Raw genomic sequence first — 141,612 nt, 5'->3', positions numbered from 1 at the left:
ATGAAAGACCCCCTAAGCTTATTTCTACTAGCTTAGATTAAAAACTTCCCCAAGGCTCAAATTCCTTCCTTGCCTTAGTAGAGCTGCCACCATCAAGTGATTGAAACATTCAGGGAGGGCCACTTGGAGCCCCACCTTGCCCCTGCCACCCCCTCTGAGGTGGGTCAGTATTATCCCTGTTCGCTGGGGCATAGGGATAGAAAGCAACTGGCTGCAAGGTCACACACGACATCCCTGACAGGGGCAGGAAGGAAGCGCGGAACTGATACCAGTCCAGCTCCAACCACTAGACTCCAGCCACTTCCAAAGTCAGAGAACCCAGGAGCCCTGACTCTGACACTAGGCCTTAAATGACAAGACCAACCTCCCTCCCACTCAGGAAGCCATAGAAGGGACCCTCTGCTGAGCTCCCCTTGGCAATGCCGCTGTCAGAGACCATTGCTAGTGGGTGCCAAGTGCCTGAGCAGGGAACTGCTTGAGAGCCTCCTAGAGACCCGCAGGTGTTTGACTGTGACCCTCAGGGAGCCGTGGCAAGAGCCTCTCCGGCTCTAACAAAGGGTTTCTGGTCTCCTAGACAGTCAGCCCGTGAGGCCAGTTTGCAGAATGGGGAAGAGCCCTTTGGCGAGGCGTTGGAGGATTCACCATGAAGGTGGCAGCAGCGGCAGTGCCTGGGTCCCCATGGGCCAAGCCTCCACTCCTGACACTCCAGGCTAATCTCCCCCTGCTCTCAGTGGGGCTTGGCTTTAGCTGCTGGGCCTGTGAGCCTAGACCAGGGGTCTCAAACTCAAATGACCATGAGGGCTGCCTGAGGATTAGTTCATTGGCCGGAGGAGCGCATCGCTGACACCCCCCATCACTGTCCCCAGCCCTGCCCCCAGAGGGGGAGGAGGGGTGTGTGTGGGGGCTCAGAGCAGGAGTTGAGGTGCAGGGGGCTCAGGGCAGGGAGTTGGGGTGCAGGGTGCAGGAGGGAGTGTGAGGTGTGGCAGAGGGGTTGGGGTTCAGACAGGCGGCTCGGGAGGAGGTTGGGGTGGAGAAGGGGTGTGGGATGCAGAAGGGGGCTCAGGATAGGAAGTTGGGGTGGAGGAAGGATGTGGGATGTAGCAGGGGGCTGAGGTGCAGGCAGGAGTCTTAGGGCAGGGGGTTGGGGTGGGGTGCAGGAGGGAGTGCGAGGTGTGGCAGAGGGTTGGGGTTCAGACGGGGGCTCAGGGCAGGAGGTTGGGGTGCAGGAAGGATGTGGTATGCGGCAGGGGCCTGAGGTCAGGAAGTTGGGGTGCAGCAGGGGTTTGAGATGCAGGCAGGAGGGCCAGGGCAGGGGGTTGGGATGTGGGGTGCAGGAGGGAGTGTGAGGTGTGGCAGAGGGTTGGGGTGCAGGCACTGGGCTCATGGCAGGGGGTTGGAGTGTGGGGTGCAGGCGGGAGTGCAGGCAGGAGGCTCAGGGCAGGGGGTTGGGGTGTGGGGTGCAGGAGGAAGTGTGAGGTGTGGCACGGGATTGGGGTGTGGGGTGCAGGCGGGAGTGCAGGCAGGAGGCTCAGGGCAGGACGTTGGGGTGTGGGGTGCAGGAGGGAGTGTGAGGTGTGGCTGAGGGTTGGGGTGCAGGCAGGAGGCTCAGGGCAGGGGGTTGGGGTGTGGGGTGCAGGAGGAAGTGCGAGGTGTGGCAGGGGATTGGGGTGTGGGGTGCAGGCGGGAGTGCAGGCAGGAGGCTCAGGGCAGGGGGTTGGGATGTGGGGTGCAGGAGGGAGTGCGAGGTGTGGCAGAGGGTTGGGGTGCAGGCAGGGGCTCATGGCAGGGGGTTAGGGTGCAGAAGGGGTACAGGATGCTGAAGGGTGCTCAGGATAGGGAGTTGGGGTGCAGGAAGGATGTGGGATGCAGCAGGGGGCTGAGGGCAGGGAGTTGGGGTGCAGCCCGGGGTTGAGGTGCAGGCAGGAGGCTCAGGGCAGGAGGTTGGGGTGCAGAAGTGTTGTGGGATGCAGAAGGGGGCTCAGGATAGGAAGTTGGGGTGCAGCAGGGGGTTGGGGTGCAGGCCGGGGGCTCATGGCAGGGGTTTGGGGAGCAGGACGGCATTGAGCTCTGGCCTGGAGCCGCTTACCTAGAGAAATAGCCCCGCAGGCCGCGTGTTGGAGACCCCTGGCCTAGGCCGAGCACTCAGGGATTTCCATCAGCTGCTCAATGGCAAATGCAGCCACCCAAAGAAGGGAAGAAGAATGGAAGGGAAAGAGTAAAGCTGGACCATCCGCTGAGCTGCTGCAATCAAGTGAGCAGAGCCGGGGAGAGAAGAGGGAGAACTCGAAGGTGGCTGGCGGCAGTGGGGAGGAGAAGCAGTTTGGGAGCCAGGAGAGGAGAAATAAATAGTTAATGACAAATGCTGCAGGCTCTCTCTTGTGTGGTGAAGGGTTGAAAAGGGGTCTCTTTACTATCACGCTAAACTTTAAAATAGCTGTGTATGATGGGGGGGGGTCTATAAAGGTAAGAGGTCACTCTAGGGTCTTGAAGTCCCGGATTCTCGGGCTATTGCCTCCTTCTACCAGCTGATCTCAACCCAGCAACTCCTTCAGATGGTAGCAGTAGTGAGCTCTTGTCCTCCTTTTCTGGACGAGCCAACAGAAAAAGGACAGGATACATGTGGCCAAGGAAATAGAGCTCCAAGTGCCTTCTGCACACTGTGTCCAACCACAGTAAAAAGCGGGGTTTGAGGTGGAGGTTGACAGCTCACGATCCCCCATGTAATAACCTCGTGACCCCCTGAGGGGTCCTGACCCCCAGTTTGAGAACCCCGGCTTTAACATAATCAGTATTTCTGAGTGGTCCAAAATTAGGGTGAAAATTGGTTAAAAAAAATAGCTTGGGGTAAATTTTCAGTAAAAATTGGTAACAACTCAAACCGAAGGGCCTTTGTATGTAATAGTGCTACTGTGTGTGTGTGTGGATGCATATCGTGTGGGGGGGCCTTTGTGTGAACCACCTTATATGGAATATGCTTGTGAGTGCCTGCTTTCTGTATTTCTGCATTGTGTGTGTCTCTCTGGGTGTCTCCTTGTGCCTGCCTGTGTATCAGTGTGTGCGTGCTGGGAAATGAATTCTTGGTTAGTGTTGGTGTGAGTTGTGATTTTCTGTGTAACAGACGGCTGAAGGGAGACCCTCAGCTGGGGTAAGTGAAAGTAGCTCCACTGTGGACAACTGAGTTGGGTGGTGAAAACGAGAGTGAGGAGCTAGCCGGATTTTCCAAATGTCTCCCTGATCGCTGCCCGTACCACTGATGTCCAGGCACAATGGTTCTCCACAGAGCTGCGCCTTCAACTGACTGATGCTAGATGCACCCTGTCTGAGACATCCATGGGGCCATCTGCATCACTGGCAGCAAGTGTGTATTGCCACAGTCTTGCAGCTCTGTCCAGCCGCTCTGGGAATCACTTGGTGGTCTCAGTCTAATCCACAGCAGCAACGGACCTGAATGAAGCTTCCTGGACTTCAGGATCTGAGACAAAAAACTCAGATCCAAACACCCCCAATAAACCTGGTGAGTTTCAGAATCCAGAACTGAATTTCACAGCCCTGGTCATTCAGCCCTGCCCTTAGTTGGACAAGCAGCCACATGTGGACCACACCAATTGGCCTCCTTCCTGGCAGGTTCAGATGCCGCATGAAGGGACAATAGACATGGAGTGTGAACAAATTTCTGGGTTCTGACCCATAGAAATGAGCACCTTGGGGCACTTATGGAGCACACTGCCTGATGTGGGGTGGGTCGGGGGGGGGGCGAGACAGAGAGCATGCACATGTATCCCCACTGATCTACCTAATCATCTCTTTATCCAACTATCCATCCATCCAACTGTCCATCTGTATAATCATCTGTCCATCCATCTAATTGTCTTTCTTGCTGTCTGTCTATCAAGATGGCTGTCCATTTTCATGGAATCATAGACTTTAAGCTCAGAAGGGACCATTAGGATCATCTAGTCTGACCTCCTGCACAAAGCAGGCCACAGAATCTCACCCACCCACTCCTGTATCAAATCTGTGTCTGAGCCATTGAAGTCCTCAAATCATGGTTTAAAGACTTCAAGGTGCAGAGAATCTTCCAGCAAGTGACCCGTGCCCCACACTGCAGAGGAAGGAAAAAAAAAAAAAAACAGGGCTTTTGCTAATCTGCCCTGGAGGAAAATTCCTTCCCAACCCCAAATATGGCGATCAGCTAAACCCTGAGCATGTGGGCAAGACTCACCAGCCAGACACCCAGGAAAGAATTCTCTGTAATAACTCAGATCCCACCTTATCTAACATCCCATCACAAGCCATTGGGCATATTTACTGCTAGTAGTCAAAGACAATTAATTGCCAAAATTGCCTGTCTCCCAGGGCTGTCAGAGCAGTGGTTCTCAACCAGGGCCATGTGTAGCTTGGGGGTACATAGAGGTGTTCCAGGGGGTACATCAGCTCATCTAGAGATTTGCCTAGTTTTACAACAGGTTACATAAAAAGCACTAGCAAAGTCTGTACAAACTAAAATTTCATACAGACAACGACTTGTCTATACTGCTCTATAGACTATACACTGAAAGGTGAGAACAATATTTGTATTCTAATTTATTTATTTCATAATTTTATGGTAACAATGAGAAACTCGGCAGTTTTTCAGTAGCAGTGCGCTGTGATAGTTTTGTATTTTTATGTCTGATTTTGTAAGCAAACAGTTTTTAAGTGAGGTGAAACTTGGAGATAGGCAAGAGAAATCAGAGTCCTGAAGGGGGTAAAGTAGCCTGGAAAGGTGCGAGACACTGTTTTAAGAGCAGGACATGAAGCCCAATGAAGCTCAGGGAAACACGACCTGAGACTACAGCAGGATTCGCTTCAGGCCCTACCCCAACCCATGTTATATCTATTTTAACCCAAGGAAATTGACAGGTTAGCGTGGTCCAAACATGAACTTTCTACAAGCTTTCCTCAGGGCCTCCTGGACCTCTTTGTTTCTCAGGCTGTAGATGAGGGGATTGACCAGGGAGTCAGGACTGTGTAAGCAACAAACAGAACTTTCTTGAAGTCGCTCAGGATGTCGGTGGTTGGGAACATATAGACAGTCAGCAGAGTTGAATAATAAATGCTCACCATGATGAGGTGGGAGGAGCAGGTGGAAAAGGCCTTTCGCCTCCCGGTGATGGACGGGATTCTGAGGATGGTGGAGATGATGCAGATGTAGGATATGAAGGTAAGCAGGAATGGGACGAGTGAGAAAAGCAAGCCGAGTGTGAAAGTCACCATTTCCATCAGGTGAGGGTCATTGCAGGGAGTTTTACAAGGAGTTTTACAAGGGGGATGAGATCACAAAAAGAAATGGTCAATACAATTGGGCCCACAGAATATTAACTGAGATATCGATAACATATTTATGCTATTACCTAGGAATCCACCTATCCAACAGCCACCTGCGAGCTTCAGGTAAGACCTGTGACTCACACGGGTTGGATCGCGCATAGGATTGCATATGGCTAAATATCGATCATAAGACATCACTGATCAGAGAAGGCGTTCTGTAGCAATCAGAGAACCAACGAAATAAAATTGTGTGACACACCCATTGAATGAAATAGTCCTGTCCCCAGCCAGGGGACCAGCCATCATCCTGGGCAGGATGGTGGAGCTGTAGCAGATCTCCAAGCAGGCCAAGTTCCCCAGGAAGAAATACATGGGGCTGTGAAGGTGCTGATCAGCCAAAACTAGTGCAATGAAGAGGATGTTCCCAGCCACAGTCACAATGTAGATCACTAGAAACAGCGGGAAGAGAAGAATTTGAAGTTCCTGGAGATTCCCAAAGCCCAGGAGGATGAATCCAGTAATGGACGTTTTATTTCCCTCTGTTGTGTCTGCCATGGGGTCTGTCAAGAAAAGTTATAATTAAAAAGCAGTAACAGTAGCCTGTGGGACATGACATGAAACAGGTACATTTGTGGAGGGGTGGGGGTGTTACTTTATTTTATTTGATGTTTAAACTGGTTATAGAGGTAGGGAGAGGCTCTTTGGGATTTCTACACTTCGGGGGGAGGGACAGTTCAGTGATTTGAGCATTGGCCTTCTAAACCCGGGGTTGTGAGTTCAATCCTTGAGGGGGCCATTTAGGGATCTGGGGCAAAAATCTGTCTGGGGATTGGTTCTGCTTTGAGCAGGGGGTTGGATTAGATGACCTCCTGAGGTCTCTTCCAATCCTGATATTCTATGACCTTTCCCCTGCAAATACCATCAAAATCAGCAAGATGGATTTAGTTTAGATAGTAGAAAAACATTCTAACTCTAAGGGTAGTTACGCCCCGGAACAGGTTACCAAGGCAGGTTTTGGAATCCCTGTCATTGGACATTTGAAAAGCAGCTTAGACAAACACCTGTCAGAGATGGTCTAGCTGGTCAGCACAGGAGGGTGGACTAGGTGACATCTCAAAATGCTTTCCAGCCCTTCATTTCTATGGTTTATGATTCTATCTCCTTGTGACACACATCTCTGAATTGTTTACTGATTCCTTAGTGGTGAATTTGTATGTGAAGTTTTAGTTAAGCAGTACAATATTAGTAGGTTGATTGTTATTCTATGTCTTTTTTTAGGGTGTTTTAACAGGTTTACAAATCCTAGACATGTAAATATCAGATACAATACTTGCCTATTTCTTCTTCATGTCAGCTAGAAATTACATTATTTCAGTCATATCAAACTGTAAGCTCATGTGTTATAGGGTTGCTTTTATCGTTTGTAACCTAAAAAGCACTCTGATGACAAATTAATGAAGAAAGAGAGATAGATGGATGAAGGAAAGGGAAAACCTTCTCTACCTCCTTCTGGGGTCTCACTGACCTCTGGGCTTTAACCAACAACAATCCTGGAGGTTGGCTTTTATGCAGTGAATGACTGGGGATATACAAATGATCATAAATCCTCTGAAATTCCTGCCATTTTCTCTGGTTAGGGCTGACTGAGTAAACCCAGGGTGTTCTACATGCATCTAAACTGTCTGCTCAGGGTGTGTCTCACAGAAAGAAATCTGTTACACATCATTCATGACAATATACATACCTTCTGTGAATCTGATGAGAAGCTTTGTGCTTCCTCAAAAACAAGTATAACAAAAGCTGGACTCTCTGATGTGACCTCCTCATGCAGTCTTTCACAGAGTACGATACAGGATCTAGAGTCTATCACCATCATCTTCATGGACCTCAGTAAAGAGACCTGAGAGTTCTACACAGGACCCCCAGTTCCATTCTCCTACTTGGCACTGCTGGCTTTTAACTGATCCCAAAAGTGACTGTCTCCTCTTATTCGTTACATGAGAGAGCCACAACTCCCTGGAAACTTCTGCTAATGGGAATTTTCAACTGCCTCAAAGACAGAGTTAATACTACTTTTATTTTTAGAACTTACAAACAAGTGTAACAAGTGAACTCCTAACCTAAGTGAGAAAGTTGCGGAGATAAGACAACTTCTAGCTTCAAAGAAGGTGTTTCTCTTTACCAGTTGTAAGGAACATGGGAATTGCCACTTTAGAGGAGGTCAGTCATCCACCTTACCCGCTCTTCTATCTCTAAACTGGCTAGTACCAACTGCTTTAGAAGAAGGTTCATAGTTTCACAGTAGAGACATTGAATCATCTTTTCTGACCTCCTGTACATAGCAGGACATTACTTTTAACCCAGTTAACTCTGTATTTATTCCAATAATGTGTGATTGGTTAAAGCAACTTTCAGAAAAGCATCTGGATTTGATCTTAAGATATCAAGAGATGGAGAATTCACCACTTCCCATGGTAGCTTGTTCCAGTGGTTAATCATCTTCTCTGGAAGGGTGACTCCCCGGCTGGCGTGCCTCCTCATGTTTGGGCATGGCCTAGCAGGGTCTTCTTCTTCAGCACCCCGTGCCAACTGTCACTTTGGCCACTCTTCTGTGGTCTAGTTCTCGTGACTTGGCCCTCCAGCTAAATCACATATAATCTCACCCCTTCTGAGATAAACTCAGTTCAGCTCAACAGTAGTTCAGCAGCTGCACACCAGATCTTCAGCCTGACTTCAGATTTCATTGGCCTTCCAGCTCATCTCTGCGGGTCTTCGTGCCACCATCCTCGGCAGACTGGTAGGGGAACCCCGGCCTGCCCTCTACTCTGGGTTCCAGCCCAGGGACCCTGTCGTAAGCAGCTCAGCTCTGTCTATTCACTCCCATTGCCTCCCCCTGGGCTACGTTCTAACTCAGCCTGTCCCTAGGCCTTTCTCAAAGCCCCTTCTTGGGCCCACTCCTCCACAGTCCCAGAAGGAAAGAAGATTTGTTATGGTGAACAAAGCTAATGTAGAGGTCCTACACCAGGGTTATCTGCCCCTAAGAGGCTCTTTGTATTTATCAGTCTCAGGACATCCTCTGGCCCCAGACTAGCCTTCCTCCATGCAATCTATAGTTTTTTTCTGACCTCAGCCAGCCCTTCCTTCAAGTTGCTAGCACAGGAGAACCATCCCTTCTCCTGCTCATCCCCTACTGTATTGGGCTTTTCCTCTATTAATTCCTCACTCAAGGTTTGACCTCTCTCGTAGGTGTAATAGGGTAGGGCTGACTGAGCTCCCAGGTCCTCATTAACCTCTTTCCGGCCAGTGTGGAGTCAGTGTCCCCCTTCAAGCCCTCAAGGTTAAACACTTGTGCCCAATTTTTCTAATTTACATTTGTCTGGCTTCTGTTTCCAGCCACTGGTTCTTGTCCTGCTAAATTAAGAGTGCCCTTTAGTACCAGTCCTTTCTCCGCATGAAGGAAGGTCTACGCTGTAATCAAGTCACTTCTCAGTCATCTTTTTGATAAGACTGAGAGGTAGAACCCCAGGACCCCTTAGAAAGTCTCCAAGTATCCAAATCAGTTAACTGTTGGCTTAATATGGGATGATACTGCTGGTAAATCTGAAGCAATAAATAATTTATCACTAAAAGCAGTGATGTCCTGGGGGTAAAAACCTGATTTTCTTGTTTACCCAAATTTCCCTTTGATCATTACTGGTAAGGGACTAACTACTATAGCTTGATATGCAATGTTCACCCAAAGTCTTTCTCACATAATGGGCTAAGCGGAGAAGCTGAAGACCTCTAGGTTGGATTTTCATTTCTTCTCTTGAGTGGTCTTGATAATAACTTGCACATCATCCCATTAGCGGGATAAATATGTTAAAATATAATGATTGGAGCTGGCCAAAAATTACCCTATGGAACAATTTTCCATTGAAAGATGCTGCTTTGACAGAATGAGAAGATTTCATGAGAATGTGTTGATTAAATTGAAACTTTCAGTGGCGACCAGGCAGGCTCCTGGTTGACTTCAACTTGACAGTATCAATTCTGACAGAATCAATTCTGATGCACTTAGAGGAGAGGAAAGTGATCAGGAACAGTCAGCATGGATTCCCCAAGAGCTAGTCATGCCTGACTAATCCAATTGCCTTCCATGATGAGCTAACTGGCTCTATGGATGAGGGAAAAGCAGTGAACTTGTTATTGCTTAATTTTAGCAAAGCTTTCGATACGGTCTCCCACAGTATTCTTGCCAGCAAGTTAAAGAAGTATGGGCTGGATGAATGGATTATAAGGTGGATAGAAAGCTGGCTAGATTGTTGGGCTTAATGGGTAGTGATCAATGGCTCCATGTCTAGTTGGCAGCCGGTATCAAGCGGAGTGCCCCAAGGGTTGGTCCTGGGGCCGGTTTTGTTGGATATATTCATTAATGATCTGGAGGATGGCATGGATTGCACCCTCAGCAAGTTTGCAGATGACACTAAACCGGGAGGAGTGGGAGATACACTGGAGGGTAAGGATAGAATACAGAGGAACCTAGAAAAATTAGAGGATTGGGACAAAAGAAATCTGATGAGGTTCAACAAGGACAAGTGCAGAGTCCTGCCCTTAGAACGGAAGAATCCCATGCACTGCTACAGACTAGGGATCGAGTGGCTAGGCAGCAGTTCTGCAAAAAAGGACATAGGGGTTACAGTGGATGAGAAGCTGGATATGAGTCAACAGTATGTCCTTGTTGCCAAGAAGGCTAACGACATTTTGGGCTGTATAAGTAGGGGCATTGCCAGTAGATCGAGGGACGTGATCATTCCCCTCTAGTCAGCATTGGTGAGGCCTCATCTGGAGTACTCTGTCCAGTTTTAGGCCCCACACTACAAGAAGGATGTGGAAAAATTGGAAAGAGTCCAGCAGAGGGCAACAAAAATGATTAGGGGGCTGGAGCACATGACTTATGAGGAGAGGCTGAGGGAACTGGGATTGTTTAGTCTGCAGAAGAGAAGAATGAGGGGGGATTTGATAGCTGCTTTCAACTACCTGAAAGGGGGTTCCAAAGAGGATGAATCTAGACTGTTCTCAGTGGTACCAGATGACAGGACAAGGAGTAATGGTCTGAAGTTGCAGTGGGGGAGGTTTAGGTTGGATATTAGGTAAAACTTTTTCACTAGGAGAGTGGTGAAGCACTGGAATGGGTTACCTAGGGAGATGGTGGAATCTCCTTCCTTAGAGGTTTTTAAGGTCAGGCTTGACGAAGCCCTGGCTGGGATGATTTAGTTGGGGATTGGTCCTGCTTTGAGCAGGGGGTTGGACTAGATACCTCCTGAGGTCCCTTCCAACCCTGATATTCTATGATTCTATGGTTCTGTGGTTCTGTGAGTTGGCTGATTCCTCAGCTGCCTGGCTGTCCAGATGCCCATGCTGCCTGCCCATCTCCAAGGCTCCCAGCTGCCCAGCAGGAAATGTCAGTTTTGATGAAATCACATTTTTCAAGGGAAGAATCTCTCATGTGAAAAATCCAGGCAGCCCTTGAAAGAATTTAAGGGGAAAAGTAAAGGCAGATTTACTCTTGCAACCTTAACTCTGCTCCTCTGGGAATGCCAGTCTTCAGTCTCCACCCTTGATCAAACAAACCCTTCTCAGGTCTATATTAATATCCATAAATTATGTAGCTAGGATAGGAAAGGGTTGTTTGGAGCGCCCCTGGTGGCTTGGGATAGCTCTGCAGTGCCCGACTTCCATTTGGCTTATGGGTCCCTTGTTGGGGTCTGGCTTATTAACATACATTTCAAAATAAACACAAAAGAATCATCCAGACCAGTCCCAAGCCGGACACAGCCCCTCCTCAGTGAAGTCTCCCTGTCTGTCTATCTTCGAGTTTCCAAGTTGGGAGCAGCTTTTCATCCCTTCCCAGGATCTGCTTCTGCTCTCCCCTTGGACAAAAGTCTGTCTCCTGTAGGAGCCCACTGAGCCCTGCAGCCTCTGCCACAGCTTCCTCCCCTATTTCCTGTTTCCCTCTGGCTCTCTAGAAAGAGCAGCTGTCCTCTATCAGGCCCCACTGAGAGGCTGGTGATAAGGTACAGATGTGTTGGGCCTATTCTCTCTTCAACGCCCAACTCACCTGCTGAGTGGTTGCGTGAAGAAAAGAAGGTTGAGTTGAGTATTATTATATTGGTTGTCAGACAAGGAAACCTTGTTCTCAGGAATATTCTCCCAGAAACATATGTTGTGATGTCATTTCTATACATTCTCAGTTTACCTGATTTGTGTTTGAAGGCCTGATTATTTACAGCTGGGAGGACTAACAATTCTTTAAGTTAATATCTCTTAGTGGGTATTTCTTACCCCAGAATCATTCTTCCATGTTGATTCCCCAACAGAAAACATCTGCTATAACAATCATCACGTATTAGTTTCCCAAGTCTATATATGCTTATGTTAGCATTTATATATATGGCACCCAAGATTTATTAAATACAGCATAATGAATAAATTCCTAAATAGGGTTACTTATCAGGCAAGGACAAGTGTTACGAACAGGTGCTAACTAATGTAACTTTTTAAAAAGTTATCAATATAAAGCTGATTGGGAAAAACAAAATATTTCACGAATCTACAGAACAATTTCAAGAACATTTTCATTTCAAAGGTTTTGAAACTTACTCCCCAAAAAAAAATTTTTTACAAAAGATTTTTTTTTTTACTACTTCTGTCCCCATTTTCTCTATTTTTACATTCTTCTCTTTTTCTAAGCAAAAATGAAGGCGGGGAGGAGAAAAAGTGGAAGAAAAGCAAAACCCAAAGAGTAAATTAATTCAATTTTCAACTTTTTATTTTTATCCTCACAAAACTCTGGAAAATGTCTGATAAAATTTTCACTTTATTTATTTCAATAAAAAGCAACTTTTTTCATCATAACAAAGATTGCGCATCTCTGTTTACAAACACACTTTTACATCAGAATTGAGAGGAATGACAGCCAAAGAGAATTGAAGTTTAACATGTGAAGATAGAAATAGTAAAACATTGTATATAGGAATTAACTCCAATTATCTTTGAAAATAAGCCTTCCGTTCACTAAGAAAGTTAATGATCCAAAATTGGTATGCTGGATATTAAGACTTATTTGAGGAGAAAATAATGGGGGAATGGACTATTGTACCCATCACTCCCTTTCTGGGCCCTAAATGAAAGAAAGAATGTTGTGAGGAAAGTACAGAAAGAACAAAAAGAAGAACAGATGGAGGATTCCGGATTGAGCTTCACCATCATGGCTGCCACGCCTACTGTCTCCTGGGACCCCAGGCCTTCGTCATCCTGACCCTGGGCAACAGAGAAGGGCCCAGAGGACATCACCACCCCTACCGGCTCCAGCTGAATCCCAGCCACCACCTGGGATCACAGTTATTTCCATCTTTGATACCATTGAAGGGACTGACAAACTAGGAGGCTTTTGCTTCTAAGATGGGACAGTAACAGCAACAGCAACAATGAGAGCTCCAGCCCAACTTCTTCTCTTTTCCTCAAAAGCATTGTTATTACCATCCCTGAACTTGTCTTCACTACCGGGGTAATTTGACTTAAGTTACTCTACTCCAGCTACATGAATAACATAGGTCGACTTACCCTGGTTTCTTAACTGCGCTGCATCGACAGGAAATGCTCTCTGGTTGACTTCCCTTACTCTTCTCAGAGAGGTGGAGGACTGGGGTAGGTCTGCACTAGATCCACTAAATCAATCCCTGTGTCAATCTCCCCATAGTGAAAACAAGCCCTCTGATACCTCTAAGAGACTGCCAAATAGCTGGGGGGGGGGGGGGTTTCCTTTTAAAAACTGCCTCCAGCTAAAGGGAAAGGAACAAGGGGTGTGGATAAAATGAAAGCCTGACTTAATACTTTACATTTCAAATACTGTGAGTGGTTTCCTTTCCTGTCTGGATTGTTAATAAAAGGTTAACCGGATTTTTAGTGGTGTGTTTGCCATGGTGAGAAGCAGGCTGTGGTCTCTGGACACCAAGCTCTGGAACTTGTTTAAAACTGTTTAGTGTTGGACAGTGACTGGGTTATGTTAACACCTTCAGCCCATTTTTTCCCATCTAAATGAATAAATTAGGCACTTATCCAAGGGGCAAGGCCCCTAACATGTCATTACTAATACAATACAGTCCCAGCACCATCCAAATAATCCTTTCAGTAGGAAAACAGCCATGCACAAAGCTACAGAGGCTCCTTCCCATGTCTTGGTCATTGTGGAAAGCAAACCTTCAGCTTGCTCAGGAAATAGATATATCAAAGAGCTGACACATTGGCTTCCCAACCACAAGACCAAATATTGACACCCCATGTAACAATCATTTCCCTCTCCTCCCCCAAAAGAATAAAAGAACAAAACCAAATTGACCAACTGATCAATAAAACAATACAAAAGACAGATAAGGACGGTGTGAGAACGTGGCCCTTATCCAGCTGTCCAGTCACCTGTCTCTTGCAAGAGGGCCCAATCAATGGGAGCCACGTACTTCCAAGGCAACTTCATCTGGGTAGAGTCTCATCAGTGTTTCTAGCTCTGGGGCTCTAGGGAACACTCTGATCCCCTTCCATTGACTGTGGGAGGCCATTGTCCAGCTGCCTTAGAGTTCAAAACCAGTGTCTGAGTTCTCCCAAGCCCACAGTCACTCACACACTCCACCAGAGCTTCCCCTAGCCTGTGGTCCCTTTTGGCTTCTAGCTAAACCTCTTTAAGAAGAACAGGGCAGGAAGGCAAGGAACATGGGTGTAGCAAAGGGAAACTTTATGCCGTAAGCCCTTGACTGACACAGATCTGTAAAACAAGACAGTTCTGAGACAACCCCTCCCCTGGACTGATCTGTGAGTCCGGGTTCATCTGTGTTTCAAACTTGGCAGAGTCCCACAGCCATCTTGCTTCTGAAAGTCTTTATTACACGTGGCCATGGATGGCCCCATGCAACCACAACAGGGGCATTGCACTGTTAAGTAGGCCCCAGTCTCTTGGCCATGGGTTCAAACTGTGAAGTTCCATCTCCAACTTCCATGCCTGTGGGCTCCCTGTATAGAAAAATCATTTTCTCTTGGGGCTGGCAAGTAGCAGAGACACAATAAAAATCGATGGCCCCAGACTCTAGTCTTGATGGACTCTCAGTGACGATCCTTCAATGATGTGCCAAAGACCTCTCCCAGGCAGGGCAGCTGACTGGAATGCAGCACAATAGGCTGCCATTGAGCCAGGTCAGACTTGTCCTGTTACCGTGACAATATTTCCACATATACTAAAACAAAGTTCACAACATGACACCATCACACCACACTCTGTCACACAAGCAAACAATTCACCAAAAGCCATCGTATCCAAAGCAGCATTTATACCTGCAAAAGGAAAAGGGTCAGAGACCTCATCGAGTCCATTGGGAACTTGATAATGGCTATTCATTTTAGGTGGAAGGTGCTGAGATGGTGTGATGGTGGGTGGCAATACAGGATAGATAGATAGATTCTGATCTTATTTATATTGTTGTAAATAGATAGTAAGTCCATTGTCCTGACTCTGCATTTTTATCAGTGTAAATGCCCCTTTCTGCATAAGCAGATTTCAAAATATGGTTTCAATAATGTTTTCATTTGATTATATTTAAAAAGAAACACAGAAAGAAATCACAATCAAAGATGAAAGATGGACAGTTCATTTTTGGTGAATAACCTCCCCGCCATGAGTTTCCTCAGGGCAGCTTTGATCTCCTTGTTCCTCATGCTGTAGATGATTGGATTCATCATTGGAGGCATCACAGAATAGAGAACAGGCACCATGAGATCCAGCACTGATGTTGAGCTGGAGGTGGGTTTCAGGTAGGCAAAGATTACAGTGAAGAAGAACAAGGAGACCACAATGAGGTGAGGGAGGCAGGTGGATAGAGCTTTATGCCGGCCCTGCTCAGATGGGATTCTCAGCACTGTGGTGAAGATCTTAACATACGACACAACTATAAAAACAAAGCAGCTGAAGCCTAAGCATGTACTAAAGAGAATAACCCCAGTTTCACGGCGGTATGTGTCAGAGCAGGCGAGCTTGAGGAGCTGGGGGATTTCACAGAAAAACTGATCCACCATGTTGCCTCCACAGAAGGATAGTGCAAACGTGTTCCCGGTGTGCACTGCAGCATAGACAAAAACACTTATCCAAGCACTGGCTGCCATTTGGACACAAGCTCTCCTGTTCATCACTCTCTCATAGTGCAATGGTTGGCAGATGGCGACGTATCGGTCGTATGCCATGACGGTGAGTATGGAGTACTCGGTTACAGCAAAGAACATAAAGAAAAAGACTTGTGTGACACATCCAGAATAAGAAATTGACTTGGTGTTCATGAGGGAGTTGGCCATGGATTTGGGGACTGGGACAGAAATGAAGCCAATGTCTAGAATGGACAAATTCATCAGGAAGAAGTACATGGGGGTGTGAAGATGGTGGTTGAGGGCTACGGCTGTGATGATGAGAAGATTCCCCACCAGGGCTGCCAGGTAAATCACCAGAAACACCACAAAGTGCAAAATCTGCAGCTCCCGAATGTCAGAGAATCCCAGGAGAAGGAACTCGGTCATGGTGGTTCGGTTGGACATTTCCCTCTCCATACAATGTGTCCTGCCTGTGGATGGAAGGAAAAGGGCAATTGTCAAGATTAGAGTGACAGAGAAAATGATCTAATTCTCTCTCCATAATATCTCATGATGGGAATGTCAAATGTGCACAGTTCTTGTCACTTCCACAGACTAGAAGTTGAGAGTGCTCCTTACCCCTGTGAGTCAGAGCACTAGTGAGATGCATTGTCACATCGGTGAATACTGGATTATCGCCTTTAAAGCTAAGGGCGATGGATCAGTTTACACCATCTGAGGATCTGGCCAATGCGGTATGAAGGCTGGAACAAAGTACAACTACATCCAACATCAATAGCCCATATGGTACCCGATTGTGAGAAACAGAAGGCTCTAAATTTGCGCATGAAATGTAAATACTAACATGGCTAATACTGACAGCAATGCTGAAATAGTGATTCCCACTTTCCAGAGAAGTTTAACATTGACTCACCCAGCCTCCTACGTGGCAGCTTTTCTGTAACGATTCCACCCCAAGACCATGTAAATGGCCAACTACTGATTTACACATTGATTTGTGGCAAGAGAAGTGTAAAAGTATAATTAGGCAGGCTAGAAAAGAATGCGAAAAGCAACTAACAAAAGACACAAAATTTAAGCAATTTTCCTTAAGTATTTCAGAAGCTGGAAGATTGCCAAACAATGAGTGGGGTTGCTGGATGGTCAAGGTGCAAAAGGAGCTCTCAGGGAAGACAAGGCCATTGCAGAGAAGCTAAATGAATTCTTCGCATCAGTCTTTGCTGCAGAGGATGTGAGGGAGATTCCCACACAAGAGCCATTCTTTTTAGGTGACAAATCTGAGGAACTGTCCCAGATTGAGGTGTCAGTAGAGGAGGTTTTGGAACAAATTGATAAATTAAACAGTAATAAGTCTCCAGGTCCAGATTGTAGTCACCGAAGAGTTCTGAAGGAAATGAAATATGAAATTGCAAAAACTACTAAATGTGGTAAATAAACCAACACTTAAATCAGACTCTGGACCAGATGACTGCAGGGTAGCTAATCTAATGTGATCCAGTTAATATAACGTACTTGGACTTTCCGGAAGCTTTCAACAAAGTCCCACACTAACAGCTCTTCAATGAAGTTAGCAGTCATGGGATAAGAGGGAAGGTCCTCTCATGAATTAGTAACTTGCTAAAAGATAGGGAACAAAGGGTAGGAATAAATATTCAGTATTCACAATGGAGAGAGGTAAATAGCTCCCCAAGGATCCCCAAGGATCTTCCCTGAGACCTGTGCTGTTCAACATATGGAGTGAACAGTGAGGTGGTAAAAATTGCAGAAAATACAAAATTACTCAGGATTGTTACGTCCAAAGCACACTGCGAAGAGCTACAAAGGGATCTCACAAAACTGGGTGAATGGGCAATCAAATGGCAGATGTAATTCAATATTGATAAATGCATAGTAATGCACATTGGAAAACATAATCCTAACTATACATACAAAATGATGGTGTCTACTTTAGCTATTACTACTCAAGAAAGATCTTGCAGTCACTGTGGTTCATTCACTGAAAACATCTGCTCGATGTTCAGTAGCAGTGAAAAAAGTGAACAAGATGTTAAGAACCATTAGAAAAGGGATAGATAATAAATCTGAAAATATAATGCCAGCATATAAATGCATGATACGCCCATACCTTGAATACTATGTGTAGTTGTGGTTGCCTCATCTAAGAAAAAAGATATATTGGAATTCGAAAAGATATAGAGAAGAGCAACAAAAATGTTTAAGCGCATGGAACAGCTTCCATATGAGGAGATATAAAGAGACTGGTATTGTTTAACTTAGAAAAGAGATGACTAAGGGGGAATATGATAAATGTCTTTAAAATCATGCATGTTCTGGAAAGAGTGAATAGGAAAGTGGTGTTTACCCCTTCACAGAACCGAAGGACCAGGCATCGCCCAATGAAATAAACAGGCAGTAGGTTTAAAACAAACAAAAGGAAGAATTTCTTCACATACCACATAATCAACTTGTTGAACTCATTGCCAGGGGATTTTGTGAGGGCTGAAAGTATAACTGGGTTAAAAAAAGAATTAGACAAGTCCATGAAGAATAGGTCAATCAATGGCTAAGAGCCAAGATGGTCAGGATGCAACCCCATGCTTTGGGTGTCCCTAAACCTCTGTTTGCCAGAAGCTGGGGATGGGCGACAGGGGATGGACCATTTGATAATTGCCCTGTTCTGTTCATTCCCTCTGAAGTTTCAGGCACCAGCCACTGTCACGGACAGGAAACTGGGCTAGATGGACCATTGGTCTGAGCCAGTGCAGCTGTTCTTATGTTCTTATTATTTAAGACACCAAATCCCACTGCATTTCCATCTCTGGGTGATGACAGACTAGTAGCATCCCTCCATTACTGTGCTGTATCCTTTCCCTATGTGACTTTATGTCTGTACAGGCAGGAGACTTGGGTTCTGTTTTTGTTTCTGCCACTGACCTGCTGTGTGACCTTGGGCCAGTCACTTCTCCTCCCTGTACCACTGATTCCCCACACCCCTTTCTCTGGCTTGTCTTCTAGGACTGGGAGCTGTGGGGTGGATGGCCAGTGTATTACTATGCATATGTTCTGAGCACGTCTTGGCAGCATTGCCCCTTAGCTGGCTGCAGTGTGGGACAGAGACTACAGTGGCGATGTCCTAGGGCATGGTCAAGATGGAAAGGTTTTGGCTGGGAGCTTTGACTCTGTGTTTTCGCTTCAAGTTGTTAGTATGTTTAAAAAGAAGAACAGGAGGACTTGTGGCACCTTAGAGACTAACAAATTTATTAGAGCATAAGAATGGAAGTGGGCTGTAGTCCACGAAAGCTTATGCTTATGCTTATGCTCTAAGGTGCCACAAGTACTCCTGTTCTTCTTTTTGCGGATACAGACTAACACGGCTGCTACTCTGAAACCTGTGTTTTCGCTTCAAGGCGTTAGTATGTTTAAAATATATTCTGGTGTCAACTTCGCTTCTCACTCAGATTAACCATTCTGCAACTATCCCTTTGTAACAGAAATAATAGAGGATGAAACAGAGGGACTTGGGGGTGAAATTTTAATATGAATTGAAATTATTAATTTTCCGCATCCTAGCACAAATCTAAGTTTCCAATTAAGGACAATCAGACTTTTTTGGCTTTAATTATCTCAAAGGAAAATTGGGTTTTCAATTGAACTCATGTTCATGGAAAATCTCTGCTATCCTCCATATCTATTTTGTTTTTCAAGGATAGCAGAGGCTAAAACTCTTCAGTTTTCAAGAGTTCTTACCTAAAATTGCCTTGTTCTCACTTCCCAGAATGACAAAAAATGTTTGGGTTTTCCCAATTTCGATGAAAAGTCTATTTTTGCTGCTAGAAAAATTTACAAATAAATAAGTGTGGCTGGTGCCAGATTAAATTGATAGTAAAAGTCTTCAAGAATTCTGACTGTCATGCGTATTTGTGTTCTTAAATCTGCCCTGTGTATTAATACACCAACATATTCAGTTGAAAAAGCAAACTTACGATGCAGATTTTTGTGGAATTTCTCACAGCTAGCGAAGCATTTGATCCTCCAGGGTTGTGATTATTTTGTCATTATTGATCTGTCTGTCTCTCAGGCCCCCATCACTGTATTAGCCCACACCCTGCCCCTGTAATCCCTATGCAACCCCCTCCCCTCCACACCCTGCCCCTGTAATCCCTGTGCAGCCCCCTCCCCCCCACACCCTGCCCCTGTAATCCCTATGCAGCCCCCTCCCCCCCACACCCTGCCCCTGTAATCCCTGTGCAGCCCCCTCCCCCCCACACCCTGCCCCTGTAATCCCTATGCAGCCCCCTCCCCCCCACACCCTGCCCCTGTAATCCCTATGCAGCCCCCTCCCCCCCACACCCTGCCCCTGTAATCCCTATGCAGCCCCCTCCCCTTCACACTCTGCCCCTGTAATCCCTGTGCAGCCCCCTCCCCTCCACACCCTGCCCCTGTAATCCCTATGCAGCCCCCTCCCCCCCCACACCCTGCTCTCAGTGACCCCTGTGCAGCCCCCTCCCCTCCACACCCGGCCCTGAGTGACCCCTGTGCAGACCCCTCCCCTTCACACCCTGCCCTGAGTGACCCCTGTGCATCCCCCTTCCCCATTGCATCCTGCCCCCAGTGACCCCTGTGCAGCCCCCTCCCCTCCACACTCTGCTCTCCGTGACCCCTTGCAGCCCCCTCCCCTCCACACTCTGCTCTCCGTGACCCCTGTGCAGCCCCCTCCCCTCCACACCCTGCCCTCAGTGACCCCTGTGCATCCCCCTCCCCTCCACACCCTGCCCTCAGTGACCCCTGTGAATCCCCCTCCCCTCCACACCCTGCCCTCAGTGACCCCTGTGCATCCCCCTTCCACATTGCATCCTGGCCCCAGTGACCCCTGTGCAGACCCCTCCCCTCCACACCCTGATCTCAGTGACCCCTGTGCAGCCCCCTCCCCTCCACATCCTGCCCACAGTGACACCTGTGCAGCCCCCTCCCCTACACACGCTGCTCTCAGTGACCCCTGTGCGCCCCCCTCCGATACTGAGGGTGGCCCTCCCCGCGCCCCCCCACCCCAGCTCACCTTCACCTCCTCGCCTGAGCGGGCTTTTAGGCACCCCCAACCACTAGGCGTCCTAGGCGGCTGCCTAGTTTGCCTAAATGGTTGCACCAGCCCTGGTTTTTAACACAAAAGGACATTGAAAGATAGAGACATAATTTATCTCCTTCCCTGAGCACAGCATTCTGCTCATCAGCCTCCTGATGGCCTTCTTCATCTCGGCATTTCTCAGCGTGTAGATCATCGGGTTCAGCATTGGGGTGATTGCAGTGTAAATGACTGAGATCACCTTATTCAGGGTGAAGTTCTTGAAGGGCCGAGCATAGATGAAGATGCTGGGTATGATTTGTAAACATACCACGATAATCTGGGCTCCACAGGTGGACAGAGCTTTCTGCTTCCCATCCGTGATGTGTGTCCTGATCTTGACTAAGATGGCGGTGTAAGAAACAAGCAGAATGATGAATACTATTATAATCGCTGCTCCATTGTTGAAGATCATCTGCAGTTCAGCCAACTGAGTGTCAGTGCAGGCCAGTTTGATGACCTGTGGGACATCACAGTAAAAATTGTCCAGGACGTTCGGCCCACAGAACGGTAACTGGAGGAGCAGTCCAATCTGAACAGCAGAGTGGGCCAATCCACCCAGCCACGCCAGTACCATTATCCCCACGCACACACACTGGTTCATGATAGTCAAGTACCGCAGTGGTTTATAGATGGCCACATACCGATCAATTGCCAACCCCACAAGACAAAACCCCATAGCGCCAGCAATGAAGTGGAAGAAAAACATCTGGAGAATGTACTCATAGAACGAAATGGTTTTATGCTGTGAGAGGAGACCTGATAGCAATTTTGGAGTATTGACTGATGAGTCGCTGAGGTCTAGGAAAGCCAAGTTGGCCAGCAGGAAGTACATGGGGGTGTGGAGCCGGTGGTCACTGATCACAGTGGTGATGATGATGAAGTTTCCCAGCCAGGTGTTCATGTAGATTATGAAGAAAGCCACATAAAGGAATTGCTGCAGCTCAGGACTCTGGGTGAGGCCCAAGAGGACAAATTCTGTCACTGGGTTGGTGAGATTCTTCTTCTCCATTTATTAACCTCTAAATAGTCCTGAAGAGGAAACGCGGATGTTAATAATTATGATGTAATCTTAGTGCATTATGGATATTGCTAACTCCATGTTAACTGATACACGTGCTTGGAAATTCTCTGTGTTTACCATATTCCAGACTGTGTCCTTAGCCCCAGTGGTGAGTGCCCTGCTACAGCAAAACACCGACACCCCACCAGTGGTTATCCCCAGTTTTGTGTGTTTGGGCATGAACAGTAGCAACCTACACACTCAAAATGCCCCCTGTTAACAACTGTCCCCTTTTGTCTTCCTGAACCCCTGGTAGTGCACACCTGGCGCAGGCCACAGATTCCTCATGTGCCCTAGAGGTTCAGGGTTGGGGAGAATGTGGATTTTCTGGGAGTCCAAGGATTCCAACAGTCCAGGTTTCTCATCGGGGGGGGGGGGGTCTGTCACATTCTGGGGTGCAATCCAGACCAGTGAGAGTTTGAGTCACCACCGGCTCCATAACCCTGTGTGCCTCACAATGCTTTGCTGGTGTAGCTCCCAACCTGGGACACTCACAACCAGCCTAGCAGCATGCGAGCTACACCCTGAGTGTCTGTGTAGAGATGCAGCACTGGTCCCGTATCTCTGACCCCAGCAGCCTGTCAGCAACACACCAGCCACACTGCGGCTTCCACCAGCCTCGGTTGCTACTTGCAGGTTGACCCCAGCACACATCCAGTCCCAAATTTTCTCAAAAACCTGTGTTCTGCACTGTGCTGCCCTCTGCTGGACAGTTCAGCTATTAAAGGTTCATTGCTCCTGTACAGAGTCAATATTCAATGGTTTGCCAGTTAAACTGGAGTTACCAAACAGTTCAGTTGAAACACAGCATTGGATTGGTTAGAGTTCAAATAAAAACAACGTATTAACAAAAAAGACAATATTTATAGTGAATTCAAATATAAGAGACCAAGTTAGAAATGGTTACCAGCAAACAAGCTTAGGTGGAGTGAGATTCCTTTCATAAAATATTTGGTAACAAACTTCCTTAAGCATTGGACAAATAGATGTGTTTTTAGCCTTTCTCCAGAAGGTTTTCCATTGTTCCAATTGATATCTGCTTTTAGATTTTTTTCTCGTTTTCCATAAATATTCTCATGTCTTCCAGGTACATAAGAAGATAAGAACGGCCCTACTGGGTCAGATCAAAGGTCCATCTAGCTCATTGTCCTGTCTTCTGACAGTGGGCAGTGCCAGGTGCCCCAGAGGGAATGAACAGAACAGGTCATCATCAAGTGATCCATCCCCTGTCGGTCATTCCCAGCTTCTGGCAAACAGAGGCTAGGGACAATATTCCTACCCATCCTGGCTAATAGCCATTGATGGACCTGTCTTCCATGAATTTATCTAGTTCATTTTTGAACCCCGTTATGGGCTTGGACTTCACAATGTCCTCTGGCAAGGAGTTCCCCAGGTTGACTGTGTGTTGTGTGAAGAAATACTTCCTTTTTTTTTGTTTTAAACCTGCTGCCTATTAATTTCATTTTGTGATCCCTAGTTCTTGTGTTATGAGAAGTAGTAAACAACACTTACTTATCTACTTTCTCTACACCAGTCATGATTTATTGACCTCAATCATATCTCCTCTTAGTCATCTCTTTTCCAAGCTGGAAAGTCCCAGTCTTATTAATCTCTCCTCATATGGAAGCTGTTCCATTCCCCTAATCATTTTTGTTGCTCTTTTCTGAACTTTTTCCAGTTCCAATATATCTTTTTTGAGATGGGGCGACCACATCTGCACACAGTATTCAAGATATGGGCATACCATGGATTTATATAGAGGCAACTTGATATTTTCTGTCCTATTATCTATCCCTTTCTTAATTATTCCCAGCATTCTGTGAGCTTTTTTGACGGCCGCTGCACATTGAGTGGATGTTTTCAAAGAACTACCCATAATGACTCCAAGATCTCTTTCTTGAGTGGTAACAGCCAATTTAGACCTCATCATTTTATCTGTATAGTTGGGATTATGCTTTCCAATGTGCATTATTTTGCATTGATCAACATTAAATTTCCTCTGCCATTTTGTTGCCAAGTCACCCAGTTTTGACAGATCCTTTTGTAGCTCTTCACAGTCTGCCTGGGTCTTAACTATCTTTAGTAATTTTGTATCATCTGCAAATTTTGCCACCTCACTGTTTACCCCTTTTTCCAGAACATTTATGAATATGTTGAATAGGACTGGTCCCAGAAGAGACCTCTGGGGGACACCACTATTTACCTCTCTCCCTTCTGAAAACTGACCATTTATACCTACCCTTTGTTTCCTATATTTTAACCAGTTACCAATCCATGAGAGCACCTTCCCTTTATCCCATGGCAGATACTTTGTGTAAGAGCCTTTGGTGGGGGACCTTGTCAAAGGCCTTTTGAAAATCTAAGTACACTATATCCACCGGGTCCCCTTTGTCCACATGCTTGTTGATCCCCCTCAAAGAATTCTAGTAGATGGTGAAACAATTCATAGTACTAGGAAGTGGCACGTTTCATAGCTTGTGTAGGATGAGCTCATTGCAGACACATGGGGCTTCTTGCATTCTCCCAGCCCCCCCACCCCCCGAAAACTTCCTCTGTGAGACCCTCCCATCCCCCTCTATTTTAGGCACTCCCTGTTGCTCTCTATTCTCCTCCACCAGGTGTTCTACGTGCCACCCATGCCCCCTATTCCCAGAGTCCACCTTTCTCTCCCCAGTTCCCACCATATGCACACCCCCATTCCCATCTTTCACCCACATTACTCCCCCCCCTAGTTATTTGTCTCCTCTTCTCTGGGCAGTAAGTCAGTCAGGGGGTCAAACTGTTCTCCTGTGTTGGGAGGCTGGGCAGAGATGGGATGCAGTATTGTTATAATGGAAGGCCCAAAATTTTGGAATCGACCAAATGCCATATTCAAGAGTGATCACATTACAGAGAGACAGACAGAAAAATGCTGATGAGTTTAGTGGAAGGTCATCATGAGCTCAGACAACCCCTGGGAAAACAGATTATCTGAAGTGTCCTTTCCCTTAGTTAATGGGTCAATCATTTTTAACATTCTACTGAAACTGTGGCTCCCCACACTAGATTATAAACTTTTTAGTTGTTTTTCCCCCAAACCCTGACATAAAATGTGTTTTTTGTTTGTAGTGTTGTTGCAGCTGCGTTGGTCCCAGGATATGAGAAACATGAGGTAGGTGAGCTTGAAAACGTGTCCCTACCACATTTTATTTCTCTATGAAAAACACCATTTTTATTATAGTTGAAAATCATGAAAAATATTCTCAGAAATGCTCTGGTTTTTTTCCAAAAGGAAAGCAAAAAATCTGGGAAAAAACACACTTTTTGTCTTTCCTCCACCATAAACAGTTTCTCTACCTTCACTTATTTTTAGTAGGAAAATAGACAAAAGACTACTACTACTAATAAAAACAACCACAAAAGACTGAAATATGAAAATCTGAACATTTTCACTAAATGTTCATGAAAATTTTCAAACATTGGAAAATCAGTTCTTTTTTATAAAATTAATTTTTATAAAGCTTTTAAAACATTTCAAAAATAAGTATAGCATGTGTTTTCTTTCCTGAGAAACTCTATATTTGTAAGAATTGATAGTTCTGTTGTGCAGCTCTGCAAAGTAATTCAGTCAAAATGGCCTCCTCTTACTCAATTCAGAGATCTACTAAGCATGCGTGGTTAGTCATGTTTTCTGCAAAAAATATAAAAGAATAAATTGTAAATGCTGTTACTCCTCCCAGCCCTGCTCAGTGAACACAGATTTGGGAAAGTGGCTGGTGGCTGGTCTTGGCTGGAATATCTTCAGCACAATCGTGAAACGATTTTTCATCCAAGACTCTTGCAAAGTGACTGAAAGCAGCAGGGGTGCACAGTAGGGTGGGGTGCATAGGGGTCAGTGAGGGCAGGGTGTGAAAGAGAGGGGGCTGCACAGGGGTCACTTAAAGTTTGGTTTTGCCTGTAGAACGTTTGTTGCTGTTGATGATGACAGAGAAGTTGAGACAGCTTCACGCTCAGGTCCCAGGCTGAGTTCACAGAAGATGTAGGTAGGGAATTAAAGTTTGATTGGTAAACGGAGGCAAGTGTCCAAATGGCCTAGATAATGTCATTTTTACAGGCACGGTTCAGAAAGTTGTGCAACAGAGCCAGGAAGCTGTCCTAAGTGCGCACAGAGTGGGATGTCACTGGAGTCTGAAGACTCTGAATATTTTCCCTTCAATAGCCATTCATTGGCTTTATTATTGGTGTGTCAGTGCTTTAGTGCCTATGAGCACCAGTCCTGGGCCAGGACCCCAGTATGCAAGGTGCTGTACAAACACAGAACAAAAACACCACCTCTGTCCCACAGCGAACCTCACTGCTCGCCTAGAACCCACTAGCACTGCCTCCTTTCCTCCTGCACTAACCCTTTGATAACATTTCTCTCCAGTGCCAGGAATAAAACTCACTGGGGTTCTCTCTGATTCACAGGCCATTCAAACGCCCATTTCTTTCCCTGCACCCCCAACATCCCCCTTGTGTCCACCCAGCCAGGCAGGGAATTGCAGAGCAGGTTGGGTTTGGATGGCTAAAATAAACACATAACTGCACTGAGCCACTCCTGCAATTTATTAATGATTCCCCTTGTGCAGACTCCTGGAGCACTGGGGAAGTTCTCAAAGACTGGAAGAAAGCTAATGATGTGCCAATTTCCTTAAAGGGTCACTGGGATGACCTGGGAAATTGTAGCCTATTAACCTGTGATAAATGAAGGGTGGGGGTGGGGTGTAGCTCCCTTTTATGGACACCCAAACCAGCCAGTAGCTATAAAATCCTTCTTAGTGACTGTTCTCTAATTGCTCTACCCTATACAATACTTTTATCAAACATAAAATCATCACTAATAAAGTTTGCAAATGACAAACATTTTGGGGAGTGGTAAATAGTGAACAGGACAGGTCACCGATTCAGAGCAATCTGGATTGCTTCATAAACCAGGCACAAGCAAATATGCATTGTAGCACAGCAACAGGTAAACGTATGCATCTAGGAGCAAAGAATGTAAGCTGTACTGAAAGGATGGGGGGGGGGGGACCATCCCGGGAAGCAGTGACCTGACAAAGACTTGGGGGCCATGGTGGATAATGAGCTGAACATAAGAGCCTAATGTGACACTGAGGCCAAACTAGCTAATGGGACCCTGGGATGCATAAACAGGGGAATCTCAAGCACTTATGCAACCACTGCTTGAATACAATGTCTAATTCTGGTGCCACAATTGGGGAAGGATGGTAAAAAAAATGGGAAAGGGTTCAGAGACGAGCCACTAGAATGAGTAAAGGGTTAGAAAATGTACCTGATAGTGATAAACCCCCAAAGCTCAATCTATTCAGTTTAAGCAAGAGAGAAGGATAAGGAGTGATTTGATTGCAGGCTAAGTATCTACACACTCCATATATTTATTAATGATTCCCCTTGTGACAGAATCCCCAAAGCTGTGAAGTAGCATCTTCTTGATCGGGCCCGGGAAACCTCCGAGGGATTTCAGAGCATCTCTGATGTTAGTGGCAGCGTTAGTGCATGGGTCAGATGTGATATAAGGGGAAGATTTCTGAGGCAATGTCCTCTTTGGAACTACATCCTCTCCCCCTGCCTGCTGGGACAGCAATAATCAGTCTTCAAATGTGACTTTCCCTGGCCACCCCGATCATTAGGAGGCAGTCGGATCTGGGATCAACAACACGGCAGATTGTACGAGGTAGTGACTATTTTTATAAAAACTGAAATTTACTACAAGCGATGGGCTTTGTTACTGCAGGGGGAAGAGGTGGTTGGGAGGCTTTTCAAATATAGGTGTGGGTTTTAGAGAAGTCTACGAGTTACGAGAACATCCTACAGAGCCTTGACAACCAAAATTATCTGAGACCTTTGTACGACAAGCTCTGTCTTCTCCTTAGGCAGCGGCTCTATGCTGCTCTGATCTGAAAAATGTTTTCCCTGGGGCTGGTTGGAGCTGGGAAGTTAAAAATGGAAAAAGCTGAGGGAAGTGCTCATATCTGCTTATGAAACCTAAGTGAGATTCCCAGCACCTACCTCCCTAATTCTATTTTGACAATCCGAGACTGAGAAGTGATGTGAGTTACGGAGGATCCCAGGTGTTCATGGTAGGGCAGAAATTGAACCCAACTCCCCAGAATCCACAGCCAGTGATGTATCCATAAAGCCATCCTCCCTCTCACCTCCCGACACAGAGCACTGTCCTTTCAGAATGTGACTTTTAGGACTGGTTGATATTTTTTGCCCAAAAAAGAGAGAAAAAAATCTTGAAGAAAATGAGGTTTCCTCAAAACCTAAGTTTTGGGGAGGAAAATCAAGGTTTCCATTTTTTTATTAGAAAATTGGAACTGAACATGTCACTTCTTCTTTTTTATGTGCAAGCAAAGTGAAAGAAAGTGTTCCCTCACTGTGATGTTATCTAATTAAAATATAACCATATAGATTATTGTTGCAACCACTGTTATATATTTGCAGCAAATATTGTACAAAGTTTGTTGAGTGAGGTGTCTGTGAAAAGGTTATGATTTGCTGGTTATGATTATGCTGTCTGTATGAATATACCATTTTTTGTATGTGAAGTTATAAGTATTGGCTCTATACTTGGATTTCAAATGTTGGCTCCTGAGGTAACACCCACAAGGCAGCTAGCCAGCACATCTTGGAGGAACTGTTCAAATTAAGTGGTTCATCAAGAAACACTTGGTTGACAATGGACCATAGGAGATGCCCATCTACACTAAGTGGACTGTTGTGTAAATGTGCTGTCTGGAGTGTAGATAATGGCTTCCTGCAATGACTGAGGGAAATTGGGCATGAACATGTGACTTGCCCATGTGACTCCAAACTCCATCTTGTTGTTGTAATTTTCCACAGTAAGAACAATGGGGTGCCCTCCACATGGCAAAAGCTATCAAAGGTCCTGGAAACACCTCCATTTTGTCTTCAATCCTGCTTCTTACCTCTGGAGGGACCTTGCTACAAACTGAAGCTCTGAACAAAGGACTGAATAACCCATCCAAGCTGTGCATGTATTCCAGAGACTTGACCTAGCCCAGCAGTTTATTCCATCACTGCTGCAAGCCTGAACCAAGAACTTTGCCATTTCTGTATGTAACTGATTCCTTTAACCAATTTTAACTCTCACCTTTCTTTCTTTCTTTCTTTCTTTCTTTCTTTCTTTCTTTCTTTCTTTGAATAAACCTTTAGATTTTAGATACTAAAGGATTGGCACCAGCATGATTTTTGGGTAAGATCTAAGTTATATATTGACCTGGGTGTGTGGCTGGTCGTTTGGGATCAGAAGAAGCTATTATTTGATGAGACTGGTTGTAAAGAGCCACTCATCTCTGAATCCAGTGGTTGTGGTGGTGATATAAGAACTGGGATGCCTGAGGAAACTGCCTTTATGTTTTCTTGTTAGCCAATGTGGTGAACCAGGAGTTTACTTTTGTGGCTGGTTTGGTAAATCTTATAAACAAATAGCCACCAGTTCTGGGTTCTGTTTGCCTATTTCTCAGCAGTTCGTCCTGAATTTGGCATCCTCAGTTGTGACCCACTAAGGCCCGGTTACAGTGGCGTAGTCTGGCTAGGATCCACAGACCCCACGCTAGTCAACATTTGCTTTTTGATATTGAGAGTTTTAAAGGTTAAAGATCAGTGGCCATGAGGCATCAGCAGAAGCAATGAAACTTCAAGCCCTGAGAGACACCCCGTGTCTTAAACAGGAACAAAGACTGGCAGAGCTTAGAATGCAAGAGAAGCGAGCCTTGGCCCAGCTGGAAAGAGAAGCTTACAGGAGGCGTATGGAACGGCTGGCTGCAGAGGAGAGGGTTTGCCAGATGCAGCAAGAAACTGCCAGACTTGAGCTCCAAGCCAAGAAAGCAATGGAAGAACAGCCCAAACTGTATCCTCTTGAAAGTCCAGTTTATAACAGTGTTGGCGGGTTGTATGACTCCGAACAGTTCCTGTGTTTAACCAGGTTTGCTCTGGCCAGGGACGGGGTGACTCTAACCTGGGAAAGGTGGCAAATAGCTGTTGGTCTGTGAATGAGGTTTCTGAATGTCTGTCTAGTGTCTCAGAAGAACTCACTGATCAGGAAAATGTTTATCTAGAGCAGATTAAAGTGGATGGTCAGGTTGAAGCCCTAATTGAGGAAGAAAAGGGGAGAATTGTTATGAGTGATGGATTGTTGGTTAGTAAAGCTTGGGAAAGTCAGCCTGACCCAGGTAACAGTGATGTGCTTAAAGTAGCTCAGCGTAATAAGACACTATTTGTGGAAAACAGCAGTTTGTCTGTTAAGGGAGGGGAAGGCAAAGAGAGTTTAGATGAGCAGAGGCAGCCCTCTGAGCTGATGGCTTTGTCTAATCAGCAGTTTGGGAAGGCCAGGTTAGTGGAACATGAGTATCCCTATCCCTTACCTGTTACCAGTGTGGAGAATTGTGACAGTGAAGGAAATGTTCCTGTTTCCATTTGGGGTAATGACTTGCCCATGAAGGGAGCTACCCCAATCTCCAAGCCATTGTCTGTGAATAGCCATGTGTGCTGGGACAAAGGAAAGGATATCCCAAGCTGTCTGTCTGGTAAAGGGGAATGTTTCTCCAGCTCTTTCTTGTCTGTAAAGCACACAGAAGAAGCCTGTCAGCCTATGATGGTTGAAAATTTATCAGTTGACCTAGAGTTGATTCTGGATACAACTAAAACCCAGGAAGGAAGTGGTCCTGAATTTGTGTCTGCTAGGGATGATGACACTGTAATTAGGTTGCATTCAATTAATGTCACAGATAGCTCCCAGAGACCAAGCGATTCTGGTGTTTCTATTTTGCCTGTTGCTAGTGTGTTGCTGAGTAAAGATATGACAACTTGTCTGATCAGGCTGGTATCATAGCCAAGGCACAAGGAAATCATGAAGGTGAATTGACTATGTTACCCAATGACAGTGTGGAAACTTGTAACAAGGAAGAGAATACTTCTAATCTGTTAACTCTGAAGTCTAGTCGTTTACTTGAAAGGGGGTTGTGTGAAAATCCTCCTGATGGGCCAGAGGCGATTCTAGATGTATGTGAAACTCAGAAGGAGTTTGATGATTTCTCTGTTGTGCCAAAAGGACATAAATAAATCTCAGAAAGAATCGGTTGCAGTGCAGGATATTGCAGAAGAAAAGGAATTTCTTGGTGAGGTCTTGAAAGTCTGGGAGAAGGAATTGTTTCCATTGACTCTTAATGGACCATTGTTGATAGTAAACAGTCTCTCTTCTGAGGAAAGGTGTTGGTGCCTAATGGGCAAAGTCTTTCAAACGTGTATGAATCTGCTGGCCTTGCTTTAGAAAGACCCAACGAGAATAGCTTTGAAGAGTTCAGGCGAAATAAAATTTGTTAGGGAGTTTAAACAGCCTTATAAGCTTAACCAGCTTGTTGGGAAGGCAATGTTGTTGGTACACGAATGTCTCCGTGCTGATTCTTTGAGTAAGCAGTCTGTGACTCAGGTACTGAGGAAAGATTGGGTTACTTGTTTTTTGGAGCAGAACAGCCTTATGACTGAACCCAGGAGGATGCGGGGGATGGCAGGTAAGCTCTCATCTCTAGACACTTTGGATATGACTTGTAGTCTCTTAGTGGACTTAACGTCTGATTCCATTTGGAAGCAGAGGTTGGTAATGGAAGGACAAAAGAACCTTGAGTCTAACATGCTAGTGAAAATGGATGGTATCTCTTTAAGACAGAGTCCAGCTTTGGAATTGGTAAATTAAGGATCTGAAAACTAGTAAACAAGCTAGTGTCTGTGTTGATGCAAATTACCTGACTGACTGGGGGGAGAAAGACTTGCCTGTAGCTGTTAGCAAAAAGGACAAACCCAGCCAGCCAATGGATTCTGTTAAGCAAAAGAACTCAGATTTTGACCCTGTGGAACAGAGAGAAAGGGAAAAAGTTTATCATGCTAATGAAAGCCACAGGTTAACCCTAAAATGCCAAAATCCCAATGGTATTGAGCCAAAGGCGTGGCATGAAAAAATGATTGTCAATGTACACCTGCAATGAATTTGATGTTAATATTAATGCTAATGTTAACTCTTGTGACTAATGTGTTGCTAATACCAAGAACTGTAAAAATTTACAAGGTGCCTAATCTTTTGGAAAAAAACCTTGAACATGTTAAGAGTGATACATAAGAGCACACTTTATGTTAAAAGACGTCGTGATACTAATATTTCACAGTTAGTGCCTGTAACTAATCTGGAAATTGTACACAGAACAGAAGACATTGCAGACCTAATGTGCAGTATGAGAAGGGAAACTGAGGCACACTACCATATTGGTTTCATGGCTAAATGCCAAGATTCCAAAACTATAAAGAACGTTAATATCTACATTGACTAGTTCTTAACTGGATTCCAAACATTTGCCAGAGCTCTCTCTCTCTCTTTAACCTAAGCATGCCAGCAACTTTGGGTCTCCGGGAGAGATTCTGACCAAGATAAGGGTCAGTCACCATCTTTCTGGAAGGCTGTGGGTGAGAAAGACTATCTCAATCAAAGCCTTGAATCAAAACTTTCTAGATTTAGATTCTGATTTTTAGCTGTGTTTTCACTTTTGTTTGCTGGTAACCATTTCTAACTTGGTCTCTTATATTTGAATTCACTATAAATATTGTCTTTTTTGTTAATAAATTGGTTTTATTTGAAATCTAAAGCAATCCAATGCTGTGTTTCAACTGAACTGTTTGGTAACTCCAGTTTAACTAGCAAACCATTGAATATTGACTCTGTAGAGGAGCAATGAACCTTTAATAGTTGAACTGTCCAGCAGAGGGCAGCACAGTGCAGAACACAGGTTTTTGAGAAAATTTGGGACTGGAAGTGTGCTGGGGTCAACCTGCAAGTAGCAACCAAGGCTGGTGGAAGCCGCAGTGTGGCTGGTGTGTTGCTGACAGGCTGCCGGGGTCAGAGATACGGGACCAGTGCTGCATCTCTACACAGACACTCAGGGTGTAGCTCGCATGCTGCTAGGCTGGCTGTGAGTATCCAGGTTGGGAGCTACACCAGCAAAGCATTGTGAGGCACACAGGGTTATGGAGCAGGTGGTGCCTCAAACCCTCACTGGTCTGGATTGCACCCCAGAATGTGACAGACCCTCCCCCCACTCCCAAATGAGAAACCTGTACTGTTAGAACCCTTGGACTCCCAGAAAATCCACATTCTCCCCAACCCTGGACCTCTAGGCCAGTGGTCTCCAAACTTTTTTGATCATGCAACCCATCAATAAAAAATTTTGAGCACGCACCCCCTGCCGCCGCGGCTCTACCATTTTTGCCGAAGCACAAAAAAAAAAAAAAAAAAAAGCCACTCGGACTCCCACCCGAACTGACGATGCAAAATAAATAAATATTGTTTTTTAAAGTGCTCCTCCTGCTGCACACCCCAAGAATCTCCTTGCGCACCCCCCTGGGGTGCACGCCACCCCACGTTGGAGACCACTGCTCTAGGGCACATGCGGAATCTGTGGCCTGCAGGAGGTGTGCACCACCAGGACTTCAGGAAGACTAATGGAGACAGTTGTTATCCGGGGGCATTACGAGTGTGTAGGTTGCTACTGTTCATGCCCAAACACCCAAAACCGGGGATAACCACTGTTGGGGTGTAGGTGTTTTGCTGTAGCAGAGCACTCACCACTGGGGCTCAGGAAACAGTCTGGAATTTGGTAAACAAAGAAAATTTCCAAGCATGTGTATCAGTTAACATGGAGTTAGTATCCCTTTCATATCCGTAATGTACTAAGATCAAATTATAACTATTAACATCAGCGTTTCCTCTTCAGGACTATTTAGAGGTTAATAAATGGAGAAGAAGAATCTCACCAACCCAGTGACAGAATTTGTTCTCCTGGGCCTCACCCAGAGTCCTGAGCTGCAGCAATTCCTTTATGTGGCTTTCTTCATAATCTACATGAACACCTGGCTGGGAAACTTCATCATCATCACCACTGTGATCAGTGACCACCGGCTCCACACCCCCATGTACATCCTGCTGGCCAACTTGGCTTTCCTAGACCTCAGCGACTCATCAGTCAATACTCCAAAATTGCTATCAGGTCTCCTCTCACAGCATAAAACCATTTCATTCTATGAGTGCATTCTCCAGATGTTTTTCTTCCACTTCATTGCTGGTGCTATGGGGTTTTGTCTTGTGGGGTTGGCAATTGATCGGTATGTGGCCATCTATAAACCACTGCGGTACTTGACTATCATGAACCAGCGTGTGTGCGTGGGGATAATGGTACTGGCATGGCTGGGTGGATTGGCCCACTCTGCTGTTCAGATTGGACTGCTCCTCCAGTTACCGTTCTGTGGGCCGAACGTCCTGGACAATTTTTACTGTGATGTCCCACAGGTCATCAAACTGGCCTGCATTGACACTCAGTTGGCGGAACTGCAGATGATCTTCAACAATGGAGTAGCGATTATAATAGTATTCATCATTCTGCTTGTTTCTTACACCGCCATCTTAGTCAAGATCAGGACACACATCACGGATGGGAAGCAGAAAGCTCTGTCCACCTGTGGAGCCCAGATTATCGTGGTATGTTTACAAATCATACCCAGCATCTTCATCTATGCTCGGCTCTTCAAGAACTTCACCCTGAATAAGGTGATCTCAGTCATTTACACTGCAATCACCCCAATGCTGAACCCGATGATCTACACGCTGAGAAATGCCGAGATGAAGAAGGCCATCAGGAGGCTGATGAGCAGAATGCTGTGCTCAGGGAAGGAGATAAATTATGTCTCTATCTTTCAATGTCCATTTGTGTTAAAAACCAGGGCTGGTGCAACCATTGAGGCAAACTAGGCGGCCGCCTAGGACGCCTAGTGGTTGGGGGTGCCTAAAATCCCGCTCAGGCGAGGAGGTGAAGGTGAGCTGGGGTGGGGGGCGCGGGGAGGGCCACCCTCAGTACCGGGGGGGGGCGCACAGGAGAACCGCTCCCCGCCCCAGATCACCTCCACTCTGCCTCCTCCGCTGAGCACACAGTTCCCGCTCTAAGTCTCCTCCAATCGGCGCCGCAAGCCTGGGAGGGGAGGAGAATTAGAGCGGCGCTGGCATGCTCAGTGGAGGAGGCAGAGCCGAGGTGAGCTGGGGCAGGGTCCCCAGGTGGGATTAGCTGCCGCAGGGGGGGAGGGGGGGGGGGCTCCCCAGGTGGGGTTAGCTTCTGAGGGTGGGGGCTTGGGGGGGGAGTCTCCCGGGGCGGGATTAGCTTCCATGGGGGGGGGGGGGGGAAGTCTCCCAGGGTGGGGTTAACTTTCTAATGAGAAATCCATGAAAATCAATATCCTCTTTACAAAAGTCTGTTGAATAAATTATGTATCATAATGAATGTACTGATTGTGATGAAGAAATTTCTATCAAATGTTCCAACAGAGAATAAGATAATTCTTTTACTTTATGGCTAATTCTTTTATCATATCTATCTATCTATATATACACCACTTATCTACATTTATCGTGTCAAGTCTCATCAGAATTTTTTAAAAAGATAAACAAAACCTACCTTCAAAAATAATTGATTTTAGTTGTGTCTAAATTACATTTCTATCTATAACTTCACAGTTTAAACTGAAGTTATCTTTGTTTCCTTTTTCTTCTAATCCCGATATAGAATGGGAGTAGAATAGGAAATATGTTTGATGGATTTTCGTAAAATTATCCTTTTCATTCAAAATATACAAATTTTGATTTTTCCACATTTACTCCTTTCTTTTCTAAGAAAGAAAGTGAAATTTATGTAAAAGGGGGGGGAAGCTTTTGAAATTATACTGTAAGAGAAAAAACACAGTTCTTTACACAAATTTCTAAATAAAAAATATTTTTGTAAATTTTCAAAAAAAATGTAGGGATTCTTTCTCATCAGTTTCTATGTCTTTAAAGTTTAATTCCTGAAGAGACTGTTCTGCACTGAAAAATATTTAAGTAAAAATTAGCACTTCTTCCTGAACAAAGCTCTGGGAAATGAGTATCACACTTGGATTTTCTAATCCAAAAATTAGTTAAAACTGTCTGAACTCCTTTTAGACCTCCTGACCAACTCTGCACTGAAAGAACAGCTAAATACTATTTCTGGCAGTAATATCTGAAAAAGTACGGGTATTCAGTGGCGGTGCATGGGGAAGGGGGATGCACAGGGGTCACTCAGGGCAGGGTGTGAAGGGGAGGGGGATTCACAGGGGTCACTCAGGGCAGGGTGTGGAGGGGAGGGGGCTGCATAGGGATTACAGGGGGCAGGGTGTGGGGGGGAGGGGACTGCATAGGGATTACAGGGGGCAGGGTGTGGAGGGGAGGGGGCTGCATAGGGATTACAGGGGCAGGGTGTGGGGGGGAGGGGGATTCACAGGGGTCACTGAGGGCAGGGTGTGGAGGGGAGGGGGCTGCATAGGGATTACAGGGGGCAGGGTGTGGGGGGAGGGGGCTGCATAGGGATTACAGGGGGCAGGGTGTGGAGGGGAGGGGGCTGCATAGGGATTACAGGGGCAGGGTGTGGGGGGAGGGGGCTGCACAGGGGTCACTGAGGGCAGGGTGTGGGGGGGAGGGGGTTGCATAGGGATTACAGGGGCAGGGTGTGGGGGGGAGGGGGCTGCATAGGGATTACAGGGGGCAGGGTGTGGGGGGGAGCGGGCTGCATAGGGATTACAGGGGCAGGGTGTGGGGGGAAGGGCTGTCACGGAGTCACCAGGGCAATACTCTGGAACTGCTCCCTACGAAGCCAGGCAGGACTCTGGGGCGTCTCCTCTCTGTGATCAAACTGTCTCCGGGGCAAGAAGCTTCCACAGCTTCCACCTTCCTGGGTCTGACCTCGGAGCATTCAGCTTCCCCTGCCCCACCGTGCGCTTCCCGCAGCAAGTCTGCCTCGGCGGGGTCCTGGGGGGGCCAGAGGGCCCTGCCCCCCGACTCCGCAGTCAGACGCGACTCTCAGCCAGCCGGTAAAAAAGAAGGTTTATTAGTTGACAGGAACACAGCATAGAACAGAGTTTGCTATTACAGGAATCAGTGACTTTCAGCCAAGTCCATCTTGGGGGGAGGGGAGCCCATAGCCAGGGCTCTGGTCCTCCCCCTCCGCCCCAAGCCAGCGGAGACTGACTCGCTTCCAGCTGCCTGGTCCCTGCCCTGCCCGTTGCTCCTCCTCCGGCCTTTGTCTTGCTTCCCAGGCCAGGGTCACCTGGTCCCACCCCCCTTCTGGATTTCAGGTTATGAAGCTGCGGCCATCGCATCCATGCAGGCAGCTGGAGCAGCCTCAGCAAAAGTCACACCCAGCATTAATTTACTGATTTAGTTGGGGACTGGTCCTGCTTTGAGCAGGGGGTGGGACTAGATGATCTCCTGGGGTCCCTTCCAACCCTGGGATTCCATGATTCCATGATTCATGCAAAACAGTAAGACTCACAGACAACATAACAAGGGAAAATCCCCATTTCATCACTTCTCTCCCCTGAACTGAGCGGGGTCACTTTAGCCAGTGACCTCGGGAAGTTCAGGCCTCCTTCTCCGGGACAAGCATCAGCTATAACATTTGCATTCCCCTTAACATGGACCACCTCCATCTCATAATCCTGGATGGCAGACTCCACCTCAGGGCTTGACGTTGGTCCCTCTTATCGGATGCAGCCACGGCAGGGAGTGTGGTCCAGGTACAATGTGAAACGCCACTTAAATAGATCCAGCTGCAGGCTTTTAAGAGAGACAGGCATGCTGAAGGCTCATAGAGGTGCCTGCAGCTTAACCCTGAGAAAGAGTGGACCCCCAGGAAGGGCTGTCACACTGAAGGGTTCCTCCCAGGGATTGTGGGGAGCAGAGAGAGCACAGCCTGTGAGTCTGTGAGCACTTGGGAGCAGCGTGGAGATGGCCTATAACCACCTCCTTAAGAAGGACACTGTAGAGCTGTGCAGAGAGAGGGCGGTGCATTGGAAAGCTCACTAATGCACAGCTGATTGCTCAGTTGGAAGAGGAGGATCGCTCTAAGGAGCTGGTTCCTGACCCAGCAGTGGGCACGAGAGAGGCTGGGAGGAGCCAGGCAGCCCCAGGGCCCACACTGGTTCCTGACCCACCTTGGGCCGCAAGAGAGGCTGGGAGCAGTCAGGCAACCCCAAGACCTGCATCATCTCCTGATCCAACTGGGGCCACGAGAGAGGCCTGGAGCAACCTGGCAATCTGGAGACCCGTGTCCCCGACCAGCCAGGGGTCTCCACCGGATTCCCCGTCGGTGGATCTGAGACGGAGGGAATTGGAGATCCGACTGAAGGAGTCAGAGGACCATGAGAGGTAGGGAAGGCATGAAGCAGAACAGCAGGAGAGACAGAGGTAGCATGAACTGGCGATGGCCGAGTTGAGAGGCAGAAGGACCCGCTGAGGGGTGAGTGGGGATGGACCCCGGGGTGCCAATTCAGCAGGGAACCTCGACACTAAATTGCTGCCCCAGGTTAAGGAAGGGGGAGCCAGGGCTGGCTCCAGCATTTCTGCCGCCCCAAGCTGAGCTCATGGGTCTTCATGGGCATGGGGACCTCTCCCATGGTGCTGGTCCCCAGGAAAGACGGGTCTATCCAATTCTCTGTGGCCTATCGGAAGCTCAAAGCCATCACCATATCTGGTGCCTGCCCATACCTAGGCCTGATGAGATCCTAGATAAGTTGAGGGGAGGGGGGGGGGAGAGTCAGTACCTCATGACCAGGGATCTCACCAAAGGCTACTGGCAGGTGCCTTTGGATCCAGATGCCAGGTTGAAACCTGCTTTTGTCATCCCTCTGGGGCTGTACAAGTCCCTGGTCCTACCTTTCAGCCTCAAGGAGGCACCAGTCACCTGCTAGCACCAGGTGAATCAGTTACTGAGGTAGATGGAGAATTTTACGCTACCGTACAAGGATTATATTGGTGTCATTAGCCAGACCTGGGAGGACCATGTGTCCCAGGTGAAGACGGGTCTGAGTCACCTCCAGGATGCAGGGCTGACTGCAAAAGTTGGGACGTGCAAGGTGGGGATGGCAGAGGTGTCGTACCTGGGCCACAAGGTGGGAAATGGATGATTAAAACCAGAGCCAGCCAAGGTGGGGGCGATCAGAGACTGGCCTGCTCCCCAGCTAATAAACAGGCCCAGGCCTATATTGGGGGGGGGGGGGCACAACCAGAGGTTTGTGCCCCACTTTAGCTCTGTGTCAGCTCCCATCACTGAGCTATGCAGGAAGGGGAAGCCAGACAAGCTGGTCTGGACCGGGCAGTGCCAGAGGGCTCTCTGCACGCTGAAAGAGGATCTGGTCAAGCCCTTTATGGTGTTCACCGATGCCCCAGACACAGGACTGGTGCGGAGCCGGCGCAGGCCATTGCAAAGGGGGAGAAACACCCCGTCATGTACCTGAGCAGGAAGCTGCTGCCCCGGGAGCAGGGCTATGTGGCCATAGAGAAGGAATGCCTGGCCATGGAGTGGGCTCTTAAAAGGCTGCAGCCGGATCTATTTGGGCGGCGCTTCACAGTGTACCTGGACCACTCGCCCTGCCGTGGCTGCACCCGATGAGGGGGCCAAAGCCAAGCTCCTGAGGTGGAGTCTGTCTCCCAGGATTAGGAGATGCAGGTGGTCCACGTTAAGCGGTGGGCAAATGTTATGGCTGATGCTTTGTCCCAGAGAAGGGGGCCTGAACTTCCCCAGGTCACCAGCTGAAGTGACCCCACTCAGTTCAGTCTCGAAGGGGGGTGAGATGGGACAAAGTGGGGATTTCCCCTTGTTATATTGTATGTGAGCCTATGTGAATCTTACTGTATTGCATGAATGCTGTGTGTGCCTCAGTTTACCTTGTATTGCACCAATGTCTAGGTGGTGGGAATAAGGGAATGAGACTTATGCCGAGGCTGCCCCAGCTGTCTCCATGCATGCTATGGCCGCCCCTTCATAACCTGAGACCCAGGAGGGGGATGGGACCAGGGATACGAGGGGGGGTGGCCGCACAGGGGTCACTGAGGGCAGGGTATAAGGGGAGGGTCACTGATGTGAAGGTGTGAGGGGGAGGGGGATGCACAGGGGTCACTGAGGGCAGAGTGTGGATGGGAATGGGCTGGGCAGGGGTCATTGGGGCAGGGCATGAAGGGGAGGGGCTGGACAGGGGTCATTGAGGGCAGGGTGTGATGGGGGAGGGGGCTGCACAGGGCTCTCTCAGGGCAGGGGTGAAAGGAAGGACGCTGAGTCGTGGTCACAGGTGACAAATCTGAAGACTCTGCCCAGCAGCCCAGCGACGGTCCATAGCAGCTTGCGGCCTACAGGCCCTTGGCAGGGAATCGCTAAGGGCAAGGATTGAAGAGCCAGCTGTCATCCTGCCATGAGTTCCAGGACTCCATTTGTGGGGGTGCTTGTGATTAACTGCTCCCTAGTTCCGTTGACTGAAGGGTGAATTCACAGCTGTCATTCTCAGCGATCTCTGTGATTCATCCACTCATCAGGACCTCTCCGTTTCATGGTTCAAGGCAGCAAAAGGAAACTAGGGTAAAGGGCTACAACTTGGAACCCCGTGGTGCAATGACCCCAGATGTGGGTCACTAATGCTGCCCTATCCCACCATGAGGCACACCAAACCTGAAAACAATCCGAGTGACCATGTGGATTTTAGAGCATTTACAAGAGTTAAGCTTTAAATCACATAACATGGCTGGAATGGAAAGCCAGGGCCCGTTCTCTGTCTTGGTGCGTACGGACTGTTCACAGTGAACCTTTCCTTAAATATAGTGAGGGATTCGAAGCATGGGGGAATAAACTGAGCAGATGGAGATCTTTCTGACCCATATCACATTAATGATTTGAGCTCCAGCACTGTGCACAAAAACAGCCCTAGAAACTTTTTCTCTCTGCAACCCCCTCAGTCAAATGACTTTTTGGATAAATTGCTTTTTCCCCCAGGACTTTTATCTCTGTAACTCTTAGCTCAAATGACCCTAAATTTGGGTCACTAACCCTACCTTGAACCCAGCTAAAGAGCATCAAATTTCAAAGGAATTTCCCTAAGCATGTCAATATTAGTGTTCTTCGAAAGGTCAACTTTTAAACTGTGTCACAAGCAACTTTGACTATACTGGTGCTGCTGCGCCCCCATATTAATCAGTTCATTTACCAGCTGGGTACACATCTCACAGCTTTCTGCATGTTAACCATCATCTTGGAATATTAAAACAGGATTTGGGTGTTAAACCAAGAGAACTCAGATGGAGGAATAAACATCACACTAAGTTTCACACTTCAGATGTTCAGCTCATGTAAATTGGCCCAGCTCCACAGCAGTATGCCAATTTACACCATCTGGGGATCTGGGCGTTTATGTTTGTTGAGCCTCTCTGCCATACCTGCAACCAGTATGAACTAAACATCTTAAAATGTCATGCAGCATTGCACCTGCAGCCTAATGCGCCTTCAGGGTTGTTTGAGGTAAGGAAATAATACAATTGCTGAGAAAGCAAGCAAGTGAAGTTGGATCATTCATCCCAATACGAACTGAAGCTCAGATAGAGAAAATCTTAGCAGCACTGAATTCCTCCAAAGTTCTGCCCTGGTGGGAATGAATCACAGCATAATCTTTAAAAGTTACATTCTTGTAATTAATCCCATGGGACAAAGAACTAAGAATGAATAAACAGGTCCGGTACTTGTGACTCATCGGTTTAAACTCACAGACAAAGAATTTAAAACAGTATTTAATTGATTTAAAACTGTGTAATGGGCCAGTTTCCCAGTTGGAGTAAATCAGCCGTTGCTCCATTAGAATCAAAGGGCCAGATCCCGAGATGGTGAAAATAGCCGTAGCTACTACGAAGACAGTGGAACTTTGTCAATACACACCAGCTGAGGATCTGGTCCTTAGTTTTTAGTGTGTGCCTCTGGGTTCCTCTTAATAACCCAATTCAACCAGCCAGGGCAGGCTGAGCTGTGGGTTCCTTTGATGGCCGCATCCCAAGAGCTGTTGATGCAATGCAAGGGAACAACATGTCTGCTCTGGCAGCGGTAATGATGTGGCATTAATGAAGGAACAGGCTATTCCTGGACAGCTGTGTTCCTGGTGCCGCTGGGCTCTGAGCTAATCCAGGTCACATGATGCTACAGTAAATATCTTTTTTTATTCTGCCAACCCCTCGGGGCACCCTTTGTGCCTCAGCCCTGCCATGTTTTTAGCCAAGGGTCCTTCCAGGGATCCTACCACTGTGTGAGATCCAGGGCAGGTGCTGTTCCCCTCTCGGGGATTGGGCTCAGCTAGGGCCCGTTGTCAGGGTGGTTTGCTCCAGAGCTGAGAGCAGAGCTGGGTTCACAGCCCTGGAGACCATATTCAGACATTTAGCCCCAGAGCAGGGACATCCTGCGCTGTGACCATCTCTGGAGCCTGCACAAGCTGGGGTCAGCTCTAGAGATAGGAGGGGCTTTCAGTCCCGCATCCTATTTAGTCCATCTCCTCTCGGCCAGGAGGGGAGCAGGGAGCATCCATCTGTGGAGTGGATCCCTGTCTGCTGGGAACTGCAGAGAGACCCAGCAACTCCAGGGGAGGACACGGAAAGGGCTGTGGGCTAATACAGTGATGGGTGCAGGGGAGACAGACAGATCAATAATGACAAAATAATCACAACCCTGGAGGATCAAATGCTTCGCTAGCTGTGAGAAATTCCACAAAAATCTGCATCGTAAGTTTGCTTTTTCAACTGAATATGTTGGTGTATTAATACACAGGGCAGATTTAAGAACATAAATATGCATGACAGTCAGAACTCTTGAAGATTTTCACTATCAATTTAATCTGGCACCAGCCAGACTTATTTATTTGCATATTTTGCTGCAAAAAAAAATAGACTTTTCATTGAAATTGGGAAAACCCAAACATTTTTTGTCATTCTGGGAAGTGAGAACAAGGCAATTTTAGGTAAGAGCTGTTAAAAACTGAAGAGTTTTAGCCTCTGCTATCCTTGAAAAACAAAATACATATGGAGGATAGCAGAGATTTTCCATCAACATGTGTTCAATTGAAAACCCAATTTTCCTTTGAGATAATTAAAGCTGAAAAAGTCTGATTGCCCTTAATTGGAAACTTAGATTTGTGCTAGGGTGTGAAAAATTAATATTTTCTATTCATATTAAAATTTCACCAACAAGTCCCTCTGCCCCATCCTCTATTATTTCTGTTACAAAGGGGTAGTTGCAGGCTGGTTAATCTGAGTGAGAAGTGAAGTTAACAGCCAGAATATATTTTAAACATACTAACGCTTTGAAGCGAAAACACAGAGTCGAAGCTCCCAGCCAAAACCTTTCCATCTTGACCATGCCCTAGGACATCGCCACTGTAGTCTCTGTCCCACACTGCAGCCAGCTAAGGGGCAATGCTGCCAAGAGGTGCTCAGAACATACACATAGACACTGGCCATCCACCCCACAGCTCCCAGTCCTAGAAGACAAGCCAGAGAAAGGGGTGTGGGGAATCAGTGGTACAGGGAGGGGAAGTGACTGGCCCAAGGTCACACAGCAGGTCAGTGGCAGAAACAAGAACAGAACCCAAGTCTCCGGCCTGTACAGACATAAAGTCACAGAGGGAAAGGATACAGCACAGTAATGGAGGGATGCTACTAGTCCGTCATCACCCAGAGATGGAAATGCAGTGGGATTTGGCGCCTTAAATAATAAGAACATAAGAACAGCCGCACTGGCTCAGACCAATGGTTCATCTAGCCCAGTTTCCTGTCTGTGACAGTGGCTGGTGCCTGAAGCTTCAGAGGGAATGAACAGAACAGGGCAATTATCAAATGATCCATCCCCTGTCGCCCATTCCTAGCTTCTGGCAAACAGAGGTTTAGGGACACCCAAAGCATGGGGTTGCATCCTGACCATCTTGGCTCTTAGCCATTGATTGACCTATCCTTCATGGACTTGTCTAATTCTTTTTTAAACCCAGTTATACTTTCAGCCCTCACAAAATCCCCTGGCAATGAGTTCAACAAGTTGACTGTGCATTGGTTGAAGAAATTCTTCCTTTTGTTTGTTTTAAACCTACTGCCTATTGATTTCATTGGGTGATGCCTGGTCCTTCTGTTCTGTGAAGGGGTAAACACCACTTTCCTATTCACTCTTTCCAGAACATTCATGATTTTATAGACATTTATCATATTCCCCCTTAGTCATCTCTTTTCTAAGCTCTAGTCTCTTTATATCTCCTCATATGGAAGGTGTTCCATGCCCCTAAGCATTTTTGTTCTTCTCTATATCTTTTCGAATTCCAATATATCTTTTTTTTTGATGAGGCAACCACAACTGCACATAGTATTCAAGGTATGAGCGTACCACGGATTTATATGCTGGCATTATATTTTCAGCTTTATTATCTATCCCTTTCCTAATGGTTCCTAACATCTTGTTCGCTTTTTTCACTGCTACTGAACATCAAGCAGCTGTTTTCAGAGAACAAACCATAATAACTGCAACATCTTTCTTGAGTAGTAATAGCTAAATTAGACACCATCATGTTGTATGTATAGTTAGGATTATGTTTTCCAATGTGAATTACTATGCATTTATCAATATTGAATTCCATCTGCCATTTGGTTGCCCAATCACCCAGTTTTGTGAGATCTCTTTTTGACTCTTCTCTGTCAGCTTTGGACTTAATAATCCTGAGTAATTTTGTATTGTCTGCAAATTTTGCCACCTCATTGTTCTCTCCATTTATGAATGTGTTGAACAGCACAGATCTCAGTGCAAATTCTTGGGGAGCCCAGGTATTTATCTCTCTCCATTATGAAAACTGAATATTTATTCCTATCCTTTGTTCCCTATTTTTTAGCAAGTTACTAATCCACGAGAGGACCTTCCCTCTTATCCCATGACTACTTGTTTTGTTGAAGAGCTGTAAGTGTGGGACTTTGTTGAAAGCTTTCTGAAAGTCCAAGTACCTTATACTAATTGGATCATGTTACATTAGCTACCCTGCAGTCATCTGGTCCAGAGGCTGATTTAAGTGTTGGTTATTTACCACATTTAGTAGTTTTTGCAATTTCATATTTCATTTCCTTCAGAACTCTTGGGTGACTACAATCCGCACCTGGAGATTTATTACTGTTTATTTTATCAATTTGTTCCAAAACCTCCTCTACTGAGACCGCAATCTGGGACAGTTCTCAGATTTGTCACCTAAAAAGAATGGCTCTTGTGTGGGAATCTCCCTCACATCCTCTGCAGCAAAGACTGATGCAACGGCCTTGTCTTCCTTGAGAGCTCCTTTTGCTCCTTGACCATCCAGCGACCCCACTCATTGTTTGGCAAACTTCCTGCTTCTGAAATGCTTAAGCAAAATTGCTTAGTTTTTGTGTCTTTGGTTAGTTGCTTTTCGCATTCTTTTCTGGCCTGGCTAATTATACTTTTACACTTCTCTTGCCACAAATCGATGTGTAAATAGCTGGTTGGCCATTTAAGGGATGTTGGAGTAGAATCGTTACAGACAAGCTGCCACGTAGGAGGCTGGGTGAGTCAATGTTGAATTTCTCTGGAAAGTGGGAATCCCTATTTCAGCATTGCTATCAGTATTAGCCATGTTAGTATTTACATTTCACGGGCAAATTTAGAGCCTTCTGTTTCTCAGAATAGGGAACCATATTGGCTAGAAATGTTTTATTTGTGTTATACTTTATTCCAGCCTTAATACGGCATTGGTCAGATCCTCAGATGGTGTAAACTGTCCCACCTCCCTTAGCTTTAAAGGCGATAATCCAGTATTCAGCGATGTGACAATGCATCTCACTAGTGCTCTGACTCTCAGGGGTAAGGAGCACGCTCAGTGGAAGTGACAAGAACTGTGCACCATTGACATGCCCATCATGGGATATTAAGGAGAGAGAATTAGATCATTTTCTCTGTCACTCTAATCTTGCCCATTGCCCTTGTCCTTCCATCCCCAGGCAGGACACAACGAATGGAGAGGGAAATGTCCAACCGAACCACCATGACCGAGTTCCTTCTCCTGGGATTCTCTGACGTTCGGGAGCTGCAGATTTTGCACTTTGTGGTGTTTCTGCTGATTTACCTGGCAGCCCTGGTGGGGAATCTTCTCATCATCACAGCTGATGCTTTTGACCACCATCTTCACACCCCCATGTACTTCTTCCTGATGAATTTGTCCATTCTAGACATTGGCTCCATTTCTGTGCCAGTCCCCAAATCCATGGCCAACTCCCTCATGAACACCAAGTCAATTTCCTATTCTGGATGTGTCACCCAAGTCTTTTTATTTATGCTCTTTTCTTCAACAGATATTGCCTTACTCACCGTCATGGCGTATGACCGATACGTCGCCATCTGCCAACCACTCCACTGTGAGAGAGTGATGAACAGGAGAGCTTGCATCCAAATGGCAGCCAGTGCTTGGATAAGTGTTTTTGTCTACACTGCAGTGCACACCGGGAACACATTTGCACTATCTTTCTGTGGAGGCAACATGGTGGATCAGTTTTTCTGCGAAATCCCCCAGCTTCTCAAGCTCGCCTGCTCTGACTCATACCTCCGTGAAACTGGGGTTATTGTCTTTAGTACATGCTTAGCCTTCAGCTGCTTTGTTTTTATAGTTGTGTCGTATGTTCAGATCTTCACCACAGTGCTGAGAATCCCCTCTGAGCAGGGCCGGCATAAAGCTCTATCCACCTGCCTCCCTCACCTCACTGTGGTCTCCTTGTTGTTCTTCACTATAGCCTTTGTCTACCTGAAACCCACCTCCAGCTCAACATCAGGGCTGGATCTCATGGTGGCTGTTCTCTAGTCTGTGATGCCTCCAATGATGAATCCGATCATCTACAGCATGAGGAACAAGGAGATCAAAGCTGGAATGAGGAAACTTCACCAAAGTTATTCACCAAAAATGAACTGTCCATTTTTCGTCTTTGATCGTGATTTCTTTCTGTGTTTCTTTTTAAATATAATCAAATGAAAACATTATTGAAAACATGTTTTGAAATCTGCTTATGCAGAAAGGGGCATTTACACTGGTAAAAATGCAGAGTCAAGACAATGGACTTATTGTATATTTACAACTGTATAAATAAGATCAGAATCTATCTATCTATCCTGTATTGCCACCCACCATCACACCATCTCAGCACCTTCCACCTAAAATGAATAGCCATAATCAAGTTCCCAATGGACTCGATGAGGTCTCTGACCCTTTTCCTTTTGCGGGTGTAAATGCTGATTTGGATCTGCCCGGGCGGACTCACTGTGGGAAGTGCATGGTGTGGAAGGGGATGCTAAATGCTCCAAGGAAGGTGGAAGCTGTGGAAGGTTCTTGCCCTGGAGACAGTCTGCTCAGAGAGACGAGACTCCCTCAGAGTCCTGCCTGGCTTCGTAGGGAGCAGTTCCAGAGCATCGCCCCTATGATTCCGTGACAAAGAGTTCATCCCCTCATTATTTTCTCCTCCAGTTTGGCTTAATATCCGTCATACCAATTATTGCAGGTGGGGTGGGGTGGAGGTGGTCCCTTCTCCACCTACAGCAGCTGGGGCTGGTCCCTGCAGGAGTCACTGCTCTGAGCAGGGCTGTTCCCAGGAGCCTGAGGAAAGAGGCACCTTTATTCCCATAAAGCTCAGCTGACTCTCAGGGCTGGATCCAGACACGCCAGGTCACGCATGGGAAAGAGAAGCTGGGAAAGTGGCAGGGGACCCCTGTTCCCTCCCAGAAGAGGCAGCAGGTGACTCTCCCCCACCCCTTGGGATCAGCAAGGTGCCCACAGACAGGCATGGGGCAGCCGTGATCACCCCAGTCTTCACCTCCACACCTAGGCTGTATCCCTTGATTGAAGGGGTAGGGAAAGCCGTGCTCCTCCCCTCCTCCTGCAGACAGAGCCTCCTCATGGGGTGAGGTGGGTAGGATCCTCCAAAACAGTGGGCAGGAGTTCGAACCCATGGAGGTGCCTGGAGCAGTTCCCCCGTCTCAGAGCCATTGTCTCAGGCTCTCTGCAGACTCAGGCTGCTGCACTGGGGGCAGATCTCCACATCACACCCCTATTGTTGCAGCCTGTGGGTAGCGCAGTGTCTGGAGCTGGCCCAGGGCACTGGACTCCTGTGGAAAATGGGAAAATTCTGGTGGGGCGGGCAAATATTTCACCAAGAGCTATGAAAACTCATTAAGAGCTCAAACAGAACTGAATCATGGATCATCTCTAAATAAATCATTCATTATGAATTATTCAGCCAGCCTCAGTTATAATCCTCCAGATTTTGGTAAAGTGAGGCACAGAGAGTTGAGCTGGGCTTAGATCACAGGAGTTCCTGGCATCTTGACCTCCTCTCTCTAGATGCCTGGCTCTACTTGTTATCATTTCAGACTGGGATTCTCAAGGGAGTCTAAGGGAGTTAGGATCCCAAGATGTATGTGCCTTAATCCCATAGGCTCCTTTGCAAACCCCAACCCTCGTTTTCTGAAATTTAGGACAAGCCCAGGCCATGGAAGTTAACAATACAGACGTGAAGTCAGAATTACAAAGGAGTTTAGAAACCTCAAGAAGGAGATAGGAGCCTATTGGGATTTACAATAGCATCTAAGCAGGTTAGGCTCCTAACTCCCACTGAATGACCATGGGGTTTAGCCACCTAGCTCACTTAGGAGCATTGATAATTCCCAGTAGGTGCCTGTTTCCCTCTTTGTAATCCTGGCCCATAGATAACACAGAAGTCGGGCTGGATTCAGGGAATCCTGGGGGAGATCACGGGCTCTGTGCTATGTGGGGGTCAAACTAGAGGACCAGAATGGCCCTTTTTAGCTTCATCACCTAGGCATCTATGCACTTGCCTCTGGGCCTCTGCTGCTGAGCTGTGCAGAGCTCCAGGGAGTGAGTCCCACTAGCCCTTAGGAAATAGACCTGGATAAATCACCTTTCCGCAGCATCAGTCCTTTAATGGCAATGCAGCTCAGAGCCAGCTCCACACAGGTCATCTGCAGAGAACAACAGGTGTGAATCCAGTTGTGTCAGTTCAGTCTCAGATTGAGGGGTGAAGGATTCTCAGATACTTGTGCCTTCAGCTTCTAGATTCTTGTATGCAGATGGATATTGAACGGAGAATCCTGGTGCTGGATGACTGCATGCGTCATCTTTGGGGGGAAATCCACAAAGACCAGTACAGTAAGTTTGTTATTTCAATTAAATATATTGGGGGATCAACATACAGGGGGAAATTAAGATGATAAACATGAATTACAATATGAACCAATGAAGACGTTTCTCAGTTTAATCAATACCTATGGCTGATTGGTATTTTCCCACCCTGCAGGAAAATTTTGACTTTTCATTGAAAACCCAAAATCTTTTTTTTTTTTTCCATTTTTTGGCAAATGAAAATTTTTTGCTGAAAACTGGATTTTTTTAAATCACAAACCCAAAACTCTTTGGTTTTTGAGTTTTCGTTTCTTTACAAACCAAACCAAAATGTTTGAGAGAAGCAGACAGATTCTGAGATTTGTTGTTGTTTAGCAGGAAAACCAATCTCCATTAAAAGGAACACAGCTGAAAACTTCCAACCTGCCATACACTTTAAATAAATTGGGGAACATTAATATTGCCTGGTTAGACCTTAATTCCAAACCCATTTATTCTGTTGCGTCTGGGCAATTTCTCTTTCAACGAGAGAGTTGCACAGAAGTAACGACTGAATAACCAGTAAAGTTGCCAGTGCACACAATGTTTTGTACAGATTAGCCCCTTTAAACCCTGGCTTAGAGTAGAACCAAGCAGCCAACGCCTGTCTATCCTGACCCCATTCAAGGGCATACGGGAGCTCACTGGGAGTGGAACCCAGAACTCCACACTGGTGCTGGCTGAGTACAAATGGAGTAAATTACACATAACAAGACACGGGACCATGTTTTCAAAGGGATTTAGGCACCTAGTGGGATTTTCAGAAGCACCGAGGAGCCTGGGGTTGGGTGCCTAAGTGGTTTTGAAAACCCCATTAGGTTTCTCAATACCTTTAAAACTGCCACACAGCCCCTTTGCAAAGGACCTTACAGTCCTAGTAGCCACGGCAGAGAAAGGGAGGGAGGGAAAACAGAGGCAGAAAGAGGGAAATGACTGGCCCAAGGTCACACAGCAGGTCACTGACAAAGACAAAAGTAGAGCCCAAGTGTCCTGGCAACAATGCACCGCACAGTGCAGAGTAATTGAAACAACATGGCAGTAATGGAGGGGTGCTGCTAGCCCCGTGTTACATGCCGGCAGGAGAGCAGCTGGGGTTTGGTGCCAGAAATCAATTTGGAAGCCGTCTATAGGCCGTCCAGGCCCAGATCTTGGGGTAGAAAAATTACCGATGAGTTGCCACTTATGATGTTGGGTGAGTCTATGTGATATTGCCCTGAAAAGTGGGAATCGGGCTGTGCTGGCATTTTAGTAGACCAGTTTTATCACCAAGCTGTGAGGTTGGAGAGGGACGTTCTTTGCAAGAATTACTGGGTTTGGATTGTGCTTTGTTCCGTCCTTCATACTGCATTTTAACAAGCCACACCCTGGGCCAAATCCTCAGATGGGGTAAAGTGGGGAAGCTCCATTGAGTTTAAAGGAGCTGACCCAATTCAGACTAGTGTGATAACAGGACTGATGGATCATCAGAGGCGAGGAGCATTAACAACACCTGGTCATAGTAAATGATGAGTTCTGGGCACCTTTGACATTCATACAAAGAGATATAAAGAGAAGGGGAATCACGGCAATTCCCTCTGTTGCTCTTATCCTGACCATTGCCCTTCTTATTCCCACTACAGCCATCACATGATGTTCGGAAGAAGGAAATGTTCAACCAAACGACAATGACCGAGTTCCTTCTCTTGGGATTCTCTGACATTCAGGAGCTGCAGATTTTGCACTTTGTGGTGTTCCTGGTGGTTTACCTGGCAGCCCTGTTAGGAAACCTTCTCATCATCACAACCATAGCCCTCGACCTCCACCTTCACACCCCCATGTTCTTTTTCCTGATGAATCTGTCCATCCTAGACCTCGGCTCCATCTCTCTCACCATCCCCAAATCCATGGCCAATTCCCTCATGAACACCAGGTCCATTTCTTATTCTGGATGCGTCACCCAAGTCTTTCTCGTCTTCTTCTTTGCTTCAGCAGATTTTGCCATACTGACCATCATGGCATACGACCGATACGTGGCGATCTGCCAACCACTGCACCACGAGAGAGTGATGAACAGGAGAGCTTGTGTCCAAATGGCAGCCAGTGCCTGGATCTGTGGTCTTCTCTACTCTGCCCTGCACACTGGGAATACGTTTGCAATTATCTTCTGTGGAGGGAACGTGGTGGATCAGTTCTTCTGTGAAATCCCCCAGCTACTCAAGCTCGCCTGCTCTGACACATACCTCAGTGAAGTTGGGGTTATTGTCTTTAGTGTGTGCTTAGTCTTCAGCTGCTTTGTTTTCATAATTGTGTTGTATGTTCAGATCTTCAAAACAGTGCTGAGAATCCCCTCTGAGCAGGGCCGGCAAAAAGCCTTCTCCACCTGCCTCCCTCACCTCGGTGTGGTCTCCTTGTTCCTTTCTACTGCTACCTTTGCCTACCTGAAACCTACCTCCAGCTCAACCTCAGGTCTGAATCTCATGGTGGGTGTTCTCTATTCTGTGTTGCCACCAATAATGAATCCGATCATCTATAGCATGAGAAACAAGGAGATCAAAGGTGCCCTGAGTAAATGGATAGGTTGGAGGTTACTCACTAAGAATAAACTGTCCATATTTTTCCTTCAGTAGCAATTTCCTTATGAATACAATCAGCTGATGACATTATTGCCTCCATGAGAAAATACTGTGCAAACCATTTATGACGAATTGGGTATTTACACTTGTAAAAGTCCCAACAAACATGACTCAAGATAAAAGGATTAACTATAAGTTTAAATCAATCTAAGTAAGAGTGGAATCTATCGATCATATCCTGCTATCCATCACCATGCTATCTTGCCCATAAAATCCGTAGCCATAGCATAGTCCGTACTGAGGTCTCTGGCTTTTCTTAGTTTGGGGGATAAAAACTCAGATTGAGGTATCAATGTATTTGTTATTTGTGCTTTTGTTTGTTTGTTTGCCAGATTTTTAGATTATTTTTGTTTAGCTGGCTGGTTGGTGATTTGGTTTGTTTCTTTGTTCCAGGAAGTCTTAGAGGTGCAAAGGGGAGATGGTGAGCATTTGGTTAGGCAGGATTTTCAATGTTTGCACTCTCTTGGGGGCCCATATGGCATCTCTTTGATGGGGTTTTCTGAGCAAGCTGAAGGTTTGCTCCCTGCAATGATAAAAGGGGGTAAAAGAGGTTTCTGCAGTGGCTTAGGACACACTGAAATGATTGTGTGTGTATTGTTGGGGTATTATTGTATTATTGATGGAAAGTTAGGGACATAAGAACCTCAGCTGGGCCTCTTTTTATTATTTTAACCTAAATGAATATGTAAAAACGGTGTCATTCTTGCTATGGTGGAAAGGCTGATTTCGAGAGAAACATTTTCCAGAGTTTCCTAAGGAAAACCTCACTCGGATAACGAGGCCAAATTGGGATTCCATGGAAATCACTGTGGTTTAGAACTTCACTTCAAGGACATCAAGATTTCGCCAATAGCCTCTACACACAAGGATCCAGATTTGGCTGACAGCACCCTGGAGAAAGTGAGTGTGACAGGGAAGTAAGGGTCAGATTTCCCAACTCAGCTAGACCAGCCCCAATGCAGAGATGACCCATTGGCATCACCAGTTTAATACTGAGGGGGTTCTGGCCCAAAGTCTCTGGGCTGCACTCAGTAGTGACATGAACACCAGTGTAATTTTCTTGTTTGGAGTCATTTTGTTCTAACCTTTGTGACGGAGCAAGGCCAGATGGCTACAGTAAAGTAATGAGGAACAGGTATGTTAGCCCCAGGCTAAACAAATCCCTGGTACCATGGTAACCAAATGGCAGTTGCTCCAGATTAATCAAGACACCTGGGGCCAATTAAGATCCTTCTAGAAAGCAGTGGAAATAGCTAGGGTGATTGGGACACCTGAAGCCAATCAAGGGCTGGTTGGAACTAGTTAAAAGCCTCCCAATTAGTCAGTGAGGCGCATGCCAGGACTTATAGGAGGGAGCTGTGCTGTTGGAGGAACTGAGCAGTACAAATCCATATCAGGTGCAAGGAAGGAGGCACTGAGGTAACGGTTAAGTAGATATTGAGGAAGTGGGGGCTGCTGTGGGGAAGTGGTCCAGGGAATTGTACATGTCCTATTTCCAAAAAGTCAGCTACCATAGCTGCTAATTTTAGGGTCCCTGGGCTGGAGCCCGGAGTAGAGGGCGGGCCTGGGCTCCCCCCCTCTCCTCCCCAATTAATCACTGAGACTGGGAGACAACAGAGACGTGCGAGGGAGGGCTGCTTCTCCTCGCCTCCCTTGCTGGCTTCTGATGAAAATGGCTCAGTAGGCTTTGACCCTTGTCTCTAGAGAGAGAAGAGCTAATTTATTCATAATGACAGATTTCTATTTGATTGTGAATTATGTCAGCTAGCTAGAGAATGGGTAATCTATGGAGATGATTGTGCAAATTATTATGCTTCTTTTCCTGTTAATGATTGTCTGTGTCCAGATCATAATTTTCTGATGAGTTCTCCTTAGTAAACATTATTTATCAAAGATTTTTTTATGACTACATCTTAGTCCATCACTCATTTACAAACAGTTCATCTTTAAGTGTGTGGGGTTTGAACTTGGAGCCGTTTTGACTGGATCCATTTTGAACATGCTCTGGTTTGCTTCTCTGAACAAACGTCAGTTTCACTCTCGGTATCTTTGAAAATCCAGGGGCCGATCGTCAGCTGGTTTAACGTGACACAGCTCGACTAGAGCTCCGAGAATTGACACAGCTGAGGATCTGCTCCAGACACTCCTGATTCTGAATACAAGACTCATTTCCTTTGACTAGTCTGGACAGAGGCCCTGATTCCACAGCTGCTTCAGCACATTCTTAAATGTAATCATATGAGCGGCACCACTGAATTTAAACGCATGATTAAGTCCCTGTTGGATATGGGTTAGGAATATGGACAGGGCTGTCGTGGAAAAAGTCACCCACGCATTGATTTTAGTTCACAGACTCAAGCCTGTGGCCAATTTATTGCAAAACAAACCAACGCGTTGGGGTAGCAGTCCGAAAACTACCACACCTAGCACAGCACGCAGGCTGCTTTATTCGCTCAAACCGCAAGCATAGTACAAAGAATGGGTCATTTATGCATCATTTATGCGAAAATAAGAGTAGGGGTCTGTCCCTTTTTTCTGGTAGCTCCCTCATTATTTACGAGAATTGGGTGCCTATTGGGTGGGGGGGGTTCCGACATGGGTGGTACTTGGCACCAGTTGGAGTGTTGTTTTCTTCAGGGTACATATTGTTTTTTTCCGGGGTTTTCTGGTTAAGGGCATGGGATGCCCAAAGATGATATATGATTGGCTGATTGGCAGATAGCTGGAACTATAGGGGAAGTTGGCCTTTCCTAGAAGCAATTTCTTCATATAAGCCGTTATTATTTTTCATCAACAAGCACTTATCATGTTTTTACAGATAGGCAGTTATCATGTTTCACAACAAGCGGCTATCATGTTTTTCATAAACAAGCCGTTATTATGTTGCTAAGCCTTTCGCATTGCTCCCTCGCACCCCTTTCCCTCCTCTGGTCATAGCCTTGACAGGGGCTTGTACAGCTGTGTTTTGTTCAGGCCCTGGCCTGTACTGTTCTATGTAAAGGCCGTCAGTATAGTCAGCTTCTGTTAGAGGGCCTGAACTTGGGCCTTCGGTGTTACTTTGGCTGCCATAAAGAAGGCCACCTAGTTCTTTGTCCCCACAGGGTTTAAGGCTAACACCAAATTGGTGTCAGACCCTCACACTGTCTCCATTTCTTTCCTTTCCCAGTCAAATAAAGCCCTACAATTGGTGCATGGGAATTACTCTCCGCTTCTGGGGTCTGGATTAGTAACATAAAATAAAAGAACAGGAGTACTTGTGACACCTTAGAGACTAACAAATTTATTTGAGCATAAGCTTTCGTGGGCTACAGCCCACTTCATCACATGCATAGAATGGAACATATAGTGAGGAGATATATATACACATACAGAGAACATGAAAAGGTGGGAGTTGCCCTACCAACTCTAAGAGGCTAATTAATTAAGAGGAAAAAACTTTTGTAGTGATAATCAAGATAGCCCATTACAGACAGCTTGACAAGAAGGTGTGAGGATACTTAACATGGGGAAATAGATTCAATGGGTGTAATGCCTCAGCCATTCCCAGTCTCTATTTGCATATCACTTCAAGTTCAGCAGTTTCTCATTGGAGTCTGTTTTTGAAGCTTTTCTGTTGCAAAATTGCCACCTTTAAGTCTGTTACTGAGTGGCCAGAGAGGCTGAAGTGTTCTCCTTCTGGTTTTTGAATGTTATGATTCCTGATGTCAGATTTGTGTCCATTTATTCTTTTGCGTAGAGACTAGCAGTGCCCTCTGCCATGTACATTGTCCAAAGCAGACAGTCTCTTATTTTGCAATAAGCTTCTGTAGAGGCAACATGATGGATCAATTCTTCTGTAAAATGCCCGAGCTGCTCAAGCTCTCCTGCTCTGACATGTACCTTGGTGAAGTTGAGTTACTCATCTTGAGTGTTTGCTTAGGCTTAAGCTGTTTTGTTTTTATAATTGTGTTGTATGTTCAGATCTTCACCACAGTGCTGAGAATCCCCTCTGAGCAGGGCCAGCATAAAGCCTTCTCCACCTGCATCACTCATCTCATTGTGGTCTCCTTGTTTGTTTCCACTGCCATCTTTGTCTACCTGAAGCTCACCTACAGCTCAGCATCGGTTCTGGATCTCATGGTGGCTGTTCTCTACTCCGTGCTGCCATCAGTGATGAATCCCATCATCTACAGCATGAGGAACAAGGAGATCAAAGCTGCCCTGAGGAAACTGACTCGGTGGAGGTTATTCACCAAGAATAAAATGTCCATATTTCTCTTATGAACATAGTTTTATCTGTGTTTCTTTACAAATACAATCAATTGATGACATTTTCCAATAAGAATATGGTGTATGATTTTTTTTTATGCAAAATGTTGTATTTAAAGTGGTAAATCCATGGTAACTCCACAAAATCCATGGAGTTATTCTAGGTTTATATCACTATAAAAAAGACGGATATCTCTATGTTTCCTGGTTTTATACTTCCACCCATTGCCATGCTATCCGAGTGCCTTCCACATAAAATACCCAGTGGAGTTCACGCAGTATCTGGTGGTTCTGCTTTTCTGGGGTCAACATTTTGTTTGTGGTCTGATGGCTTTGGGGTGTTCTGTTCGCTGGTGTGGCAGAGTGGGCTATGACAGCATCAGCTCATGGTCTCTGTGTTGTACTAGGTGTGGAACTATCAGCACGGTGACCGCCCCAGCCCGGGTTTGCTCCATAGCAGCCTATTGCTCTTTGTTCATCGCAGCTCTTCTACCTGAGAAAGGTGCATGTGACCTCGCTGAAGGACCATCACTCAGAGCCAGCAGGAGTGAAGGTTGGTGCCTTTCACCTCCATGCCCTGCTGCATGGAACAAAGGCTTTGCTGTATAGGATGTCTGCCAGTGGGGGCTGGGGGAGCATGACTGGTGGGTCTGGAAATCTCACTTTTAGCACAGGATCCTTAGAGAGTGGACCAATTTATGTGGTCAACTGACTCAGGCTCATGGGGCTCGCACTACAGGGCTAGACATTCCCACTTGGGCTCCAAACCCGGCAAAGGGGGGTGGGTCGGCAAGCCTGACTGGGACCGTCTACACTGCTATTTCTAGCCCTGTAGTGCAGACCCAGTTCCAGGCTCTGAGACCTACTGCCATTGGCAGTGTAGACGTACCCAGCGAGGTATTACCCCTCTCTCCTGTCTGTCCCCCCCGATCTGTCCCCGCCCCACTCTCCTGTCTGTCCCCGCCCCACTCTCCTGTCTGTCCTGGCCCCAATTTTTACCCCATAATAACAGGGCCACCCAGAGGATTCAGGGGGCCTGGGCACTTTGGCGGTGGGTCCCGGGCAGAAGGATCCCTAGCTGCAGGTCTTCGGGGCACTTCGGCGGCGTGTCCCGGAGTGGAAGGACCCTCCGCCGAATTGCCGCCGAAGACCCGGAGCGGAAGAAGCTTCGGGGGCTTGGGCCCCGCAAGAGTTTTCCGGGGCCCCCGGAGGAAGTGAAGGATCCCGTTCCAGGGGCCCTGAAAAACTCTCGTGGGGGCCTCTGCGAGGCCCGGGGCCTGGGGCAAATTGCCCCACTGGCCCCCCCTCTGGGCAGCCCTGCATAATAATCATCCATAAATAAATCATCCACACCTCCCTTTGGAATTTTTTGGGGGTCTGCAAAAGAAAAACAGTTGAAAACCACTGATCTCCACCAGTCATGATTTTATAGACCTCTAGCATATCCCCCCTTAGTCATCTCTTTTCCAAGCTGAACTGTCCCAGTGTTTTTAATCTCTCCTCGTACGGAACGTGTCTGTAACTCCTCGGGGGAGGGGGATGGTAGGGTGACCAGATAGCAAGTGTGAAAAATTGGGACACTTATTTTTCGGAGCAGGTGTAGAGTTGCCTGGATAAGACAAAACCTCTAATATCAGGGGTCTGCTCACACTAGGGGATGATAATGTAGTTGCTCTGGTTATCAGCCCCTTTGAAGACACCCCCCTGGAGTGGTTCTCGTCTATTAGCACAAACTGGATTCTCCAGGAAGCTAACAGGCAAAGGAAGGGTTTGTAAATGAACCGCCTGGTTTTCAGTGGTCTTGGGCCTTTTTCCCAATGGACGGAGCCTCTGGCCCACGGCGGGTCGCCGAGCCTTAGGGTGCAGTTGCGAGGACTTGGCCCGCGGAGCCCCCCTAAGCCTGGCAGCTTGTTCTGAGCTGACGTTGTGATGAACAGAGAACCACAAGGAATTCCCGTGGGTGAGGTCTTGAAGCAGGGCTCCTGTTAGAGGAGTGAGGTAGGGGTGTGTGTGTGTGTGTGTGTGTGTGTGTGTGTCACTGCTGCCCCTGCAGGAGAGGATGAGCCCTGCTGTGTGTGTATGTGTGTTTGTACCTGCTGCCCCCCGCTAGAGGGGCTGACCGCCTAGAGGGATATGATGGGGTTCAGTGGCTAGAGGAGAGGGGACGTCCTGTCGTGACTGTGACCTGGGGTGGCTGCAGTATTGGGGTTCAGAGTTCACAGGGACAGTCAAGAGCCTCTGAACAGGGGCAACCGACGACGACAGCTGTTGGTAGTTGGGGCGCCGGAGTGGGCACCTGCCGGGACTGGGTACTGGAAGCTGGGTGAAGGATCCCATCCGGGCACCATCCAGATGGGCACCTCCATGTCCCCCTTGGGGAATGTCTGTCTGTCAAACAGGGGTGGGGGGGAAACCTGGCTGGGAACCCTCATCCCCCCGACCTCATTCTTCTGAGTGCTGTGCCCATTGGGCAACTAGCCGTGTGTTTTGCTCCCCCATCTCCTCTTCTCTTCCCCTGCTGACCAGGCACTGCTGAGGGGAAGAGAAGAGAAGAGAAGAGAAGAGAAGAGAAGAGAAGAGAAGAGGGGGCATTGCGGTCAGCACTGATTCACAGGGGAGAGCACCCCCTACTGAGACCCCCACCCCGCTCCTTGCAGCACAGCGCCCCCATTGTATCAGTTTCACCCCCTTCACCACCCAGGGAGGTCTCCCAGCCAAATGCTGACCCTGGCTGACCTGCTCCACTACAGCTGTGATCACAAGCAGGCTAGGACAGACACAGGCTAGGGACCAGCTTCGCGGGTTTGCCATTTATGAAATTCAAGGAAAATCCCAGGATGGGGATCCAAAGTAGGAAAAAAATTCCAGTGTCTGATCACCTGCCCCGCCCCGTGCCTCAGTTTGCCCACCAGTCACATGAAGCTCATGAATCCTGCCTCCCATGGGGGAGGTTGTGATGGTTTATAAGTGGGGCTGAGCTGTTCTGCTCACATTCCTTTCCAGCTCCTGGATGGTGCAACCCTGTTACGCTAGAACCTCTGGGGTCACTCAGATCCTGCCATTGCAACCTTCCCGGCTTCTTCCCTCCAGAGATGAGAGTTTGTGGTTAATGTGAAAGCTGGGGGCGTGGGAAGAAAAGAAGAGGACGGAGAGAGAATAGGAGAGGGGAAAGAGCCCGGACTCCTGGGTTCTCAGAAGCCCTTAGAAAGGAACGTATTCTCTTGGTTACTGCAGGCTACTCCTTGCTCATTCTACCACAGACAGCACATGCCCTTGTTTCGGGCCAGTCGCTCTTCTCGCCTGGGCTGCTTTCCTGTGGTTGACATGCTCCTCACATTAGCTGTAGCCTCTGTCAGGTTTGTCCTCTGTGGTCCCTAAGAACAGGAAGGAAGCCGGGTGGCTCCTCACCCAACCACACTGCTCACTGTGACTCAGCCAGAAACGGTTGCAAAAACCTCCCCGCCCCGACCAAGGAACTTAAAATGCTCCATGCCGTGGAGCCTGGTGGACCTACCAGCTCACTCAGCCCCAGGACAATGCTGACCCACCGGACGTCTGACCCATCCGTAGTGGAACCTAAGTGAGATCTGGATTGGGCAGATGTTTTCAGCTGCAAAGCTCGGGCCCTCATCCGAGTCTGTTTCAACTCTGATCTGGCCCCTGGATGGGGGGATGGTTTGCTCAGGGGAATGGGACACGGGGACTTTCCTCTGTAGGTGGCATTGGCTCTGGTCAGGGCAATGGCTCTGACCTGGCCCCAGGGCAGGGGGACTGGCTGACTCATTGAAGGAGGGTGATCGGCAAATCAAAAACACGTGTTTGCAGCACAGGCTAAAGCTTGTTGGAAAATTTTCCTCCGCACATGCTGGTTTTGTCAAAACTGAAATATTTAGAAAAAAGTATCAATTTTGGCAAAATGTCACAAAACAAACCTGCCCCAAAATAAGCATGTTGATGATGATCCGTTTGGACCCTTTTAAAACTGATCACTTTGATTTTTCATTTTGGAGCAAGTTGTTGCAGCAGAAATCTTTCTATACGGAAAAGTTTTTAAAGATCAAACTCAGAACAAAATCTTCTGTCCCTGTTCCGGCTGAGAGGTCATAAGAACATAGGAATGCCTTGCTGGGTCAAACCAAAGGTCCATATAGCCCAATATCCTCTTCCAACAGTGGCCAATGCCAGGTGCTTCAGAGGGAATGAACAGAACAGGTAATCTTCAAGTGATGATGCCATCTGAGATATCTGGGTCCCTTTTGGGCCCAAAACTGTTCTGATTTCATCAAAACATGACATTTCCCTCAACTCACTGGTTCGACCGCTACCGAAATCCTGTGCCCAGCTCTGAGTTAAACGGGAGGTCGCACTAGATGGTCAGAAAAGCCTCGAAATCTTGAATTATGGACCCTGTAGATTCACAGGAGGATGTTGATAAATTGAAGAAGGGACAGAGAAGAGCTATGAGAAAGATTCAAGGAGTAGGAAACCTGCCTAGAGTGAGAGACTCCAGGAGCTTGATCTATTGAGATAAAGAAAGAGAAGATTATGGGGTGACTTGATCACAATTTATCAGTGCCTATGGGGGGAAGAGAAATTGGATAATTGAGGGTTCTTCCATCAGCCTACGAAGATCTAACATGATCCAATGGCTGGAAGTTGACGCTTTACAAATTCAGCCTGGAAATCAGGTGCAAATTTTCAACGGTGAGGGGAATTGAGCGTTGGAACCACATCCCAAAGTCTGTGGTGGGTTCTCTGTCCCAGCAATGTTAAAATCAAGATAGGATGTTTCTCTGAAAGATCGGCTTTCGGAATTCTGTGTCGCAGCAGAGGTCAGGCTGGGTCCTTGTGGTGACCTTCTTGGCATAGCTGATGAGTTCTTCTCATAATCGTATTTCACGGGGCATTTTGAAACTCTTGGTTTTCGTTTCAGAAGGGGAAGTAAAATTGAGATAGCCAAATCTACCACTGGTCAATACGCCTGGTTCCCAGGCAGATCTAGCAGAGACGTTGGCTTCACGGTGAGGTCAAAGGGAACGGCACAGCTACCTCTACTGCAGAAGGAGCCCTGTGACCCTCCACCAGAGGGACCATCATGATCATCTAGTCTGACCTACTGCTCCTCACAGGCCACAGAACCTCGCCCACCTGCTCCTCTACTAGCCCCTAGCCTCTGGCTGAGCTACTGACTTTACTGTTGACTTCGTGACAGGCCCAACACCAGAGCCAGTTCCGTTGAACAAAACCAACCCTGCTCTCATCCCTGGCCGCTTGCGCCATGCCTCTGTGCTGCAGCTGGTTCCCTGTTCCTGGTCTCAGCACAATTTGGGGGACTTCTCTTTTCTGGGGGGACTTCTCTTTTCTGGTTCTGTTTTTCTTTAGAAAAAGAAACCCATGTGCAACGCAACCCCCTTGGTCATCAACTGCATTCTTCTATTTGTTCTAGTAATAGTTGCCAGTCTCTTTACTGGTTTTCATGAGCTCATGTTTGTAGTTAATATTTTTATTGTGCACTAAAACTGTGGATTTTACTTTTGTAACCACACAGATCTCTGTATTTCCCAGCATTATGTGAAAGTTTAGATGTCTTTGCCAGGAACTATGTGTCTAATGTAAATCTCAGATAAGATCACAGAACAATGGCATGGCAGTTAGAATGTGGTTTAAAACGAACCTTTGTTTTTTAATTCATTTTAGTTCATCTTCATTTATCTCCTCTTATCTCATGCTCACAGATTAACATAATACTTTGTAACTTTACGTTTACTTAATATTTAAATACTTTATTTACTATTTAAATGTTGCTTTCCCATAGTTCCTCTTCCTCTGACTCCAGATTAAATTGGATCAGTTAATTTGCTTAATTCCTGCCCTTGCGTAACCCTGAAAGCGAAATTAGGTTCTTTCTGCTTCTTTCATCTTCAGCTGTAATGCATTCAACACTTCTGTTGTTGTCTGAGGCCAAACAGAATAGAGCTTGTGTTCCTTGACTGATATTGGTTCTTGCACCATTAAGAGCAAAAACATGTTTGTACCCATAAAATGAACAGATTTGACCTGAAACAGAGCAAGTGGAGGCCTGTGACTGTGGTGATGTTTTTGCAGAGCCGCTTTTCTAACTACATCTGGACTTTAGAGAAAAACCCACATTTATTTTGGTCAGGCTGGACATACAAGATATGCCAATGAACAATCTTATTCTCCATCGTCTCAGTCATTAGCTAGGAGAGGGAGCGGTCTGGAGGGTAGAGGAGCAGAATGGGGATCCAGGCTGAGAGACATTTCCAGCTCTAATACTAATATGTTCTGACATCTTGTGGCAAGTCACGTAAGGGACACTGGTTAGGTTTAAAAATGTAATGTTCCTGGCCCCACAGATCTCAATTGAATCCTTATACAATAATCCCATATGGCAGGCAGGCAAGTATTATTCTTCCCATTTCCCAGAGAAAAGCAGAGGTATGGGAAGAAATATCCCTAGAGCCCCAGGCAAGTGCAGTAGCCTGGCCCAGGAGCCTGGTGTGTGCCCGGGCTGAGCCCCGGAAATCTGCCAGAGGGGGCTTTGTGCAGCTGGCAGACGGGAAGTGCTTGGTACGGCCCCAGGCAGGCCACGACGCCGGTGGCTGAGCAGAGAACTCAAATTTCAGCAGCAGAGAAACCAGCTTAGCATGGAATTGACTTTCCTTCTGACTGTGCTGGGTGAGAGACTTTCTTTCCAATCGCTCTCCTTTTCTTTCTTTCTTTCTTTCCCAGAATTCTCACTCCCTCGCTTCTCTTTTTCAGCCTCTCTCCAGATTTTCCCCAGCCTGGTGTCACCTACAGGTAAAGGGACTTTAATATACCCAGAGGTGCTGTATCTGCCCTGGGATATTTCCTCGTGTGGAGGTGGGAGGAAAGGGCAGGGGGATGGGGGAGGTCTGTGTCGGGGTTTCCTCCCGCATTTCCTCTCCCCCTCACTCCCCGGTGGTCTCCGCCTCTGCACTAACCTCTGTGTTTCCATTGCAGCTCCCCTATCAGCCCCCACACTCTCTCTGCACCCCCCTCACCCGGAGTTCTTTGAGGGGGAGCGTCTGACACTCAGGTGCTCGGCTCCCAGGGCTGCAGAACTGACAGGGTACCGGTTCTTCGACCAAAGTGGGGAGCGGCTCTTCGAAACACCCCCTGATCTCTACAGGGAAGGCCAGCTCCATCTCACAGCTCAGCTGGCCACCACTGGGGCCTACAGTTGTGCATACTGGAGGGGGGTATCTGGGCAAGAAACCGCATCTGAAAAGAGCCAGCCCGTCTCCGTTCAAGTGAAGGGTACAGTAACTCCTCACTTACCGTCCCCGGTTAACTTTGTTTCATTGGTGATTTATTAGAGAACATACTGGTTTAAAGTTGTGCAATGCTCCCTTATAACCTTGTTTGGCAGCTTGCTATGCAGTTGGTGGGGGAAGAGGGGTGCTGATGTCAGGGTGTACACCTCCCCCCGCTCCTGTACCCCATCTCCACAGAGCGGGTGGGGGGACACGACAGGGCTCAGGACGGAGGGAGCTTGCTGGCACCAGCTGCTGTCTCAACTTACTGATCTACTTAAAAAAGCAGTGTAGTTAGAGTGGGGTCAGCGTACTTAAAGGGGCAATGCACGTCTCTGTCTCTGTGTCTGTCTGTCTCTCTCTCACACACACACGGTGTGTGTCTTTGTCTCACACAGACATGCAGCTCCCCACCCCCAACCGCTGCCATGTGTCTATTGTGTCTCCTTCCTCCATCCTTGCTGCCTTGTAGAGGGTGAGGCTACATTAACAACAATGTGTTAACCCTTGCAGGCTCAGCCGAGTGCTAGTTCATCATTTAGCAGCAAGGAATTCTCTGGGAAATATCCCACCTTCTGACTCCAGCACCTCAAACAAGCTTCGCAATCAGCATTGCTGTGTACACTATTCAATTGTTTAAAACTTATACTGGTTACGTGCATATATAGATATGTAGAATGTCTTTTGTCTGGCAACATTTCCCTGGAACCTACCCCCGCCCCCACCTCTTATGGGGAAATTGGATTCGCTTAACATCGTTTTGCTTAAAGTAGCATTTTCCAGGAACAGAACTACTGCGTTAAGCGAGGAGTTATTGTGTGTCTTTGTGTTCGCATGTTCATCCCCCACTGTAACCGGGCCTCAGTGGGTTATAAGTGAGGATGTCAAATTCTGGACGAACTGCTGAGAAATAAGGCAGAGACACCCCAAGACTGGTGGCTGATCCCCCATAGGCTTTACCAAACCAGCCACAAACATAAACTCCTGGTTCCCCACACTGGCTAACAAGAGGACATAAAGGCAGTTTCCTCAGTTCTTATATCACCACCAAAACCACTGGATTCAGAGATGAGTGGTTCTTTACAACCAGTCTCATCAAATAATAGCTTCTTCTGATCCCAAAGGACCAGCCACACACCCAGGTCAATATATAACTTAGATCTTACCCCAAAATCACGCTGGTGCCAATCCTTTAGTATCTAAAATCTAAAGGTTTATTCATAAATAGAAAGAAAGAAAGCTGAGAGTTAAAACTGGTTAAAAGAATCAAATACATACAGTAATTGCAAAGTTCTTGGTTCTGGCTTGTAGCAGTGATGGAATAAACTGCTGGCTTGAGTCAAGTCTCTGGAATACATCCACAGCTTGGATGCAGACATGCCAAACCCGCACAAAAAAATGCAGAAATTGGGCTTGTTTTTGGCTTAATTGGCTTGTGAGTTGCTTGTTGGCTAGTTTCTGGCTTGTAGCTTGTTTGCTGCTTCTTTTTTTTTTTTTTTTTTTTGAGTCAGGGAATCACAGTGGGCCCAGCACAGTCCCAGACTGCACGCCAGGAAGATCTAGTCACATAGTGTGTTGGGGTTCCTAGGGATTGGCTTGTTTTGGCATTTGTATGTAATGGGATTAGCTTGATTTTTGGCTTTTTATGAAAGTCGACATGATAATTTACCACATGAAAGTTGGCAACCATGTTTGTATAGGTCATTCAGTCCTTTGTTCAGAGCTTCAGTTTGTAGCAAAGTTTCTCCAGAGGTAAGAAGAAGGATTGAAGACAAAATGGAAGTGTTTCCAGGGCCTTTTATAGCTTTTGCCATGTGGAGGGCATCCCATTGTTCTTACTGTGGAAAATTACAGCAACCAGATGGAGTTTGGAGTCACATGGGCAAGTCCCGTGTCCATGCATTTCGCTCAGTCATTGCAGGAAGCCATTACCTACACTCCAGACAGCACGTTTACATGACAGTCCACTCAGTGTAGATGGGCATCTCCCATGGTCCATTGTCAACCAAGTTTTTATTGATGAGTCACTTAATTTGAATAGTCCCTCCAAGATGTGCTGGGTGCTACCTTGTGGGTGTTACCCCAGAAGCAAACATTTGAAAGCCAGGTATAGAATGAATATTCATAACTTCAAATACAAACATGATACATGCATGCAAATAGCATAATCATAACCAGCAAATCATAACTTTTTCATAGACTTCTCACTTGACAACTTTTGTACAGGATTTACTGCAAATATATAACAGTGGTCTATATGGTCATATTTTAATCAGATAACATCACACCAATCCCCTGGGGCCTCCTCCAATCTGCCACTTTGTCTTAGCCGTATTGATCCCAGGATATTAGAGAGACAAGGCAGGGGAAGTGATATCTTTGATTGGACCAACTTCTGTGGTGAAGGCAACAAGCTTTTGAGCTAATGTTGCCCATTTTGTTTGGACGTATTCCTGGAGGTTTCATCGGATGACATCATGGTTAATGAGAGATTATTCTTTAATTCCTTGAGACCCCAGGACGATCCTGGAGGGTTGGCAACTCCATTTTGGGCTATACAGAGCTCTTCTTCTGGGCTGGAGAAGGTTCTCGGGGTATCACGGGGGAACGGCTACATCCAAGATGGAACCGATTATTCAGCACTAGGAGTTAAAGCACATTGTGAGCAACCATTCAAGGTGAAAAGGGTGGCGAACACCTCTGCAGTTATAGGATGAAGGAGGGTTAGTAGGTGAGAGACTGTTGCAATGAGCCATAAATCCAGTGTCTCTACTGAGTCCATGAATTTGGGTGTCTAGCAAAGTCATGAATTTAAGCTCCTGGGCTCATCCTTTGAAGGCATTTCCTTTCTTCTCAGTCCTGGTCCTGAACAGAAACCTGACCAATGCCGTCAAACAAGGAGCTTACATTCCTAATTTAGCTCGGCCTTTTCTGTTTTAGCTGTGGGAGGGAAGATGGCTCAGTGGTTAGAGCAGCCCCCTTAACAGGCGCTTCAAAAGCATGGAGGAACCCAACCCCCACTGAAATGGAAATTACCAGGCATCTTTAACTGTGCGGGTAATTAACCACTGGACCAATCTCGCAAGGGTCATGGTGGATGCTCCACCACTGGCAATTTTTAACTCAAGATGAGATCTTTTTTCTAAAAGATCCACTCTAGGAATTATTTCAGGGCTGTTGTCTGGCAAGGGTGATAGAGGAGGTCAGACCAGATGATCACAACACTCCCTTCTGACCTTGGAATCTATGAAGCCATGAAATCCATGGGAGGTCGGCGCCTACCTCTGTCTTTAGGCATCTAAATAGCTTTGAAATTCATAGTCTCCATTTCTCAAAGGTATTTAGGCACCTCAAGAGGCATTTAGGTCACTAGTGGGGTTTTCCAAAGGGCCTGGGCCATGTAGGCACCTCACTCCAATCATTGGCTCTTTGTGCATCTGTTATGGGGGGGGAGTCAGGGATGACAGAACGCGGGGGGGGGCAGGGCCTCATCACTGTTATAAGTGGGAGGACTCTGCCCTCCCCATTTTTACCGGCCGTAAGGGCGAGGGGGCAGGGGTAGGGGGCAGAGCGGAGTGAGCTGGCGGTGGGGGTCTTGGGGAGAAGAGGTGGCGCGGGAGCAGGACCTCAGGGGAAGATGCCGCACAAGGGCAGGGCCTCGGGGGAAGGGGCGACACTAGGATGGGGGCTCAGGGAGAAGGGGCAGGGACACGGTTTGGGAACCCATGGCCCACCCACTTTTAGAGAGTGCACGTTGCTCCTGGGGGAAGTAACAGCACTGCCCCCCTCCTGAATTAAAGACTGGGACACACTCAGCTACTCTGGCTCTATAAGCACCACAGATACATTTGCCATACAGAGTCCCTTTAATCCAGGCCATGGGGTTCTCAGTGAGTTCTGACGAGGACCTCAGGAAGGACACGGGTGGGCCGCAGACTAGGGATTGGTCCCCCACAGCCTGAAGGGACTGGGTTGGGATTGAAGATGCTGGTCCTGTGTTCATTAGGATGGATAGGTGCCATTGATGTTTCCCAGATGCTCCTGTGGCCCCATCCCTCTCCTTGAATCCCCGGCGCCGGGTGTACCGTGCTGGTGACTCCGTGGGACTCGTGTGTTCAGCATCCCCTTCAGTAGACAGTTTTAAAGGTTTCCAGTACTTTAGAGATAGAATAGCGGTGTTAGCGCTGGCTTCATCCAAGAAGAGCTACACCTACAACTTGAACATCACTGGACCAACGGTATTTGGGTCGTACAGCTGTTCATACTGGGTACGTCTGTCCGGACGGAATGTCCCAGCCAGGAGGAGTGAGCCAGTGGTCATCAGCATGAGAGGTGAGCCCTGCCAGTCTGTAATACCCCTGAGGAGAGAGCGTAGTACTTCTGCGCCTTTTATCCAGCATACCAGTTTTGAGAGATTTCCATGTCCCCTTTTTGCTTTATGTCCCACCTTCCAGTCTCATTTACGGACGTGTGCACTTTTGCCATGTTGGGCATTTTGGAGAAAAGATTCATGTTTTAATATTTCTTTCTGTGGGGAATTAGGAAGCTTGTGTGTGTTTTCACATATTCAGGTTAGAAGATTTTTGAACAAAACCAGGTGTTTACACATTTTAAATAACAGCGAGTAAAGGGAGGTTGAGCCCCTTTTAAATAATTTACAAAAGAAAGCAGATTCTCACCTAGCGATCAAGAAAGGAAAAGGGTCAGAGAGAAAGTCTGAAAACTGCAGGAAAGGAAAATAACAAGGGAAGAGTTTTAAAACTGCAAAAGAGGGAAAGGACAGAAAATGTTAAACCTGCAGGAAAGGAAAAAAAAGGAAGAGAGTGAGTTTTAAATCAACCAGGAAGGAAAAGTGTTAGAACATCAGGAAACCCTCCGGCCAGTCACAGAAAGAGAGAGAAAATCAAGTGAGAGAAAACGTTTTAAAGCAGCAAGAAAGCTCTGCCCTGCCCCCAAGCCTGTTACAAGGTAAGTAAATGGCAGAGAGAAAAAAGCACCACACCCCAAGGGCGGTCCCCATCCCCATACAAATGCCAGCAAGTCGAGGAGCTGGCAGTCTCGGGGATCCACCGCCGCATGGCTGAGCCCAGCAGAATAGGTTTTCTAAAGCCGTTGCCGGTTATGCCCATATGTCGGATCATTTAAGGATGCTAAGCCGCTGGGAGCTCAACAGTTCTCAGCAAGCATCGCGTCCTCCTGCCCTGTCCCCTGCATTTGAATCAAAACATCAAACCTCGGGAATATTTTCTCCAAAATAAAAACCGCAAGGGCTATTTGGTAGAAACAGTGCTCTTGAATCACTCACTGATTGCCTGTTCTGCTCATTCCCTCTGACGCACCTGGCATTGGCCACTGTCAGAAGACAGGATACTGGGCTAGGTGGACCATTGCTCTGACCCAGTATGGCCGGTCTTATGTTCTTATGAAAGTTTTGCCCAGGGTGCAAAAGCAACCCAAACTGCTTGAAAAACTTAAAGACTAAAAGAGCTGATCGCCCTTTGTACCAGAGAGAAGAGCCTGACTTACTTTTCAAAAGCTGTTAAACCAAGGAAAGTTTCCACAGACTTTTAAAACCAATCCTGTTTGTAGCTGTTGCCCACGCTTTCATAGGGGGTAAATAACCAAAATCCTTGTTCTAGGGCAGTGGTTTTCAACCTGGGGTCCATGGATGTTTCCAGATTATTTTTTAAATTTCCAAAGTTTCCAATGTAAAACAGGGTCTGGGGATAAACATGCTGTCTCGGCTTGTAGGGGAATATCGATCCTTTTTTTTTTTTTTTTTTTTTTAGTGAAACCATTTTGTAGGTGGCCATTTTTTTAGTTGTCCCACAGGTTCTGACTTTTGTTTTTTCCTGGTGGGAGCTCCTCTCCGCCCCCTCCCCCCACGTGAGTGGGAGGCAGCCCGTGGAGGGAAGAGGCTGAGTGGGGGCGGGGCCTTGGAGCAGAGCGAGGGGCGGGACCTCATGAGGAAGAGGCTAAGTGGGCGTGAGGTATCAGGAGGAAGAGGCCGAGTGGGGACAGGGCCTTGGGGCAAAGCAGGGGGTGGGCCATGGTCCAGATGCCGGGCCCATGAAAGAGTCATCTATCCCTGTGGGTGCTGAGCACCCCCTATTTTTTTTGGTGGGTGCCTGAGCCCCGGAGCACCCACGGAGTCGGCACCTAAGAGTTGTTCTGCTCTTGCAGGGACAAACGTTTGTTATGCACCGTCAAGGCTGATTCCCCACTCTGGCACTGCAAGTGCAGAAGGTGGGGCCCGCAGGGATTCTAAAACTTAATACTGGCCACTCCAGGCTGCTATTAAACTCCCAACGTCACAGCTTCTCTCTGACCTTGGATGGGAAGATGCACGGACGGCTCCAAGGTTTTGGCCGCCCCAAGCAGCCAAACAAACAAACAAACAAACAAAAAGCCGCGATCACGATCTGCGGCGGCAATTCAACGGGACGTCCTTCGCTCCGAGCAGGAGTGAGGGACCATCCCCGAATTGCCGCCGAAGAGCTGGACGTGCCGCCCCTCTCCAAAGTGGCCGCCCCAAGCACCTGCTTGGTAAGCTGGTGCTTGGAGCCGGCCCTGGGTAGATGCTGCCACCACCCATGTGCAAAAAAACCCTCTTTGGTCCCAGGAAGGCACACTTGGAAATTCCTCCCTGTGGGGTACCCTCAAGCTCTTCCACCCCTCCTCTGGGGAAGAGATGAGAAAGAAAAGAAAGGTAATCAGCTGTTGCCACCAGCTAATCAAACAGGATATGCACAAACCTCTTAGGACACAAAAATCCAATCCTGTTCTTAAAAAAGGTAACTTTTATTAAAAACAAAAAAGAAAGAAAATACATCTGAAACTTAGGCTTTTTGCTACATCTTAAAAGAAACAATTACAAAAATTAAGCATCAAGATAGCTCTCTTGAGGTTTAGCTTAAAGGTTATAAGCAAAACAAAAGCATTTGGAGTTAGCACAGAGGAGTCCACAAGCAAATACAAAATAAAAGAAATAACCCGAATTGCCTCTTCCTAGACATTCCCTAATTTACTTACATATCTGGGGTTTGAGATAAGCAAGATCTAGGTATGATCTGATGGTTTTTCATACCTGGCTTAAAGCTTCTCACAGCACAACTGCTGCCCTGTTCCCCTCTTCTCCAGAGAACCACAACACACAGACAAGGAGTCTTTTCCCAATTTTAAAAAGTTCCAGCTCTCCCTTTGGCTCTTTTGGTCAGGTGCCCACTCACTTCCCTTTACCTGTGGGTTTCTTAACCCATTCAGGTAAAGCAAGTAGAGAAGAGCTACCAATAGTGTTTTTATAGCACACAGACACACACACAGAGCAGGGCTCACCCCATCCAGCAGGGGGTTGCAGGGACACACACACTCTGAGCAGTGCATTGTCCCTCCGTCACCATCACGTTTCCTCTCCACAACCCACGCAGGCAGCTCGTCCCGGGAGTTGGCCGTGGGGGACTCATTCTTCACCCTCAACAGCCTCATCTTCCTCGTCACCTACTTCCTGATGAAGTGCGAAGGTAACTGGCTTCTTACGCGGAAGGCAGCTCTGATTGGCAGGGTGCTGGGGACTTGTCCCCGAACTCAAAACGACCCACCAAGGCTGAAATTTCTCCCCTTTTTTTCCTCAGCCTACACAAGGTTAGTTGCAAAGGGGTGGTTGCACCTACCAGTACCACAGTTGGCTAGGTATCGTGTATGTCAGAGGCTCTGTTCCCATGGGCAGCTCTTCAGCCATCGGGTGACATGCAGCCACCTCTGGGGCGGGGTGTGTTGGGTACATGACAGCTGCCCAACAATTTTGGATGGGGTGCAAAGGAGGCTCCTGAACTGCACTGAAATGGCAGGGATGGGAAGGGGGTAGGCCGAGCGGAATCAGCTGTGTTGGGATTGATCGCTGGGGGTCACACTCCAGCAGTCAGTCGTGGGGCTCCCGGCAGCACAGCGCCCCCTAGAGCCTCCCTGTGATATCGAAGTCAATCCCTGACTGCCAGGGGAGAGCACCAGCTCCTGAGTCCCCGCCCCGCCCCGCCCCGCAGTGCCCCGTATTGCAGCTCTGGGGAAGTGGGGTCACCCCTGACTCCAAGGGGGAGAGCCCCCCTAGTGACCTGCTCACCCTGCTATCTGTAGCACAGGGCCCCTAGCCCCATGGAGAGCATCGGTGAGTCAGCCACTGGTTGTTACTCCAGCAGTTTCATCCCTCCTTCCTCAGAACTTGCCCTTCCCCACCCTTAGCTAGAGATCTAAATAACAGGTGGGACTGAAGCGTGGTATAGACTCCAGTGTTGTCACTTTTTGTTTGCAGGTTCCTAAGAGAATCACAGGATGGAGATCCAAGCCCGAAGAAGAACCTCCAAAGGTCTTTAGCATGAATCTTTCCAAGCTGTCTGTGATGCCAAGGCCCAATCAATCTTCCCTGCCCCCTGCCTCAGTTTCCCCATTTGACAAATGATGTTCATGATCTTCATCTTCTATGCGGGGTGTTGTGAAGCTTAACATATTTGCTTTGAATATTCTGCAGGTCTCTTCCCTGGTCATGTGGTTTGGAGCCCTGTGCAGCACCGGGAATGCAACACTAAATATATTTTAGCCTGCTGTTGTAATTTTCCCTGACACATCACTGCCGTTGGTTCCACTGCTGACGTGGGAGCCGCTTTTAAACTGAAAGAAAGAAAGAAAGAAAGAAAGAAAGAAAGAAAACTGACCTTTCTTCTCATTTTCCAGATCCCATCTGCCACTCGTTTCCAAGCTGTATGAATTCCTGTAAACTCCCCTCCCTTCCTGCTTGATAATTAAAGTTTACTCCAACACACTTCAGTCTCTGTCTCATTGATGGACTTGGTATATTTGTGCTCTCTCACATGGTTTGTGTCATATCCTCCACATTGCCAGCAGGTGGGGTGATTCTCCCCCAACTTTGACCAGTAAATTCTTTCCCACATAGATTAATAGAGTCCAAGGCCAGAAGCTCTGGGGAGGTGATGCGGGAGGGTATGAGGATGGAGGTATGTGGGATGGGGGTATCACTGGACAGACACACAGAGGGATGGGGGCTGAGGGAGGTCACTTACCCAGCAGAGGCAGAAGGAGAGTTAGCACCATGCTGAGCTGGTCGTTCTGGGCTCGGAGCTGGGTTCTCAGCTCAGCCACCGGCCCTGTCTGGGTGCAGGGAAAGAGATGGGCCCCTCATCTCTGATGAAGGCAGAGGAAGTCACAACCTCAGGTGTGGTCATTGCTCAGCTCCGGGACTGGAGAGACACTGGCGCCTGGTGCGTAGGGCGTGCGTAGGGGAGGTGGCCATTTATCAGGGCTGACAGTGGGCGGGGGACGGAGCAGCAGTCCCAGATTACTGACACCCCCAGGGGTGAGCCAGGGAGCAAAGGAGCTTCAGATGAGTTACACTGGCTCACACCCGCTGGGATCTAGACTTAGTGACTCCAGTGGAGCTACGGCCCATTGACCCCAGCTGGGATCTGGCCCATTCACTCACTGGAGCTACGGCCCATTGACACCCACTGGGGATCTCGCTCATTCATACCAAAGACTCGGAAACCAGCCCTCTGGTCCTGCTGTGGCCTTGGGGTGTGTTTTAAACTGACATTTGGAGGTGCTGGTGCGGTGCAGGGAGCTTAGCACACACAGGGAGTCATGGGGCTGGGGACGGTTTCCAGTCCCTAAACCCTGACCCCGTGTGTTGGGTATTGACTCCGCACTGGCACTGAGAGGGGGAACAGGAGCTGGAGGGTGGGCCCAGCCCAGTTGGAGGTGGGGAAAGTGCATCATTTTTCATTCCCCTACCAGCCCCCGGGAATGGGGCCGGGATTCCTAGACACAAGGAGGAGAAGCACCGCTGAGGTTGGGAGAGGGTCTCCAGGGGGAAAGTCCTAGGAAGCGTCGGTCTGTGCCGGAGCCGGATGAGCCCGGGGAGCGGTGAAGGGGCTGCGGGGGCAGGGGAGCCGGGGGAGAGATGGAGAATTATGTTTATCTGAGTTGAGTTTACTGGACTCTTTGTTTATCCCCACAGGGGAGAGTCTTTAAAGTGACCCGGCTGAAGGGCCCCATCATGGGAGGAGAAATCATCCCAGGGCTTGAGCTGCGCCCCACCCCTGACACGGCTGCATTTCAGTAGGTTGCTGGAGCGTTCATTGACCCCTCTGCTGCTATTGTAGTTAGCCGGCCTTCCCCAGCAGTCTCTTGGGATCCCTTCTGCAGCCGGTTTGCTTCTGAACCGCACCTAGAGTCCAACTGTACCCGCTCGTGCTCCACACGTTGCATTTCCTCACGCACAAAGTGGTGGGACTATTTACCACCTGTGGAGGGTGAAGAGCCCCGGTGGGCCAGTGTCTATTCTGCCCTGGTCCCACGGCCCGCCGGGGATATCGGCTGGCGGCTCCTTCACAGAGCCGTGAGCACAGGCATCTATCTGGCATGGTTCACTCCCATTCCTGAGGCCTGCCCCTTCTGCAGCGTGAGGGAGAACCTGGTGCATACCTGCCTCGAATGCACCAGGTTGCAGCCCCTATTTCGGCTCCTCCAGAACCTCTTGTTGAAGTTCTGGCTGCACTTTTCCCCACACCTGTTTATTTTCGCACACCCTATCCTTGGCCCCACAAAGTCACGAGACCTCTTCGTCAACCTCCTCCTGGCCCTGGCTAAAGTCACCATCTATAACACCAGGAGGAGGATGCTGACGAGGGGGTGCTCTGCGACTATGGGGCCTATTTCCGTTCCTCCCTGCTCTCACATCTCCGGGCAGAGTTGCACTGGGCAGCGTCCTTGACGGCTTTGAGGAGCAGTGGGCGCTGTCTGGTGTCCTCTGCTCGGTGTCCCCATCCGGTACCCTCGTTTTGAACCTCTGACCACCACTCCCGAACCTGTTTTCTCGTTAGTTGTCCCAAGGAATCAGTTGGAACCGGGTCCAGTGGTCCCTCCCGCTAGGCTGGGGGAGGGGCCTTTAGAAGTGGGCGGGCTTGCGCCCACTCACATTCCAGGCTTTCCAATAAGCCTCACTACACACCCCAACTGGTGGTTGGTTCTAGAATTAGATTTCACCAAGCCAGTAACAAATGTGGATTCCTGGATCACTATACCAGCCTTATCATGGAGTCACAGGACAGTCCCCTTAGGGCAGGCCTGCACAACATACGGCCCGCGGGCTGCATGCGGCCCGTGGGGGCTCACTGTGTGGCCCGTGGGGGGATTCTAAACCCCACGCACACATCTGTCTCGCGTCCCAACCACACATTGGTCGGGACGCCATTTAACCGCTCGCTCACCATCACCGCCAAAGTCCCGAGGCTGGCGTGGCAGCGCTTCCTGGGGCAGCTCCCGGTGGCGTGCCCACCCGCCGACAGGAGCCAGCAATGCAGGCGGGCGGCTGAGTCCAGCCCAATCAGAGCTGCGGGGCCCCCCCGACCCAACGCCGGCGCAAGGATATTTTTGCGCCTTCTCGCGCCACCGGCCCCCCTGCCCCAAGTGGGACATGGGCACGGAGCCCTCGCGCGCTGCTGGTGCCCCCCCCCACACACCAAGTGGGATACAGGGATGGAGTCCTCGTGCGCTGCTGGCCCCCCCCCACCCCAAGCGGGACACGGAGCCCGCGCGCACCGCCGCACCCCCCAGGCCCCAAGAGGGACACGGGGATGGAGCCCTCACGTGCCTCCACCCCCCCCACCCGGCCCCAAGCAGGACACGGAGCCCGTGCGCGCTGCTGCCCCTCCCCCCTGCCCCAAGCGGGACAGGGGCACAGAGCCCTCGCGCGCTGCCACCGCCCCCTCCCCACCAGCGGGACACGGGCACAGAGCCCTCACCCCTACCCCAGCGGGACACGGGCACAGAGCCCTCACCCCTACCCCAGCGGGACACGGGGCTCAGCCACCGCCCCAGTCCTTTGCGCTTTTTGGCCCACCCCCCCCGGGACTCCTGCCCCATCCAACCTCTTGCGTTCCTTGATGCCCTCCCACCCCCCTTCCCTGTCCCCTGACTGCCCCCCGCTGCCCCATCCAACCCCTCCTCTCATTCCTGATGGCCCCCCGGGACCCCTGCCCCATCCAACCACCCGTTCTCCCTGTCCCCTGACGACCCTTGGAACCCCTGCCCCTGACTGCCTCCCACCGCCCCATCCAACCCCTGCTCCTTCCTGACTGCCCCCTGGGACCCTTGCCCCCATTCAATCCCCCTGTTCCCTGCCCTCTGACCGCCCCGACCGCTATCCAGCCCCCCACCCCTCTGAACTCCCCTGCCCTCTATCCAACACCCCCTCCCTGCTCCCTTACCGCGCTGCCTGGAGGTGGCTGGCGGTGCTACAGCCGCGCTGCTCGGCTGGAGCCGGGCCATGCCGCCACCGTGCAGGGCCTGGAGCACCGGGTCAGGCTGAGCTTGCAGTCCCCCCACTTCCCACGAATCAGCTGTTCGCGCAGGAAGCCTGGGAGAGCTGAGAAGCAAGCGGCACCTTCGCGCTCAGGCCCAGGGAGGCGGAGCGGAGGTGAGCTGGGGCGGGGAGTGGTTCCCCTGCGCGCCCCTCCCCCCGGGTTACCTGCTGTGGCGCGGACGGCTCCCCCCACCCCAGCTCACCTCCGCTCCGTCTCCGCCTCCCTGGGCTTGAGCACGAAGCCGACGCTTGCTTCTCTGCCCTCCCAGGCTTCCCGCGCGAACACATGATTCGCGGGAAGCGGGGGGGAGGGGGAGAAGTGGGGCGGAGTGTTCAGAGGTGGAGGCGGAGTGGAGGTGAGCTGGGGTGGGGGGAGCCACGGGGTGGAGCTGAGGAAGGAGGGGTTGTTTCCGTGGGGCCGGGGGGTTTTGGCCCTCAGCTGTTTTCTTTGCAGTAATATGGCCCTCGCCGCTTTACGAGTTGTGCAGGCCTGCCTTAGGGTCTACAGTCTACCTTGTCAGCCAAACAAACTGGAATTAATTGTAATGGTCACTTACACCAAAAATCACATCACGTTTAGGTTGCTTCCAGGTCCAAGAGGCCAGTCACTTACCCCAGATCAACTGGTACCTTAGATCCTACTCCAAAGACAACACCTGTAGCCAATCCTGTGATAAACTGTCTAAAGCTTTATTAACTAGGAAAAAAGAATAAGCGTTATCAGCAGATTAAAGTAAGAAAACATTTACACGCCAATAAACTACCATCAAAATCCGAAGAGTGACAGATTTGTAGTGATCTGTCAATTCGAAGAGTCTTTAAGGCCAGACCTAGAAGGCAGCCCTGGGGATCTCTGGCTTCAGTTCAGAGTCTCTGGCCTCTCTGAATTCAAAAAGTCGAAAAGACGAAATTTCTTCTTGTCAGGGATTTTTATTCTCTTCCCCCAGATGTGAAGAGGACGGGACGAGTTCCCATCCACGTTTCCTCTTCATGTGTGGGGGGGATGCAATCAACAAAGTGTTTCATCCTCTGATGTTCCACAATGGTGTGTCAGGTCTCTATGGACCTTGTGTTGCTGGGCAGGAAATAACACCTCCTCTGGCAAAGTTGTATTTCACACTTGGTCATGCTTCTCTCCAGACTGTGTGGGCGTTTACAGTTACAGAGCAAACAAATATCACCTTATAACATGGGATATTGACATTATGCATGAGATTAATGCAGGCAGCAACATACAAGCATTTTATAGAGTCTAAACACGAAAGACATTCTTAGAAGAGTATTACCTATTTAGAGCAAAATGAATATACAGGTGACCTGCTTTGATCTTCAGCTATGAGGTTGTCAGTTCTTAGCTAATGCCTGCAGCCTGGCAAGAGCGGAGATCAGACTTCTCAGCATCACACAAGCCATCCTGTTTTTCTTATCTGCCAGTTTGCTTGATGCATGGAGACTCATAAGTCCACATTCCTTTGTCTCGGGCCACCTTGTTTATCAAGTATCAGAGTGGTAGCTTATGCTCCAATACATCTGTTAGTCTATAAGGTGCCACAGGACTCTTTGTCGCTTGTTTAGCAACTACACCCACAACATATTTCCAGCATACATATGTAACTCTTTCTACACAACCCCTACATACATCATACAGTGATATTCCCGGGCAGTGGGTCACAAGTTTTTCTATGATACCCGACAAGCTGCTGGTTGGCTAAATAGTCTGACAAGTGTGTTGGGTGTGCGCTTTGCCAAGTGGCATAAAAGGGAGCTTGAGATATAAAGGGTTAAGGATACGGCTGCCTGGAGGAGGAGAAGATGCAGAGAGACGTAGAGAGGGTTTCCTCTCCTTATTTAGCTGCCTTTCTGGTGTGCGTTGTCACCACCTCGCTATACAGCACATGCTCATCTTCAGCAGGTTTGGCTTTGTTTTTCGACTGGGTTGCCTGGGCCTCCAAGGCCGGGAATACCATGAGCGCGTAGGTGACTTCAGAGCCCTGGTGGGGGGGGAAAGAGAAAGGGTGAGAGGGAGGGGTGCACGGACTGGTTGCACTGGTTGCAAGGATATTGGAGGGCAGGATGAAAGTGAGCTCAAAAAATTGGAGAATTGCCCTAAAATCTGTAAAATGAAATTGAGGGAATTACAAAGTACTCCAGCGAGGAAGGAAAAATGAAAGGCGGCAGTACGAAATGGGGTATAACTGACGTGACAGGAGTATTGCAGGAAAGGTGTGCTAGTGGGGCACAAAATCCATATGAAGCAACAGCACGATGCTGCTGACAAACGGCTATCCCATAGGTAAGACACGGGAGGTAATTGTCCCGCTCTACTCAGCACTGGGGAGCTCTGATCTGGCGCGCTGGGTCCAGCTCTGGACATCGCACTTTAAGAAAGGTGTGGATGAACTGGAAAGAGTCCAGAGAAAAGCAACAAAAATTATAAGACATTTAGAAAATACGGCCTATGTGGAAAGGGTGAAAGAATCGGGCATCTTTAGCCTAGAGAGGAGAAAGCTGAGGGGGGCATAACTGTCTTCTAACATGACATTCTAAAGAGAGCAGTGATCAATTGTTGTCCATGTCCACAGGGCCGGTGCAAGGAAGTTTCGTGCCCTAGGCGAAACTTACACCTTGCGCCCCCTCCCAGCTCCCTGCCCCCCTCTGCCCTGAGGCGCCGCCTGCGGCAGCTCCCCTCCACCCGGGGACCCATGCGGCAGCACCCCACCCCAGCTCACCTCTGCTATGCCCCCTCCCCGAGCACGTGGTCGCCGCTCCACTTCTCCCGCCTCCCAGGCTTGCGGCACCAATCAGCTGTTTGGCGCCACAAGCCTGGGAGGGGAGGAGAATTCAAGCGGGGGCGGCGTGCTCGGGGAGCAGGTGGAGCAGAGGTGAGCTGGGGTGGGGTGCTGCCGCATGGCTCCCCGGGGGTTGGGGAGCTGCCGCGGGGGGGAACTGCCACGGGGCTCCCTACCCCAGCTCACCTCTGCTACGCCCCCTCCCCGAGCACGCCGCCTCCGCCGGCAATGACAATAATTGCATGGAGCGGCCGCTGCGCTGGGAGAGGGAGTCTGAGCCAGACGTGTCAGTGAGCCGCCGGCAGCCCAGCCCAGGAACGCTGTAAAAAAACTGGGGGCACTGCTTTTTGGTGCCCCCAAATCTTGGTGCCCTAGGCAACCGCTTAGTTTGCCTTAATGGTAGCACCGGCCCTGCCTGTCCACTGATGGTAGGACAAGACGTAATGGGTTTTATCTGCAGCAAGGGGGATTTAGGTTGGATATTAAGAGAAAATGTCTAATGAGATGACTCCTTGAGGTCCCTTCCCAGCCCTACATTTCAGTGACTCAGTGGAGGTTTGGGGTGATGGTGAAAGGGGTGACAAGTTCCCAGCCCTGCCTCCTGTGTGAGCAAACCCTGTGCAGCATCTCGCTGTGGCTGTTCTCTGTCTGCCCCACCCTAGACAGGGAGCTCTATCTCAGGACTGAGGAAAAGATCCAGGCTGTGCAATGTTAAGGCTGTTGGACTGTGCCTGGGTTTGAAGCTTAGCCTATAAATCCATTTTGTTACCTGTTCCATCTGCTCTGCACCAGGAACCCTGGCTTCAGATCCCTGATGATCATGACCAGGATGCAGGTTTCTGGCACATCCTCTGGGCTCAGATCCCTCTGTGCTTTTCTGAGGCTTTGGAACTAAAACAGAACCAGATAACAATGGAGATGAAGTCTGGAGTATCATGAGGAAATGACTTGCTATAATGTGCAATCTGGAGAAAGAAGAAGTTACACTCATCTTTTTACCTGTTGATTTCTGTACGTGTGTGATTCTGCAGCTTCTACCAGGGCACAGGGTGAAAACGGAGCCAACAATTTATCTCTGTTTGTTTAAGTTTACATTTCCCCGCACTTAACCATAACCACAACTGATGATCTTCATGCTCACATCTAACCTTAGAGTTATTGCTTAGCCACAACCCAGCCCCTCACCATAACCCTAACAACTAACCCTAACAACCTGAGAAGAAGTTTGGACCTATCTCAGTGCTCTTACCTTGGATATGGGGAAACCAAGTTTGGACTGTCTGCTCTGCCACCCACTTCCTGTGTAATCTTGGACACCATGGGAGTTGGGCACCTCAATACCTTTAAAATTCTGGCCCATGGTGCCTCATTGTTCCGCATGTGAAATGGGGATAATTGTCTTTCTCTGTCTTGCAGCAGTGTTGGGAGGATAAACACCTTAAAGACTGTGACATGCTCAGACACTTTGGTAATGGTGGTGATGTAAATACCTTAAAAATGAAATATGTAGCCCTTAGCCCAAACTCAGCTAATTAGCGACGTGGTTTCTTAGAATGGAAATAGAGGCCCAAATCCTGATGAAATTAATTAAGGGGAGAAAAACTTTTGAAGTGATAATCAAGATGGCCCATTTCGGACAGTTGACACGAACATGTGAGGATACTTTACCATGGGGAAATAGATTCAATTAGTGTAATGACCGAGCCATTCCCAGTCTCTGTTCAAACGTCTAATGACTCTTTGCCTCCTTTGAGAGTCACAACCTACACTTAAGATGAACCTCAGAAACCCAAAATTCAATTTGAACCCAAACCCTGAAGTATCACCGTAATGTTAACCCTAATTCTAAATCCTATATTAAGTGTACCCTTGATCTAGGCTCTGAGGTCAGTGTGTTGTTATGAAGACACAGACAGCTTGCATCCAACAGTGGAACTCTCTGATATTCAAACAGAGTAGAACACAATAGCCAGAGTTTGCTGTTTGTAACAGTCTGTAGTTTCCTGGTCTACCTGCATCGCTCACCTCCGCCTTGCAAGGGGAAGGTTGATCTTTGATCTCTGTTGCCACATCCCACTTTCTTACACGACAATGACAGCTATTCATCCTCAGCCCCTAGCTCAAAGCAGCCGGGACCTTGGGTGTTTTTCCCCGTCCTCTGCAGCAAGGGGAACACATCACCTGCTGGGATCATCTGAACACGTCTCTCCCAAGCAATCCCCTGCCCTTTCAAGTGTGTCCAGGCATTGGTGGGACGTTGGTCCCTCCTGTTCTCTGCTGGTGGGCTCAGTATAGGGGTGCCTGGCTGACATTAATAGCCCGTGATATATAGGAGGGGAGTGAGATGATCTAATGGTTCCATCTGGCCTTGAATTCTATGAATCCCCTAATTCCTAGATTTAAATTATGCCCCAGTGTGACACAGGGCCTACACGACTTGCAGGCTAATTGACCCGGATTCAACCTTTACAGACAGATTAGCAGATAATGATTGTGTTTTGTGTGTGTTTACATATATATTGACAGGTTTCAGAGTAGCAGCCGTGTTAGTCTGTATCAGCAAAAAGAACAGGAGTACTTGTGGCACCTTAGAGACTAACAAATTTATTTGAGCATAAGCTTTCGTGGGCTACAGCCCACTTCTTCGGATGCATAGAATGGAACATATAGTAAGAAGATATTTATACATACAGAGAACACGAAAAGGTGGAAGTACCCATACCAACTGTAAGAGGCTAATTAATTAAGAGAAGCTATTATCAGCAGGGGAGAAAAACTTTTGAAGTGATAATCAAGATGGCCCATTTCAGACAGTTGACAAGAAGGTGTGAGGATACTTTAACATGGGGAAATAGATTCAATTAGTGTAATGACCGAGCCATTCCCAGTCTCTGTTTAAACCTAAGTTAATGGTATCTAGTTTGCATATTAATTCAAGTTCAGCAGCTTCTCATTGGAGTCTGTTTTTGAAGCATTTCTGTTGCAAAATTGCCAGCTTAACATCTGTCACTGAGTGATTAGAGAGGTTAAAGTGTTCTCCTACTGATTTTTGAATGTTATGATTCCTGATGTCAGATTTGTGTTCGTTTATTCTTTTGCGTAGAGACTGCCCGGTTTGGCCAATGTACATGGCAGAGGGGCATTGCTGGCACATGATGGTATATATCACATTGGTAGATGTGCAGGTGAACGAGCTCCGATGGCATGGCTGATGTCCATCCAGGACACACCACACGATCCATTGTCTACAGCCAAGCTCTAAGATACAACCGCATTTGTTCCAATCCCTCAGACAGAGACAAACACCTACAAGATCTCTATCAAGCATTCTTAAACCTACAATACCCACCTGCTGAAGTGAAAACACAGATTGACAGAGCCAGAAGAGTACTCAGAAGTCACCTACTACAGGACAGGCCCAACAAAGAAAGTAACAGAACGCCACTAGCTGTCACCTTCAGCCCCCAACTAAAACTTCTCCAGCGCATCATCAAAGATCTACAACCTATCCTCAAAGATGATCCCTCACTCTCACAGATCTTGGGAGACAGGCCAGTCCTCACTTACAGACAGCCCCACAACCTGAAGCAAATCACCAGCAACTACACACCACACAACACTAACCCAGGAACATATCCTTGCAGCAAACCCCACTGCCAACTCTGTCCACATATCTATTCAAGTGACACCATCATAGGACCTAATCACATCAGCCACGCCTGAAGTACTCCTGTTCTTTTTACATATATATTGTTAGAGGTTGACAATGTAACCAAACAGTTCCTGTCTGTATTCTGTTAGTTCACAGATCAAAAAGAGATGTTAACACTTAGATTAACTTAGATGAACTGCGAAGTAATATCATCCTTCTTATTTCTCTTTGAAGTTTGTAGTAAACTACCTGTAAATGGCTGAAGATGGGTAAAAAGAACAGGAGTACTTGTGGCACCTTAGAGACTAACAAATTTATTAGACCATAAGCTTTTGTGGGCTACAGCCCACTTCTTCGGATGCATATAGAATGGAACATATATTGAGGAGCTATATATACACACATATAGAGAGCATGAACAGGTGGGAGTTGTCTTACCAACTCTGAGAGGCCAATTAAGTAAGAGAAAAAAAACTTTTGAAGTGATAATCAAGATAGCCCAGTACAGACAGTTTGATAAGAAGTGTGAGAATACTTACAAGGGGAGATAGATCCAATGTTTGTAATGGCTCAGCCATTCCCAGTCCTTATTCAATCCTGAGTTAATTGTATCTAGTTTGCATATCAATTCCAGCTCAGCAGTCTCTCCTTGGAGTCTGTTTTTGAAGTTTTTCTGTTGTAAGATAGCCACCCACAGGTCTGTCATTGAATGACCAGACAGGTTAAAGTGTTCTCCCACTGGTTTTTGAGTATTATGATTCCTGATGTCAGATTTGTGTCCATTAATTCTTTTGCGGAGAGACTGTCCGGTTTGGCCAATGTACATGGCAGAGGGGCATTGCTGGCACATGATGGCATATATCACATTGGTAGATGTGCAGGTGAACGAGCCCCTGATGGTATAGCTGATGTGATTTGTTAGTCTCTAAGGTGCCACAAGTACTCCTGTTCTTTTTGCGGATACAGACTAACACAGCTGCTACTCTGAAACCTGAAGATGGGTAATTACCTTATGCTAATCAATGTAGCTAATTACCAGTGATGCTTAGGAAATAAGAGGCCTACTTCAAAGAGATAATGCTTTGCCTGTTGTTCACCCAAGGACTGTATGCTGTCCAGAGGCTGCAAGAGAACTACAGGATAAAAGGAATCTTGGGTCCCGATCGTGTTATCTCAGATCTGCTTAAGCTTCATCAGGGGACGTTTGAGCTGCAAGACAGAGGTCTCCAGTTCCATTCTGGATCGCCCTGATATTGGACATTGGACTGGAACCTATGGAACTTGTTCCAAAAAGTCCTTTCAGAATTCTAAAGTTCACCATCTCTACCACGAAACTGACCTAAGATCTCTATTCATACCGGTGTGTACAACGATCTGTTAACCTACACTCTCCCTATCTTTTCCTTTTCAATACATCTTAGTGTAGTGAATAAGAATTGGCTGGAAGCGCATATTTAGGTAAGACAGTCATTAACTTGCTGGGTAAGTGTCCAATCCTTGGGGACTGGTAGAGCTTTTCATATGATGAACAAAATGTTCAGTAATATTTGACTTGGCTGTCTGGGTGGGAGCCCAAGGCTGGGTTTTCGCTTCTGGGTAACCAGTAAGGTATCGTGGAAGCTGTCTTGTTGCTAGCTTGGTAAATCTAAGTATTAGAATAACCATCAGTTTGGGGGATCATCTGCCCCGTTCTTTGCCGTTTGCCCTGATTGAGCAATCTCAGTGTGGCCCCTCTGGAGCCCCAGTCACAACCAGTTCTATACTTTACCCTCTTCTTAACCCTAACCCAAACCCTAACCACTGAACTAACCCCTCAGTCCCCAGCACAAAACCTGTTAACGGTTTTCAACTCTTTTGAATGCACTGAAAATCTGCTGATTGAAAACACAGATTACTGCCTCTCGAAAGCCTGTTTCTTTACCTGTTTATTGATGTTACTATTGGTAATAAATATTAATCTTTTATGATTCTCTTTTGTACATACAACTCTTGTTATTCCTCGGCCCAAAAGCTCAGCATCCATTTAGCTAAACTCTACTCCCAAAGAGTGTTTTGTTTTAGACTAACGAATGTCTATAATCATAGTAGGTCTGTACTCAGCCTGTTCTCCACTCTACTTTTACCCTGACCTTTTGACCTACCCAGATATCCAGAAAGCAACTGCTAGTAAATGACGTGTCATTGCAATAGACTAGCTGCTGTAGTTTATAAGGGATGCTTATAAATGCTCACTGTGGTTTTTTCATAGATTCATAGATTCTAGGACTGGAAGGGACCTCGAGAGGTCATCAAGTCCAGTCCCCTGCCCTCATGGCAGGACCAAATACTGTCTAGACCATCCCTGATAGACATTTATCTAACCTACTCTTAAATATCTCCAGAGATGGATAGTCCACAACCTCCCTATGCAATTTGTTCCAGTGTTTAACCACCCTGACAGTTAGGAACTTTTTCCTAATGTCCAACCTAGACCTCCCTTGCTGCAGTTTAAACCCATTGCTTCTTGTTCTATCCTTAGAGGCTAAGGTGAACAAGTTTTCTCCCTCCTCCTTATGACACCCTTTTAGATACCTGAAAACTGCTATCATGTCCCCTCTCAGTCTTCTCTTTTCCAAACTAAACAAACCCAATTCTTTCAGCCTTCCTTCATAGGTCATGTTCTCAAGACCTTTAATCATTCTTGTTGCTCTTCTCTCGGCCCGCTCCAATTTCTCCACATCTTTCTTGAAATGCGGTGCCCAGAACTGGACACAATACTCCAGTTGAGGCATAACCAGCGCAGAGTAGAGCGGAAGAATGACTTCTCGTGTCTTGCTCACAACACACCTGTTAATACATCCCAGAATCATGTTTGCTTTTTTTGCAACAGCATCACACTGTTGACTCATATTTAGCTTGTGGTCCACTATAACCCCTAGATCCCTTTCTGCCGTACTCCTTCCTAGACAGTCTCTTCCCATTCTGTATGTGTGAAACTGATTGTTCCTTCCTAAGTGGAGCACTTTGCATTTGTCTTTGTTAAACTTCATCCTGTTTACCTCATTTCTCCAATTTGTCCAGATCATTTTGAATTATGACCCTGTCCTCCAAAGCAGTTGCAATCCCTCCGAGTTTGGTATCACCTGCAAACTTAATAAGCGTACTTTCTATGCCAATATCTAAGTCGTTGATGAAGATATTGAACAGAGCTGGACCCAAAACAGACCCCGGCGGAACCCCACTTGTTATACCTTTCCAGCAGAATTGGGAACCAATAATAACTACTCTCTAAGTATGGTTATCCAGCCAGTTATGCACCCATCTTATAGTAGCCCCATCTAAGTTGTATTTGCCTAGTTTATCGATAAGAATATCATGCGAGACCGCATGGTTAATAAAATATTAGTAGTTACCAACATTTATAGGAATACTTGTTATAACACATGTATTCTATAATCAATATAACTGCAAACCATTAAATAATGTATTGATTAATGTCCAAGTCATTAAGAGCAAATTGTGGTTATAGACAGTCCCAGTAGTGATAGATTATCAGGGTTGGAAGGGACTTCAGGAGGTCATCTAGTCCAACCCGCTGCTCAAAGCAGGACTAATCCCCAGACAAAATTTTACCACAGTTTCCTAAATGGCCCTCTTAAGGAGTGAACTTTCAACCCAGGGTTTAGCGGGCCAATGCTCAAACCACTGAGCTATCCCTCCCCCTAATCACAGGTGTCACTGGCTTATTAATTAAAAAACAAAACAAAACACAAGAAAGGATTTTCTTTGTTTTAAACCAGTATATAAGGTGTGAATGTTGGGGAGTGACTTAGAAGTGAAGTAAGCTGCCAACACTTCTCCAGGCTCAGAGGGTTTGTACGTTTTCTTTTCTTTTCTTTTCTCTATATAGCGCTGTATTAAGGATGGATTGATTGATTGTCTTAAATCAAGCTTCAGCTGAGTTGGTTATTTGACAACATGTGTTATTAAAATAAATACGTACCAAGATACATTTGAAAACCCATAAATATTTTTTACATCTCTATCTTCTTTGTAAACACTGCCTGCTCATTGAAAGGTACATACCTCATTTGCCAGGCATATTTCAGATTTGGTTTCCATGCCCACACCATGGCCTGTTGCTTTGCGGTTGTTAATAGTTTAAAACTATTTACGCTGATCACTACAGAATAGTTATTGGCAAGACCATATTGAGGGAGCAGATGGGAGATCACAGTGCGTCTCCCCCTTTCACTCACCTCTTTTCTTCCTCCTGCAGTAACAGATGAGAGCAGCAATGGCTCCAACCAGAAACAAGAGGCCAACTGTTGTCAGCAGAATATCACGGGTACTGTAAGAGGCTATTCACGCAGCAGAATAAAAAAGGAGAGGGAAGGGGCCATGAGAACAGCCAGACATCCCTGAGAAAAGTTCTCAAACCCACAAAGGAATCAAATTTTGGTGCAAGGGCTTTCTGACAACCCTTCTATGGTATGGGGCAGGGGTATGGTATGGTCTATGGTATGTTCAGTCTGTAATAGCCTCATTCTAAAGAGGGGAAGGGTGGTTCAGTGGTTATGGGGTTGGCATTGGATATTGGGGTTCAATTCCCTATTCTCCTGCAGGCCTCCTGTGGGACTTACCCTCTCCTTGCCTCCATTCCCCATCTCTAAAATGGGCACTGAGGGGCTAACTCAGGGGCAGGCAAACTTTTTGGCCTGAGGGTTTCGGAAATTGTATGGAGGGCCGGTTAGGGGAGGGGGTTGTGGCCTGGCCCCCACCTCCTATCTGCCCCCCCGGGACTCCTACCCCATCCAAACCCCCTGATCTCTAATGACTCCTGCCCCATTCACCCCCCTGCTTCCTGTCCTTTAACCGCCCCCAGACACCCTGCCCCTGACTGCCCCCTGCTGCCCCATCCAACCCCCCTCCTTCCTGACTGCCCCCCGGGGACCCTTGCCCCATCCAACCATCCCTTCTCCCTGTCCCCTGACCGTCCGCAGGCCCCCTGCCCCTGACTGCCCCCCACTGCCCCATCCAACCCACCTCCCCTTCCTGACTGCCCCCCGGGGACCCCTGCCCCCATTCAACCCCCTGTTCCCTGCCCTGTGAGTGCCCCGACCCCATCCACCCCACCACCCTGAACTCCCCTTTCTTCTATCCAACCCCCATGCCGCCCGGCTGGAGCCAGCCATCCCACAGCTCAGAGACTGGGTCAGGCCGGGCTCTGCATCTGCGCTGCTCTGGAAGCTCGCAGCCCCACCGCTGAGGCTGAGGGGGAGGGGGAACAGCAGGGGAGGGGCCGGGGTAGCCTCAGGGTCTGGGCAGGAGGATCCCGCGGGCCATAGTTTGTGCACCTCTGACCTAAATCTATTAATAACATTGTGAGGGGCTCAGATACTTGGGCCATGGAAGTGTCATAGATAGAAAGGACCTGGGAGGAGAAGCGGGGTTTTCATCTCTACTTTGTTTTCTATCCCCATGTGAAATCTGTCACCTCATCCGCCCTCCCTTTCCCAGGAGAGCTCCTGGGGATGGTTCTCCTCAAATGGGAGTAACACAGGGAGGTGAATTAAGAAATTAGGGAAGTCTGACCTGTCCCGGTGACATTCACAGTGACGTTCACAGCCCGGCTCCTGGGGGACGGGATCCACCTCCCGCTCACATTCTCCTCGTACCCGCAGGTGAATTTCCCGGCTTTGTTGGGACCGGCCTGTAGGATGCTGAGCACAGAGACATTCACAGAGCCGGTACCAGGCTCCATGGTGCTGATCTCAGACCCCATGTCCCTGGGGACGATCTCGACTCCGTCCTTGTAGAAGTGAAATCTCCACTCTCTGGCATCTCTGGAGACTGCGCAGGTGATGAGCAGGGGGAGTCCTTCACTCACTGCTCCAGAAGGGGGATCCAGCCTCAGCACTGGCTGGGGAGGGGGATCTGTGGGGAGCAGCAAAGGGGAGGGGTCATCTGGGACATGGCAGTGGGGGAAGTGTAGATGGTGCCCAGAATTCAATTTATTCAGCGCTGACCTGTCCTCTCTCTCCAGAGCCTCTTGCTTCACCTCAGGATCCTGAGGGTCACCCCACAGAAATAAGTGAGAGCCGGGCTAGGGGGTGGAGATGGCCTCCTTCAGATATTATATGGGCTGGGATGTGGGGGTCAGAAGGTGGCCTGGGTCACCAGGATCTGACTTGTTTTCTGTCACTTCTCCGTTACTAATGCCCCAACCCTGATATTTATGGAGCCCTCTGTAGACAGAGGGGGCCCAGGGCATCTGGTGATTTCTGCCCAGTTGGGCCAGACTGTGAGAGCTGGATGCCCTGATGGGATTCTACCTTCCCAGGGGGTAGATGTGCAAGGTGACCATGTTGGATGCCCAGGTCTGTGTCCAGGCTGGTGGAGAGGGACTGGCTCTTCCCAACTTGGATCTCCCGGCCGGATCGGGGTACCCGGTACAGACAGATGCCAAACCCAGAGCCCCCCAGCTGAGGTGCTCCATGCCCCCACCATGTTGAATTGGATCCTTCAGCTTTGTGACCCCAGGGGCAGCCCAGCATGTGAGGGGAACAGGCTCACTGGGCAGGTCCCCGGGGAGATCAGGACTCAGGGAGAGGGAGGGGGCCACAGGGGGGTCTGGAAAACAGGGGTCAGGGTTAGATGCAGAAGGTCCAACCTGGCCAGGATCTCTGGAAGGCCTGGGAGGTGAGGGGCAGATGTTACCAGGTCAAATTCATCTCAGGAATTAGAGGGGGATGGAGACTTCTCCATGGGAAACTCCCTGTACCCCTGTAGCTCACTGAGCTCCAACTCTGCACTGTGCCCACATGTTACCAAGCAGGAGACAGCGGATTATCCATCTCCGGCGTATTGGTGCCAACATGGGGACTGGGTAAGATGCCATTAACTGATCCATCTCCGGATAATAAACATGAATTAAGCGGTAGGTCTGGAGGCTTAGAATAGACAATGTAGCGAGCTCCACACCGCAGTGCTCAGGGCTGTGAGCTTCCCCAAAGAAGTGCCCTCTAAATGACAAATTTACTGATCAGCTGGAAGCCTCTCCCTTCTGTAGAGGAGCTCAACCCCACCACAGGTTTAGGAGGTTTAGGTTGGATATTAGGAAAAACTTTTTCACTAGGAGGGTGGTGAAGCACTGGAATGGGTTACCTAGGGAGATGGTGGAATCTCCTTCCTTAGAGGTTTTTAAGGCTCGGCTTCACAAAGCCCTGGCTGGGATAATTTAGTTGGGGTTGGTCCTACTTTGAGCAGGGGGTTGGACTAGATACCTCCTGAGGTCTCTTCCAACTCTGATATTCTATGATTCTATGACACCAGGGCCTGACAGAGACCATAGATGGGGGGATTTGGAGTTTGTTCCATTAAACCTCCCTAAGTTTTCAATGTTACTACTGACTGGCAGCCCCCGAACTCCAAAGTAGCACCTATGTCTCCTCCAAACACACCAGGGGATCCAGAGACCCAGGGAGTGACACTGACCAGAGACAGGGATTGAAACTGACCCAGTGAATGGCCCCATCTGGAGCTGAGAAACTGAGCTGTGTCACACCCGGTACTTGGAGCAGAGATACCCAGCCAGAGGGTGAGCAAACAGCAGGAGACAGGGGGTATGAGCATGTCAGGGTCACAGATTCACCACTTACAAATATCAAGTACTGTGAGCTCAGAGTGAGCTTGGGGGCAGATGGACGGACTGAAGTGGGGGAGGGTGGCGAGAATGTTCTTTAGAATTGATGTCCTACTCAAGTAAATAATAACATCCCCCCCAGTATGAAATAAGCTCCTGCCCCCACAGCCAGACTCACCCAGAGATTCTCCTGCCTCCACTTCATCCCAAGCTGCTCTGCACAGTTCTGGAGCCCCCTTCCAAAAGGCTGCAGTGGTGCCAGGGAGGAGGGATTGAGACCCATGAAGCGCACTGGGACCCGTCCTAAGGACCTGAGAGTGGGGTCCTTGAGTGGGCAGATCTGGAGCCCAGGGCAGGGGGAACCAGGGTGTCTGATGCTCCCTCTTCATCACCAAGGGAGACAGATGAAGCAGCTGCCAGTAATGCTGGCATGTCAGGCCGCATAGGATGGCCTGTCGGGATACCCAAGGCTTGGGGTTGCCTGATTGGCTGGCACCCATTATCTAAACCAGGAATTGACCTGGCTGGGGGCCGTCAGAGCAGCTGTGACGTCCTGCTGCTGCATGGGACCCTGCTCTTTGCCTGGCTCTTGAAATCTGCCTCCAGCCCTGTTCCTGCTCTGCTCCCATCCTGCTTCCTGCCTTGCTCCGAACTTGTTCCTAGTTCCGGCCCTGCTCAGACAATCAGGCCAGACCACCTACGTCCTGGCTCCCGGCACCCAGAGGGGGGCAGAGGGATGCACCATCACTGGTGATTTTTCAGTCTGGACGAGGTGTCTTTTCTAAAAGAGCTGCCCCAGTCCAAGCAGGGTTAATCCAGGGCTGTTCCATGGCCTGTGTTCTGCCGGGAGTCAGACTAGACGATCAGTCGCCCCCTCTGGCCTCGTAATCGATGTTTCTGTGATACTGACGAATGTTACAGTCCTGGCCCTAAATCTGGGTTTCAGTTAAACACCCCAGGTGATGAAATACTGCTATAAACTGAAGCAACGTCTATTGGTTCCCTGAGAGCTCCCCTCCCTCCCTCCCCATATCACTGCCAGCACCCCTCCCCCTGCACCTCCAAACTACCAGGGTGCCCAAGGACCCAGGGATTGGCACTGACCGGAGACGGGGGTGAAACTGACCCAGTGGGTGCCCTTGTTAGGATATAGATATTGAGGCCTGTCTGCAAAGGCCTAGACTTTAAGAATTTAGGTGTATTCTTATCACTTAGCTAGTTATAGACGTACAAAACACGAATCAAAATCACTGTCTGCCTGTCTATGGGCCTTCGCTCACTATGACAGTCTGAGGCCTTGTTCTTAGGCTAAGGCCTTTGGCTAAGTAGCAGAGACAGCCATAAGCCGGGAAGCGAACGGTCACATCCTCACATCCCAAACCAGCCCCACTGAAATAAGGTGGGATGGGCTGTTAGGAAGACAATCCTGTCCTGATAGTGCCCATCCCCACCAGATAAGAAACAGATCTTAAGATGGTTAGAGAGAACTTAGTTTGATAGCATCCGGTCTGAGAATTCACTTATCAATAGCTGGGATGTGAAATCCTCATTTCTGTGTTGTTCTATCACTGTAGTCCCCACTTCCCTATTGTTTGTCTGTATAATCTCTGTCTGGTTAGAATCACAGAATATCAGGGTTGGAAGGGACCTCAGGAGGTCATCTAGTCCAACCCCCTGCTCAAAGCAGGACCAAATCCCAACTAAATCATGCCAGCCAGGGCTTTGTCAAGCCTGACCTTAAAAACCTCTGAGGAAGGAGATTCCACCACTTCCCTAGGTAACCCATTCCAGTGCTTCACCACCCTCCTAGTGAAAAAGTTTTTCCTAATATCCAACCTAAACTTCCCGCACTGCAACTTAAGACCATTACTCCTTGTTCTGTCACCTGGTACCACTGAGAACAGTCTAAATCCATCCTCTTTGGAACCCTCTTTCAGGTAGTTGAAAGCAGCTATCAAATCCCCTCTCAGTCTTCTCTTCTGATTGTTCTGTTATTGTTTCTGTCTGCTGTATAATTAATTTTGCTGGATGTAAACCAATTAAGGTAGTGGGGTATAATTGGTTAAATAATCATGTTACAATATGTTAGGATTGGTTAGTTAAATTTCAGTAAAATGATTGGTTAAGGTATAGCTAAGCAGAACTCAAGTTTTACTATATAGTCTGCAGTCAATCAGGAAGTAAGGGGGGAGAATGGGAACAGGGATACAGGCAACGCTCTGTGGTGTCAAGCTGGGAAGGGGGACACCAAGGAAGGAAATTGAAATCATTGCTTGCTGGAAGTTCACCCCAATAAACATCAAATTGTTTGCACCTTTGCTGACAGTAGTGGGGGGAGGGGATACCCATAGAGGAATCGTTGCCCCCTTGCAATCCCACTGTACCCCAAACTAGCATCACACCACACCCCAATATTACACTGCACCCCAACATAGAACCACGCTGCACCCCCACATCTACCGCAAGCCAATAGAAGAGGAAATTTCAGCCCTAGACACCTTCACACTGCACCCAGTACGGAATCGACCTGCAACCCGATGTACCCATCAGGTTATTCACCCCATTTTCTCCATTCTGGGGACAGAGGCAGAAGAGGGGGAGAACCTGTCAGCCGACCATCAGACCTGCCTTGCCGTAACTAGAAAGTACTGCACAGAAATGAGGAAGCCAGTGTGGATGTGGGGAAGGGAGGGGGGAGTTTTTCCACCCACCGCGTTTCCTCTCACTGCTCCCCTGTATCTCACTGAGCCCCAACCCTGCACTGTGCCCACATGATTCCCAGCAGGAGGCAGGAACACTCTGTGTGGGATCCGCTGGCTGGACTGGGTTGCCCAGTGCACAGCAGGGGTACGGGACGGGTGGTCTCTGCCTCAGCTGTGAGCATCAGCCGGTCACTCCACTGGGACCAGGGACCTCTTCAGAGACCAAATCCCTGCTTTGAGAGAAGAATTTGTATCCTATGGTGCTTTCACCCCTGAATGCCGAGAACCTCAGGGTAGCACCTTCCCCTCTGATACACGAAGGCAGGAGAGGATCCTGGTGTATTGGTGCCAGCAGGGAGTCAGGGTAACATGACAGGAACCAATCCCTGCCTGATAGAAATCATGACTGAGGAATCCAGGCAGCTGCAGGGATGAAGATTCACAGTGAGTGGCCCCAACAGTGCCCAGCCAGGTCTCCAGCGCTGTGAGCTTCCCTCGAGCAGTGCCAACCTAGGACCCCAGTGCTGCAGCTACCCCACAGTGGTGCCCTCTCAGTGCCCATTCTTTGCTGATCAGTTGGCACTCCCGTGCCCACCACAGAGTGTCTGAGATGCAGGGAGTGGCCCTGACTAGAGGCAGGGAGTAAAGCTGAGGCGTTGGGGTGTGTGACTCTATGTCAATTTTCTATTAATATGGTGCATGCCTCAGTTTCCCCTATGTGCTGCATGGGGAATGTTTACTCTTTACAGAGACCCAGATATTGGGTGTGGCTGATGTGGACTGACTCAGATGGACTTTGCTGTAACCTTCTGTTCTCTACCGTGACTAAGGACTTTCTACGCTGGTTCGGAAATAGCCAATAAACCTCCTGCTGTTACCGCACTCGCTGAGAGTCACTGCAGTTTAAGGAAGGTGGGGGCGCGTTGCTCCCTTTGAGTGTGCAAGTGTCTGTCTCAGGTGTGCAATGAGGTGGTGTCGCTGCGGGGAGCTCGAGGCGTGACCCAGGGGTGCTGAAGGCTCCAAGGTTCAGTCCCAGGAGACGCTGCAGCCAAATGGCCCCTAGTGAGACTGTGACCCTACAGGGGCTGACACAGGGAAGGGGCCCTCCCAGGCACGGCTCCAGAGTGGCTCTAGAGCACCGCACCTGAGGCTCTGTCACAGGGTGGGCTTCAGATCCCTAGAGACTCTCACATCAACAGCAGGAAAAACAGGGGATCACCTGTCACTGGGATGAAGACGGAGTTGCTGTTCCTAGATGAGATCTCTCGATTGGATTCCTGTCTCCAGTACGCAAAGGTGTATGTCCCAGCATTTCCCTTCTCAGCTGTGAGCTCCAGCCGGGCGCCTTCATTCGGGTGTTGGACTACGCTGGTGTCCCCCTGCCCTTTTTGATAGAAGAATCTGTATCCTGAAACCTGCTCACGTCCAGGAGCCGAGCACGTGAGTGTAACCCGCTCCCCTGGGAGTCACACTGTGTACCTGGGGTACCGAGAGAGCGTAGGGGCTGGCGGGCGAGCTAGAACAGAGGCAGAGGGGTCAGTGGAGCTGGAGAAGCCATGATTGAATGAGGAGAAGGGGGAAGAGAGGGTCCTGGACTGACATGATCACAAACAGGCTCATTTCACTGCCCAGCACCCACCCCCACACTGGGAAATACACCACAGCAAATAAACCATGGCCCGTCTCTCTCTCTCTCTCTCTCTCTCCCTCTGGCAGGGCTGTTCCTACCCATACACAAATTACGCGGCTGCCTAGGGCACCAGGATTTCCTGGTCCCCTGCACCGCTGTGTGCTGCTCCAGCCCCTTCCCTGCCTCTTCCCCATGGCCCCAGCCCCTGCTCTGCCCCAACCCCGCCTCTTCCCTCCCCTGCTCCACCCCCACTCCCTGAGGACTGCAGAAGCGGTCAGGCCTGCCCTCACCGGTAAGTAGAGCGACCCGCTGCAGCCTGTTCCGCTCCCCTGGCTCCCCAGCCGTGCCGCCGGCAAGTACTGCGGGGTGGTTCTCCCCTGCCCCCCAAGCCTGGGAGCCAGGGGAATGGAGCAGGCTTGGGCCAGGTCACTCCACTTTCCGCAGGAACTGGCAAACTCCCCCCGCCCCCGGAGGACTAGGGTGGGCCCCACAGAGCCCCCCAGCGGAGGTCTGGGACCCCACAGGTCCCCCACGCCCGGCATCAAAATAGCTAGGATCGGCCCAACCTCTGGGATCTTTTTATAGATCCCAAAGCCAGAAGGGACCATTGTGATCATGGAGTCCAACCTTCTGTGTCACCCAGGCCCTAGGGCTTCCCTGAACTGATTCCGCTGTGACCTACAGCAGATCTCTGAGAAAAACATTCAGGCTTGATTTAGAAATCGTCAGTGCTGGAGAATCCACCACGACCCCTGGGAAATTGTCCCAGTGGTTAATTGCCCTCACTTCTAAAATTTGTTCCCTGTTTGCTAGTCTGCATCTGTCTAGCTTCAGCTCCCAGCATTTGGGTTGTGTTTGATCTTTGTCTGTTCAATTAAAGATCCGTCGATTATCATATTTCTGTTCCCCAGATAGGAACCTTCTCGTTGATACACTAAACAGCTCGAGCTCCTGGAGTCTCTCACTCTATAGCAGGTTTTGCAACCATTTAATCATAACCCTAACCATGCCCTACCCCCTCTCCAACTTATCTCCATCCTTGAATAGTGGAGACCAGAACAGGATGCAGGATTCCAGCAGGGGTCGCCCCAGGGTCAAATCCAAAGGTAAGATGGCTCCTCTCACCCTGGCATGTTTGTATGCCATGGACATTCGTGCATGTGCTAGCACCCCACCCCTGAGAGGCAAGGAGGAGGAATTATCCCCATTCTAATGGGGGAAACTGAGGCCTAGAGTTCCTCAGGAGCTTAAAGGTGTTAGGCCCCAACAAATGTCATTGGGATTTTGGCACCAAACACCCTTCGTCTCCTTGGAGATCCCCAAGGGAAGTGACTGGTCCAAGGTCAAGAGGAGAGTCTGTGGCAGGACTGGGAACTGGACCCTCTCCAAGTCCCAGTGCACTATCAAATTGTCAAGGCACATCTGGCTCAGGGCTTCCCATAATGTCTGCCATGGCGCTACCTAGCAGTATAAATTGGACCCAGACCCATTGAGACCCAGTTCAGTGTCCAAACTACACATCCAGTCTGCCACCGCTGGGGTTTCTCGGTTGCCGACCGTTGTTGTGTCTAGGTGGGTGATCAGCTCCCTGCTGCTTAGGAAATAACCCTGGTGTAGATTTTGCCAGGGAGAAGTGGCTGAGGAGCGGGGATGGGGAGGGCCTTTCATGGTCCTTGTACAGCCACCAAGGTCTCTATGTTCTCTCTCCAGCTGTAACTGGGCAGAGGCTGGGAAGCTGAGGCTGGGAGGATCATTGATGGAACCCCGACAGCCCCATTCCCATCGTCCTTGTCACCCCACGCTGTCCATCTGGGCATGTTGGGGAAAGGAGCTCAGCTGGAGGTGGGGGAAAGGGTTTGGGGGACTGGCATTCAGTAGAGATCCATGCGTGTATGTGTGTCTCAATGTCTGTTTGTGTCTATCCCCGCTGCCCCCTGCTGGTGGGGATCAGCCCTGCTCTGTGTGTGTGACATTCATCTCATTGGCTGCAGGTCCTGGATTCCCCAAAGGAGATGGGGTGTCTCGAGAATGTACAAACTCCAAGAGAAGCTGGGGACAGCGCAGAGCTCACACGTCACATTGATGGAAACAGTGGGAGTCTCCACAGATTTCATCCTGCCACCTGATGGCTCTACCCAGTATGCACAAGTGTATGATCCAGTGTTTTTCTGCATTACATATCTCAGGGTGTGCATGTCACTGTTACCGGAGGAGATAATCTGGAAAACTGGAATCCTGTAACAGTGTAATCACTGGAAGGATCTGAACACGTGAACATAACAGACTCCCTGGAGAGGTACAGCTGGTGTGGGAGGCTCAGGGAGAGGGTGGGGGCTGCAGGGGTATCTGGAAAAGACAACGGGTGAGATTTCACTGCAGGAGAAGGGGCTCAGAGAGCCAGGAGGAGGAGATGCCGGGGAGAAGGTTGTTACTGGCTAACTGGAGCGAGGGAGGGATCCCACAGGAGGAATAGTTGCCCCCGGCAATTCAACTGCATCCCAACCTGACCCTGCACCCCAATCTGGCATCACACCACACCCCAATATTACACTGCACCCCGACAAAGCACTGCACCACACCCCAGGATCTTACTGCAAACCAATAGGAGAGGAAGTTGCAGCCCTAGACACCTCCACACTTCACCCTAGTACAGCATTGACCTGCAACCCAATGTACCGTGTGACTTGTGTGTGATGTAGGAGATCAGGTAGGTCGGCCCCAGGGCGAAAGAGAAAGAGAAAGAGGCCTTATTCTGCACTGATATCGAGAGAGGGTCACTCCGCATGGACATGGCCTCTGCTGGAGCCTGGTGTATTGTGTAGTCACAGGAGCAGGGCCCTGACTCAGCCTTGATTTCCATCTGGTCCCAGTTGTTGGGGTTGGAGATTTCACCCAATAGCTGGTAGAACCTTGATTTCATCCCTCGGACAGCCCGAGAGCTGAGCAGATGAATGTGAGCAGTTCCCCTAGGAGATACATGGTGTATGGGGGGCGGACGGAGGACGGTGCAGAGAGAGCCTGGGGGCCAGCAGGGAGTCTGGAACAGAGGCAGGGGAGAGACCCCCAGGGAGTGAGGGGAAGAGCAGAAGGGGGAACAAGGCCCCAACACAGGGCCTCAACCTAGTCCCACCTCCCTGTCTCGTGCTCCAGTGCCTGTGACATACTTGATGGCAGATATACATGGGGGAGCTCTCCAGTAAGCCTGTGGGAACAGCGCCCCCTCCCAAGGACCTGCTGGGCCCAGCACAGCCTGGCTAGATCCTCTCCCACTGTCTGAGCTCCAACCCCCACCCACCTAGATGGAAGCGGGGAGGGGGACAACTGGGATGGGATCCCAACAAATAATGAGCAGCCTCCAGTCCTTGCTGGCCTCTCCACTCCTGCCCATTGGGTGTTGGGTTTCTGGCAGTAACATGCTCACCACAGCAGTGCCTTCTCGCTTTCCATTCTTTGCTGATGGGGTGGAACCCCTGTGCCCACCACAGAGTGTCTGAGATGCAGGGAATGGCCCTGACTAGAGGCAGGGAATAAAGCTGAGACGTTGGGGTGTGTCACCATATGGCAATTTTCTATTAAAAGTGTGCATGCCTCAGTTTCCCCTATGTGCTGCACGCTTAGGAGGTGGTGGGAAGAGATTGTTTACTCTTTGCAGAGACCCAGATATTGGGTTTGGCTGATGCCTAGAGCCTGGGGCTTGGGGCTCATGCCCATGAAGAGCCCAAGAAGACAATGGCCACTCCAATTTCCCGGACATTTGATGTCCAGCAACTAATGCCCATGAATGGCCCCCACTCTGCAGGAAGGCAGTGGGCTGTGACCAGCTGGAGAACAAAGGGCTAAGGAGAAGGGGCAGGTGACAAGGTTTCCCTGGTAACAAGAACAAAGGACTGAGGAGGGGCCAGGTGGGGTTGCTCAGTGTGGGCTGCTGGCAGCAGAAGACGCTCAGGGACTGGGACTACAGAGGGGCCAGAGGACTCTGGACTGACCCAGATGGACTTTGCTGTAACTTTCTGTTCTCGACAGTAACTAAGGACTTTCTACGCTGGTTCCGAAATAGCCAATAAACCTCCTGCTGTTACCGCACTCGCTGAGAGTCACTGCAGTTTAAGGAAGGTGGGGGCGCGTTGCTCCCTTTGCGTGTGCAAGTGTCTGTCTCAGGTGTGCAATGAGGTGGTGTCGCTGCGGGGAGCTCGAGGCGTGACCCAGGGGTGCTGAAGGCTCCAAGGTTCAGTCCCAGGAGGCGCTGAAGCCAAATGGCCCCTAGTGAGACTGTGACCCTACGGGGGCTGACACATGGAAGGGGCCCTCCCAGGGACTGCTCCAGAGCGGCTCTAGAGCACCGCACCTGAGGCTCTGTCACAGGGTGGGCTTCAGATCCCTAGAGACTCTCCCATCAAACAGCAGGAAAAACAGGGGCTCACCTGTCACTGTGATGGAGACGGAGCTGCTGTTCCTAGATGAGATCTTTCGATCGGATTCCCGTCTCCAGTACGCACAGGTGTATGTCCCAGCATTTCCCTTCTCAGCTGTGAGCTCCAGCCGGGCGCCTTCATTCGGGTGTTGGACTATGCTGGGGTCCTGATGCCCTTGATAGAAGAATCTGTATCTCCAATACAGCTCAGTCTCAGGAGCCGAGCACGTGAGGGTAACCCGCTCCCCTGGGAGATACACTGTGTACCTGGTGTCCAGAGAGAGTGTGGGGGCCGGCGGGGGATCTAGAACAGAGGCAGACGGGTCAGTGCAGAGGGAGAGGCCACGATGGAATAAGGAGAAGGGAGAAAGGGAAGAGATGAGTCCTGGTGAGCCAACCTCATCTCACTGCCCAGCACCCACATCCCACACTGGTAAATACACCACGGCAAATGAACCACAGCCCGTCTCTCTCTCTCTCTCTCTCTCTCTCCCCCCCCCCCATGGGATCTTTTCATAGATCCCAAGGCCGGAAGGGACCATCGTGATCATCGAGTCCAATCTCCTGTGTCACCCAGGCCCTAGGACTTCCCTGAACTGATTCCTCTGTGACCTAAAGCAGATCTCTGAGAGAAACATTCAGGCTTGATTTAGAAATCGCCAGCAATTGAGAATCCACCTTGACCCTGTCGAATTGTCCCAGTGGTGAATTCCCCTCACTGCTAAAATCTGCATCTTATAGCCAGTCTGAATTTGTCTTGCTTCAGCTCCCAGCCTTTGGGTTGTGTTTGATCTTTGTCAGTTCAATTGAAGAGCCATCGATTATCAAACTTCTGTTCCCCAGATAGGAACCTTCTCGTTGTCATGCTAAACAGCTCGAGCTCCTGGAGTCTCTCACTCTAAGGCAGGTTTTGCAACCGTTTAATCAGAACCCTAACCCTGCTCTGCCCCCTCTCCAATTTATCACCATCCTTGAATGGTGGAGACCAGAACTGGATGCAGGATTCCAGCAGCGGTCGCCCCAGGGCCAAATCCAGGGGTAAGATGGCTCCTCTCATCCTGGCATGTTTGTATGCCATGGACATTCGTGCATGTGCCAGCACCCCACCCCTGAGGCAAGAAGGAGGAATTATCCCCATTCTAATTGGGGGAACTGAGGCCCAGAGTGCATCAGGCGCTTAAAGGAGTTAGGCTCCCAAGAAATTTCAATGGGATTTTGGCACCAAACACCATTGGTCTCCTTGGAGATCCCCAAGGGAAGTGACTGGTCCAAGGTCACGGGAAGAGTCTGTGGCAGGCTGGGAACCGGACCCTCTCCAAGTCCCAGTGCACTGTCGAATTGTCAAGGCACATCTGGCTCAGGGCTTCCTATAATGTCTACCATGGCACTACCTAGCAGTATAAATTGGACCCAGACCCATTGAGATCCAGTTCAGTGTCCAAACCACACATCCAGTCTGCCACCGCTGGGGTTTCTCAGTTGACGATCGCTGTGGTGTCTAGATGGGTGACCAACTCCTGGCTGCTCTAGGAAATAAACCCTGGTGTAGATTCTGCCAGGGAGAAGTGGCTGAGGACCAGGGATGGGGAGAGCGTTTGATGATCCTTTTACAGCTACCAAGATCTCCACGTTCTCTCTCCAGATGTAACTGGGCAGAAGGTGGAAACCTGAGGCTGGGGGCCGGAGTCTGGAATAGAGGCTGGGGAGAGACCCCCATGGAGTGAGGGTGTCGCGGGGTGGTCACCCCACTCCAGCCCTGAAGGGGTTAAAGCAGCCCTGGAGAGGGCTGTGGCTGGAAAAAGCTAGGCTGATTGGAGAAGCAGCCACAGCTGAGGCCACGCCCCAACCAGGCCACAGCTGGCCCTACAAGAGGGCTGAGGGCCAGAGGCTGTAGGAGAGACTCTCTCTCTAGAGGCTAGAGAGTGAAGGCCCTGGCTGCTGGGAGCTGAGGTGGGTACCTAGGGTGGAGCAGTGCTGGGGAAGGCAGAGGGAGCTGGGGAGCTCCAGCCTAGCTAAGTCCCAGGCTGAGTTAAGGGCCCACAACAAGGGCACTGGGGCTGCAGAGGGGCTGCCCAGGAATAGGCAGACGCAGCTGGTCCAACCCCCCTGGCCGATGATGAGTGGGTTACAGACGGCGTCTGCCCCAGGGTGCGGGGGCTAAATGGAGACTGGCAGTAGCCACTGAGGCAAGGTGGGGATAGGGGTTTGGGGGTTCCCCTGGGAGGGGAGTTTGTGGGTTACTGGTAGGGGGCAGAACCCTGATGTAAAGGACACTGGGGTCTGGGAGGGACATGGGGTCCAGTGGCAGGGGTGACACCTGCCTGCAGAGGCTGCTCCAGAGGCTGGAAGAGCTAATTCCCAAGATGACCAGCAAGATGCACTGCAGGGGTAAGTCTCACTTCGCTACAGAGGAGTAGAGCAGGTGGGGGAACAAGGCCCCAACCCAGGGCCTCACTTGATGGCAGATATACATGGGGGAGCTCTCAAGTAAACTTGTGGGAACAGCGCCCCCTCCCCAGTACCTGCTGGGCCCAGCACAGCCTGGCTAGATCCATTCCCAGTATCTGAGCTCCAACCCCCACCCCCCTGGATGGGAGAGGGGAGGGGTACAACTGTAAGGGGATCCCACCAAGAAATGAGCCACCTCCGGTCCCCGCTGGACTCTCCCCTCCTGCCTGGTGTGTGCTGGAGTCTCAGCCAGTAACACGCTCCCCCCTAGGGAGTTGTGGAGCTGGGCTTTCACTACCCCACGTTCGCCATTCTTGGGGCAGAGGCAGAAGAGTGGGGAGAACCCGTCAGCCGACCATCAGACCTGCCTAGCAGTAGCTAGAAAGTACTGCACAGAAATGAGGAAGCCAGTGTGGATGTGGGGAAGGGAGGGGGCAGTTTTTCCACCCACCGCGTTTCCTCTCACTGCTCCCCTGTGTTTCACTGAGCCCCAACCCTGCACAGTGGCCACGTTTCCCAGCAAGAGGCAGGGACACTCTGTGTGGTATCCGCTGGCTGGACTGGGTTACCCAGTGCACAGCAGGGGTACGGGATGGATTGTCTCTGCCTCAGCTGTGAGCATCAGCCGGTCACTCCACTGGGACCAGGGACCTCTTCAGAGACCAAATCCCTGCTTTGAGAGAAGAATTTGTATCCTATGGTGCTTTCACCCCCGAATGCCAAGCACCTCAGGGTAGCACCTTCCCCTCTGATATACGAAGGCAGTAGAGGACCTGGTGTATTGGTGCCAGCAGGGGGTCAGGGTAACATGACAGGAACCAATCCCTCTCCTGATAGAAATCATGACTGAGGAATCCAGGCAGCTGCAGGGATGAAGATTCACAGTGGGTGGTCCCGACAGTGCCCAGCCAGGTCTCCAGTGGTGTGAGCTTCCCTCAAACAGTGCCCACCTGGGACCCCAGTGCTGGAGCTACCCCACAGTGGTGCCCTCTCAGTGCCCATTCTTTGTGATCAGGTGGGACCCCTGTGCCCACCACAGAGTGTCTGAGATGCAGGGAGTGGCACTGACTAGAGGCAGGGAGTAAAGCTGAGACGTTGGGTTGTGTCACCATATGGCAATTTTCTATTAATTGGGTGCATGCCTCAGTTTCCCCTATGTGCTGCATGGCTAATGAGGTGGTGGGAAAAGATTGTTTCCTCTTTGCAGAGACCCAGATATTGGGTGTGGCTGATGGTTAGCAGTCTGGGGTATGGTGCCCCATGCCCATGAAGAGTCCCAGAAGACAATGGCCACTCCAATTTCCTGGACATTTCATGTCTAGAGCTAACGACCATGGATGGCTCCCCGTCTGCAGGACGGTAGAGGGCTGTGACCAGCTGGAGAACAAAGGGCTAAGGAGAAGGGTCAGGTGACAAGGTTTCCCAGTAACAAGAACAAAGGACTGAGGAGGGGCCAGGTGGGGTTGCAAGTGTGGGCTGCTGGCAGCAGAAGACGCTCAGGGACTGGGACTACAGAGGGGCCAGAGGACTCTGGACTGACCCAGATGGAATTTGCTGTAACTTTCTGTTCTCGACGGTAACTAAGGACTTTCTACGCTGGTTCCGAAATAGCCAATAAACCTCCTGCTGTTACCGCACTCGCTGAGAGTCACTGCAGTTTAAGGAAGGTGGGGGCGCGTTGCTCCCTTCGGGTCTGCAAGTGTCTGTCTCAGGTGTGCAATGAGGTGGTGTCGCTGCGGGGAGCTCGAGGTGTGACCCAGGGGGGCTGAAGGGTCCAAGGTTCAATCCCAGGAGGTGCTGCAGCCAAATGGCCCCTAGTGAGACTGTGGGTACATCTACACTACAGGGGGGAGTCGATTTAAGATACGCAAATTCAGCTACGTGAATAGCGTAGCTGAATTCGACGTATCGCAGCCGACTTACCCCGTTGTGAGGACGGCGGCAAAATCGACTTCTGCGGCTTTCTGTCGGCGGCGCTTACTACCACCTCCGCTGGTGGAGTAAGAGCGCCGATTCGGGGATCGATTGTCGCGTCCCGACGGGACGTGATAAATCGATCCCCAAGAGGTCGATTTCTACCCGCCGATTCAGGCGGGTAGTATAGACCTAGCCTGTGACCCTACGGGGGCTGACACAGGGAAGGGGCCCTCCCAGGCACGGCTCCAGAGTGGCTCTAGAGCACCGCACCTGAGGCTCTGTCACAGGGTGGGCTTCAGATCCCTAGAGACTCTCACATCAACAGCAGGAAAAACAGGGGATCACCTGTCACTGGGATGAAGACGGAGTTGCTGTTCCTAGATGAGATCTCCCGATTGGATTCCCATCTCCAGTACGCACAGGTGTATGTCCCAGCATTTCCCTTCTTAGCTGTGAGCTCCAGCCGGGCACCTTCATTTGGGTGTTGGACTACGCTGGGGTCCTGCTGCCCTTCTTGATAGAAGAATCTGTATCCCGAAGCCAGCTCATCCCCAGGAGCCGAGCACGTGAGGGTAACCCGCTCCCCTGGGAGATACACTGTGTACTCGGGGTCCCGAGAGAGTGTGGGGGCCGGCGGGGGATCTAGAACAGAGGCAGAGGGGTCAGTGCAGAGGGAGAGGCCACGGTGGAATAAGGAGAAGAGAGAAAGGGGAAGAGATGAGTCCTGGTGAGCCAGCCTCATCTCACTGCCCAGCCCCCACCTCCCACACTGGTAAATACACCATGGCAAATGAACCATAGCCTGTGTCTGTGTGTCTCTCTCTCTCCCTATGGGATCTTTTCATAGATCCCAAGGCCAATAGGGACCATTGTGATCATGGAGTCTGACCTCCTGTGTCACCCAGGCCCTAGGACTTCCCTGAACTGATTCCTCTGTGACCTAGAGCTGATCTCTGAGAGAAACATTCAGACTTGATTCAGAAATCGCCAGTGCTGGAGAATCTACCTTGACCCTGGGGAATTTTCCCAGTGGTGAATCCCCTCACTGTTTAAATCTGCACCTTATTGCCAGTCTGAATTTGTCTAGCTTTAGCTCCCAGCCTTTGGGGTGTGTTTGATCTTTGTCGGTTCAATTGAAGAGCCGTCGATTATCAAATTTCTGTTCCCCAGATAGGAACCTTCTCATTGTTAGGCTAAACAGCTCCAGCTCCTGGAGTCTCTCACTCTAAGGCAGGTTTTGCAACCGTTTAATCAGAATCCTAACCCTGCCCTGCCCCCTGTCCAATTTATCGCCATCCTTGAATGGTGGAGACCAGAACTGGATGCAGGATTCCAGCAGCGGTCACCCCAGGGCCAAATCCAGGGGTAAGATGGCTCCTCTCATCCTGGCATCTTTGGATGCCATGGACATTCGTGCATGTGCCATCACCCCACCCCTGAGAGGCAAGAAGGAGGAATTATCCCCATTCTAATTGGGGGAACTGAGACCCAGAGTGGATCAGGCACTTAAAGGAGTTAGGCCCCCAACAAATTTCAATGGGATTTTGGCACCAAACAACATTGGTCTCCTTGGAGATCCCCAAGGGAAGTGACTGGTCCTAGGTCACGGGGAGAGTCTGTGGCAGGCTGGGAACCGGACCCTCTCCAAGTCCCAGGGCACTGTCGAATTGTCAAGGCACATCTGGCTCAGGGCTTCCTATAATGTCTGCCATGGCACTACCTAGGGTGACCGGACAGCAAATGGGAAAAATCTGGATGGGGGTGGGGGGGTAATAGGAGCCTCTATAAGAAAAAGACCCAAAAATCAGGACTGTCCCTATAAAATCGGACATCTGGTCACCCTAGCACTACCTAAGAGTATAAACTGGACCCAGACCCACTGAGACCCAGTTCAGTGTCCAAACCACACATCCAGTCTGCCACCACTGGGGTTTCTGGGTTGCCGATCGCTGTGGTGTCTAGGTGGGTGACCAGCTCCTGGCTGCTCTAGGAAATAAATCCTGGTGTAGATTTTGCCAGGGAGAAGTGGCTGAGGACCAGGGATGGGGAGAGTGTTTGATGGTCCTTGTACAGCCACCAAGATCCCCACGTTCTCTCTCCAGATGTAACTGGGCAGAAGGTGGAAACCTCAGGCTGGGGGCCGGCAGTGAGTCTGGAATAGAGGCTGGGGAGAGACCCCCATGGAGTGAGGGTGTAGCAGGGTGGTCACTCCGCTCCAGCCCTGAAGGGCTTAAAGCTGCCCTGGAGAGGGCTGTGGCTGGAAAAAGCTAGGCTGATTGGAGAAGCAGCCACAGCTGAGGCCACGCCCCAACCAGGCCACAGCTGGCCCTACATGAGGGCTGAGGGCCAGAGGCTGTAGGAGAGACTCTCTCTAGAAGCTAGAGAGTGAAGGCCCTGGCTGCTGGGAGCTGAGGTGGGTACCTAGGGTGGAGCAGTGCTGGGGAAGGCAGAGGGAGCTGGGGAGCTCCAGCCTAGCTAAGTCCCAGGCTGAGTTAAGGGCCCACAACAAGGGCACTGGGGCTGCAGAGGGGCTGCCCAGGAATAGGCAGACACAGCTGGTCCAACCCCCCTTGCCGGTGATGAGTGGATTACAGACGGCATTTGCCCCAGGGAGCGGGGGCTAAATGGAGACTGGCAATAGCCACTGAGGCAAGGTGGCGATAGGGGTTTGGGGGTTCCCCTGGGAGGGGAGTTTGTGGGTTGCTGGTAGGGGGCAGAACCCTGATGTAAAGGACACTGGGGTCTGGGAGGGACATGGGGTCCAGTGGCAGGTGAGACACCAGCCTGCAGAGGGTGCTCCAGAGGCCGGAAGAGCTAATTCCCAAGATGACCAGCAAGAGGCACCACAGGGGTGAGTCTCACTTCGCTACAGAGGGGAAGAGCAGGTGGGGGAACAAGGCCCCAACCCAGGGCCTCACTTGATGGCAGATATACATGGGGGAGCTCTCCAGGAAACTTGTGGGAACAGCGCCCCCTCCCCAGTACCTGCTGGGCCCAGCACAGCCTGGCTAGATCCTCTCCCAATATCTGAGCTCCAACTCCCACCCATCTGGATGGGATTGGGGAGGGGGACAACTGTGAGGGGATCCCACCAAGAAATGAGCCACCTCCGGTCCCCGCTGCACTCTCCCCTCCTGCCTGGTGGGTGCTGGAGTCTCAGCCAGTAACACGCTCCCCCCTAGGGAGTTGTGGGGCTGGGCTCTCACTACCCCACACTCTCCATGCTGGAGAAGTGGGGTGCAGAAAGTGTGTTGGAGGGGGGAAGGGTTGTTGATGCAAATGGTTCAACTCCAAGACCCCCATTTCCATCAGGTTATTCACCCCATGTTCTGCCACTGCCCCCAGAATGCAGAAGAGGGGGGAGAACCCGTCAGCCGGCCATCAGACCTGCCTAGCAGTAGCTAGAAAGTACTGCACAGAAATGAGGAAGCCAGTGTGGATGTGGGGAAGGGAGGGGGGAGTTTTTCCACCCACCGTGTTTCCTCTCACTGCTCCCCTGTATCTCGCTGAGCCCCAACCCTGCACAGTGGCCACATGGTTCCCAGCAGGAGGCAGGGACACTCTGTGTGGGATCCGCTGGCTGGACTGGGTTGCTCAGTGCACAGCAGGGGTACGGGGTGGATTGTCTCTGCCTCAGCTGTGAGCATCAGCCGGTCACTCCACTGGGACCAGGGACCTCTTCAGAGACCAAATCCCTGCTTTGAGAGAAGAATTTGTATCCTATGGTGCTTTCACCCCCGAATGCCGAGCACCTCAGGGTAGCACCTTCCCCTCTGATACACAATGGCAGCAGAGGATCCTGGCGTATTGGTGCCAGCAGGGGGTCAGGGTAACGTGACAGGAACCAATCCCTGCCTGATAGAAATCAGGACAGAGGAATCCAGGCAGCTGCAGGGATGAAGATTCACAGCGGGTGGCCCGACAGTGCCCAGCCAGGTCTCCAGTGATGTGAGCTTCCCCTGAGCAGTGCCCACCTGGGACCCCAGTGCTGGAGCTACCCCACAGCAGTGCCCTCTCAGTGCCCATTCTTTGCTGATCAGGTGGTACCCTCATGCCCACCACAGAATGTCTGAGATGCAGGGAGTGGCCCAGATTAGAGGCAGCAAATAAAGCTGAGATATTGGGTTGTGTCACCATATGGCAATTTTCTATTAATCGGGTGCATGCCTCAGTTTCCCCAATGTGCTGCATGGTTAATCAGGTGGTGGGAAAAGATTGTTTACTCTTTGCAGAGACCCAGATATTGGGTGTGGCTGATGGCTAGCAGCCTGGGGCCCCATGCCCATGAAGAGCACCAGAAGACAATGGCCACTCCAATTTTCTTGTCATTTCATGTCTAGCAGCTAACGACCATGGATGGCCCGACCTCTGCAAGACGGCAGTGGGCTGTGACCAGCTGGAGAACAAAGGGCTAAGGAGAAGGGTCAGGTGACAAGGTTTCCCTGGTAACAAGAACAAAGGACTGAGGAGGGGCCAGGTGGGGTTGCTCAGTGTGGGCTACGGGAAACAGAAGACGCTCAGGGGCTGGGACTACAGAGGACTCTGGACTCCGGACTGACCCAGATGGACTTTGCTGTAACTTTCTGTTCTCGACGGTAACTAAGGACTTCCTACGCTGGTTCCGAAATAGCCAATAAACCTCCTGATGTTACCGCACTCGCTGAGAGTCACTGCTGTTTAAGGAAGGTGGGGGCGCGTTGCTCCCTTTGGGTGTGCAAGTGTCTGTCTCAGGTGTGCAATGAGGTGGTGTCGCTGCGGGGAGCTCGAGGCGTGACCCAGGGCTGCTGACGGCTCCAAGGTTCATTCCCAGGAGGTGCTGCATCCAAATGGCCCCTAGTGAGACTGTGACCCTACGGGGGCTGACACATGGAAGGGGCCCTCCCAGGGACTGCTCCAGAGCGGCTCTAGAGCACCGCACCTGAGGCTCTGTCACAAGGTGGGCTTCAGATCCCTAGAGACTCTCACATCAAACAGCAGGAAAAACAGGGGCTCACCTGTCACTGGGATGGAGACGGAGCTGCTGTTCCTAGATGAGATCTCTCGATTGGATTCCTGTCTCCAGTACGCACAGGTGTAGTTCCCAGCATTTCCCTTCTCAGCTGCGAGCTCCAGCCGGGCGCTGTTATTCGGGTGTAGGACTGCGCTGGGATCTTGCTGCCCTTGATAGAAGAATCTGTATCCTGAAACCTGCTCACTCCCAGGAGCCGAACACGTGAGGGTAACCCGCTCCCCTGGGAGATACACTGCATACCCGGGGTCCTGAGAAAGCGTGGGAGTCGATGGGCAATCTAGAACAGAGGCAGAGGGGTCAGTGCAGAGGGAGAGGCCATGATGGAATAAGGAGAAGGGGGAAGAGAGGAGTCCTGGAGAGACATGATCGCAAACCAGCCTCATCTCACTCCCCACGCTGTAAAATACACCACGGCAAATAAAACACGGCTCCTCTCTCTCTCTCTCTCTCTCCCCCCTATGGGATCTTTTCATAGACCCCAAGGCCAGAAGGGACCATTGTGATCATGGACTCCGACCTCCTGTGTCACCCAGGCCCTAGGACTTCCCTGAATTGATTCCTCTGTGACCTAGAGCAGATCTCTGAGAGAAACATTCAGGTTTGATTCAGAAATCGCCAGTGCTGGAGAATCTACCTTGACCCCGGGGAAATTGTCCCAGTGGTGAATTCCCCTCACTGCTAATATCTGCACCTTATTGCCAGTCTGAATTTGTCTTGCTTCAGCTCCCAGTCTTAGGGTTGTGTTTGATTTTTGTCAGTTCAATTGAAAAGCCGTCGATTATCAAATTTCTGTTCCCCAGATACGAACCTTCTTGTTGTTAGGCTAAACAGCTTTGGGTCCTGGAGTCTCTCACTCTAAGGCAGGTTTTGCAACTTTTAATCAGAATCCAAGCCCTGCCTTGCCCCCTCTCCAATTGATCACCATCCTTGAATGGTGGAGATCAGAACTGGACGCAGGATTCCAGCAGCGGTCGCCCCAGGGCCAAATCAAGGGGTAAGATGGCTCCTCTCATCCTGCCATCTTTGTATGTCATGGACATTCGTGCATGTGCCATCACCCCACCCCTGAGGCAAGAAGGAAGAATTATCCCCCTTCTAAGTGGGGGAACTGAGGCCCAGAGTGCATCAAGCACTTAAAAGAGCTAGGCCCCTAACAAATTTCAATGGGATTTTGGCACCAAACACCATTGGTCTCCTTGTAGATCCCCAAGGGAAATGACTGGCCCAAGATCACGGGGAGAGTCTGTTGCAGGCTGGGAACTGGACCCTCTCCAAGTCCCAGTGCACTGTCAAATTGTCAAGGCACATCTGGCTCAGGGCTTCCTATAATGTCTACCATGGCACTACCTAGCAGTATAAATTGGACCCAGACCCATTGAGATCCAGTTCAGTGTCCAAACCACACAGCCAATCTGCCACCGCTGGGGTTTCTCGGTTGCCGATCGCTGTTGTGTCTAGATGGGTGACCAACTCCCGGCTGCTCTAGGAAATAAACCCTTGTGGAGATTTTGCCAGGGAGAAGTGGCTGAGGACCAGGGATGGGGAGAGCGTTTGATGGTCCTTGTACAGCCCCCAAGATCCCCACGTTCTCTCTCCAGATGTAACTGGGCAGAAGGTGGAAACCTGAGGCTGGGGGCCGGCAGGGAGTCTGGAATAGAGGCTGGGGAGAGACCCCCATGGAGTGAGGGTGTAGTGGAGTGGTCACCCCGCTCCAGCCCTGAAGGGGTTAAAGCTGCCCTGGAGAGGGCTGTGGCTGGAAAAAGCTAGGCTGATTGGAGAAGCAGCCACAGCTGAGGCCATGCCCCAACCAGGCCACAGCTGGCCCTATAAGAGGGCTGAGGGCCAGAGGCTGTAGGAGAGGCTCTCTCCAGAAGCTAGAGAGCGAAGGACCTGGCTGCTGGGAGCTGAGGTGGGTACCTAGGGTGGAGCAGTGCTGGGGAAGGCAGAGGGAGCTGGGGAGCTCCAGCCTAGCTAAGTCCCAGGCTGAGTTAAGGGCCCACAACAAGGGCACTAGGGCTGCAGAGGGGCTGCCCAGGAATAGGCAGACGCAGCTGGTCCAACCCCCCTTGCGGATGAGGAGTGGGTTACAGATGGCGTCTGCCCCAGGGAGCGGGGGCTAGATGGAGACTGGCAGTAGCCACTGAGGTAAGGTGGCGAAAGGGGTTTGGGGGTTCCCCTGGGAGGGAAGTTTGTGGTTAGCTGCTAAGGGGCAGAACCCTGATGTAAAGGACAGTGGGGTCTGGGAGGGACATGGGGTCCAGGGGCAGGCGAGACACTGGCCTGCAGAGGTTGCTCCAGAGGGTGGAAGAGCTAATTCCCGAGATGACCAGCAAGAGGCGCTGCAGGGGTGAGTCTCACTTCGCTACAGAGGGGAAGAGCAGGTGGGGGAACAAGGCCCCAATACAGGGCGTCAGCCTAATCCCACCTCCCTTTGTTCTGCCCCATGACTGTGAAATAACCCACAGCAGATATACACGGGGGAGCTCACCAGTAAACCAGTGGCGACAGAGCCCTCTTCCCAGTACCTGCTGGGCCCAGCACAGCATAGCTGGATCCTCTCCCAGTGGCTGAGCCCTACACCCACCCCATCTGGATGGGAGATGAGCCGGGGACAGCTGGGATTGGATACCACCGGAATGAGCAGCCTCCGGTCCCTGCTGGACTCTCCCCTCCTTCCCGAGGGGTGTTGGAGTCTCAGCCAGTAACATGCTCATGCTGGGGAGTCATGGGGCTGGGTTCTCACTGCCACACATTCTCCACACTGGGGGAAGTGGGGTGCAGAGAGGGGGTTGAATGGGGCAGGGTTGTTGATGCAAATGGTTCAACCGAAGACCCTCATTCCCATCAGGGTATTCACCCCACATCCTCCATCTGGGGGAACGAAGTGTAAGTGGGGGGGAGAACCCATCAGCCGACCTTCAGACCTGCCTAGCTGTAGCTAGAAGTCATGAAAGAGAAATGAGGAAGTTCAGGCGGATGTGGGGAAGGGAGGGGGGAGTTTTCCACCCACTGTGTTTCCTCTGGGGTCTCTGCAGAACCTGCTTTTAATATCCCACTGGGCGGTGCTGGGTCTGTGCCCCCTGGCCCTGAGTCCACTGTGGGAGCCCAGAGCTGGGGTAGGGAGAGCTCCCCCCTCCACACAGCCCCATCCCGCTGGAGCCCTGTCTGGGGGGGACTCAGTGTAACGGGGAGGTGGGTGCTCTGTCTCCATGACCCATCCAGCCCTCGCTCTCTCTGCTGAGGCTGCCAATGAGGGGCTGGGTATCTCTCATGGGCATCACGGCATCTTTCCCCCTATGGCCTGGGCTGGGACCCAGCAAAGGGAGGCATCAGCTGGGGTCTCTCTTCCACCCCCAGGGACATAGCTCCGGACCGGAGCTGCTGCTGCAGGGACAGGTTCCGCAGGAGATGCCTGTGAATGGGGCGGCCCGACCCAGCCAGGGGATGACACGGGCGCACCCAGGGATCCCCCCTTCCTTTGAATTCCACACATCACAGTGTGGGAGGAGGGGGATCCCCACCCCCCACTGCCTGAGACCTCCCCACCCCCATCGCGAGCATCTCAGCAAGGACAGGAGACATCGTTACCTGCAGGGGTCACCGGCCTGGGGAGATTCAGGAGAGGGGCTGGAAGAGAAGAGAACAGAGGGAGTTAGAGCTCTGGGGAGGGGATGGGGGGTGTATGAGGATGGAGGGATATGGGACGGGGGTATCACTGGACAGACACACAGAGGGATGGGGGCTGAGGAACGTCCCTTACCCAGCAGAGGCAGAAGGAGAGTTAGCGCCATGCTGAGCTGGTCGTTCTGGGCTCGGAGCTGGGTTCTCAGCTCAGCCACCGGCCCTGTCTGGGTGCAAGAAGAGGGAAGGGCCCCTCCTCTCTGACGAAGGCAGAGGAAGTCAAAGCCTCAGGCGTGGTCACTGCTCAGATCAGGGTCTGGAGAGACACTGGCACCTGGTGCGTAGGGCGTACATAGGGGAAGTGGCCATTTATCAGAGCTGACAATTGGTGTGGGGGTGGGGCAGCAGCCGCAGGTTTCTGACACCCCCTGGGGTGAGCCAGGGATTCAGCTGGTGCAAAGGAACCTCAGATGAGTTACACTGGCTCACACCCGCTGGGATCTAGCTCTAATGACTCCAGTGGAGCTACGGCCCATTGACACCCAGCAGGGATCTCGCTCATTCACAGCGAAGACTCGGAAACCAGCCCTCTGGTCCTGCTGTGGCCTTGGGGTGTGTTTTAATCTAACATTTGGAGGTTCTGCTGCAGCGCAGGGAGCTTAGCACATACGGGGAGTGACAGGGCTGGGGAGGGTTTCCAGTCCCTAAACCCCGACCCCGTGTGATGGGTATTGACCCCACACTGTCACTGAGAGGGGTAACGGGAGCTGGAGGATGGGCCCAGCCCAGTTGGAGATGGAGCCCAGCTGGGGAAGGGCTGGGCAGTGAGCAGAAAGGGAGGCAGCCCAGACGAGATGGGGGGGCTGTGGGGAGAAGCTCTCCCACCTCTCTGGTTGCTGGAGGCTGGAGTGAAGGTCCAGAGAGAAGCATCTGTGCAGACAGCCCAGGGAGGAGCTGGGGAAAGGGCCAGGAGGGAAGCCAAGGTAGGAAGGAGTCCGTTTATTGATCCCTCTGCCGCTATTGTAGTTAGCCGACCTTCCCCAGCAGTCTCTTGGGATCCCTTCTGCATAGTGTACCCACAGGGGAGCGGGTTATCCTGAGGTGTGAGGCTCCTTGGTGTGAACTGGTGTTGGGGTAAAGATCCTTCTATTCAAATAGGCAGCAGCTCCCCAACATAGTCCCAAATGCAGGAGCCCGGATGGAGCTCACGGCAGAGAAGCGAAACGCTGGGTCATGAACCAGTGCGTACTGGAGATGGGAATCCAATGGAGACATCCTATCTAGAGACAATGCCCCCATCTCCACCACTGTGACATGTGAACCCCCTTTTCCTGCAGTTTGATGGGAGAGTTGCTGGGAATCTGAAGCCCACCTGAACATCCCAGTTTCTCCCCCTGTTTCTAGTCAGTGCCACTCCCTGCATCTCAGATACTCTGTGGTGGGCTTAGGGATCCCATCTCACCAGCAAAGACTGCACAACCACTAGGCACTTCTGTGGGGAAGCTCACAGTGCTGGGCTCAAAGCCTTCAGCAGGTCCAACGTTCAGGACAGGCAGGATATAAGTAGCAAAGGCTCAGGAGGCCCTTGGGCAGGGGCTCAGCATCAAACTGTCTGGGAGGCTCAGGCCAGGGGCAGGGCAGTGAAGGTTCAGGGCTCAGGCCCTGCTGCAGAGCAGAGCATGGAACAGTCTGGGAGGCTCAGGGCTTGGGCAGGACAGAGCAGTGGATAGTTTAAATTCCTGGCTCTGGCGGACGGGAGGCTAGCACAGGCCTCCTATCCTTGGTGGGAGGCTGCCCCCTCCAGGTGGGGTTGTCAGCAGGGCATAGAGGAACCGGGGCCCAGCTGACTCCACCATCTCCCAGCCTAGGCCCTAACAGTGGTGCGGTGCACTGCCACTGGGTCAGCAGGGAATCCAGCCGTAAGACGCTGACTGCGTTCACACAGCAATGCAGCCAGACTGGAGTCGCTCTCCCTGAGCCACGTCCTCCCCTCCCTTCGGGGTGTCCCTGGGTGACCTCTGTCTCCTCGGGGGAGGGAGCCAGCAGCGGTCACAGCCACTTCTCAGTGTCTATGTTGGCTGGCGGCTCCAGCAGCTCTGGCCAGTCCCCAGCTCGGCGAGGCTCCCTTCAGTCTCCAGGCTCAGGCGTGGGCAGAAGGCGTCTGTCTCCTCTGGGGGCTGCAGATCAACTGAGCTCCAGGACCTGCCCTTTATACTTCCTGTCCCGCCTCCTAACTTCCGATGGGAGGGTCAGTCACAGCTTGGCTCTGCCCATCTGGGCTCAGAGCGTGGTCCCTCCCGCTTTGGCTCACTGGGAGGCCACTCCGCCTCACTACACACCACAACTGGTGGTTGGTTCTAGAATTAGATTGCACCAAGCCAGTAACAAATGTGGACTCCTAGATCACTATACCAGCCTTAGCATGGAGTCACAGACAGTCCCCTTAGGTTCTCCAGTCTACCTTGCCAGCCAGACAAGCTGGAATTAGTGGTGATGGTCACTTACACCAAAAATCACATCACATTTAGGTTGCTTCCTGGCCCAAGAGACCAGTCATTTACCTGAGATCAACTGGTACCCTAGATCCTCCACCAAAGACAACATCTGTAGCCAATCCTGTGATAAAGAATCTAAAGGTTTATTAACTAGGCAAAATATTAAGAGTTCTCTGCAGGTTAAAGCAAAAAAAAAAAAAAAAAAAAACCATTAACACACCAATGAGTTACCATCTAAATCCAAAGAGTGACAGATTTGTAGTGATCTGTCAATTCAAAGGGTCTTTCAGGGCAGCCCTAGAAGGCAGCCCTGGGGATCTCTGGCTTCAGTTCAGTGTCTCTGGCCCTTCTGAGTTCAAACGGTTGAAAAGATGCAATTTCTTCTTATCAGGGATTTTTATTCCCTTCTCCCAGAGTTCAAGAAGATGGGACGAGTTCCCATCCACGTCTCCTCTTCATGGGTGGGGGGATGCAATCAATAAAGTGTTTTGTCCTCTCATGTTCCACAATGCTTTCCCTGGTGTCTGTGGGCCTACTTTTGCTGGGCAGGAAATTATACCTCCTGTGAAAGTTACTAGTGACCCCCCTTAATCCGAGCAGTCGTTATGTCAGCCAGCAGCCATTAGGGGGGAGCAGACACCTTAAGGACACAGTAGCCTGAACTTTTCAACTGTTTTCCCTTCAAGGCCTTAAGGTAGTTAGAGCTGGTCCCAAGCCCGTTTTCACTGACCAGATAGCAAAAGCACGGGTCTGACCACCACCAATCAAGTGTTAACACTGCAAGGACCTTGGTCTGAATGTGTATAAAGGATCTGTAAAATGTGTGTAAGACAGAGTTTTTGTACCAAGGTGCAAAGCTCTCCTTTCTTCTGCAGAATAAAGCAACTCCTCCTTATCCCTGTCTGGCTGTTATTGGCTCTCAGCTAGGTGGACCTGATATTTTGGTGACAGTTACTGGCGACTCCCTCCGCCGGGACTCTCCTAGCTCGGACATTGGACTCCGGACGGGAATGGTGCCAACGGGGTGTTTCGCCCCTTTTCTCTGCTTCACCGTGGCCCCTGGGGTTCATGTTCCGATAGGGTGAGTCCTAATAGGATAAGGAGACACTATCTGGTTCTGGTTCTGGTCTGGTTAACCGGTTAATGAATTTCTGTCTTATACATTTGGGCGTTAGGTGTGTGGACGGAACTGAGCCTCTCATTCATAATTCCTCAGAGTGGAAGCCATTGCGTGCGATGAAGCTCTGAGGTTGAATTGGGATCCTTCTGTCAGTATTAGTAGAAATTCCTGTAATAGGATCCTATCAGGTCATAATTCCCTCTGTTCTCTGTGTAATTCTCTGTTAGAGTGTCAGCAGGCAGATGGGTGGGTCTCTGGTAAAACCCTCAAAGGATAGTCCTTTGGATTATATGTTAAGCAAATGGCCCTTACCCGGTGTTCAAAAAGGGATGTCAAGGAAGCATTTTTTTTACAACTTTGCACCCAGGATTGGCCAGCCCTGGGGACTGCATGGCCCGAGTATGGCTCCTTTGATATTCCTACCCATTTAACCCCCTTACGCCTGATATTGGAAAACCAAGCGCCGGGGCAAATGGACTATTGGTTTTTGTGGGACGATGAGGCTCATCGTCGCATGAAGAAGGTACAGATTCAAGCCCCTCTATTCCCGAAAGCTTCTGCCCCTCACGAGGCTTATTATTTGGAGGATATCCCCCCCATGTATTGCTCTAGACCACGCTCACCCTCGGCGGCAGCATTACCAATTGCGGTGGACCCGGTACCCGCCTCAACGGAGCCCAGGACAGCAGGCCTACCAAGACAGATATTACCAACAAAGATTGAGGACACCACAATGCAGGCAAGCGAATCAGCTAGTGGAGCCACCAGCAGTGGGTACACTACCTCCCTGTCTGTTCCCAGCCTTAGTCCGTCCCATACAAGGAAGGGGGCACTTATGGGGACGAGGTAATTAATATCCAAGCACCCCTCCCGGCCATCCCAGTCCCTACTACGGATGGGAATGTTGTAGACCGTTATGTTCATGTCCCCTTTACCACTGCTGACCTTATGAACTGGCAAACCACTACGCCTCGCCTTAGGGACGACCTGGACGTCGTTCACAGGCGTTTCCGTGCCATTTTCCAGTCTCATAATCCTGATTGGCAAGACGTGGGCCAACTTTTAGATTGTTTATTGCGCATGGAAGAGAAAGAGCGGGTACTAAGGGGGGCCCGGGAGGCTGCAGAGGCCGCCAATGACGGTCGCAATTTTATAAGGCTCGCCAATCCGCCCCATTGGAACCCGAATGATTTGACCCAACAAGCAGATCTGAAGAAATTCCTAGACTATATTTTGACAGGCATAAAACAAGCGGGAGAAAGAACTTTAGATTGGACAAAGGTTCATAATACTGTGCAAGGGAAAGAAGAACACCCTTCTGACTTTTATGAGAGACTTTGTAAAGCATTTTGTATCCATACTAATACAGATCCCAAGGCCATGGACACACAGTCCACGGTCAGGCTTATTTTTATTTCCCAGTCAGCCCCGGACATCAAGAAGCAGTTGCGGCAGCTCGAGGGTGCTGAAGGAAAGTCCCTGGAGGAACTGGTAAGCGTGGCCACCCGAGTATATCATACAAGGGAAAAAGGTCAAGAGACCAAACAGGTGAGGATGCTAGCAGCCCTTGTAAACACTGGAAATGAAAAACAGGGAGGGTGGCAGGGACCCCGCAAATGGCAACCAAAATCAGATTATGGGGGGACCCCGAGACATGCCAATGACATACGTAACTACTGTAAGCAGCTTGGCCACTGGAAGAGAGAGTGTCCGAACTGACCTACCGGATGACAACCCCGTCGCCCAGACCGACCTCAACAACAGATGGCTGTGACAAGAATAGACGCTGTTGCTAATGAGGAATGACAGCAACCAGGGGGTCCTCTTGTCACCTATTCAAATGATTTTACCACTTCTGTTTGTTCCTCCACAGACCCCCAGGTTCACCTAACATTGGGAGGAACCACCTATTCTTGTCTTTTGGATTCAGGGGCTGCACTTTCTACTGTTACTGCCAAGCCGGAGAGAGGAAGCCTTACAGATAAGAGCATTCCGGTAATGGGTATAGGCGGGAAGCCATTTGACTGTTCTGTACTACAGGAGGCTGCTGTAGAAATCTCTGGTGTCTCCGCCTCCCATGCCTTTCTGCTAGCCCCGGATTCCCCAGTTAACCTCTTAGGCAGAGATCTGTTGTGTAAACTATGTGCTCAGATTTTCTTTTCAGATGATAAAATCATTCTTCGGTTGCCTCAAACCCAACTTCCCCAGCTGTGTGCTGTTCTAACCCAAGTTTCAAAGAACCCGATCCTGCCTGCGGACCCAATCTTACCCGAGCGACTCAGACAGGAGGTAAACATCTCCCTGTGGGGCACTTCAAGGGCAGACTTGGGGACTCTCCAGACAGAGCCAGTGCGTATAACCCTGAAGCCAGGCATTGAAATTCCTCGGATTCGTCATTATCCCATCCCCCAAGAAGCTCTGCTTGGCCTCCAGAGTCTTATCACCACATTCCTGCGGTTGGGAGTGCTGGTTCACACCAAGTCTCCTTTCAATACTCCCTGTGACGGGTTGGATCACAGAAACCCCCTTGGGAGCTGCCACCCGATGTGCAAAGACTACCCCTGCTTCTGTTTTCCCTGCCAGCTCAGGACTCCAGCACCCTGTCTTGCTGAGCCAGACACTCCTGTTTGGCTCCAGACACAGACCCAGGGTCTGAATCTCCTGTCCCAAAGCTGCAAGTTTACCTGAAAACAGCTCGCAGTAGTGCGCTTGTCTTTAGCACTCAGATGCCCAACTCCCAATGGGGTCTAAACCCAGATAAATCCGTTTTACCCTGTATAAAGCTTATGCATAAAGTTTATGCAGGGCAAACTCATAAATTGTTCGCCCTCTATAACACTGATAGAGAGATATGCACAGTTGTTTGCTCCCCCAGGTATTAATACATACTCTGAGTGAATTACTGAATAGAAAGTGATTTTATTAAGTACAGACAGTAGGATTTAAGTGGTTCAAAGTAGTAACAGACAGAGCAAAGTAAGCCACCAAGCAAAATAAAATAAAATGCGCAAATCTATGCCTAATCAAACTAAATACAGATAATCTCACCCTCAGAGATGTTTCAGTAAGTTTTTCTCAGACTGGACACCTTCCAGGCCTGGGCACAATTCTTTCCCCTGGTACAGCTCTTGTTGCAGCTCAGGTGGTAGCTAGGGGATTCTTCATGATGGCTTCTCTCTCCCGCTCTGTTCTCTTCCCCCCTTTATATATCTTTTGCATAAGGCGGGAACTCTTTGTCTCTCTGGGTTTCCACCCCCCCTCACTGGAAAAGCACCAGGTTAAAGATGGATTCCAGTTCAGGTGACATGATCACATGTCACTGCAAGACTTCATTACTCACTTGCCAGCACACACATATACAGGAAGACTCACAGGTAAATACAGCCATCTGCAGACAATGGGAGTCATCAAGATTCCAAACCATCATTAATGGTCCACACTTTACACAATTACAATAGGCCCTCAGAGTTACATTTTATATTTCTAGTTTTAGATACAAGAGTGGTACATTTATACAAATCAGATGATCACACTCAGTAGATTATAAGCTTTGTAATGATACCTTACAAGAGACCTTTTGCGTGAGGCATATCCCAGTTACTTACATTCACTTATTACCGTATTTTCTCTAAAACCATCTCAGTTACATTATATTGACTTATTATCAAGTTTTTATAAAACCATATAGACTGCACAACGTCACACGCTTGGCCTCCGGAGTCTTATCACCACATTCCTGCGGTTGGGAGTGCTGGTTCACACCAAGTCTCCTTTCAATACTCCCATTCTGCCAGTCAAAAAACCTGACATGGACTCAGAGGGAAAACCGGTATACCGATTTGTCCAGGACTTACGTGCGGTAAATAAGGTTGTTCAAGCTAGACACAATGTGGTACCAAACCCTCACACAATCCTGACTGCCATTCCAGCAGGTACCGCTTGTTATTCAGTAATAGACTTGTGTAATGCTTTTTTTTAGTATTCCTCTAGATAAGGACAGCTGGGGCCACGCTTACCAATTCAATTTCAGTCCCTACCCGCTGATGTTCCTGCCCACCGGATCGCTTCAGGAGACTGGGTCTATGTGAAAGAGTGGAAACACGAGCCTCTCCAACCCCGGTGGGTGGGCCCTTTCCAAGTCCTTCTTACCTCTCACACTGCTATTCGAGTGAAAGAGCGAGACACTTGGCTACACCACACCCGAGTCAAGCTAGCCCCTAGGATGGGGCCAGAAGCAGACGACTTCGGACCTCGAGGAAGCACCGCCAGCTCTTCCCACCGCGACCCGGAAGAGCCGGAAGCAGACGATACCTGGAAAGCTGAACCTCTTGAGGGACTAAAGCTTCTGTTCCGGTGAACAAAATCCTAAGACTTTATAACTATGGATTCTCAGACGGTGCTGCAGTGGCTATTGCTTTTGGGCCTGCCCCTTGTACAAGCTAACCCACAACCAGCCACTAAACCTCTTCAGTGAATAGCCACATTGGGACACTTATCTGATTGTTGGCTGTGTCACAAAACCTGCTCTGAGGAAGGAATAGGATTGTGGGCTGTACCTGCAAGTACTTTCCTTACAGGTAGAACAGAAAACTGAATGGGCATGGATTGGGGAATATCAATATGACAAATATGGGAGAAGGTCTGAAGTTTGGCATTATTACTGGGCAGCTAAGGGGGTCCCTCTTTTTGAAGTTCTTGGGATCGGGTATAACCTGCCCTTTTGTTTGGAAAATGCTGAAGGAAGTGGGAGGGAATTGGGCTACCTTCCCCTGGAGGCCTGTGATCAAACCCTTCGGTTTGAGGTCAGAAATGGAACCTTTTACCCTTTAAATACCCCTGAGAATGCCCCAAAACCCCATTGTCTCCTGCACATGGCCATTACTGTGAGACCAACAGGCATTTGTTATCAAGTGCAGTGGTTTCCCTCATTCCTCCCGTTAGGCCCCATAAATAAGACACATATGTATTATATGGATATTGACTCTGGCATTCTGTTGCCCCACACATCCCTTGAAAGGATGTCTGATGCCCGGAGTCCATGGGATCACTTGCAAGTTTTACAGCTAACATATTTGGGGTTACGTATTGTGGGGCCATTTTAAACAATACCCATGCCCTAGGAGACTTAAATGTTTCCCATTGGAGGTGCCAGAACCGCCTAGTGAGTAACTCTGGGTGCTGGGATAGAAGGGTAACCTGCCGCCATCGAGTTGTGGGTAATACCCTTACCCTCTATTTAGAGACCCCTGGCTTGTATCTTATCTGTGCCACAATGTCTACAAAGCTCTCCCTCCAGGTTGACAAGGTCGGTGCGGTGTGGCCCGGGTGTTACCAGATGTCCAAGTGAATGACACATTGGATGCCAGCCAGATCCTCAACCTGGCAGCTATGCCCATAAGTTTTTCACACACACACACCCCTTATAAGGACTCGAGCGAAACGTGCCAACAATCCCCTAGTAGTCAGGCAAACGGGGTTTCACTCCTTTGTTCGTGCGCTCATTCCTGGGTTGGGGGTAGCCGAGCTAGAAAAAGCAGTAGTAAATATTTCTGCAGAACTAGAAAAAATAGCCAATGCATCAATAGACGCTTTCCAAAAGTTGAAACAGGAGATTGATGAGGTGGCAGAAATAGCTTTGCAAAATAGACGTGTGTTAGATGCTCTGAATGCTGAAGGAGGGGGGGCTTGTGCTCGCATCGGGGAAAAATGTTGTTTCTATGTTAATCATTCTGGCTTAATTGAGCAGGATTTACAAGCCATTAAGAATGCTGCTGTTGTTTTCCATGCTGTATCTCTTGATCACACCTGTAGTTTTGAGGACCCGCGTCCAGACCTTGGGTCATGGTTTACGGGGCTCTTTCGAACAATTGTTAAATGGGTCTTTTTCTTTCTTTTCTTCCTATGTGTTATCTGGATAATGATACAATGTGCCAAATGCCTGTGTAATGCTATGATCAAAAGCTCTGCTGTCCATAAGAAAACCCAGTATCTGTCCCTCCAGCTTGATCGTAAATTGCGTAACGGGCCTGACAATTTTTTAATTTGTCAGGCCCGAAGGGGGGACTGTGAAAGTTACTAGTGACCCCCCCCCCTTAATCCGAGCAGTTGTTATGTCAGCCAGCGGCCATTAGGGGGAAGCAGACACCTTAAGGACACAAAAAGAACAGGAGTACTTGTGGCACTTTAGAGACTAACAAATTTATTAGAGCATAAGCTTTCGTGGACTACAGCCCACTCCTGAAAGCTTATGCTCTAATAAATTTGTTAGTCTCTAAGGTGCCACAAGTACTCCTGTTCTTTTTGCGGATACAGACTAACACGGCTGCTACTCTGAAACTTAAGGACACAGTAGCCTGAACTGTTCAACTGTTTTCCCTTCAAGGCCTTAAGGTAGTTGGAGCTGGTCCCAAGCTGGTTTTCACTGACCAGATAGCTGGTCTGACCACCACCAATCAAGTGTTAACACTGCAAGGACCTTGGTCTGAATGTGTATAAAGGATCTGTAAAATGTATGTAAGACAGATTTTGTACCAAGGTGCAAAGCTCTCCTTTCTTCTGCAGAATAAAGCAACTCCTCCTTATCCCTGTCTGGCTGTTATTGGCTCTCAGCTAGGTGGACCCGATATTTCGGTGACACTCCTGTGGCAAACCTGTTTTTCACACTTGGCCATGCTTGTCTCCAGACTGTGTGGGCATTTACAATTCCAGAGGAAACACTTAAATATCACCTTATAACCACAGTTGCCAACTTTCACGTGGTAAATAAATAGGGTGACCAGACAGCAAGTGTGAAAAATGGGGATGGGGGTGGGGGATAATAGGAGCCTATATAAGAAAAAGACCCAAAAATCAGGACTGTCCCTATAAAATCGGGACATCTGGTCACCCTATAAATAAACACCCTGAATTTCACAATAAGCCCAAAATCAAGCTAATTCCCTTTCAAAACAAGGCCAAAATGAGCCAATCCCTAAGAACCCCAGCACGCAATGTGACTAGATCCCCCTGGCGTGCAGTCTGGGACTGTGGTGGGCCCACTATGCGTCCCTGACTCTCTTCCCCGCCCCGCCTCTCCTTGACCCTGCTTGCTGGGAGCCAATCAAAAAAAAGAAGCAACAAGCTACAACAAGTTACAAGACAAAAACTAGCCAACAAGCAACTCACAAGCCAATTAAGCAAAAAACAAGCCCAGTTGCCGTGTTTTTTTTCGTGGGTTTGGCATGTCTGCTTATAACATGGGATATGGATATTATCAGTGAGATTAATGCAGGCAGCAACATACAAGCATTTCGTAGAGTCTAAACACTAAATATATTCGTTAAAGACTATTACAGTAACTCCTCGCTTCACGTGGTAATTACGTTCCTGAAAAATACTATTTTAAGCGAAATGATGTTAAGCGAATCCAATTTCCCAATAAGAATTAATGTAAATAAGGGGGGTTTGGTTCCAGGGAATTTTTTTTCGCCAGACACAAGACATTGTACATACATATATACACAGTATAAGTGTTAAACAATTGAATACTGTACACAGCAATGCTGATTGTGAAGCTTGGTTGAAGTGGTGGAGTCAGAGGGTGGGACATTTCCCAGGGAATGCCTTGCTGCTAAATGATGAACTAGCACTTGGCTGAGCCCTCAAGGGTTAACACATTGTTGTTAATGTGGCCTCACCCTCTACAAGGCAGCCGGGATGGAGGGAGGAGACACAATAGACGCATGGCAGCAGCTGCAAACATTCCCTGTGGAAACTGAACATGATGATGAACCCAGGTTATCCCACTGGAGCGCACCACTCCCATGGGCACCAGGTTTGTACAATTTTTGGTGGTGCCCAGAACAGGTCTAAGCAGAGCCGTCCTGTCCCAGTCCCAGCCCACCCCGCTCCGCCCCGCTGGCTCCCGGCGTCACTCGGGGAAGGGGGTGGAAGCCGGAAAGAGGCAGGGTGGAGGCTTGGGGAAAGGGGTGGAATGGGGGCAGAGCAGGGGCAGGTTGGGGCTGGCTCGCTCGCTGCTGCCAGCACCAGGCTGCCCACTAACTCCCCAGACCACCCTGGATCCAGAGCCATCCTGTCCACAGGACAGACCGGGACAACTGCCCTGGGCCCCGCGCTTTGGGGGGCCCCGTGCTTCAGGAGGACGTGGGGTCCAGGATGGCCTGGGGGGTTAGCGGATGGCCTGGGGCCAGCAGCACCTTCTGCGTAACACTGCTGCAAATTCAATGCCGAGAAACAGAAAGTAATGCACATTGGAAAACATAATCCCGACTGTGCTTGCAAAATGAAGGGGTCTAAATTGGCTGTTCCCACTCAAGAAAGAGATCCTGGAGGCATCATGTGTTGTTCTCTGAAAACACCTGCTCAATGTGCAGCGGCAGTCAAAAAAGCTAATAGGATGTTAGGAACCTTTAGAAAAGGGATAGAAAATATAACGCCACTATCACACCTTGAATACAGCATGCAGTTCTGGTCAATCAATCTCAAAAAAATATGTACTTTAATTCGAAAAGATACAGAGAACGGCAACAAACATTATCAGCGTGTGGAACAACTTCCCTATGAGGAGAGATTAAAAGACTGGGACCGTTCATCCTAGAAAATAGATGACTAAGGGGGGGGACATGATGGAGGTCTATAAAATCATGACTGGTGTAGAAAGAGTGAACAGAGAAGTGTTATTTACCCCTTCTCATAACACAAGAAGCAGGGGTCCCCCGATGAAATGAATAGGCAGCCGTTTTAAAACTAACAAAAGGAAATATTTCTTCACACACAATACACAGTCAACCTGTGGAACTCACTGCTCGGGGATGTGGTGAGATCCCAAAGTATAACTAGGTTAAAAAAAGAATGGGATAAGTTCATGGAGGATAGGTCCATCCATGGCTATTACCCAGGACGGTCAGGGATGCAACCTCATGATCTGAGCCTGAATTCTCTTGCCCTGAAATGCTCCATCTGCAGCCTGAAATCTCCATCCTCACCCCCTGAGCCAGTCAGTCCCCCACCCTGGAGCCAGATCAGAGACACCACCCGCTAGAGGGGAAAGGGCCCCATGTCCCACTCCATGAGCCAGTCAGTCCCCACCCCTGGGACCAGATCAGAGACACCACCCGCTAGAGGGGAAAGGGCCCCATGTCCCATTCCCCACTCCATGAGCCAGTCAGTCCCCACCCCTGCGACCAGATTCAAAGGGGAACCTTCTTGCTTACAATTAATTGAATCTATTCATTGAAATAATCATCACCTTTTACTTCATTATGAAACAGCTGTTTCAGAACCAGCGGTGTCTCACGGCCCAGCTTTGATCTTCGATTCAGTGTTCAGGGCTTTGCACATGAGATTATCCTCTGTCTGTCCATCCCCAGACACTAATCTATCTATCTACCTCCAAGAGAGGAACATGATTTATAAGTGACACCAGCTGATCAATATCATCTTTATTTCCACCTAACAGGAGCTGGGGGCGGGGAGGAGTTGGCACATCACCGAAGAGCAATACACACAAGAGCATCAGTAACCAGAGTGAGGGGAAAGCCCAGAAGCTGGAAATGCCCCCAGGTGAGAGAACCCAGGTGAGTGTCTCTAGGAGCAGATCTTAGATTTTCCATGTGAGGCCTGTGACCTGGCCCAGGGAGATGCCAGGCCTGTGCCAAGTGCTGGAGGGCCTGGGAACAGAATCACATGGAGGTTTAAGCCCTGGGACAGCATGCCTGCCCCACACAGGCCGGTTATGTTACCTAACCGCACCTGGAGGCAGGGCCGGCTCTAGGTTTTTTGCCGCCCCAAGCAAAAAAAATTTTGGCTGCCCCCCACCCCAGCCCTGGGCTCCCCCCACACCCCTCTGCTGCCCCTGCCCTGGGCCCCCCCCCTCACCCGCACCCCCCTGCCGCCCCAGCCCTGGGCTATCCTCCCCCCCCCCGCCCAACTGCACCCTCCTGCCACCCCTGCCCTGGGTCACTGGTAACTCACTCCCAGGGCGGGTCATTCAGCAGGAATTTTGGATGTGTACAGAACACAGACAGGATTGGTTCCCATATGGTTACAGAGCTGCAGTAAAGTAGAACCATTTTCAGCTTGTGTGATTGGAGGATATCTGGATGCATATTATAAGACTGTCCTACATAAATGAGGAAAAGTTGAGGTGCCTTTATTATTCTTTCGTTCCACTCTTTGTTTCTATGGGGAATTTGCCAATGCAATATCACTGTCTTCCTTTTAAACAAACAAAACTAAAAAAAAATGGCAATGGCTGTTGAAAATAACCACTGGGAAGCATTTCATGCTCCATTTTATCCTACTTTTTCTACAGCAAGTTACAGTGGATCAGTATATTTGATTTGGGAGAAACGAAGTAACAGCTGCTCAAACTGAGCGTGAGCTCTCCTGAATTTTGAGGGTGTTCAAATCCGGAAGGCAGGTGCTAGATTCCCTTTCTGAATATTGGCTAAATCTGGAAAGGAAAAGTCAATTTCTGCTTCCATGGCTCAGAATTGGAAAACCTCCTCTGTGCCTGGTACTGTATCTAAAGCTGCCCAGGTCCAGAGCCTCCCCTCCCTTACTTTTCATTTTCAATTCTAGTGGGATCCACGTACCTCCCTTGCTAGGCTTCAGATAGAGAGGGGCACTGTCCATTTAGTCCACCCAATTCTTTCTTTGGGGGCTGCAAGGTGAGGTCACACCAGTATCCCTAATCCAGTCTGGGGATGTCTTCTGAAGGGGCTATCTGGGCAAAGCCTTCTACTCCTTGGCCATACTTGTTCCACGTTCTAGAGTTACCTACCGTATTTTCACAGACATGTCCAGCTTTTGGGGTTTTAAATAGCCATCCGGGAGGAATTTGTAAAATTCTCAAAAGGTCCGGGATTTCCCTCCCAATGCAGAGCGCGGCACGTCTGACAGGGCGGCCCGGCCGGATTAAGCCACTCACATCAGGGCCTCCAGGAGCCAGAGCCCCTCCCCTGCTCCCCCCCTCTCCTCCCGTGCAGCCTCAGCGTGCCGCACCGGTTGGAGAAGGGTCGGGGGATCCTGGGGGTCTCTCAGGGGGTGGGGGTGTGGATGGGGTCGGGGCAGTCAGGGGACAGGTAGGGGGTGGGATCCTAGGGGGGCAGTTAGGGTGGGGGGTCTCAGGAGGGGGCAGTCGGGGACAAGGAGAAGGGAGGCTTAGATAGGGGGTGTGGTCCAAGGAGGCCTGGGTCCTAGCCCTCAGTGCTCAAACCACTAGACCCCACTCCCCTCTCAGAGTTAGGGACAGGACAAAAACCTGGGTAGGGGGGAGAATGAGCCCAGGGATGCTGAAAGAAGGGTCAAGCCGGGGAAGCCGTGGGAGGAAAGCTGGAGAGAGGCTGGGCAGGAAGAAACCTGTGGGAAAGCAGCCCCAAGACGTGGGGACAGGCGCAGAACTTGGCTTGCAGCAGACAGGGCCAGGTTGCCCACCCAGCCCCAGGACAGTGGCATGAAGACCCCTGATTTAAGGGGCTAAGCACACTCCGGAGCCCGCAGGGATGTGCTGACCACAGGGACCAGTGATCTGACATAAGGTCTCAGAGTTACTTTGGTTGGTCTTTCAGTTGCTGCCACTTGTTACCCCAAAAAGGGTGGACATCAATAGTGTGACCTGGCCGAGGGACATCAGCAGGGGGTGCCACAGCGACAGGCAGCTGCTACGCCCCGCCTAGCCATGAGAAGGCGCTCTCGCAGTGAGTCAACCCCTTCGCAAGCCCCTTAACCGGAGAAGGTTTCTCAGGTGCCTATGTAGGACCACAGGGGAGGCGTGTGGGTGGCTGCCTCATTCTTGGCGTTGCCACACAAAGGCCGAGCAGGGGCTGCAGATAATGCACCAAGTGGTTGGCCAAGTGAGAGGGACAAGGGCTGTTCTGGCTTCAGAGATTAACAGATCTCAGTGATTAGCCACTAACGAGGTCACCTGCAGTTTGCGGCAGAATGAGGAAGGAGTTCCCTGCAATACCCAAGTCCTGGCTCCCAGCCCTCCACTGCTCTAACCACTAGACCTCACTCCCCTCCTGGAGCTGGGGAGAGAACCATCTGCCAGGGAACTCGTGGGAGCATTTTCCTGAGTCAAAGGCTATGGCTGCAGTTGCAGATGTAGAGCGCCGGGAGTTAAACCAGCCCTTGGAAACAGCAGCAGGGAAAGCGCTGTCGTGCGTTCACACTGTCAGCTGCAAGTGCAGTGATGTGGCCACATTAGCAGCTCTTGCAACGCTACAGAGAGCAGTGCATTGTGGTAGCTATCCCAGTGTGCAAGTGGCTGCAGCGTGCTTCTCAAATGGCGGAGTGGAGTGTGACAGGGAGTGTGTTGTGTGTATGTGGGGGGAGAGACACTGTGTTTTAGGGGGCAGTGTGTCAGCATGCTGTCCTGTAAGTTCAGACAATGGCAGGGGGAAACCCCGACATCAGCCCCCACCCCCTCACCTCTCTCACACACACACATGCACAAACGCCTGCCTCAGCAGCAGGAGCGTTCCACAGTGATGGTTTGCTGTGTCCTGGAGCAGATAAGCAGCCGGCTGTCAGAAATGGAGCTTTGAAAGGGGACATCTGCACGCCTGCCGCCGAGTTCAAAACAATGACCAGAGCGGCCACTTGACTTCAAGGGATTATGGGACATTTCCGGAGGCCAATCACAGCGCAGTAATGCAACACGTCATCCACACTGACACCCTGGTGCTCCAGCCGGGGCACAGCAAGCTCTATGCTTCTCGTGGAGGTGGATTACCAGGGCACTCCAGCCGCGGGGTCCAGGCGCTCTAAGTGCCTTGCCAGTGTGGCCACCTCAGGAGTTAGGGTGCCGGGGGCTCATTTAATGCACTTTAACTTGCAAGTGTAGCCAAGCCCTGACAGAGGTCTGGTAAACTGTCAGAACCAGCCATTGTTAGAGTGTCTGGGAAACCCAAGGGCCATAGCCTGGGGCATCTGAGACCAATTAGGTGACCAAGTACCTACTGCAGGTACTGGGAAAAACAAGGCCACAACAAGCCAATCCCTAAGAACCCCAACACTCTATGTGACTAGATCCCCCCGGCGTGCAGTCTGGGACTGTGGTGGGCCCGCTGTGCATCCCTGACTCTCTTCCCCGCCCCGCCTCTCCTTGCCCCTGCCTGCTGGGAGCTCATAAAAAAAAAGAAGCAACAAGCTACAAGCCAAAAAATAGCCAACAAGCAACTCACAAGCCAATTAAGGAAGAAACAAGCCCAATTTCTGTGTTTTTTTTTTTTGCAGGTTTGGCCTGTCTGGTGCTGAGCTGCTGGTGGTTCTGTGATGTGGGGAGGTGGGTGTCAATAGCAACCAGGCTTCTTCTCCCCCGAGGAGAGAGCGTAGTACTTCTGCATCTTTTATCCAGCATACCAATTTTGAGAGATTTCCATGTCCCCTTTTTGCTTTATGTCCCACCTTCCAGTCTCATTTACCGACGTGTGCACTTTTGCCATGTTGGGCATTTTGGAGAAAAGATTCATATTTTAATTTTTCTTTCTGTGGGGAATTAGGAAGCTTGTGTGTGTTTTCACGTGTTCAGGTTAGAAGATTTTTGAACAAAACCAGGTTTTTACACATTTTAAATAACTGAGTAAAGGGAGGTTGAGCCCCTTTTAAATCATGTACAAAAGAAAGTGGATTCTCACCTAGCGATGAAGAAAGGAAAAGGGTCAGAGAGAAAGTCTGAAAACTGCAGGAAAGGAAAATAACAAGGAAAGAGTTTTAAAACTGCAAAAGAGGGAAAGGACAGAAAATGTTAAACCTGCAGGAAAGGGAAAAAAGGAAGAGAGTGAGTTTTAAATCAACCAGGAAGGAAAAGTGTTAGAACATCAGGAAAGCCCTCCGGCCAGTCACAGAAAGAGAGAGAAAATCAAGTGAGAGAAAACGTTGTAAAGCAGCAAGAAAGCTCTGCCCTGCCCCCCAACCTGTTACAAGGTAAGTAAATGGCAGAGAGAAAAAAGCACCGCACCCCAAGGGCGGTCCCCATCCCCACACAAATGGCAGCAAGTCGAGGAGCTGGCAGTCTCGGGGATCCACCGCCGCATGGCTGAGCCCAGCAGAATAGGTTTTCTAAAGCCGTTGCCGGTTATGCCCGTATGTCGGATCACTTAAGGATGCTAAGCCGCTGGGAGCTCAACAGTGCTCAGCAAGCATCGCGTCCTCCTGCCCTGTCCCCTGCATTTGAATCAAAACATCAAACCTCGGGAATATTTTCTTCAAAATAAAAACCGCAAGGGCTATTGGGTAGAAACAGTGCTCTTGAATCACTCGCTGATTGCCTGTTCTGCTCATTCCCTCTGACGCACCTGGCATTGGCCACTGTCAGAAGACAGGATACTGGGCTAGGTGGACCATTGCTCTGACCCAGTGTGGCCGGTCTTATGTTCTTATGAAAGTTTTGCCCAGGGTGCAAAAGCAACCCAAACTGCTTGAAAGACTTAAAGACTAAAAGAGCTGATCGCCCTTTGTATCAGAGAGAAGAGCCTGACTTACTTTTCAAAAGCTGTTAAACCAAGGGAAGTTTCCACAGACTTTTATAACTAATCCTGTTTGTAGCTGTTGCCCACGCTTTCGAAGGGGGAAAATAACCAAAATCCTTGTTCTAGGGCCGTGGTTTTCAACCTGGGGTCCATGGATGTTTCCAGATTATTTTTTAAATTTCCAAAGTTTCCAATGTAAAACAGGGTCTGGGGATAAACATGCTGTCTCGGCTTGTAGGGGAATATCGATCCCTTTTTTTTTTTTAGTGAAACCATTTTGTAGGTGGCCATTTTTTTAGTTGTCCCACAGGTTCTGACTTGTTTTTTCCTGGTGGGAGCTCCTCTCCGTCCCTCCCCCCATGTGAGTGGGAGGCAGCCCGTGGAGGGAAGAGGCTGAGTGGGGGCGGGGCCTTGGAGCATTGCGGGGGGTGGGACCTCACGAGAAGGAGGCTAAGTGGGGGTGAGGTGTCAGGGGGAAGAGGCCGAGTGGGGACAGGGCCTTGGGGCAAAGCAGGGGATGGGCCATGGTCCAGATGCCGGGCCCATGAAAGAGTCATCTATCCCTGTGGGTGCTGAGCACCCCCTATTTTTTTTGGTGGGTGCCTGAGCCCCGGAGCACCCGCAGAGTCGGCACCTATGAGTTGTTCTGCTCTTCCAGGGGCAAACGTTTGTTATGCACCGTCAAGGCTGATTCCCCACTCTGACACTGCGAGTGCAGAAGGTGGGGCCCGCAGGGATTCTAAAAATTAATACTGGCCACTCCAGGCTGCTATTAAACTCCCAACATCACAGCTTCTCTCTGACCTTGGATAGGTAGATGCTGCCACCACCCATGTGCAAAAAAAACCTCTTTGGACCCAGGAAGGCGCACTTGGGAATTCCTCCCTGTGGGGTACCCTCAAGCTCTTCCACCCCTCCTCTGGGGAAGAGCTAAGAAAGAAAAGAAAGGTAATCAGCTGTTGCCACCAGCTAATCAAACAGGATATGCACAAACCTCTTAGGACACAAAAATCCAATCCTGTTCTTAAAAAAGGTAAATTTTATTAAAAACAAAAAGAAAGAAAATACATCTGAAACTTAGGCTTTTTGCTACATCTTAAAAGAAACAATTACAAAAATTAAGCATCAAGATAGCTCTCTTGAGGTTTAGCTTAAAGGTTACAAGCAAAACAAAAGCATTTGGGTTTAGCACAGAGGAGTCCACAAGCCAATACAAAATAAAAGAAATAATCCTAATTGCCTCTTCCTAGACATTCCCTAATTTACTTACATATCTGGGGTTTGAGATAAGCCATCTCTAGGTATGATCTGATGGTTTTTCATACCTGGCTTAAAGCTTCTCACAGCATAACTGCTGCCCCGTTCCCTTCTTCTCCTGAGAACCACAACACACACACAAGGAGTCTTTTCCCAATTTTAAAAAGTTCCAGCTCTCCCATTGGCTCTTTTGGTCAGGTGCCCACTCACTTCCTTTTACCTGTGGGTTTCTTAACCTATTCAGGTAAAGCAAGTAGAGAAGAACTACTAACAGTGTTTTTATAGCTAACTGGTTGGCTGGGTGTCCATAAAAGGAAGAAACCCCTCCCCACCTTCATTTATCACATGCACAAACACTTCCCCAAATCACCTGGCATTATTTTCCCCACAGTCGGTGGACTACTAAATAAATAAGACCAACAGAAACATTGGGGAAGACGGAGATCTTTTGTACCTGTACCTGCAAAACAACATTTTGTGGTTGTTGTTGTTTTGCATTTGTTTATTATTGCAATCAAGGGACCCCAAAGAATTATTATATTATATTGTTTTGTTTCATATGTTGGATCTTCATTTTCTGTCTTTCTCAGCAGCTGCCAGGACCTATGATCTCCAGCCCTCGTGCACACACAGACACACACACAGAGCAGGGCTCACCCCATCCAGCAGGGGGTGGCAGGGATACACACACTCTGAGCAGTGCATTGCCCCTCCGTCACCATCACGTTTCCTCTTCACAGCCCACCCAGGCAGCTGGTCCCGGGAGTTGGCCGTGGGGGGCTCATTCTTCACCCTCAACAGCCTCATCTTCCTCGTCACCTACTTCCTGATAAAGTGCGAAGGTAACTGGCTTCTTCCGGGGCAGGCAGCTCTCATTGGCAGGGTGCTGGGGACTTGTCCCCGAACTCAAAACGACCCACCAAGGCTGAAATTTCTCCCCTTTTCTTTCTCAGCCTACACAAGGTTAGTTGCAGAGGGATGGTTGCACCTACCAGTACCACAGTTGGCTAGGTATCGTGTATGTCAGAGGCTCTGTTCCCATGGGAAGCTCTTCAGCCATCGGCTGACATGCAGCCACCTCTGGGGCGGGGTGTGTTGGGTACATGACAGCTGCCCAAACATTTTGGATGGGGAGCAAAGGAGGCTCCTGAACTGCACTGAAATGGCAGGGGTGGGAAGGGGGTAGGCAGAGCGGAATCAGCTGTGTTGAGATTGATCGCTGGGGGTCACACTCCAGCAGTCGGTCGTGGGGCTCCCGGCAGCACAGCGCCCCCTAGAGACTCATTATGACATCAGCCCTGACTGCCAGGGGAGAGCGCCAGCTATTGGGTCCCTGCCCTGCGCCCTGCAGTGCAGAGCCCCGTATTGCAGCTCTGGGGAAGTGGGGTCACCCCTGACTCCAAGGGGGACAGCGCCCCCTAGTGACCTGCTCACCCTGTTATCTGCAGCACAGTGCCCCTAGCCCCATGGAGAGCATCGGTGAGTCAGTCACTGGTTGTTCCCCCCGGCAGTTTCATCCCTCCTTCCTCAGAACCTGCCCTCCCCCACCCTTAGCTAGAGATCTAAATAACAGGTGGGACTGAAGCGTGGTATAGACTCCAGTGTTGTCACTTTTTGTTTGCAGATTCCTAGGAGAATCACAGGATGGAGATCCAAGCCCGAAGAAGAACCTCCAAAGGTCTTTAGCATGAATCTTTCCAAGCTGTCTGTGATGCTGAGGCCAAATCAATCTTCCCCACCCCTTGCCTCGGTTTCCCCATCTGACAAATGGTGTTCATGATCTCCACCTTCCATGCGGGGTGTTGTGAAGCTTAACATATTTGCTTTGAATATTCTGCAGGTCTCTTCCCTAGTCATGTGCTTTAGAACCCTGTGCAGCACCGGGAATGCAACACAAAATATATTTTAGCCTGCTGTTGTAATCTTCCATGTCACATCACTGCCGTTGGTTCCACTGCTGATGTGGGAGCTGCTTCTAAACTGAAAGAAAGAAAGAAAGCTCACCTTTCTTCTCATTTTCCAGATCCCATCTGCCACTCGTTTCCAAGCTGTATGAATTCCTGTAAACTCCCCTCCCTTCCTGCTTCATAATTAAAGTTTACTCCAACCCACTTCAGTCTCTGTCTCATCGATAGACCTGGTATTTGTGTGCTCCCTCACACGGTTTGTGTCAGATCCTCCGCATTGCCAGCAGATGGGGTGATTCTCCCTCCACTTTGACCGGCAAATTCTTTCCCATATAGATTCATAGAGTCCAAGGCCAGAAGGAATCATTGTGGTCACCTAGTCTGAGCTCCTGGATAACACAGACCATAGGGCTTTCCCAAAATAATTCCTAGAGTGGATCTTTTATAAAAATATCCAATCAGTCAAGTCCAGCCAACTCCGCAATCATTTTTTTTAAAACTATGCTGCAAGTTATCTGGACTTGCTGATTTTAAAATATCTAACTTTAGTAGCTTCTGTTTAGCACCTTCCAGAGATACCACGCCCCGCTCGGACGCATCTGTGGTTACTAGGAACGGTTTGTCAAAGTCTGGGGCCCTTAGCACATGGTCAGACATGAGTGTCGCCTTAAGCTGGTTAAAGGCCTTTTGACACTCATCAGTCCACTGAACTGCATTTGGCTGTTTCTTTCTGGTTAGGTCTGTCAGTGGGGAGGCGATTTTGTTGTAGTGTGGTACAAATCGCCTATAATATCCAGCCAAGCCTAAGAAGGATTGGACCTGTTTCTTTGACTTTGGAACCGGCCACTTTTGGATAGCATCTGCTTTGGCCTGTAGGGGATTTATAGTTCCTTGACCCACCTGGTGCCCCAGGTAAGTCACTTTGTTTTGGCCTATTTGACACTTTTTAGCCTTAACAGTTAGTCCTGCCTGCCTGATGCGCTCAAAGACTTTTCCCAGGTGCTCCAGGTGTTCTGCCCATGAATCAGAAAAAATGGCCACATCACCTAGGTAGGCAACTGCACATTCTCCCAATCCCGCTAGGAGACCATCTACAAGTCTTTGGAAGGTGGCGGGTGCATTTCGCAGCCCGAAAGGAAGTACATTGAATTCATACACCCCTGCCTGGGTGACGAAGGCTGACCTTTCCTTGGCGGGTTCATCTAGTGGTACTTGCCAGTACCCCTTGGTTAAGTCTCAGGTAGAGATGAATTGGGCATGTCCCAATTTCTCCAATAGCTCATCTGTGCGTGGCATTGGATAGTTGCAAGGACGAGTTACAGCATTTAGCTTACGGTAGTCCACGCAAAAGCGTATTTCCCCATCTGGTTTGGGAACTAGAACCACTGCAGATGCCCATGCACTCTTAGAGGGGCGGATTATACCCATCTGTAGCATGTCCTGGATCTCCCTGTTTATAGCAGTTTGGGCATGAGGTGACTCCCGGTAGGGTGGGGTTCTAATTGGGTGAGCATTACCTGTGTCAATGGAGTGGTATGCCCGTTCGGTCCATCCTGGGATGGCTGAGAACATTGGCGCAAAGCTTGTGCACAGCTCCTTGATCTGCTGCCGCTGCAGACGTCCAAGGGTCGCGGAGAGGTTCACCTCTTTCATGCCACCATTACTTTTTCCTTCGTAGTAGACACCTTCAGGCCACTCCGCATTATCTGTTTCCTGGCTGTAAACTGGGAAACGTTTAATTCTCTGGAATAAAAAGGGTTAAGAGAATTAACATGGTATACCTCGGCTTTATGTTGGAGGTGGGGGATGCTATGAGATAGTTAACAGCTCCTAGGCGCTCCTGGACCGTGAATGGTCCTTCCCCGCGACGCTTCCATTTTATGGGCCTGGAGCGCCTTTAAGACCATGACTTGGTCTCCTACTTTGAAGGACCGTTCTCTGGAATGTTTATCATACCAGGCCTTTTGCTCTTCCTGAGCATCCTTTAGGTTTTCTTTAGCAAGAGCTAAAGAGTGTCGGAGGGTGCTTTGTAGGTTGCTCACAAAGTCTAGAATGTTAGTTCCCAGAGAAGGCGTAAACCCCTCCCATTGCTGCTTCACCAACTATAATGACCCCTTAACCTCGCGGCCATATACAAGTTCAAATGGTGAAAACCCTAAACTGGGATGTGGTACAGCCCTGTAGGCGAAAAGCAACTGCTGCAACACTAGGTCCCAATCATTGGAGTGTTCATTTACAAATTTACGTATCATGGTCCTCAAAGTTCCATTAAACCTCTCCACCAGGCCATTGGTTTGATGGTGGTAAGGGGTGGCAACCAAGTGATTCACTCCATGAGATTCCCACAGGTTATTCATGGTCCCTGCCAGGAAATTAGTTCCCGAATCTGTAAGGATGTTGGAGGGCCAACCTACCCTGGCAAAAATGTCTGCTAATGCCTGGCACACACTTTTAGCCCAGGTGTTGCTTAAGGGTACTGCTTCCGGCCATCGGGTAGCAAAATCCATGAAAGTCAGTATGTACTGCTTTCCTCTGGGTCCTGTGGCACCTTTGAGACTAACAGAAGTATTGGGAGCATAAGCTTTCGTGGGTAAGAACCTCACTTCTTCAGATGCAAGTAATGGAAATCTCTAGAGGCAGGTATATATCAGTGTGGAGATAACGAGGTTAGTTCAATCAGGGAGGGTGAGGTGCTCTGCTAGCAGATGAGGTGTGAACACCAAGGGAGGAGAAACTGTTTCTGTAGTTGGATAGCCATTCACAGTCTTTGTTTAATCCTGATCTGATGGTGTCAAATTTGCAAATGAACTGGAGCTCAGCAGTTTCTCTTTGGAGTCTGGTCCTGAAGTTTTTTTGCTGTAAGATGGCAACCTTTACATCTGCTATTGTGTGGCCAGGGAGGTTGAAGTGTTCTCCTACAGGTTTTTGTATATTGCCATTCCTGATATCTGACTTGTGTCCATTTATCCTCTTGCGTAGTGACTGTCCACCACGCACCGCACCATAACAACTCTAACTCAGGAACCAACCCATGCAACAAACCTCGATGCCAACTCTGCCCACATATCTACACCAGCAACACCATCACTGGACCTAACCAGATCAGCTACAACATCACCGGCTCATTCACCTGCACGTCCACTAATGTTATATATGCCATCATGTGCCAGCAATGCCCCTCTGCTATGTACATTGGCCATAGAAGCCCCCCTGCTTCTACCACCCTGGGCCTTTAAATAGCTGCTGGAGTCCTGGGGAAGGACCGAGGCAGCAGAGGGAGCTGGAGCCCCAGCACTTTAAATAGCTTCCGTCAGCTGGCGACCAGCCCCATTGAAACCCCCTGCCCCATGGCATGACTCCCCCTCCCCCCCTTGCAACCCCCCGCCCCATGGCATGACTCCCCCTCCCCCCTTGCAACCCCTCACCCCATGGCATGACTCCCCCTCCCCCCTTGCAACCCCTCACCCCATGGCATGACTCCCCCTCGCCCCACTGCAACCCCCGGTCCCATGACAGCCCCTCATCTGCAACCCCCCACCCCATGGCATGACTCCCCCTCCCCCCATTGCAACCCCCCGGCCCATGGCATGACTCCCCCTCACCCTATTGCAACCCCCCACCCATGACATGACTCCCCCTCACCCTATTGCAACCTCCGCCCCATGGCATGACTCCCCCTCACCCTATTGCAACCCCCCGCCCCCTGGCATGACTCCCCTCCCCCCATTGGAGCCCCCTGCCCCATGGCATGACTCCCCCTCCCCCCTTGCTGTCCCCCGCCCCATGGCATGACTCCACCTTGCCCCATTGCAACCCCCCACCCCATGGCATGACTCCCCCTCGCCCCACTGCAACCCCCGGCCCCATGGCATGACTCCCCCTCGCCCTACTGCAACCCCCCTGCCTCCCATTGCAGCCCCCGGCCCCATTGCATGACTCCCCCTCGCCCAACTGCAACCCCCGGCCCCATGGCATGACTCCCCCTTGCCCCACTGCAACCCCCCACCTCATGGCAGGACTCCCCTTCACCCTATTGCAACCCACCACCCCATGGCATTACACCCCCTTCCCCCATTGCAAACTCCGGCCCCATGGCATGATTCCCCCTCGCTCCTCTGCAACCCCCCCTGCTTCCCACTGCATGACTCTGCCTCCCACCACTGCAGGGGCTGGCTGCAGGCAGGGGCTGGTGCGGGCAGGGCAGGGGATGCAGCAGGGGCTGGCTGCAGGCAGGGGGTGCGGAGCTGGCTGCAGGCAGGGGCTGGCTGGAGACAGGGGCTGGTGGGGGCAGGGGGTGTGGGGCTGGCTGCAGGCAGGGGCTGGCTGGAGACAGGGGCTGGTGGGGGCAGGGGGTGTGGGGCTGGCTGCAGGCAGGGGCTGGCTGCGGGTAGGAAAGGGCGTGCGGGGCTGTTGGGGTCACTAGGCCTACCTGAGCCAAAGTTCTTCCATGTTTAAACTCTGTCCTTCCATGTTTAACTCTAATCGGCCTCAAAAACCAAGGACAGGAATTGGAATGTGTAAACAGCCAGTTAGCAATTACGACCTTGCTCAGACCAGGTACCAAACGATAACGATGAGGTTTGCATGTTTCTAGCTGGGGAAGGGGTAATAAACTAAGGGTAAACAGAACCAAATAACTGTTTAGAGGTGTGTTACTAACAAGCTAGATTTATAGCCCTAGAATGATTTAATTGCTTAAATGTATAAACATGCCTTCGGTAGAGAGGGGAGGGGGAGTACAGGGGGGGTGGTAGAGACGGGGAGGGAGGGGGGGCTTAGTTGTAAAATGTATAAGAAGAGAGAAACTGTTTTTGCTGGTGTGCTGGATTTGAGACTTGCCTGTCTCCTTGCATCACTTTGAGATCTCAAATAAACTTTGATTGTTTCTCCATCCCGGTATGTTTATTGGCACGAAGCTGTCAACGCTGGATCCCCACTTTGAACTTTAGGGTACAAATGTAGGGGCCTGCATGAAAACTTCTAAGCTTAACTACCAGCTTAGCTCTGGTTCCGCTGCCACCATTTCCCAATTTTTACCTCCCTGGGAAGCCCTGAGAAACCTTTCACCAATTCCCTGGTGAGTACAGATCCAACCCCCTTGGATCTTAAAACAAGGAGAAATTAACCATTCCCCCTCCTTCCTCCCACCAACTCCTGGTGAATACAGTTCCAACCCCCCTGGGTTCTAAAACAAGGAGAAATTAACCATCCCCCCTCCTTCCTCCCACCAACTCCTGGTGAACACAGATCTAATCCCCTTGGGATCTAAAACAAGGAGAAATTAACCATCCCCCCCTCCTTCCTCCCACCAACTCCTGGTGAATCAAGATCCAAACCCCTTGGATCTTAAAAACAAGGAAAAATCAATCAGGTTCTTAAAAAGATGGCTTTTAATTAAAGAAAAAAAGTAAAAATCATCTCTGTAAAATCAGTATGGAAATTAACCTTACAGGGTAATCAAACTTAAAGAGCTCAGAGGACTCCCCTCTAGTCTCAGGTTCAAAGTACAGCAAACAAAGATAAACACTCTAGTAAAAGGTACATTTACAAGTTGAGAAAACAAAGGAAAACTAACACGCCTTGCCTGGCTATTTACTTACAAGTTTGAAATAGGAGAGACTTGTTTAGAAAGATGTGGAGAACCTGGATTGATGTCTGGTCCCTCTCAGTCCGGAGAACGAACACACTCCCCAACAAAGAACACAAACAAAAGCCTTCCCCCCCTCCAAGATTTGAAAGTATCTTGTCCCCTTATTGGTCCTTTAGGTCAGATGCCAGCCAAGATACCTGAGCTTCTTAACCCTTTACAGGGAAAAGGATTTTGGAGTCTCTGGCCAGGAGGGATTTTATAGTACTGTACACAGGACAGCTGTTACCCTTCCCTTTATAGTTATGACAGAAGCACACCGGGCAACGAACCTCACTGTTGCTGTCCTCGCACCCCCTGCCTGCCGCCAGCCCCTGCTGCACCTCCTGCCCTGCTTTCAGCCCCGCACCCCCTCTCCTGCCCGCAGCCAGCCCTGCACCCCTTGCCCTACCCGCAGCCAGCCCCACACCCCTTGCCCTGCCTCCAGGCAGACCCTACCTCCAATCAGCCCCTGCCCTGCCCCTGCCCTGCCTCTAGCAAGCAATATATGTAATATATAATTTTGATTTTATTTATATAGTTATGGAAAGTAAATAATACATGGAAGAAATGAAAGGGGTTTTTTTTACGTGTTTTTTTTTTACTCATCCCTGTCGGGGCCCCGCCTAAAATGTTCAGATTGGACACCGCACTTCCTAAAGCCAGCCCTGCATACAGTAATGGCAAAGTTCTTGGTTCAGGCTTGTAGCAGTGATAGAAGCACAGATCAGAATGAAGTGCCTCTACCTTCAGCAGGGCTAGGTAGCGTGCCTGAGGTAACATCAGACAGTGATGCACTCATGCAGTCTGAAATGGAAGAACCAAGTCTAGAGTCATCAGAACCACTGGAAGTTTACATGGAGGAATATCCTCCATACCCACCACCACCTTACCCATCAGGAGAACCAGAGGGACTGGGAGAGGACTCCTTCAGTATGCGACCCCCTGAAGTCACTGGACAGTTTTTCTTACCTCCTGGGAAGAGGACGAACTTACGTAAAACTGGCTCAGAGAGGATTGCCCATGGAATGAGAGTGAAATTCAACCCCCTTGCATTGCTTTTAGATTCATCTTTGGAGGGAGAATTTGACCTTGTGCAGAGAATCATTTATGAGGTTGAAGATCCCAGCCTGCCCAATGATGAAGGAATTACAGCACTTCACAATGCCGTGTGTGCTGGTCACACCGAGATTGTAAAGTTTCTGGTACAGTTTGGTGTGAATGTTAACGCTGCAGATAGTGATGGATGGACCCCTTTACACTGCGCGGCATCTTGCCAGAACGTCCAGGTGTGCAAATTCCTAGTGGAATCAGGTGCTGCTGTGTTTGCTATGACCTACAGTGACATGCAGACAGCTGCAGACAAAGGTGAAGAAATGGAAGAAGGCTACACCCAGTGCTCTCAGTTTCTGTGCGGAGTGCAGGAGAAAATGGGGATAATGAACAAAGGAGTGATCTACGCACTCTGGGATTATGAAGCACAGAATGATGATGAGTTGTCCATGAAAGAAGGAGACTGCATGACAATACTACGCCGGGAAGATGAAGATGAAATTGAGTGGTGGTGGGCATGGCTAAATGACAAGGAAGGATATATACCACTAACCTGCTGGGGCTGTACCCAAGGATTAAACCAAGGCAAAGAAGCTTGGCATGAAATTGCACAAAATCCCAAGTTATGAAGTTCTAATCAAGGGTGATTTATCACTTCTCTAAAAGAAATCATTTTGTGTTAGTTCCAATTTCATGAGACTTATTTTAATAACAATGTAACTTGAAAGCAATGAAGAATGTGCTTGAAAACAAATGAAGGATCAATGGATTCACAAATGGAGGGGGGCATTCCATAAGCTGAAATGCTGCTTACAAGCAAATGGCATTGTGCTACATCTGGCCTAAGCAAGCCTGACGTTCGACTAGTGCCCTCTGCTTTTCTAAACTGCAGGTTCAAATCAAGTCTTTGGAGTACATCCACAGCTGCGATGGGTCATTCAGTCCTTTGTATAGAGCTTCCTTTTTTAGCCAAGTCCCTCCAGAGGTATGAAGCAGGATTGAAGACAAGATGGAGACGAGGCATCAGCCTTTTATAGTCTCTTGCCGTGTGGTCTTTGCTTTCTTTGTCCCAAGGACACTCTCTCCAGCATGTGGCATAGAAAAACCTTAGAGTTCTGTCCATAGGCAGGTCCCTGCATGCCTTGCTGAGTCACAAGGTGTATCTACCTTCTTTCAATGGGTCAATTGTATAGCTCATGGTCCTTAGTGGGCCATCAAGCAGGCTAGCCAGAACTAACACCAACTTGTCTGAGGTGTTCCCCGGAAGCATAGCACAAGTTTGAAATACAGACAGTGTAGAGCCAATATTCAGAACGTCAACTACAAAACTGCTACACATATACAGAGAGCATAATTCTAATCAGCCAATCAGAACCTCTCCATAGACCCCTTCCACGACAACCTTTATACAATATTGGCTGCAAATATAGAACAGTGGTGGCAACGGTGATCTATACAGTTACAGATTATGTCAATAGCTTCACAGGAGGTGACACGGCATCAGTGAGACAGATATTGGAATACTGCATCCAGTTTTGGTGTCCTCCTTTGAAAAAGATGTTGTGAGATTGGGGCTGGGGCAGCAAAGAGCCACCAAATGTTCTTAGGGCTGGAGAAAAATGCCTTCTAGTGAGTGATTGAAAGAGCTCAACCTCTTTAGCTTCTCAAAAGAAGATTGAAAGGTGACTTCATTGAAGTGTTGAAGGGCCTTAATGGAGAGAAAAGATTGGCTATTAAAGGGCTCTTTAATCGAGCAGAGAAAGGCAGAACAAGACCCAGTGGCTGGAAGGTGAAAAGAGACAAATTCATATTACAAATAAAGCACAAATATTCAACAGCGAGAATGATTCACCACAGGAACAAGCTACCAAGGAAAGTGGTGGATTCTCCATCTCTTGATGTCATTGAATGAAGACTAGATGCCTTTCTGGAATGTGTTTGCCCCCAAAGTAGCTATGGTGTCATACAGGAGGCCTGTGACATGCAGGGGGTCAGATTAGATGCTCTAATGGTCTCTTCTGGCCATCAAGTCTAGTAATTTCTGAAAAACGGAGTGTGGCATTGGGAGCAACGTCTGTGGTTTTACTGTCTAGTCGGCTCGCTTCCTAAAATGAACACGCCTTGATTGGGGTGATCCACAGGGAGTAGCTCAAAGCTCCCAAGTGCCTGGCCAGGGGCAGGGCATTAGCACAGCAAGGGAGGGGCGTGGCAGTGACATCAAAAAGGCCTTTTGCAGGACCTCAGACTATTGGTCAAAGGTGGTGACCTCACAGAGAGATGCTGACATCAGCCAGGCAGGACAGAGGCGAGTGGCCCGGGAAAGCTCAGAGACCCCTGGGGCTTTGCTTCAGCAAGTCTCTGTCTCGAGGTCTCTCTTTGAGGACTGAGAGAACATTCGGGTTCACGTACGTGAGCGGCAGGAGGAACCTCTGTCGAGTGTTCTCCTTCCCTTTTCGTGATTGTACTAGAAAGCAGACGTCCCTGTGTAGAAGGTAAGAGCCTCCTCCAGGTGTGAAACCTGTT

The 141,612-nt window shown here is 49.5% G+C and overlaps 5 protein-coding genes, 4 long non-coding RNA genes and 3 pseudogenes across 9 annotated transcripts; 7 read left to right on the top strand and 5 right to left on the bottom strand.

Moving 5' to 3' along the window:
* Window positions 1-4,717: 4,717 nt before the first annotated feature.
* On the bottom strand, window positions 4,718-5,865 carry LOC135975103 (olfactory receptor 6N1-like; annotated as a pseudogene).
* Window positions 5,866-14,964: 9,099 nt separating this feature from the next.
* Window positions 14,965-15,921, bottom strand: LOC135975530 (olfactory receptor 14A16-like). The gene has a single exon (XM_065566739.1). It carries the CDS (start codon window positions 15,919-15,921, stop codon window positions 14,965-14,967), a length of 957 nt encoding a protein of 318 aa, XP_065422811.1.
* Window positions 15,922-20,565: 4,644 nt separating this feature from the next.
* LOC135975529 (olfactory receptor 4D2-like) lies at window positions 20,566-21,617 on the bottom strand. Its single transcript, XM_065566738.1, has one exon. It carries the CDS (start codon window positions 21,606-21,608, stop codon window positions 20,607-20,609), a length of 1,002 nt encoding a protein of 333 aa, XP_065422810.1. The 5' UTR covers window positions 21,609-21,617; the 3' UTR covers window positions 20,566-20,606.
* An 11,870-nt stretch (window positions 21,618-33,487) lies between these two features.
* On the top strand, window positions 33,488-34,512 carry LOC135975481 (olfactory receptor 4D2-like). The gene has a single exon (XM_065566532.1). The coding sequence runs from the start codon at window positions 33,502-33,504 to the stop codon at window positions 34,510-34,512; it is 1,011 nt and encodes a 336-aa protein (XP_065422604.1). The 5' UTR covers window positions 33,488-33,501.
* An 11,117-nt stretch (window positions 34,513-45,629) lies between these two features.
* Window positions 45,630-47,121, top strand: LOC122173481 (olfactory receptor 14A16-like; annotated as a pseudogene).
* A 3,334-nt stretch (window positions 47,122-50,455) lies between these two features.
* LOC135975527 (olfactory receptor 14A16-like) lies at window positions 50,456-51,430 on the top strand. Its single transcript, XM_065566736.1, has one exon. It carries the CDS (start codon window positions 50,471-50,473, stop codon window positions 51,428-51,430), a length of 960 nt encoding a protein of 319 aa, XP_065422808.1. The 5' UTR covers window positions 50,456-50,470.
* Window positions 51,431-51,919: 489 nt separating this feature from the next.
* On the top strand, window positions 51,920-55,673 carry LOC135975528 (uncharacterized). The gene is made up of 3 exons (XR_010592458.1): window positions 51,920-52,336; window positions 53,498-53,666; window positions 55,397-55,673. It is a non-coding gene; the product is annotated as an uncharacterized LOC135975528 (long non-coding RNA).
* A 6,620-nt stretch (window positions 55,674-62,293) lies between these two features.
* LOC135975220 (uncharacterized) lies at window positions 62,294-62,986 on the top strand. The gene is made up of 3 exons (XR_010592150.1): window positions 62,294-62,383; window positions 62,468-62,506; window positions 62,690-62,986. It is a non-coding gene; the product is annotated as an uncharacterized LOC135975220 (long non-coding RNA).
* Window positions 62,987-76,021: 13,035 nt separating this feature from the next.
* On the bottom strand, window positions 76,022-111,564 carry LOC135975233 (Fc receptor-like protein 5). The gene is made up of 9 exons (XM_065565391.1): window positions 111,297-111,564; window positions 111,125-111,163; window positions 107,520-107,813; window positions 102,871-103,167; window positions 98,171-98,464; window positions 87,368-87,709; window positions 86,032-86,133; window positions 78,911-79,032; window positions 76,022-77,343 (listed from the first exon to the last, which is right to left on the bottom strand). Exons 1-9 carry the CDS (start codon window positions 111,325-111,327, stop codon window positions 77,197-77,199), a joined length of 1,668 nt encoding a protein of 555 aa, XP_065421463.1. The 5' UTR covers window positions 111,328-111,564; the 3' UTR covers window positions 76,022-77,196.
* A 2,370-nt stretch (window positions 111,565-113,934) lies between these two features.
* On the top strand, window positions 113,935-121,353 carry LOC135975234 (uncharacterized). Its single transcript, XR_010592164.1, has 2 exons — window positions 113,935-117,061; window positions 118,752-121,353. It is a non-coding gene; the product is annotated as an uncharacterized LOC135975234 (long non-coding RNA).
* An 8,938-nt stretch (window positions 121,354-130,291) lies between these two features.
* LOC135975232 (uncharacterized) lies at window positions 130,292-138,239 on the bottom strand. Its single transcript, XR_010592163.1, has 3 exons — window positions 138,011-138,239; window positions 133,928-134,153; window positions 130,292-132,483 (listed from the first exon to the last, which is right to left on the bottom strand). It is a non-coding gene; the product is annotated as an uncharacterized LOC135975232 (long non-coding RNA).
* A 471-nt stretch (window positions 138,240-138,710) lies between these two features.
* LOC135975526 (apoptosis-stimulating of p53 protein 2-like) lies at window positions 138,711-139,895 on the top strand (annotated as a pseudogene).
* The last annotated feature ends 1,717 nt before the right edge of the window (window positions 139,896-141,612 follow it).

Source organism: Chrysemys picta, chromosome 13 (assembly GCF_011386835.1).
Source record: "Chrysemys picta bellii isolate R12L10 chromosome 13, ASM1138683v2, whole genome shotgun sequence".
NCBI classification, from domain to species: domain Eukaryota; kingdom Metazoa; phylum Chordata; order Testudines; family Emydidae; genus Chrysemys; species Chrysemys picta.
The sequence above is the reverse complement of the archived record's forward strand: the minus strand, read 5'-3'. Positions and strand labels throughout refer to the sequence as shown.

Coding starts and splice junctions, on each gene's coding strand:
- LOC135975530 (XM_065566739.1), bottom strand. CDS start 15,921: ATGTCCAACCGAACCACCATGACCGAGTTCCTTCTCCTGGGATTCTCT.
- LOC135975481 (XM_065566532.1), top strand. CDS start 33,502: ATGGAGAAGAAGAATCTCACCAACCCAGTGACAGAATTTGTTCTCCTG.
- LOC135975233 (XM_065565391.1), bottom strand. CDS start 111,327: ATGGCGCTAACTCTCCTTCTGCCTCTGCTGG. Junction 103,168..107,519: donor CGTCTCCATCCCAGTGACAG/GTGAGCCCCTGT, acceptor CCTCTGTTCTAG/ATCCCCCGCCGGCCCCCACA. Junction 77,344..78,910: donor GTGCAGAGCAGATGGAACAG/GTAACAAAATGG, acceptor CCCCCCCACCAG/GGCTCTGAAGTCACCTACGC.
- LOC135975527 (XM_065566736.1), top strand. CDS start 50,471: ATGTTCAACCAAACGACAATGACCGAGTTCCTTCTCTTGGGATTCTCT.
- LOC135975529 (XM_065566738.1), bottom strand. CDS start 21,608: ATGGAGAAGAAGAATCTCACCAACCCAGTGACAGAATTTGTCCTCTTG.